Below are 144,179 nucleotides of genomic sequence, written 5' to 3' on the forward strand. Positions count from 1 at the left end.
GTAATATATGAATTATAGTCTTTTGTTGATTTTTACAGGCTATGCATGTAATTTCATTTACAGGAACACCTGTTAGCTATGTCTAACAGAAATGTCCTGTATTTAAATAAAAGATATAGGTGGGCGGCTTATATTAAGCCATTGCAACTCATGATCACAAACTGAGAAATCATTTTATTGAAACTAATGAGAATGATATATTTCTCAGTACTGTGATTAACTGTTTGTTTAAAAGCATCAGGGTAAACAGCATGAAAAATGGCCTGAGCTTGAAACAAAAGACCGTCCTCCATGCAATGGCTGGGATTACACTGCATGGGCTACATCATGGGTCTCAGAGGAAGTTCTGTAGGTATGACGAGTGCAATCACATTTTCCTGTTTGTTCATTCTTATCAGAATTTTTTCCTTTCCCTAGCTCCTGTAAAAGCACCTATGCAAACATCCAAAGGATACCTAAACAGCTGCAAAAATACAAAGATATTTGTCAACGTGTAAATTTTTGTCCATCAACAGTTAGAAATATGCTGCATAACCTGAAGTCATTCATTACTGAGAACCCTTACAGAAGGTAGCTGTAATTAACTAAGCAGGAAAAATCATTACATGCAACATATTTTAAGTCAAAGTGGAAAAAACCATTGTTTGTCCATTGTAACTCATTTTTTGCCTCTTCTTATGGAAAAAACTTAATAACTAACAAATCAGCTTCCAAAACTGAGGATACTTTCAGCATTGCTTAAAAAATAATATAACTCTAGATTATATCTATAAATGGAATCACTCAATAGTTACAGGCTCAGGAGAGAATCCATGTGTGCTTTATGTGAAGGCATAAATTATAAATATAGAAAAGTATAAACTGACAGGTTTCTCTAGCATTTAAATATAGGCAATAATATGGAACTGAAATTGAAGGACCACAGTCGTTAAGTAAGACTGACAGAGCTTTCATGTAGCACTTGTTCCGATGCTACTGAAGGTAAAGAGGTGTTTTGCCATGGCCTTTCAGGGACATAAACTTCAGCTCTCAGAACAGCGGAAAAATGCTGGTGCTGCTTAATTAACTATTATATACTAAAAAAGACAGCTAATCTATCAGAGAGGATACTGATAAGGACAAAGACACATACGAAAAATCATGTATAGAAAATCACAAGCAGTGATTTCAAAGCAAATAAAATGAATGTTTTTACATGTTCTTTTTTTTTTTTTCAGTTTGTTATTATGATTTGACTCTTGCAAGATTTCCTTTGGAAAAATACACCATTTGCATTGCTGGTCTGTTTTCTGGGCCCTGTGTCCACTTATGCCTGTGCAGTTGCTGCTCTGTTTCTGGAAGAACAGGCAGTGTGGCAGCTACAGCTGCCACGCAGTATTATATGAAAAGCACGCTCCCACTTGCCTCCTGTGTGCTAAGTCACCTCTGTGACTGAAACTTACCTCTTTATCTTTTTTTCATCTAAAACACGCTTAAAAGTTTATAGCTGGCAATTATCTAATAACAGCCTTCCTCAGGAATGCCTGACATATGACCTCCAGTTTGGGTTCCACTTGCTGACCAGCTACATCCAGTCCCTGGACTAGTTCTTGAATTTTCAGGTTTGTCTGTAAAATTAGAACACAACATTGACAATTCCAAGTTAGTCCTGACCCAGAGCTGTGTGAGACCACACTGCAACAGTACAATGCTCTGAGAACAAGCCAGTACAGATGCACCTGGATTTGAATGTGCTATGCCTGAAATAACAAGCCTGATCTCTGAAACATACTGCTTTGTTGACATATTTTGCCAGGTATGAGCTGATAGTTATTGAGATGTAACAATTACAACTAGAAAAATCTAAATGTAAGAACCAGTAGAACGTTCGTTATCTGCACCTATTTTTAAAACATCTACTGCGGGAGGCTTATGTGAAGTGCTAAGACATCAGCCTAGAACTAGCAGGTAAAACAGATCCCAAAGTCAAACCACAATGGCTTTTCCGAAAAGCAAAATCCTGCAATGTCATAAAAAGCTGTAGCAAGGTGCATCAGTGAATATGCATTTTCTCAGACACATGCAGAAATGACAGAAAAGTATTTGCCCGCAGGAAACCACAGTAAGTAGAACAATTTGAGCACCCCGGGGCAGTACACCATTGGTTTTGCTCTACACAATTTCATTTTTTTGCACTCTCTCATGCTATGTGTACTTTTAAGGGTTTCAGCCTTTATGGGCACATTTTCATGGCGCTTGGTTAGGATTCGTGGAAGAAAACCACTGTGTGCTTCATCACGCTAGAAGGTCTGAAAGAAAAAATGCGGGCACTGACTTACCAGGCAAAGGACAGCAGCAAACAAAGCTTCTGACTCTCTATTAGTACAGGCCAAGGTGTGTCCAGGAGCTCCAAACGGAAGGCTACTGAACGCTGCTCTCTTGCTTTAAATGGTTGCTTCAGAACAATTGAACAATTCACTTGCTGATATACTGTACGACCTAAGATGGATATTCATTCAGATGATACAGTATGTTTCCATTGGCACATCACAAAACGCCGTGTTAAATTTCATGAAGACAGCAAATGGTCTGAAACGAGAAATGTATCAAACTGAAAAATACAGTATGAAATATACAGTATTTTGAATGAGATTAGTAATGATTAGAATGAAATGTATACTGACATCAGTGTAATTCACTCAAAAAAAAGAATTTTTTTTAAAAGTCAACAGTAAAATAATTACTCTTGGATTAAACTAGCAAGCTCTGCACAACATTTAAACGGTATGGCATAGAAACTGTACGCTTTCAAATTCTCAAGAAAACCACAATGCAACAGGTTGTGAGCAAAACTGTCAGGATGTACAAATAATAAAGGTAGGAAAAGTATTTCCATGAATGTTCCAAATGTTTCCATCAATCAAAGTATGGCCAGACTCAGATCAGCACGGAACAAGATTTTCCAAGCAGGAAAGATTTTGATCCGCTGTGTTGTAACTAACGTAAGGCTCCAGACTCAAGAGACATGTTGTGCTGAGGCTGAGTATGGAACTGTAACATCAATTTGCTTCTGAAAGGAAGAAGATTTGCAGCATGCACTAAGGGCTCAAGAAAAGGGACTGAAATACCGTATGGCTATTTACACCCATAAACTCATGACATCTGCAAAATTAGAGGGGGGGGGGGGGGGGGAAGAGTTCTTTTCCAGATCTAGCCTGAAGTAAGTGAGACAAGTGAAAACCTCCGCCTCTATGCAATGGTGCTGTTCTAAAATTGAAAAGAGAAAGTGAACAATCACAGGCAACTACACAAAAGCTGTATAAGCCCTTTTGGAATGCAGACAAAAGAAACCAAGAGAACAGTATCACATACTAATAAAAACGATTACCTCAAGGTAGTTGTTCACATACATTTTTGCATCTGCTTAAGAGAGAAAATGTAGTGATTCAATAGTAATTTCTTTATGAATTTTAAAGTTGTATACATACTGACCCTTAAGACAGGATAGATTTTCTATCAGTATGGGGATTATAATTTTTTATTTGGGCTTAATTCACCTCCAGCTTAAACATTTATTTGAACGTGTATCAAACTACACGAGAACAAAAAGAGGAGGGACAAAAGGTTATGGAAGTTTGGAGTTTGATCATTTCTAATGTGACAAAAATGTCCTTGAAAATCAATAATAATCAGGAAGTCATTAAACAAAAATAACATTTGAAAACTGTTGATCTTTTAAAACGAAGAGAAAGATTTTAGAAATATCTTATCATTAATGATCTATTCAGAGATTCAATACAAACAAAATATTCAATGCAAACAAAAGTTTCTGATTTGTACCACGAACATGGGAGGATTGACAGCACAGACCCAAAATTAAATATGCAGACAGTGATGACGACTGTTCAATGATTGCCTTACAATAATCAGTCTGGGAACACAGCTTTACTCAATAAAAATAAAAGAAAAAATAAACATGATGGGAGTAAAGAATTTAAGTTACAGGACATAAAAGTATCGGTATTCAAGTTCTTGCCCAGGCTCTGCCCATCTTTCCACCTCCCCAGCAATGCATGCGGCCTCCCATGGGGTTATTACATCTATGCAGGTAGGAAGAATTAGCACTCACTGTGTAACTCTTTATTATTTGGCTGTGGGAGAACAAGGGGAGGAACTGGAATAGCTGGAGCATTTTGGGTTCTTCACTGCAGGAAGGCTGCTGTCTTATCACTCCATCCTGTGACAGAAAGATGGAAAATTCCGCTGCTGCTATTTATTTCTGAGACAGGATAACAACTTTGGAAAAGCGGAAACTAACTCCGCTCAGGTAGAGGAGAGAAGCAAGTTTTGTGCTGAAATAAGGAGTGAAAGTGAACTTTATAAGGTATTTGTATATCTATGATCCAAGGAACACCACCTCTATAAATAACTGAAATACTGGGTCATTCACTTTACGTGGCTGTTCATCCTAATAAGCATTAACATTTAACAGCTTTCAAATGCTGTAAAAAACCTAATTAATCCTCTGACACATCTGTGAAGTAGCTTCTTACTTTACTGATGGAGAAAGTGTGGCCCTGTTCAAGTGACTTACTCAAGGCCGGGCAAATCAGTGTCAAACCCAGCCTGAAAGCTGGAGTTCTTAATCATTTATTTAGCTGCCTGGACCATCCTCACCGCTGTCACCACTCTTAGGATATATTTTATCATGTTAGTAATGTGTTCAAAGGCCTCAATGACACTGTAATTCATTCTCTACTACACTGGAAGACAGAACTTCGGATGCCAAAGTCTTTGCAGTATGAAGTAGACCTACGAAGGACACCTGCCACTGTTAATAAAATATGGGAATTATGGCTGCATCCACTCCACACTAGCGAACTGAGCACGTGTGGGCTCTTAACCCAAACTGGTTCACAACTCCAGATGGGAGCTCTCCTGGTTTCCACAGCGGGGTGGCTGCACACAGGCAACCAGCCAGGAAGGATGCCTGCCAGCCCTACCTCCGCCGGCGAGCAGCACCAAGGTGGCGGCACGCTCGGAGGCACAGCAGGAAAGGTCGCTGCGCTCCGGGCTCTGCCAACAATCGTGTTCAAGCGCCTAGGAACACTCCGCCTTGCTTACAAGCACAGGTTGTGTTAGTCCTACACAGGCAGGACCCTGTGCAAAGAATTTTATTTACCATAAATCAACAAATGAACAGGTAGTTTTAATAGACTTTTATGCGCCAGACTCGGTTTTGGTCTTTAAATTAAGATTGAAAAATCATAACCTACCCATGCTCTGACATTTCAATATTAGACCAAGGGTAAGCGATACTAGGCCCAATAGCCAGCAAAGAAGAAAATTGTGTATATTTCCCAGATTCATCATCCTGCAAACTGACTCTAGGGAACAGGCAGATGGACTTTTCTGAGAGTCCTGCCCGACACCATCCACACAGCAGGGACGAAGGAGCATCTCAGCATCTTTTATACCAGGGATTTCAGAAAAAGACAGATCTGCAGAAGGACAGAAAGTATCCAAGAAAAATATCCTTACACTTGTTCCTTCATCCAAGCATATTCAGGTAAATAAGCCCCATGAAGGCTAATGATGATGAGGGACTAGAACATCTCTCTTATGAGGAAAGGCTGAAGGATTGTGTCTTTTTAGTCTGGAGAAGAGCAGACTGAGGGGGAATCTGATCAATGCTTATAAATACTTAAAGGGTGGGTGTTGGAAGGATGAGGCCAGTCTTTTTTCAGTGGTGCCCAGGGACAGGACATGAGGTAACGGCCACAAACTTGAACATACGAAGTTCCATCCAAACATGAGGAGGAACGTCTTCACTTTGAGGGTGGCAGAGCACTGGAACAGGCTGCCCAGAGACGTGGTGGAGCCTCCATCTCTGGACACATTCAAAACCCTCCTGGACAAGTTCCTGTGCAACCTGCTCTAGGTGGACCTGCTTTGGCAGAGGGTTGAACTAAATGATCTCCAGAGGTCCCTTCCAACCCCATAGCATTCTACGATTCTTGTATAACCGGAGCCAACTTAAGAAAGAGGAGATGCAGAGCAACGTGTGTTACCTGCAGAGCCAAGTGACCTGGGACAGAGAACTTTGCCTGCAAAATGAACAGAAATGGTGTGTCAGGGGCATCGATGCAACACCTCAGCTTGGCTGATCTTACCAGAAGTCCTCTTTCTGTGGGACCCTTGCCAAACTTAAAACGGCCCTCCCCAAAATAAATCTCCTGAAGCCCCCTCACCCCTCAGCACATTCTTGGCACAGCTGCCCTCCCAGTCCCCACGCACCCATACATGTGCTGCTGCCCTGGGAGGCACCTAGAAAAGCCTGCCTCATAAAGGGAATTTTATAAATATTTACACTGCTTTCCTATATTTAGGCATTATCAGTTCTACAACAGCATCAGGGCTGCGTTAAAATAATTTCTATTTAGAAATCTGTGAGGGAAAGCAAACAGCAGTAAACAGAAATCCACAGAGACAGCGGGCTACGTTATTTGAAACGACGTCTACAACACTGAATACAACACCAGTAACGCTAAATCAAAGTTGTAAGAGATTTGCCGTCGAAACCGCGTTTTCTTAAACAGAAAAATGGCAGGGTATGAACGCACTACAACGCCGTAAACCCAGGGCTAGAGCCAGCTTCTCCTTTCGCTGACACCGGGCACCAACCCAGCATAGCTCCGCTGATCTTAGTGGTGTAACTGGAAGCAAACTTCGCCTTTAGAAGGCAAGATACGAAACTTCATTTCAGCAGATAAAAAAGAAAAACCACCAAGAGGTTGGCTGGGGAGCTGCGAAAGTGGGAGCACTAGTTTGTTTTAGTGGCCTCAGGAAAAATTCACTTAATACTTTTGGGTAACGCAAAGCTTTGAAAACCTGAATGTTTGGATGCCTTCTGAGAACTCCCGAGAGACGTACAAGTGTCAACGTGCTGCTATTTGTCAGCTCTTTTAATGAACGGAGGGGTAAAAAAAAATTTAAAAAAAAAATAAAATTAAAAGGTATCTACATGTTGTATCACCTGGTAACGTTTGTCACACGGTGTCTCCTTGATCGCAGAGGTACCTGCGTGTGAGGTGAACCCGGTGTGCCAAAACCCACTTAAATTAGCAGAATTATTAATGGCAAAGGTAAGATTGGGGGAGTGACGGTTTGCGAGCTTGAGTAACAAAGGAAAAGAAAAAAAAAAGTACAATTTCAAGAAAGCGCAAATACCTTATTAGTAGCCATGGAGCAAGATAAACAGTATCTTGCAGACCCCGGGATGCATTTTTTTTTTTATTATTGTAAATGGTAGAGCAGCGGGTCTTTGCAGTAACGTGCAAATGGAAGGGTCCTTTTTAAGTCGGTTTCTGAGGAAACCGACCCCCCGTGAGCCGCTCGGCCGCCCCGCGTGAGGGCAGCCGGGCCCCAAGCCGGCAAACGGCGGTCGGAGGCGCCTTCCCTCCCCGCGGCCCTGGGCCGGGAGGACCGCGGCCTTCCCCCCGTCACCTCCCCACGGCCAAGCCCCACCTGCGGCCGGGGCTCCGCCACCGGCCGATCCCCCGCCCCGGGGTCCCTGAGGGGGCCAACCCCTCCTGCCCACCCGCGCACGCGTGTCCCTGTGAGGAGAAGGGGGGGGGGGGGGAACGACGGCGGTGGCGCGCAGGCGCGGAGCGGCGCGGCCCTTCTGGCTCCCGCGCCTCGCCGGGCCGGCCGGCGGGAGGGAGGAGGGAAGGGAGGCGGGGTGAGGCCGCCGCAGCCGCCGCTCCGCTGGGCGGCCGCCGCCGGGGCCCTGCGGAGCTGCCCTGCGCGCCCAGCCCCCGCCCAGCCCGGGTATTGTTCACAGCCCGTCTCCGCTAGGGAAGTTTTGCCCTCGTCCCGGCTCCGCTCCCCGCCGGGGCGGGGCGGGGGGGACGGGGGGGGACGGACCGGGGCCCCTTTGTCGCCACCTCCCCGGCGTGCGGCGGCGGCCGGCGGAGGGGGGCCGGGGGGGTGGGGGGGGGCGAGGCTCAACATGATGGCGGCCGAGGCCGGGGGTGAGGAGGGCGGCTCGGTTACCTCAGCCGGGGCGGCGGGAGCCGGCGGCGGCGTGGAGCCGGGGCAGTACCCCACCGTGTGCCGGGGCAAGGGGCCGGGGCCGCAGGGCCCCTTCTCGGATGGCTCCGGCGGCTCCGGAGGCGGCAGCCCGGGCGCCGGCCCCTCGGGTGGCCCGGCTTTGTGCTCGGTGCTGGGGCTTCTGGAGCTGGGCGCGGGGCCTGCCCCTCCGGCGGCGGGACCGGAGGTGGCCCGGGCGACCGATCCCGGCACCGGCGCCTTCCCCCCGCTGCCGCCGCCGCCGCCCTTATCCGGAGGGCTGGGGACCGTAGATGAAGGCGACTCGCTGGACGGGCCGGAGTACGAAGAGGAGGAGGTGGCCATCCCGCTCAACGCGCCCCCCACCAACCAGTGAGTAGCCGCCGCCCCGCCGGGGCCCGCCACGCCCGGCCGCTCCCCCCGTTCTTTCCCGAGAGGGGGCCGCGGCGCCGGGCCCCCACCTTCGCCCGGTGGAACGTGTGTGTGTGTGTGTGTGGGACTCCCGCGCAAGTCCCGCTGAAGTTTTACGGCCCCCCTCCCCCAACCCCTTTCCCCTCCCTTTTCTCCTCGTTCCCCGGTTCCGCTCCAGCAGGAAGGCTGCTCCGCCGGGAGAGCGCCCGGCCGCGGCAGCCCCGCTGCGGGCACGGCCGGTGGCGGCTCGGCCCGGGGGGGAAGCCCTCCTCCGGCTGCTTCCCTTCTTCCTTCCTTTCCTCGCTCCTTCCCTCTTCCCGGGCCATCAGCAGGGAGCTGAAACTTCCCTTATTACTCCGGTCCTAAATGGGGTCAGTTCCGAGGGGAAAAGGGTGCTCTGGTCGAGCAGAGTTAGGGTTGTTGGTTTTTTCTTCTTTTTTTCTTCCCCCCCGCCCCCCCCCCCCCCCCCGCAAGTTTTCACAGCCATACTGCAGGCTGCCAGGAAGGGTGAGCTATTCCTGTTGTGGTTTAACTACCTGTTGGGGAGACTTTTCCAATCTCCGGTAGCACCGTAGTCTTTCTCAGCACAGCCATAAACTTTTTTTTTGTTTTTTAAAAAAACCTAACAAAAGTGCTATCCATGTCATAAAATACTTTCTATACCGTATCATCATTTAGTATTGCATTGCTTTCTGCTAAAAAAAAAAAAAAGTATTATTTAGCTTTTCATATACAAATATAGCTAAGTAATGTACACGTTTGGTCTTTTTTTAACTTCAGGCAGTCTTGAAAATGAATTAAAATTAGTTCTATATTTTAAAGTTTTAGCAGAGAGGCTATTTTTATAAACAGAATCATAGAATAATAGAATGGTTTGGATTGGAAGGGACCTTTAAAGGCCACCTAGTTCACCCCCCTCCTGCCATGAGTAGGGACGTCTTCAACTACTGCAGGTTGCCCAGAGCCCTGTCCAACCTGACCTGGAATGTTTCCAGGGATGGGGCATCTCCCACCTCTCTGGGCAACTTGGGCCACTCTTTTACCACCCTAATCTCATTGTAAAAGAAAAATGTCTTCCTTATATGTAGTCTGAATCTTCCCTCTTTTAGTTTAAAACCATTATTCCTTGTACTAAATGATGTCTAACTGCTTTGCAGCTCAACTAATTTAAAATATAGTTGTTTTTAATTAGGTTATGTTTGGAGAAAAAAAGAAACTGCAGTTAGGTTTTATTATACTTATCCATCCATTAGGTTAATCAGGATTCCTGCAGTGCTGGTAATAGAAAGAATTTTGCACCAGAGGCAGACCATTTCTGAGTTTATACTGTGTGAAATATAAGGTCAGATAATGATACATACAGTTTGTGTAATTAGTAAGTAGTCTAAACAAAACCTTTGGATTTAACTGTAGAAAATCTGCAGGTTTACATAAAGCACTTACAAAGCTTGTATTAAAACAGAAAATCGCCCTCAAGCAGGTACCTTCCTCTCCCCCAAATCAAATTGCTTCAAAGGCTTAAATTGCTTTCATTGGTATCTAGAAATACATTTTTCCTGAAGTTACAGCGAATCTAGTTGACAATTTGGGCTTTCGAGGTGCAGGGTGGCAAACATGTTCAAGGTATAGGTCAGAAAGTTTATCTGAAACCCCACTACATTGGGGTTCTTTTTTACGTTCTGTTATACCTCCACTGTCAGAGAGTTAACTTCTGCAGTGTTTCAGGTACTTCCAAGATTTCTGGAGCCATTGTAGTTACAAGGAGGACATAAAATGTAGCGTTACAGGATTTCTTTCAAATTAATCTCTCTAACTTTGACAGGCTTCAGTAATCCTTTATTCTTTTAATTTCTAGATTTTTGTGGAAGTTTGTAAACATTAAGGCCTTGTTTTCTGAAGACAGTTTTTGGATAGTGTTAAACTTCTAGATTCCCCCAGCGACCTAGAAATAGGATTAGGCAGGTTTGTGAAAAGGATAAGGAGGGAAATAGAAGCACATAAAAGCAAAGTTACTTCTTCAGTGTCGTCTGCCAAGCTGGTGAGATACAGACTTATGCTGTTCTGGTTTTCTGTCTGAAAGATCAGACTGCTGCTTCTCTTGGACCTAGCCGAGTTCCTCAGAGAACTGAGGAAAAAGCCAAAAAACCAAGCTTTTTTGAAATATTTTTAGAAGGTGGGGTAATTGTTTATGAATAATCACCTGTTTGATTCTAAATAGTTGTTACCACATCTACAATTCTGAGTGGATTTTGCAGTCAGAGTGTTGTCTTGCAAGTCATGTGCAAGTATGATGGTTAACTTTTATGAAAGAGGATGTTAGATTTCGGACAAGGAGTGCATGCTAGGGGAAGACTGCAGACGCCCTGATTTTGTTTTGGTTGACAAAGCTACTTACCTTATTCAGAGAGAGGGGACATTGGATTTTTTGCAGGACCAGGGCATAGCTCGGTAGTTAAATGCTCTTCTCTTGAAGATTCTTTAATACGGAAACATCCAAGAAATAAAATACATTTAAAAGTTTGATTCAGAAGTTCATACCTCCATATATTTAACCTTTTTCTTTGTAATTTTGTCCTTGTGTGACTTTTCTATTAAAAAATATAAGTTGGCTGATTAAAATAATTAGAAGCCTTTTTTCCCTTTCATTCATCTCTATCTATTCTGTACAGCATCAGTTCTTACCATTCTCAGTTAAGCCATTTAAATTGGCCATATGTCGACAGTAAATTGTATCCTTTCAGTCCTGCTGTTTTATTTTGGAAGCGCCCTTTCTTTGTAGTCAGACCATCTGCTTCCACGGAGTTGAACTCTTGAGTTATTACCAAAAACAAAGATCAATATTATCTTTCATCTTATATAAGGAAAGCTCCAATATAAGTCTTTAAGAGCAGTAATCGATCCTCTAATTTAAACTTGGATTAAATTTCTCCAGTTGAATGTGATTACAAAAACGCTGTTCCATTTGTTTAAATATGACTGCCAGCTCCACCCTTTCCCGCTTCCTCCTAATTCATTCAGTTTTTATAGGAGGCATCCAGGGTTGGCTTGATGGATAATTCCACGATTCCGTCAAATGGTTTTGTTGCTTTGTCTTCATTGCTTACAGTGTATTATGTGTACATCAGAAAATTGAGAGGGCTCTTCACTCCTTGCCTTGCTTTATATGAATCACTGTTCTCCTGTATAAGAATGAATGAATTAAAAATCACTTTCTTTCGTAACAGTGACAACTCGCTAGGCTTTGTTGCCTTCCCATGGACATGCGTCACATTTCAGGATTTACTGAATGATTGCTTACTGATTCCAAACAAAAATATCTGGTAAAAGTTGCTGCTGGTGTTTCTAAGTTCATACTCCAATTGCAGGTTAGACTTTTAAGTATAAAATAAAATGGAGCTTTCTGCATAAACTTAGATACAAAAAGTGAGAAAGTTGTATCTCCTAACTTGTTTTGCAAATTAAAAATAAAAAATAAAAAAAAATAAATCTGAGTTCCCAGTTTTTTAAGTGTTAGGCCATAAAGTGTTACAGACCAAACTTTTTTTTTTTTTAAACATGAATTAGTTTTTAAATACCATATAGTTGACATTCTGGCTTTCACAGTAACTAAGCTGAAGAGATGGGAAGTGAAGCAGATGCAAATTCTGCACTTCCCATCAGGATGCTGTAAATATAGTTTGTTCAGGGTAGTCAGGATGTGTTGGTCTCTGCTAGCAAGCACCCAAAACACTTGATTTCCTCTCCTCTTTTCCACATACCCAAGGAAAAAGGGAGCATGTCTTCTCTTAGTGTGTTTTCTTTAATTTTCTGGCAGTGGGAGGAGATTGTTAGCACCTAACAGCTTCTCTTTATTCACAAACTCAAAATTCCCCAAGTAGGGTTGTTTTTTATCTTTGATCTGGAGCGAAACCTGACTGAAGGCTTGTCTATTCAGTGAGTGTGTATGTGTGGTTTTTCATTTTTCTGGAGCACTGCAGCATCGTGTTTATATTGTAGCTTAATGCTGGGTGGGAGGCACAGGACGCTAGGGATTAGAGTGGTCAACTTGGTGTTTGTTTTGATCATTTTTTTTTCCGTGCTTTCTACCCCATTTGCAAAGCTCACTGACGGAGGCTGAAACAGCGTAAGAAAATGCCTTCAGATTTAATGAATGAATGCTATTTAATTTGGTTGTGAACCAGCAGTAAGTGGAATAGCTCGGTTATTTATGTGTTTGATTAAAAATCTTAGTTGACAACATTATTGTAGGTCCTAGTGTTGCATTACGGTGACAGAAGCGGTTCCAGTATATTCAGCAAAACTGATGTTTTCATATGGTTTTTGAGCGGTGGTTATTGGTTTGAAATGGAAATCGGGTTGAAATCGAAAGCTATCGACCATACAAAATGAAAGAGGCTGTCAGAATACTGTCTGGTTAAGACAAATCTTAGCCAATGTAGACGTATTCTTACAGTCACTCTTGGTGCCTGGTGGGGCAACTTAATAGCGAGAAGAAGAGCTGAAGATAGAGAAATGGATACGGAAATATTTAATATGCATGGATTGCATGAAAGTAGAACATTTTTCTGCCTGTATGTAGTGTGAAGTTCTAGTTTCTTCACATCAGTGTTGAAGGTCGCAAGCCCAGAGTTCTGCAGCGTTTGTTTATTTCAGTAACTCATGAAAAGGAATTTTTTTTTGAATAATAGGAGAAGGCTTTTTTCTATACTGATGAATGAATCTGAAAACTGAGGGGAAATAATATTAGAATGTTCGGTTAGGTACTGTATAAACACAAAATGAAATGTGATATAACGATTCTAGTGTACGAGGCATCTTTTATGTTAACAGTTAATATGGTTAGCAGGTAAACTTCCCTTTTTTAGGTAATGAATTCCTTTATTAATTCCTGCTCTCTACCAAAGGGAAACACCTTATTTTTCTAAAGTTGATGGGTATTGTACTGGTTTGGCCACTCCCAAAATAGACCTGAATATAAATCTGGCTTTAGTTCTGGCTGAGTGTGTGGTGTTAGAAGTGCTGTCTTAAATGCATGGTTAAAAGCAGCAGAGCAAAATCATACCTAACCATATATAGGAAATGAAGCAGTAAGTAAGCTGAGTATGTTAGGTATGTATATAAATTAAAATTTCAGATGAAGAAAAACAGAAGTAGAACAGCACTTGATGCCAGAAAAAGTTTGAGGAGGATTTTTCAGTCTTTAGGCCAGTATTTCTAGTTAACATCGGACGATGTCATGTTGTTTAAACAATGAATAGAGTCTCTTGACCTGCACTTTGTCTAGTTTTTTATTTTGTGTGTATGTTGACTCTTAGAGTTTTAATGTGGGACTTTTGCACTTAATCTACTGGCCTGCCCTGTTGAGAAGCATAACCCTGTGCCACGTTTCTTCACCTTTTCTTGTCTTAATGTTTTGTGAGTGGGGAGGGACACTAATTTTACCGATGGGAGCATGAGTCTCTTCAGTGTAGGACCCGATCTGTTGATTCAGCCATGGGACTCCCATAGCAGTTTTCCAGTGTCTCAGATAACTTTCTTTTTCCTTTAAGGAAACGAAAAAAATCAAAAATTGTGGTATTTGTCTCTCTGGTAGGCAGAGCAGGAGGGAGGAGGAGGTGTCTTGTTTGAACAGTGTGCTGCATAGAAGTATTTTAGTGAAACGATTCTGTGCTCCTCTGTGTCCAGCCAGGGTTCGGTCAGTACCAGTAAAATGTTACTGGTGCTTGACAAGTTTTACAAACTTGTCCTGTTTTATATAATTTTATATACTACATAAAGACTGCAGGCAGTCTTTAGTATTTTTATGTATAATATCTGCTCTATCACTCTGGAGCAAACGAAGGTTTCTGTTCTTGCATGAGCCTATCTTTGAATTACGGTTTATGTTGAAGGTGGTGAGTAGTAGTCAGCATGGATTTATAAGGGGGGGAAATCATGGTTAACCAACCTAACAGCCTTCTACAGTGAGGTCATTGGTTTAGGGAGAAGGGGGGAGAGTTTATCTCAACTTTAGTAAGGCTTTTGAGAGCATCTCTCATAGACAAGCTGGCAGCGTACGGGTTAGATCAGTGGACAGTGGGGTGGATTGAAAACACACCGAATGGCCAGCCCCAGAAGGTCATGATCACCAGCGCAAAGCCCAGGTGGAGGCAAGTCACGAGGTGTTCCCAGGGGACAATGCTGTTTAACATTTTGATGAATGACCTGGATGCTGGGACAGAGTGCACCCTTAGCAAGTTCACAGACAATGAAAAACTGAGAGGAGTGGTTGAAACAGGTGGGTGTGCTGCCATCCAGAGTGACCTGCACAGGCCGGAGAATTGGGCTGCAAGGGGTCTCATGAAGTTCAACAAAGGAAATGCAAAGCTCTGGCATGGGATGGGGTGTGGGAATAACCCCAAGCACATGGTGGGGGCTGACCAGGTGGAAAGCAGGACATAAAGTTCCCCGTGGACAAAGCCGCATGGACAAAGCAGTCCACCCTCGTGTCAGAGAAGGTTAGCAGTATCTTGGGCTGTGTTGGGAGGACCGTTACCAACAGCTCAAGGAAGGTGATCCTTCAGTGCTGGTGAGACACGTCTGGGGTGCTGTGTCCAGTGCTGGGCTCGCCACTACAGGAGAGACATGGACTTACTGAAGTGGGCCCAGAGAAGGGTCACCAAGCTGATGAAGGGAACGGATCGTCTGTCAGACGAGGAGAGGCTGGGAGAGCTGGGACCACTCAGCCTGGAGAAGAGGATGCTCGGGTGGGTCTTATCCATGTGTGTAAATCCTTGATGGCAGGGAATGAAGATGAGGGAGCCAGGCTGTCCTCAGCGGTGCCCAGTGACAGGGAAAGAGGCAATGGAAACAAATTTAAAAACTTGAAATTCCATTAGAATACAAAAAAAAAAAAAGCCTTTTTTTTTTTTTTTTTATGGTGGGAGTGGTCAAACAGTAGCAGATGTTGCCTGAAGCGGTTGTGGAATGTCCATCGTTGGAGATGTTTAATACCCAACTAAACATTGCCTTGAGCAGCCAGCTGTAGCTGACCCTGCTTAAGCGGGGCTGGGAAAGACTGAACTAGATGATCCCCAGAGGTCACTTCCAACATAAGTGATTCTGTATCTGTGTAAACGTGCTGTTTATAGTTGGGGATCAGTGTTGGACACTGATCGGGGACAGGAATAACGGCAGAGGCAGTAGCTAATAGGGAAAACTTTAAAGGAAAGTACAGGAAATCCTTAGGTTGGTAACCATATTATTTTCTGTGTAGGCAGATCTCATAATTTCTGCTATAAATTCTTGAGCTTTTGCCTTTTAAGAAAAAGAAGTCTTTCTAAGGTAGCTAACAGTGCTGCGTAAATAATTAATAAATTTGCTTGGAATATTAATGTGGTACAAACCAACGTTGCCAAATTAACTTGAAAGCTCCAGTGATATTTCAGGAATGGAGTATCGAGGTCTCCAGGGCACGCAGTGTACCCAGTCAGTGTTCTGGTAAGTTAGCAAGATCTGGTAAAATTCTTGTGATGACTAGGCCCTAAAAAAGTCATTTTCATCTTCAAATTTTGGTATTTTTTGCTGCTTCTCAGGGCATCTTCGTATCAAATTAGTTCTTTTTGTTAGGATTTCCCTTTTTTTTGTTAAACTGAAATAGTGATAGCCGTTCATCCTCAAGTGCTAATTTGTTTTTTTGTAAGTATACAGTTCCATTAGGGTTGGAATATATAGAATCATAGAACCATAAAACAGTCCCACTCGGGAAGGACCGTGAGAGATCATCTGGCCCAACTTTCTGTGGGAAAGAGAGTGTAGCTGAGATTATCTAGCACCCTGTTTAATCCCATCTTGAAGACCTACAGTGAGGTTTTCCTTCCTCCCAGAGGAGGTTGTTCCATTAATGAGTGTTCTCACTGTAAAAACGTTTTAACGACTGGAATACTGTGAGGAGGTGTATCACAGTATATGGATCTTTTAACTACTGGAATACTGACACTTCTCCAGGGAGAAGAGGCCTAACTCAGTCTTTCCTCATAGGGCAGGTTCTCCAGTCCTTTGATCATCCCGTGGCCCTTCTTTGGACCTTCTCCAGCCTGTCCACATCTTTCTTGAATTGTGGGGAGCAGAACTGGACAAAATACTCCAGATGCAGCCTGACAGCTGGGGTAGAGTGGGATGATCATGTCTGTTATCTCTGCTAGCAATGCTCCTGCGGATGCAGCACAGGATCTGTACTGCCCTTGTTGCTATAGTAGCACACTGCCGACTTGGGTTCATCTTGTTGTCTACCAGGACCTCCAGGTCGCTCTTAGCAGGACTGCTCCCCAGCCACACAGCTGGGCTCCTTTGTTATTGTGACTCAGGTATAGGACCTTGCACTTGTCTTTGTTGAACTTCATACTGTTCTTACTAACCTACCCTTTCAGCCTGCCCAGGTCTCTCTGGATGTCTTCCTCACCACCCAGTTTGGTGTCATCAACGAACTTGGTGTTTTCAGTCTCATTGTACATCTCATTTATGAAGATGTTGAACAGTGTGGGGCCCAATGTCGATTTCCACTTGTGACAGTCTGCCAACCAGAGTACAAACCACTGGTCACCACGCTCCGAGTGGCCCGTGAGCCAGTTTCCTACCCATCTTGCAGACCACCTGTCCAGTCTGTATCTTGCCAGTTTGTCCAGTTAGCATTAGTGTTGAGATGTTAGCTGTATGTAATTTGTGTTTTAAGAAGCTGAGTATGTAACTGTATGGGAATATTTAAAACATAACAGTTTTCTGTTGAGGATTACTGTTGTTGGCTCAGGAGGGGCTGAGAAATCATGAAAAAATACTATTTTCTTATTAGTAGCTACTTGTAGATACTTGGACAAGAATTTCTTCTGTGAACTTCCCCTTGCAGAGTACACTGCTTTCTTTTCCAGAGTAGTTTCCCGAAACCACCTAGGTTTAGCCAACCTTTGATAATCAGCTCAGGAATCATATATGGTAATTGTGTGTAGATTTGTTTAAGAATTTTTTCTAAAATTGTATTTTTATTATTTTAAGTCCACCTCTTGCTTTCCATAAAATTACGTGTATGTATGTAAATATTCACCTGTATGTAGGACACACACAAAAGGATATTCTGTCCGTGGCTTACTCATTGGGTTTCATATTGTTATTTCACAGATAAATTGCATCATCTTTTTTCTAAAATTTAAGAGTAACCATAAATCAATCAATTCCTTTTTTATATTGCCATCTGTTAGTAGAGTAACACTGGAGATGTTAAAAGGTTCAAGCTTGGATACTTGCTTAATCCAGAAGATTAAGGAATTGCTTGCATTATCTCTTTCAAACCACACATATTTCCCAGACTTTTTCTTGCATGGATTTTTGTGCTTTCTAAGCATCTGTGGAGAAATTTTTCTATTTGTTCTTTCCACTCCTTGGCAATAAAAGGGGTGCTGGAGAAATGTCTTTATTCCTCCAAAAGCAAAATGTTAACAAGCCTCTGTAGTAATCATGTCGTTCTATGTTCAAGTCTAGAAAAAGTTGGTTTATTTTCTTAGTTGTACACACAATTCTTTAACATCACGCTGTTGGATTTGTTGTGTATGGATTATCCTCTCTAGGTTATATTCTCCCACTGTTTCTCCTAGTGCGTGTGGGAAGTATTTGACCTGTTTTAATTCAGGCATTCTACCTATCTTTGATTTCTAGTGTCTAACTGTCAGGGTTTTCTGCTTACAGAAGCAGCTATCTGTCCGTGGGTGCGATGCATCTCTCTGGAGGGGCACTCCAGCTTGCAAGGGGAGGTGAGGATGGAGCACAAAGCAAAACCCTGTGCTTCGTTAGAGAGGGTAAGGTGCAAGGAGGAAGGTGGAAGGAACCTCTGATACATTTAATAATATTAAAGGCAGGCAAGATGAAAAACCTCTTAGAAATTCCTTAATTATTGCCAAAGAGTATCTGCTGATTTGTGTAGCTGTATTAACATAGTTTCTGTGGTAGTTACTCTTGGTTCAAACAGAAAAATAAGTATTTTTGACCTGAGGGTACAAGTAGGAAGCATGTAAAATCGGGAGGTTTCATACTAAAAACTTTAATGAGTTCCAGAATTCACTTCCTAAGCTGATCCTTCAGTAAGAAAGTGCAAGCTGTTTCAAGAGCCGTTTTTCAGCCAGTTTAGCTATATTTTACCTGCCTATTGGTAGCTTTTGCAAAAATGATATAGGGTATCAGTCTTCTTTTCAGTAAATATATATCAGGTAGATTTGGAAGAAATATTTTGCCTATATGATGTCACATCTGTGTCTCTAATAAAGTTTATAGCATTGATTGTTAGAGCAATTGAAACTTTTAGAACCCTCCTTAGTGAACTTACTTAAATTCTTATTCTTTTTTGACTGTGTGCTTGTCTTGCTCTTTCATCTTGGCACAATCTTTTTGTTACGACGTACTGAGGTTTTCGGTCGATCTGTTTTGTTCTAACCCAGAGTTGATGTAGGCTCTGCTGAAAGTCTTTTAAGGGCTTATTTTGGAGGTGCGTGCAGGTCCCACGGGTAACGCTGGCACAGCTGGTGTCCCCAGGAGGACCTGTGGTGTGAATTTCCATGTTACTTGTCTGGTTCCAAGTGTCCAAGCGCAGCATGATGGTTCAGTTTTCCACGTGCTGTTTCTGCAGGGCTTTGGAACGGTCAAATGAGAAAAGCAAAATTATTCTTCTTTAGGCTTACATGGGTGTGCTTACATGCATTGTACCGCCTCTTAGAAAAACGCGTAGGGATGCAAACAGGATAAAGATCCCACCTCTCCTTTTCCTAGAAGGGTGTGTAGCTCAATTTCATGCGTACTGGACAAAGAACACTTGTCGTCAAGTTAGTTTCAACTCTTGTTTCATTATCTTAAAGGTGCATGCAGTGTAGTAGATGACAGATATTTGCAGAGTTTTTTCTGGCAGGAAGTTCTTTGTGCTGTGGAGAACTACAAAGACTTGGTCAAAAATTGCTAACTGCTGAATAGTAACAAACAAGACAAGAGGGAGATGTGAATTTATTCATAAAGTCTGAGTGAAACTTACCTCAATTTAAACTCTACAAATAATGTGCCTAAAGGAAGTAATACAGCCTGACAAATCTAACAGAGAGATGGGGCATAAAGTGTTAGAAGGCAGAGTCTGGTTAAAAACAGTACAACTAAGAATGCTTTTTAGGCTGAGAGAAACTGGAAGACAAATGAAACTTGAACAGTGAATAGGACGTCAAGTCTTCGGGTGGAAAGCGTGAGTGGGGGTGGTTGGTGTTAAGAAGAAACAAATAAGAATGCAGGATATATATATATATTTTTTTTTTTTTTTCTGTTTATTGCTCCTTTGTCTTCATGAAACTGTACTTGAGACTTCTGTGTGCCATTTGAAACTGAGGATTTTCCCAGTTCAGGGTAATCGTCTTCGCTCTCTTTTGCTTCTGGTGGGAACAGAGCTCTCCTTGTCCCAGGAGGTGATAACAGGAATCTGTAACGTGTGGAAGGTACTCAGGCAGTGACTGACCATGTCTCCTGACCATGACCATGACTCCTGCAAGTTCTCCATTCTTCTTACGGGTTTTGTTGAAGCAGCAAGGTATGACTAAAAGGAGCTTTGAGTGGATATGGCGTTTGAGGACTGCTTTTCCTGTGCACCCTAGCTCGCTTTCTAGATGGAAATAGAGAAGTCTGCAGCTGTTACCAACATCTTCATTTGCACTAAGTTGGTGAAAAACACTTTTACTCCCCTTTGGCACTTTCTCCTGCATTCCCTCCTCCCTAACCTGCTGTGTTCCTAAGTAAGAATTGCAGCGTACTGTAACAGCAGAATCCTTCTGTCGAACAACAAAGCTTCATAATATTTGCTTTTCCCACGTGCAGAAAGGAAATATGTAAATAAAAGGATTTGGTTGAACAATGTGACATGCTTCCACACACAATAGCAGCTGCCTCCTTCCAGATGGTAAATCCACCATCTGCTGCCCCTTTGTGAACGGCCTGTGCCTCGCATGGACCTTGTGGTGTGTCCATGGTGGGGGCCAAAAGTCCTGCTGAGGGATGCGGTGTAGCCGCGTTCCTGACCACAGTAGGAAGCACTGGCTGGGCCTAATGAGGCTGGTGTGGCTGAGTGTCTGGGACCCAGCATCTTCCATGGAGCAGGGGAAAATTCAGGAACTCTTGTTTGCGAGCCAGAGGTAACAGCTCTATCTGCTGCGCAGCTCGTTTCATCAGGTTCATGACTTGGTTTATGGCTGTCAGCCGGGACTATCCTCCTGCGCAGCTGTGTGCCGCTTGTGTGAATATATAAGCTGTTTGTGATACTGTTGTGTCTGCACTCTGTCTGTTTGCTGTAATTAAGATTGCGATACGTAGGGTTGGAGTTCTGAACATCCTGCTTTTGATTTAAGCTGGCAGATGGGAGTGTTTTCTTGCACAGCTTCTGAGTGGTTTGTGGAACGTGGAAGCCTATTATTGGTATTTTCTTAGAAGCAAAATAAAGGTCGCAATTTAGGTGACAAGTATACAAGTTTGTTACAGCAGTTAAACGGGTTGTCATGGAAACAACCACCTATTGGGTTCTATAGTTGGTAAGACATTCGATAGTCGAATCCATAACATTCTGTTGCAAGTCTGCTTGTGTTTTCTCTTTTAATGCATCTCATAATAGCTATTGTATTGTCAGGGCACTAGCAGTGATTCAGAATGTCATTTAATTATGTTTGCTCAAAACACTGTGAAAATAGTGGATTTTCAGAATTAAAAAAAATTGCAAAGTTACAGAAACACGGAAGCGTTCCTAGGTAGGACTAAACAAGTAGGCAGAGGTGACCGACTAGAAATGATAGGGATCTTGTCTTTGGCAATGATGGAGGATACATGTTTATGTGGTTGTGAGTTAAGGTTTTGAGTGTACACATTTGATAAAACACAGCCAGAGGGGCAACTTTATATTTATGAACAGCTAGGCAGGTTTTTTATTTGATACCCTCCTATCCAAACCTCACGAGACTCGTAGTGAGCTGTAGGTAGGACTCCCTTTTACGGCTGTTGAGAAGCTGTATTGGAGGTAAATCAAGAGGTCTGGTTAAGTTTTGCTTCTAACTGTGAGCACATTAAACTTGAAGCTGTTAAAAACACTGAAGTTGTTGATCTTGACCTATAGAACTGAAAATGGTGCAGAGCCTCCAAAAAGGGAAAGGTAGTTTTTTGTGATATATTTTTGCAGAAACACTCAAGATCTGTTGAGACATCTGATTGAGGGTTAAAGCCAGAGGATCTGGGACTTATTTTATTTGAGAATTTATGATAGCCTGGTCCTATCCTTCAGACTGTTCTGCACTGTTGATTCTTTGATAAAATTACGATGAGTAGGGCAAATTCTGTAGTTTAGTCATTTTTGTTGTACCTTCCTTGGGTAGCATTGAGTGTTGGATGGATATTCCTTTATAACTGATAACACAGCATAGTGAATTTGCACTAGTGTGAATTTGTGTTCGGTACATTAGCTAATCTTCAGAGAAAAATTAATCTATGGATGTATTTGAAAGCAAAAAAAAATCCCTAACCTTTTAACAGAAGCATTGAAAAAAAAGATAATGCCACTCCTTAATTGAGCACTTGATAGCCTTAAATCGGATTGAGTACTGCAATTTTGTAAAATAGTCTACGATTTGCTATCAAACTACTTGAAAATAATGATGTGAAGTTGCTGAGTGCATCTTCATATAATATTGAAAACAGGTGATAGCTGGATGAAATATGAGGGATGCCTTTCTGATAATGAAGTCTTACAACATGCTTATGCTGTGTATTGCTTGAGTAAAGTGGTTCTGTCTAGAGATGAAACTTTGCTCTCTGGAAAAATGCAATTATTTCTCCACAAACATTTTGCATACTCTAATGGTATCTTAAAAGCTGGTACTTAAGTGTGTATCCTGTTTTTTGAAGATGTGTGCTATCTACAGAGGCTTCCTGAGGTTATCACTTAAGCTGCTTTCTCATTGCTCAATATTGGCTGCTTCACTGCTGTTTCTATCTTCATATCAGTTGGTAGTTAAATTCAGTGTTAATACTTATTTCTGGAGCTAGTGGTATAGAGTAATTCGTGCATTACACTAATGCATAGCGAGCTGTAAAATACAGTGTATTTTCTAGCAGCTGTTAATATTTAAAATACATGCTCAGTGACACTGAATTTAATCGGACTCAGAAGTTAACTACATATTTTTATTTTGTAAAACCTTTTCTGAAATGGGGGAGTAAACAACTTTGAACCCTACTTCTACTTTACCAGGTAATAAATGTCTTCTGTTAGGCTTGATATAAAACTGGGAGAGAATATATATAGCCTGTTCAGTGTTAGAGGAAATGATCTCCAGTATGTTGGATATATATATATATCAATATATATACATACATATATATATATGTCACTGGCAAGGAGGGTGTCCTCTTTGTTGAAAGCTTCTGGTCTTAAAATTGGAGCATCCATATTTTTGCTGTCATTGTAGGAAATCCTGGTCTCTTGCAGAGAAGTTGAATGTTTTGTTTGCAAGTAATCCCGCCTTTTTGTTTTCCTAGTATATTTTTTTTATTAGTAATTTGCAGACTTACTAGCATTCCTACCTTCCCCATTCCAAAAGTGTGCCTTTAAGTTTCGCAGTCTCTAAGTAGAGTTAAGATTATTTTTCTCGAGTGAAAAATAGGAACAAATAAAAGCTTAGTGAACCTATTGTTAGTTTAAAATAGGCTTCATGGAATATTGGTTTCAAAGAATTTCTTGATCAGGGAAGTTTCTTGGGTCACTGGGGAGTTTCTTACTTGGTGAAAGTCTGCAAAGCCCAGTGATCGTGATGCGCTGGGAGCGAACAACCTTGGTTTCAGCCACGCTGCGCATGCCAAGAAGCAGAATTTTTCATCCTAGATACCTCAAAACAGCTGGTTTTGGTTTTGTTTCATCTCCTAAAGGACCCTGCTGGCAGGGGTGGTGTGATCCACTTTTTTGCAGACCGCCTTTTAAGGGACAGGTTTCCGTCTGTGATGTGCTGGAATGGGATGAGGGAGGCTCTCGCTCACCGAACTCGGCCTCGAGTGCTGCAGGTTGTATGGACACAGCAGGGCTTTTTCTGGTCTAACTCGTTTTGATTGGGATGAGGAAGAGAAGCGGAGGAGAGCTATATGAGCCAGCACGCAGCTTTGCCAGGGTAAACAGTATCTCTGCTGGTGCTGCTTCTGCCAGTATACGTGACGTTTATCAGTCTAGAATATCTGATTTTCCTTCTGATAAAAGCTCTCAAAACTTTTACTTCTATTTTTTCGAAAAGAAAAAATGCTTCTGGTCAGATATTATCAACAGCACAGATATTCTTTGTTTTCTTTTTTTTTTTTTTTTTTTTTTTTTCCACCCCTGAAACTTTAATCTGTGCAGTTTTTGGTATTCTTGCATATATTAGTTCAAAAGGTCATTTGCATATCTCTTCCAAAATGCATTTTTGTGACTCTCGAAGGAGATACATAAACTGTGAGAACTAAAAGGCACATGGTCTGAAGTGGTAAATGATTTAAAGTGTCTAAAACAGTGGCTTTGTGGAAGCTGGTGTTTTCTTGAGTGTAGAAGTTAAAGGTTGAATTAAGCATATTTAGTTGATGGATGCAGAGCTAATAAATTATTACAGTATGTAGCTCCGGAACACATTGTGGCTTTGTGAAGGTGATAAGAACAATGCTTGGCTTTCTATTTGAATGGCACTCTCTATTGCTACTTTTTTTTTTTTTATAAACCTAATATACTTGATTATTTGGAGTAGAAAAAGAGTTCTGACAAAAGCTGTGTAAATAAACTGAGGTAAGGTAAATGAATGCTTGGTGGTAACAGTCTAACCTTTACTTTAAACTGAAGTGCTCCTTTGTCATATTTTGCAGCCTGTGGTTTGCCACGCATCTGCACTTAACTTCTAATTGATAGGGTATGTGTTCTGATTAGGAAAGACCGTTTTGGGGCTGGTGGTCTGGTGACTGCTGTCACCCCAACTCAGTGCAGGCTTTGCTGCAGCAGTATCTGTGTCAGCCGAGAAACAGGTTCTTATAATTCACTTCTCAATTTGTGCTTTTGGAAAATCCCGCCTGGATAGGCTTAAAATACAACAGTCTTCCAAGTCAGGTCAGTCACCTCTGGTTCTGTTTATTTTAAATAAGCAAATTAGGGAAGAGAGAAGAGCTGGTGATATGTATAGAGCCTCCACCCCTTGGGATGGTTTGTTGGGAGATGTAGGTTATCCAGAAGACTCTGCTGTCTTTAAAAATACTGTTTATTGGAAGTAAGTAAACTGGGAGGTTGAACAAATAAAGATGTGATAACTTTGGAACATAGGTTTGGAGTTAGTTATATCAGTTTTGACCTAGTTTCATGGCTCTATTCTGTAAGAATAAACAGAAAGCTAAAGTTCTAAGGACACCTGTTGTTATTCTTTTTTCAGGTGGTATCATGGGAAGCTTGACAGAACAATTGCAGAAGAACGTCTTCGACAAGCGGGAAAACCTGGAAGTTACCTTATTCGAGAGAGTGATCGGAGACCAGGTTCATTTGTGCTTTCATTCCTTAGTAAAACAAATGTCAATCACTTTAGGTGAGAATTAAATGTTTTATTTCAAAATACTGTAATCTGGTTATTTCTGGTTTTAGAGAACAATAGAGTACAAACAGAAAACAATCATTGTATTGTAATGGAATATTTTTTGTCTCTTTATTCTTGCATGGAACAGCTTTTTACTTGTGTTTAGTTGTTTTAAAATATGCTGCCTAAAATTTGCTTTATAGGCTAAAGAACAAAATTGTGAGGAAACCAACATAATCTGGTTAGAGGAGTCTGTCTAAGGCAGTTGGGAATAGACTTAAAGCAACATACAGGTTTCGGTAGTCAGTCAAGGAGATTGTTTTGGGTCTGTTCTGTAGTAGCCGTTGTAGATCACAGGACATACTTAAAGTGCTCGCACATGTGGTTGCTTCCTTAATTTTGAGGGAACTGCCCCCCAAAACAAACAAAAAAAAAAACCCAAGAAGAAACAAAGAGATTATATTCGACATTACAAGAGGGAATGGCTTCAAGCTCCAGCAGGGTAGGTTTAGACTGAACATTAGGAAAGAATTTTTCACAGAAAGAGTGGTCGGGCATTGGAATAGGCTGCCCAGGGAGGTGGTTGAGTCACCATCCCTGGATGTGTTTAAGAGCCGTTTAGATGTGGTGTTGGGGGATATGATATAGGGAAGAACTTTGTAGTGTAGGGTAGATGGTTGGACTCGATGATCCCAAGGGTCTCTTCCAACCTGGATGATTCTATGATTCTATATATAATCCAAAGTTTTGCTAGAAACAGCTTTTAGCATGTATTAGAATCAATTGTTCTAAATACAGGTGACTCTTTATCCAAAGTTGTAACTAGGGTTATTTTACCATGGCCAAACTGTGTACATTAGTAAGTTCATTTATTCTTTAGCGTAAATGAGATGTATTCTGAGAAGAACTTGAAGGTTAGTCAGCAAGTGCTGCAGTATAATGTTCATCTTCATGAAACAGGAAAGCGAATGTTTCTCCGTCAGTAAAAGAAATCTTTATCAGTTGTCTTGGTAGCAACAAACAAATTCAAAGCAAACTTTTCAACTTCTGAAAGTGGGAATTATCCTGAATGCAAACATGTGAGCCACTATATGCATGGTTTGTGAATGTGGGGAGGTTTTGGTTACATCTGCTGTGTGATGAAGTATGCTCCAGAGGTCCTGGTCTGCATTGACATGAAGGCATAATTCTCTTAAGTGCAGACAATATAGCACATAAATAGTATCTCATGTTTGCATCCTGCCATCTGAGCTATCAATTTCAGCTTCTCAGCTACACTGGTAGTCCTTTGGGAACTGGTTACTGTGAAACAGAAAAGCTAACTGTGCCAATACTTGCTTTCTAGTGCTGTTTTAGTCCTGGATTATTTTTAAGAACTTCTCCTTTTGAAGCCACTATCAGGCAGTTGACTATTGGTTCATGCCCACCATAAAAGTGTTTCTGGCATCCCAGGTGGAAAACAGCCTAATGATTTTGGATTCCCTAAGGAAGGGGTCCTTACGGTATTTTCAAACCTTAAAGAATCCTTCATCCTGAGGTCCATAAAACACACAGAGATAAATATCCAAAGGGAATTAATTTGTTAGTTAATACTGTTCTTCAGAGATTGGACGGGCTTTCAGTTTCATTCTTTGACTGCCACATGTATATTTTCATTTGTTATGAGATAGGCAAGTGTTAAACTCAAGAACAGTGTCAGCATCAAGAATGGCAGCCTTAAAGTAATTTTAGGCAAATACAGGGATGGATGTCTTCTGACCCATAGGGTAGAACTTCTGTTTCCCCCAAAGCTTGATCTTTGCCAGTTGCAGCCTACCAGGAATGGGTGAAACTTTCTTTGCTGAAAAATGTCGCTTGTATTTAGTTTCCTGAAAGTGTTATTTTTCATGTTAAACCTTTCTTAGATTTCTGAGCAACTGAACATTTTAGATGAAAGTTTCTTAAACTTTTTTAATTCTTTTGGTGCCTCGTGAAAGTTGCATATAGACGTATATGCTCATGCAGCACATGATGACTTTATAGCATGTGAATCTGTCAAAACAATCTTTTTTCACTGAAGTGTTAACTTTTTTTGGTGAGTCAAAATATTTTGTTGGAAGTGATACAAAATATTTTGTTGGAAAACATCTATCTTTTAATCTTGTCCTTCGGAATTTTCTGTGATTACGGAAGTCTTTCTGTATTTGCTAGCTCAGTGTTCAGAAGAAAGGTTTCATTTAAGCTTGGTGAAATAATTACCTGAAGCACTAAATTTCTTTTAGAACCTAGTTTCTATTGAATAATTTACCAAGGAATCTTACAGAAAATACGCCAAAAAGATTTAGCCTATGTCCTTCAAGCTATATTGTTTTCTGACTCCCGTTGCAGTGCTATATGCTAAAAAACTTCAGACTTCATCTCTGAATATTCCTTTTTCTGAACATAGTTACATCACTGTTTGGAAGAAATAATTTAGTTCAAAGAACTGACTGAGATTTTTGAGCAGGAATGTATCGGAATACTGACCTGCTAAAGAAGAAAAGTAAAAATGGAAGAAACCAATAAATAGTGTACTCGTTTGGGATGAAGGATAAGTTTCTTGGCAATCAAATGTTTGGGAGTTTTTCCCTCCCTACTTGTCTTTGTTTTGTTCACAAGCTTTGTGAAGAGGTCAAACTTGAAGTAGAACACAAGAAGATTCAAGTATGTTTATTCTTGGTACTGTAGTTTATTTTGAAATACCCTTATGATAATTTATCTCTCATCTGGAAACTGGAGAGGCAATTAGCATGAGTTTTTAGATGTTAATTTTTTTTTTAACGGCAAAATTGGCTTAGCTTGGTAACAGTTTGTTTCTCAATTTAATATTTTTTTATAACAATGAAAGCAAGCTGCTGCTCAGGACTCCTGTCTGACCTCTGTGTTGCTGGAAAAAAATCAGTTCTGCTTGCTGCAATCGATTTTCTTAATGTCATTTTTTTGGATTGTTTGCTCAAAAATACTGAAGTTGTTTCAGATCAAGTACCAGTTCACTTTTTCAAATGGCTTCTGAGCATAACAGGAATGTTTTAAATACTGTTAACTCTTTTACCTAAATAAATAATTTCTGACTGCTGTTAGAATTTATGCTGACTAGTGATGTAATGGTAATTCCCCTTTTTCATACGACGATGAATCTCTGTACTTTCAGAAAAACATAACCCTTAAAGAATAAAATGAACAGTTTTGAAAGAATCCTTTGTTGTGTTAAACTACTGAAATGGTTTTGTAAGCTTTTTCCCCGTTAGTCAGCAAATTTTAAAATTAAGTATAAGGAGATTCTTTGATCATTCCAAAGTTATTTCTCAGTTTTTATTATGGATGCTAAACTAACTGTAAGAAAGTGACTAATTTTTGAAGGTACTTGTTTTCTGCATTGTATAATGAAGTGCAGTTAATTGCATATATATATATGAATATATATAAAATATTAAAATATTTTAATACAATGTTAAATTTATATAAGCCTGTCATAAAGGGTTTATGCCCTGCATGATACAGGTAGTAATGCTATTGTGTCTACTGGTGCATTATTTCAGTTTTCCAGGACACTATCATTACATTTTTCTGTTTAACTTCATTTAGTTCCAACAAATGTACTGGCTTTTTTTGTGAATCAGCACTTCCTTTAGTCTTAAAATACTGGTGTATTGTGTGATATACAAACACAATTTTTGATGAAATATTCATTAACTATGATTTACTTAGTGTTTATAGAGAGCTTGTATTACTGCGTTTTGCTGAATGTTAGACACTGCTTTAAAAATTAAACATTAGCCCAATTTCCTTTTTCTTAAAAAGTAAAAAAATTGTTAGCAAAAAAATTTCTTATGTCAAACTTTTTTTTTTATTAACAGGATTATTGCCATGTGTGGAGACTATTACATTGGTGGACGTCGTTTTGCTTCACTCTCAGACCTAATTGGTTACTACAGTCACGTGTCCTGTTTGCTGAAAGGGGAAAAGCTCTTATTTCCAGTAGCACCTCCAGAGGCAAGTAGTAAAATTTTTAAATGTCATTTACTTAAATGTTAGTAACATTAATCTATACTTTTCTTTGGAAAAAGAATTGTAGAAAATTTTCTGTGGTTCTACATAGGCTCAGCATATGTTCAAGTATAAGGAATATAAAAATGCATTCTTACTGATACAAAGTAATGATTTAAAAAAAAAAAAAAAGCTGCTGTTTAATGAAAACATGTAAGGAGAAAACTGCAACGCCTCATATCTAGCTATCTCCAAATGTAGTAATAGCATTGTAAGTAAACGGAGATAAAGAAGACAACGTGGAGTTGTTGTCTACTAAAGAGCACTGTTGTACTGTAACCTACTGATGTTGTCTTTAACAATGGTTTCAGAATATGCACCCTGGACGTAACCAAGGTTTCTGAAAATGGGGCTTCTTTCACATGCCCATCTTTAAAACAATATAAGTAACTACAATGAAACAAAACACTGTGTAATGGTGCCCCGCTCCCAAAACAAAACCAACAACAAACCACCAAAACCAGCCAACTGGAAAAACAAACAAACAAACAAAAAAAAAAAACCAGAAACACCAACAAACCCCCAAACCTAAATAAAGATATTTCTGATTGTTAAACTTCTGGAAATTTCCACTCTAAGTGGAAGAAAGTTTAAAAGTATACTTCTATGAGAATTATCCTGCTGCTAGTTAATTTTGAAGATGATAAACATACATTATCTGTCATGCTAGAAGACAAAACAAAACGAGAGCTCTCATAGCTAGCTGTATGAATTACGCTTTTCTACCTCTCAGTGGTTTTGAGCTTTGAAAATTTAAAACTGGCAAGTGACTGTTACCAGCCCTTCACCTCAGAATACCATAATGCTGGGGAGAAAGATTCTGCACTAGAAAGAGTGAAAAGTATGATGTTTGCTCTCTTCTCTTAAATTATAGCCTGTGGAGGACAGAAGGAGAGTTCGAGCAATTCTACCTTACACCAAAGTGCCAGAAACTGATGAAATAAGGTATGTTTTAATAATAGTAGCAGTTGTGAAATTCTCAAGAGTATTTATAAATACTAATGATTTAAGTATGTACTCATATGCAGATATTATCCAGTTGCATCTTAAAGGTTAAAAGATGTGCCTCTGTTTTTTTTCTTTTTTGAAATAGCAATAGGACTTTTTATTCTCAGTATATTCATTTGTAGTATTTGTAAGGGAAGTTACACTAGGTTTGTAGAAGTAAAATTAGTAGTGTTATAGTTTTGAAGTATATTTTATAAAGCCCTACGTTCTTCCTCTAAGTGGGTAAATTCACATATAAAATAATTCTGTGCAGAAACAATGTATATGGGTGTGTGAAAAAAATGAGCTGGGCTTTTTTCCTGAACTGCCACATAACTAATAGCAGATAAATAGTTCAAACCAAACAAATTCTGACCACTAGAAAGAGAATATGAGCATTGACTAATCATAAATGGAAGAATAGAGTATTTAATGCCTTCTTTGAAGTAAGAAAAAAAGGAACAATGTTGAAAAAGCTTTGCCGTTAATGTTCTAGTGTTCATTTGCTTACCTGTGCTTAGAAACTTGGTGACTAATTTTTCTAAGTTCTCTTCACTATCCATAAAATGGAGCAAGAACGATTCTCTGTTCCCTTCTCATGCCTCCCTCCTTTTGGAAAGTCTGTATTGAGTCTGTATTGAACAAATGATACTTAAAATTATGGGAGATAACACATTTTAAAGATCTTAAAGTTACTGAATTGCAGGTTTATCTCTCATCTTCTCATACTTTTCTGTTAACTGCTACTTGCTTCCCTTCAAATGTTGGTACCTCAATAATATCTTAGGGATTTTCTGTGCTTCCCACCTTTTTCGCATTTTCATGAGATGCAGTGTGGAAAGGAAACAAACCCAACAGTCCCATGTCCGATAGAAGAGCATGTGCTGGTCACTTGGAATTGATACTGCTTTCTTGAGATGTCAGAATTATATATTTTTTTTTTTTTTTAGATGGAAAAGTAGGAGGATCTGAAAGAGATCTGTAGTGATTTCTAATCTCTCTAGCGAGACAGTCTTGGTTTCGTAAGTTATTTAACACACCAGTTGAGTTGGGAATTGGCTTGGTTTGGGGAGTATTAGCCTAAGATATCGAGAAAGGAGTATGAGAGGTTTATATCCTCATTGGGATGGAAATTTTTCCCAAGCCTCACAGTCCAGTCCTATCTGATCTCTTTAAAGAATGCTGTGAGGCTATTTGTCTTCGAGATTGTTTTTTCTCAGCAGATGAGAAGAAGGTAGTAAGACAGGGAAGGGACCCTCTAATTGCCTTTTGCAAGTAGGCTTCCTACTATGTGTAAGAATAAAAAGAGATTGAGTCCATTAAGTGGCTTACTGTACCTACCAACTTCAGAGGAAAAAGCATTTTATTACTTTGCTATCATAACAATAATTGTAGAAAATTATACCTTTTCTCTCTCACTTAGGATACAGCTAAAATACAAAGTTTAGTGCTTGGGTTTTGAGATCCATATGGCTAGAATAGTTCTGTTCATGGCATAGCTGGATCCAAAGTTCTCAGTTTGTTCTAGGTCGAACTAATATGCTCTTGAAGACTTTATGGATTTCAGAAAATCTTGACTTAAAATTTTAATATCATAGTTAAATATTTAGAAAGCTTGAAGGATTACAAGTTTAATTTCAACCTGTGTTCCATGCAGTCAGTACCTTAATGTATAGCTCTTTGTAATAGAGCTGACATGGAGGGTGCTCGTGCTTTTGCTCTCTGCCATTCTTAGGATTCAGATTCGTTAGCAGCTGAATTTATTCTGTGATTACAATAGTGGTTTGTTGGGTTTTGTTCTTTAATTCTTACTGTTTGCTTTGTGCTCGAGTTAATGCCTTTTCTGTTAACCTCCTTCAGGTGAGAGAAATGCCACAGAAATTTGCTATGTAATTTTGGACTGAAACAGTAGTTAATGAGTTTCAATGCTGTATTGCTATTTCCTGTACCCTGATGAAAATCTCAAACTTGATTGAGAAATTTCACTGTGCTACAGTGAAAGGTTTTCATGTGACCTGAGTTTGGGATAACGCTTAAGGAGTAATTTATGCTAACCTTCCAGAAATGGAAGAAGAAGAAGAATGGAAGGGAAAGAAACTCCCTTAGGCGTGTTAATGCTTCTTATTTATCCTTTCCTTGTAACTAATTGCATGGCTACTCTGGTAATTGTTCTGTACTATCTTTGTAGCACTTGTCCTCATATGTGAGAACATAAGGAATAGATACTCCACAGGCTTTTATTATACAAGGTTAATTTTCGATGAAAGGAGTCTTATTTTCTTATAGACTGTTAAGGGTATCTCTGGTTATTTTATTTGTGTTTAATATTTGATCTCTCTTGATAAAAGAATAAAATTGCTAATTTTTATTATTGCCGTGGTGTTATTTTTATTTTATACATCCTTAGCAGTTTGAAGTTGACAGAACTGAAGTATGTATTAGATATTGAACATAAAAGAAAATTATAAATACTCATATGTAGTAGCCACTTAACTGTGAAGAAAAATATGCATGATGTGCTTGGTATCAATTAATCCATTTTTCACAAGCAGGTTTTCTCAACTATTTTGCAGAAATTATACTCAAGAATTTGTTGCGTTCATTAAACTTTATATTATGATTGTATCTCTGGTTTAAATCTTACTGTAACTCTCTCAGTTTCCTTAAAGGAGACATGTTTATTGTCCATAATGAATTGGAAGATGGCTGGATGTGGGTGACAAACCTACGGACAGATGAGCAAGGTCTTATTGTAGAAGACCTGGTAGAAGAAGTGGTAAGTAATTTTTATATTCAAATTTATTAAATTAATGAGGGGTTTTTTTGGTAAATTAATATTGAAATAAACTAAAGCTAGTGACATTTAATTGCCTGTTTTCTAGTTATATACTTTTCTAGTAATTGGAACTACTCATTTTAAAATAATATAAAAAACTTTTAAGCCTAATTCAGTATCAAAACCTGCTTATTCATGTGTTGTCCAAAGAGAAATGCTAGTGAATGATACTGTCCATTTACCAGGCAGCTTCCTAAACTCGGCTGTCCTGGTAAAGAACCTACTACTCATTTAATTGCATTTCTTTTTTATATTTGCCCCAAAACGTTCACAAACTGTACAGAATGTAATTTTGCACTGTGGTAGGTTTTTCTGTTTTTTTTTTTTTTTTTTTTTTTTTTTTTTAAGAATAAACTGTAGGTTAAAAATGTTTTGATGAGTTTATTATACCTAGAAGGGCTTGTGTGGGCTCAGGAAGCTAACTAGGTGACCTGCAGATGATTCACTCATTGCAGGGGAACAGATGGTTTAATATATTTCAGAAGGGGGGAAAAAAAAGTTTGTGGTTTTTTTTTTTTTTAACAAGCTCATCATTGCTTTGGAGTCAAATATTTTTGGTAATATTTTCCTGCACAGTAGATGTGTTTTGCTAATAACTATTACCTGCAAATGCTTCTCACAGATCTGTGTCAGGATGTGAATGGCTAAATTGAAGTGGCAGTACTAGACTTCGGAACTGTAGACTGATATATCAGTGGTTGAGTTAACCTTAGGAAAGCTGAGATTTAAAAAAGTTACCACCTCTAAAGAGGGACTTGAAACATGACAAAAGCAATCCTCTGAAATAACATATTTTGGCTGAATTTCTGCTTAGTGAATGAAGAGGAAAAGTTATTTTCATAGAATTGCGATGAGCCCCTTAGTTCTAAAATGTTTTAGACTTTTTATTGTTTCTACAGAAGGTCTTAACTTGTGAAGATTATTTTTTTTAAACTGAGCTGTACTGTTGTCATGCACTTAATGTGTTAATTTTCTCATTAGGGAAGAGAAGAAGATCCACATGAAGGCAAAATGTAAGGATTTTTGTTTTGTTATTAAAAGCAATCATAACTGTTTGTAAACTTCAGCTATGAGATTTCCCAGCTTTTGGGAAGGTCACCCAAAGATACTTATTTTTTCATCTCAAGACTTTTTTCTGTACTAGCTGCTGAAGATGTGTGGATAATTAACACGAAAGAGTCCTGTAATAGGTATGCCTATTGCTATTGGGCTTTGCAGTGTTAAAATCTTAGATTGAGTCCCTGTATGATTGCTTTCAGCCAAAATATGCACAATAGAGTATTTCTTGAACGTAGCGTTTGCCTTAGAGGTAACCTTTTTTTTAGATCTGCACAGCTCTGAGTGCTGGAGAGAGAGCAAAGTACCACTAGAAAAATTACAGTTACAGCTTGTCTCTGTTAGCTTCATGTAATAACAATTAAAGAGAAAGCCGGAGAGCTGTAACCGGAACAGGCTGCCCAGGGAGGTGGTTGAGTCACTATCCTTGGATGAGTTTAAGAGTCGCTTAGATGTGGTGTTGGGGGATATGGTGTAGGGAAGAACTTTGTAGAGTAGGGTAGATGGTTGAACTTGATGATCCCAAGGGTCATTTCCAGCTTAGATGATTCTATGATTCTGTAAGATTTCTTCTGTTTGCTTAAATACTTAAATTTTTTTAAAGATTGAATACAATTTGGAATCAACAATGTATTGATTTATCAGTCTGTTGGTAGATTATTTTCAGTAGTAAAGATGTGTGGCAAAAGAAAGTTCCAAAAAGTTTCTAGCAGCTCGATTATTTCATCTGTCCTCCATTTGCTTCCCGTATTAGCACCGTGTTTTCTCTGTTGCCCAGTTTGCAAGAGGCTGATGGCTGAAAGAGGCATTCTTTCTTACCTTCATAGGAGAAAGAGAAAATAACTGGTGTATTTGCTGCTTCCTTACTCTTTGCTAGTGTTCTGCTAGTCAGTTTGGCAGTAGAGAGGCATTCAAATGTCAGATTTTTTATTTGTTTGCTAAGTAGTTTGTAGCAGATGCTTGGAGCTGTGATACTGTCTGTCTACAGTTATTTGTGCCACTCAGAGGAATCTTGGGGAGGGAGTCGTTCCTTCAAACATTCCCATAACCAGAAATTATCCTCTAAAGGTAGTACAGAAAGTAAGTTAGAACTGAGGCTCTTTTCTGACACACAAAAAGGCCGTATTTTTAGCTTTTCTTTAAAGGACAAGATAAGCTATTAAGTTGTAGCATGTCAAGCTGTTGTGTGTAGTTACAAGCATCAGGCTGAGACTGGACAGAGGCTACTGGACTCTTTTAGGACGCTGCTCTGACATTGAACTCTGGGAAGGTACAAGGTGTGAGACCAAAGCAGTTTGTATTCAGTAGTCTAACAAAGCTGGGTTCTATTTCCACAGCTTCTGGCAAAATTCAGTTTTTCCGTACAGTATTTAACCTCCCTGTTTGAACTTTGGGTTCCTTGATTCAAGTAAATTGCTTTATCAGACTGACTTCAAATAATGCCTATCAAATTATCTACTGTTTAGACAATTAATTTTCATCTCTAAACACAGTTGAATTTGAATGTCAAGTCCAAATGTTGGACATTTTTCTTGAAATTATTTATATACCTGTTAATGCCAGTTTTTTCATGCTGTTGGTAGATCAGAATCATTAAGTAGCATAATCATTGATTATCTCATCTATATGTATTAGGTCTTTTTAAATAAAGATCAATTCATAGGTACCAGAGCCTTGGATGTCACCACAGCCAAAAAAGAGAGCTGGTAGTCTTGCTTTCTAATTTTTCTCTTCATCTTTGTTAAGATGGTTCCATGGGAAGATCTCCAAACAAGAGGCTTACAATTTGCTGATGACAGGTACTTGTATTTCTGATTGAAGTACAGTGGTAGTGAAATGGTACAAAATGATCCTACTCATATTAAATGTGGCAAAACTTCTTTTTATGTGTGAACGCATGAGTGTCTTAGTCAACCCTGTGGTTGTTACCTCAGTAGAATACTGCATTGGAAAAAGTATTATGTATATGTGTATTGAGTGTGTTCTGAAGCATACTTAATTTTTGATGGAAATGATTTTTTAAATTAATGTGTGATAAATTATTTCATTTATTGATGCCTTCATCAAAATGCTGTGGAGAATATGCTTTTATATACCTAAAGGAAAATGTTATGAACTTCCTTAGCCTTTTTATAGAGCAAATATTTCTTTAAATGAAAGCATCAAGATTTCTGGCCCATATTTTAAATAGCATATTCTAACAGTTTCTGTCCTAATACTTGATTTTTGAAAACATGTTGTCAACTGTTTTTTTGTACGCTCTTGTACAGAGAAGATGTGGCTAGGTTGTCAGTTACAGCTAAACCATTTTGCATTCATTTTGGCAGTCTAGCACTAACTCCTCTAGTTTGAGATTACTGTTGGAACTTACCTTATAGACTTTGTATTTCTTCAAGTGTGCAATTCTTGCTAATTTATGAGGAAAAAGATTTGACAAGGGGTCAAATACAACACTAAGAAAATTAACACTATTACGGTATCTTTTCAGTTGGTCAGGTGTGCAGTTTTCTTGTGAGGCCTTCAGATAATACACCTGGTGATTATTCTCTCTACTTTCGGACCAGTGAAAATATTCAGCGTTTTAAAATATGCCCAACATCAAACAATCAGTTTATGATGGGAGGCAGATACTATAATAGGTAAGTTGTAATGGTAGAATGAATTGGGCATATTTTATATTTGTGAAAAGAATGTGTAACTTGCTCCTGATAATTATTTACTGCTATGATTATAAGGCTGTAGTTTTCTTAATAGTATACTAACCATTTTATCTAACTTCTTTAGTAGTTACTTGTAACTGAACAAGTTCATAAAGCTTACAGAAGCCTAAGCGTAGCTTGTTTCTTTCAAAGTATTGTCCTTCTGCAAACCAGTTTCTTCAGACGCTTATTTCTCTTCCACCAACTTGTGGATTGTATGGCTCCTATGTGGATCTGTAATTAAGACAATGCCGTGTTGTCCTGGAAGCTGCTGTTTGTATTCTTGTCTGTTTGAAAAGGGAAAATAATAGATGTTAATTTTTGTCTGAGACATTCAGTAGGATTTTCAAAGAACAGAAATGAATATTTACAGGAACGGTGAAAGAATACCTGCATTGTTGGAAAAAGACATTAAATTCCATTGTGTGATACTTGGGTCAGAAGTACAGATCACTTCCTTTAGAGTGAGCAAAGTTGGGATACATTTGTTTTCCCATTGGTAGAAAAAAATAGTAATTTGTACAAAAAGAAAAAGAAATAACAAGAGATATGTTTCCCCTTTTGTGGGAGAAGCTGTCAATACAGCTCCATCCTTGATAATCCATCCCGTCTTTAGAGTTGTCGTAGATGCAAGACTTCTCAGTAGTGAAAACTCACCTCCCTCTCCTTAATGGAGGCTGTTGCCTGCCTCACAAAATCAGCAGTTTTCCAGACTTGCTCACCTAGAACCAGGGCATTCTCCACCCCAGTAGAGAATTTCTCTCACTTCCAGTTTGGCTTCTGAGTGGGTAGAGACCTAGCAGCTGCTGTGTCTGAGGAAATGTCGAGGTCTCCTAACTAAGAAGTTCAGTGGACTTTTTTCATATGCCTTCAAATGGGCGATGGTGTGCGAGGTGAAACAATGGGAACCTTATGTACCTATGCATGTCCCACACCCAGGCTGCTTGACGCTAATTCAGTGTAGACATACCTTCTCCATTAATTAGTCTGGCCTCCAGACATCCTCACTGAAAGCCAAGCTGGCTGCAGTGTCAGCTTTCATGAAAGTAAATGTTCTTTTGCCCGTTCTGTAGTTACATGGATTATTAGGAGGATGATTGACAAGGAACCCCCAGTCTAGGTGTCACACAAGCTGGGAAATTAGTGGAACTCTCGTTAATCTCAAATGGTCTTGCAGCATTAAATAGTGTACTCTTTCTGAAAGTTACTGCATTCAGTTATTCCCTTAGATCACTTTAGAACACAGTGATGGATTCACCTGAGGTGTACATATAAACTAGATTTATCTGAAATAAGATTCTTTCCATGGTATTGAATAGAAAACAAGATTGTGAAGTTAAGCAGCACTAAGTTACGACAAAATGCTTTAAATTTTTTTTTTTTTTAGTACTTTGGTAGCTAGTTTGAAGAGAACTTCCTCAGTGTGAAAGAAAATCTGCATAGTTTTAAAAGGCTTCACTTTTGCACGTTTTGGAGAATTGCTACTATACTCCTAGGCTCACATTCAGTCCAACTTAGTATGTGCTGGAAATTGGTAAACTTCCTGAAGGTTCAGGTACACAATGCAAGATAATAATGCCTCAAAATGAAGATGGTAAATTCCCAAATTCTGTAATGTGAGATCTACTGCAGAGGACAATAAATAAAAAACAGGAAAGAGGGAATAAACTTGTAAGCTTTTTAATTCTTGTATTAGGTCATTTAATGGGGACACTGTAAGAAAGAAACCTTTAAGTATGTGAAGACTAGTATGCTTTTGTTGTGTGGAATAATCAGAAGTGGCTGAAAAACAATAAACAGGGCACTGAATCTAGAACAGAAATACACAAAGCATGAATTTATGCAAGATAATGGAACTATTCAGAAGCATTTCTTGGTGCAGAGAGAACTGTCACTGTGGATTATCTAGAAATGTAGTGTTTATCTTCAAGGTGAAAATTTTAGATTTCAGAAATTCTGCTTCTTGTTAAAATGCATCTTTTCAACAATTTCCATTAACTATAAGCTTTTTTTTATTAAACTGTTTCATTAAATGCTCTTGAGGGTATCGCCTTTAAAATCTGATACTAATATTAGGCTCGATCTTTATAAAACGGTCCTTGATAGAAGAGTATTTTTAATATTCTCTTACAGTTTTTTTGATTGTAATCGGGGTAAAAAGATAAAATTAAAGCAGTCTGCTCTTTGTCTGCAGAGTATTGATTACAGTTGCAGTCTCAATAAATTATAGACCCAGATTTTCCATACAAAAGAAAGAGCATAAAGAATAGTAAGGAAACACAAAATGAAAGAAGTTTGCTTTATTTCTCAGATACTTTGAATATCCAGACATGGGACTGGAACCACGATAACCAGTATAAGGAACAGTATGTCTGCATGTATTCCAGAAGAAGTTACTCTGGGTGATCATAGGGAAAGGGGCCCTAGGTACATCTCAGGAATCTTGTAGTCTGTGCGGTGTAGGAAGACTAATTTTTTTCCACCGACCTGTTCCTTTTCCTTTTTGCTCCCACCACTCTATATGTAAATTGCTTAAAATTTCTCTTGATGAGTATGACCGACAGGGTGTGTTTGCAGTCTGTTATACAGAGGTCGTCTTCTATTATTTCATTCTCTTGTATCAGCTCTGCAGAGCAGCCAACCTGTAGTCTCTTACCTGTCCACATGAAGGTCCCAAAATATATATAGCACCTATATTGCATACCTGTTGCTGGAATTACGTTGACTGTGTAAAAAAGGAGTGTTTTCCCATGGGCTGCAGGAAACCATTTAACTTTTGTGTGTCTTTGTGTTTATTTCATGGATAGCAGATTGCTCCATTAGTCATCTTTCTACATTTTCGTGGAAAAAACTAGCAAAGCCATTTTTCTTGGTGGTTGTGCTGAATCTGACGGTGGTGAAGTTAATTTTCTTTGTAGAGGCCAGGATAGTGCCGTGATTTGGATTTCTGAATAAAACGGTGTTGATAACACACCAGTGTTTTGGCTCTTGCTGAGCAGTGCTTGCTCAGTGTTGAGGCTTTTGCTGTTTTCCAGAGACCCAAATTGACCAAAGAGGTACAGTCAGCAATAAAAACTGGAGGGGATGTTTCGTCTTCTGAGGTGGGTGTTGCTCAGACTGTCTGAGCATCAGTCTGCTTGTAAGAGGTGGTGAGCGACTGCTTTGCCACTGCTGGCATCCTGCCTCCCCCCCTCCCTCCCCCCCTTCCCTTCTCTTATTAAACTGTCTTTATCTTGACCCATGAGTTCTGTCACATTTGCTTTTCCTGGGGTTTTTTTTTTTTTCCGCCCTGTCCGGAGGGCAGGGAATGAGCAAGCACTGCAGGCTGTTTAGCTGCTGACTGGGGTCAGCCTTCCACAGGCCTTTTAACATGTCAACCCTCTTCATCCTCCTTTTCTTCAGCGTTTAGCGCCGAGTGTGGTACTGTCCGGCGGGGAATATCCCTTTGGCTGGCTCAGGCCAGCAGTCCTGTGTCCCCTCTCAGCTCCTTGCCCACCCCTGTCCTACTTGCGGGCTGGGCACGGAGGAGCAGAACGGGTTAAATGGAAAGCCTCAACACTGCAGGGAGGGCTCAGAAATAGTCAAAACACTGGTGTGCTATCAGCCCAGCCTTTGGTCAGCCACACGTCTGAAACGCAGCACTACACGAGCTGCTAGGGAGAAATTGAACTCCATCCCAGGCAGAACGTGTGCAGCGCTGATTTTAGCAACTGTCTCATGAGATATCAGTCTGAGGATGTGCAGTTAGTGGTGTACGGCTTTTACTACCAGGGTGATGGAGACTAGAACACGTTACCCAGAGAGGTGCAAAGTCTCCATCCTTGGAGATGCGCAGGATGTGACTGAACAAGGTCCAGAGAGCAGCCTGCCGTCGCTGACCCTGCTTTGGGCTGAGGGCCTGGGATGGGTGGTCTCCAGAAGTGCTTTCTGTGCTCACCCGTTCCATAAATAACTTCCAGGTGTGTTTCTCAGTGTTTTTATGTAAGAAGGCATTTATTCATTTTAGAACGTGTGGTAGGAAAAGCATACCAGGCCATTTCTCCTGTCCTTTTCTCTATCTACCTTTTTCCAAAATTCAACTTAAATAACACGTAGCATTCAAAAAAACCTGTAAAATTAGGTGGTGTTCTTTGTTTCTAGTGATTCTAAGTCAAAAGAGTAGATAAGAAACACTGGCCCAATGGTTTACAGAGTGAACAAGCTTTTGAGTTACCTTAAATTTGAAAACTTAATTATCTTCCAGTCGTCTGTTTCTACTGGGAGATTAATCTGTATTGTGACAGGCTGAACAATATGGCTTTAACATTAATTCTTTGTCTTTATAGTTTAACGGTATATAGAATGCTGTTGCTTAGTTTTCTGGATTCTTTGTGATTTTTAAACGTCAGTTGTTGCGATAATTCTCAGTTCACTCCAAATATTACAAAGAAATTACACTGCTCATGATGGTGAGATACTTCTAAAATCGTCCAAGTAGCTGAGACCTGGGGAACCTAATAAGCCCAGTGCTGAGCATTTTAAAATTGCTAAAGTAACTGCAATGTAGTATTGAGATCCATCTTTATATATCAAACCAAGTTTAACTTTTTTGGTATTTGTTTGCTTTTTTTCCACATCTATGCTTATTTGTACCTTCCTTGATGTGTTTTGTGTAGGTAGGATTGTTGTTGCTGTCAGACACTGAAGGAGGCTGTGATTCATTTTCCTGTCCCCTAGATAAGTTTTTGTGGTCGGTCTGATTTCATGCTTGACTTTTTACATGTTAGATAACTCCGATCACTCGCAGATTCGCATTCTGTGGTGTACTTGTCTGGAGATACCCGCTATCTTTGCGTTCGCAGTGTTTGGTTTGTGCAGGCATTTGAGCTGTCGTAGTGGTAAGGCAGTATAAAAGTGGCCACCTGAATCAAGTCCGCTTGCGGCAGGAGAGGGCTGCAGGGCCAAGCCCTTAGTCGCTCCATCAAGGCGTAAAGTCCTAGTCTGTGTGGTTCTCCAGCTACAGAAGGAGTTTTCAAACACAACTCGGTGTATTCTTCAGCCTACTTTATGAAATTGGAAGAAGTTAGGCACCTGCTCCTTATCTTGAGGAACTCCTGGCATTTTTAACCAAGGAAGGAGAGGAGGCATTGACAGACAAGGTATTCTTGATTTGATGAGTGAGAAAAATTATGTTATGCTCTTTTACTTATTACAGGGTGTTGCCAGTAGCTATTCAACATGCAAAATATAATGACTGAGTCGTTATTTTCTGTAGTGTGGCAAAGTTCAAATTTCTATGCAGAAAATGGCATATCCAGACTGCACCTCAGTAAAAATTGAAATAAATTGTTTGATTTTAGTAACACTGAATGAGAAATTCATGTCATTCTGCAAACCTGAAAACCAAACATATTTGTGGGAAGATTCATTATTATATCAGGCATGCACTAGTTCATAGCTTTAGAATGAGAGAGGGAAAAGTAAGCAAAGAAGTCTTGCTGTAGCTTTATTTTAATATTTTTGAGATTATAGTAACAGATATTATTCCTGTGTTGGACACAACTGCATCCCATTGTAAAAGGTCAAATACTTCATTGCTGTGTGCCTTGCTGATTATCTTTGCACACACAGCTAAGTATGCATGAAGTGAGAAGAGACATTCAGTATATTTTTATTTTCTACTTACCTATTTAGTTCTTTTTTTTTAGGTTGATATTTTGCATATGAATAATTGATGTTCACGTTGCTATTCTTTATTACAGTGTAAATTTCATTAACTGCAAAAATAAGAGCAGCTCAAACGCCTTGCATTTCAGCTTGTATCTCTCTCTACTTCGCTCCTAACCCTTCCAAACGCAATTGCAATCTGAATCTGGTGATTTGAATGAATGCTTCCCTGTAGAGGAATGCTACTGATTGAGTATTTAACGGGATAGCTCACTGATTTCCAAGTATAATCTGTATAAGCTCTGCCACAAACCTTTTCTGTTTTCTCTTCCCGTCCTCCTGGAAAAGCATTGCTCCGCACTTGAGCTATCTCCCATTCCCCTTCCCTAGTTACTCTAGGACTTTGAAAATTATCGCCAATGAAATAGCAATTTTCAGCCTGGTTGGAGAGCTGGTAATGCACATGTGCTACTTGAATGTGGAAAAAGCAGTGTCCTCGATTGGCATTTTAAGCAACTAATTAAAATATTTTGCAGAGTTTAGAATTAATACATTCTGAATACAGGTTTGTGAACTTTCTTGACTTCAGTATATTAGTAAATTCTCATTACTACAAATAAGATTATGATGATTAACAGTTGATTTTATTAAAACTTTGTGAGAAAGTTTTCTCTGGTTGTATGGAAAAGCAAAATCTCTAACCTGTTTAACATTAGAATCCTCTTTTTCTTATTGGAACAGTATTGCTGACATCATCGAGCACTATAGAAAAGAACAGATTGTTGAAGGATATTACCTTAAAGATCCCGTTCCAATGCAGGTAAGATTTCATCTCTGAGCATTTGTTGTTGAAGACACAGACCTAATCATCATCAAATCAATTTATGAACTGAATTACAGCAGAGATACCAATGGTAGTTAAACAGCATCATCTCCAATTTTAATTTTTTCAGCTTGTGTGTGTTTCTTTTTCTTTATCCTCAAATGCATTCACTTCCCAAAGGTTGGCTTGTAGTCAACAGACGATATGGTAAGCTCTGCCTGTGCTCTGAGGTGTTCATCCTCTGCTGTGTGCCCCTGGCTCTGGTCCCTGGCTCAACCATGCTGTGCTGTAGTCCCATGTTAGGGGCAGCCAGGCTGCTGCCCTCCTGTCTTCTCTGTCTCGGGTTTTTCTTCTGCCAGAGGAAACCTGTTTGCACAGAAAAGCTGCAGGGATGATTGCAGGGATGTTCTGGAGCACTGTCGCCCCATAGCAGAAGTTCTTCCTAAGATACCACCAGTAACAAGTGCACCACATGATCTAGCTTTTCATAAGCTTATAGCTAGTTGTAAAGTATACATGTGTATTTTGTTCACTCTCTGTTCCCTAACTTTTCTGTTTCAATGGTTAGAAATTTGCCTTTAATATCCTCCCTAAATAGAGTTACCATCAACTCGCACTCCTTTGTGAGATGTTGTATTAATATAAGAATGTCTCTTTTATTCTGCCTTAGCTCACTAAGCTGAGCATACCAAAGCTGATTCTGTCCCTTTGTCATGTTCTTGTTATTGCCCTGCTGCCACCAATTTTGGCACGAGCTTGCCTTTCTTGAACGTAGTGGACCAGAACAGTGTAGAGTACCATGTCACGGGTAATTCCCTTCCTCTCTGGAAAACACTTAACAGAAACATCCTAGAATAGGTGTCATTTTCTGTAGTGGGTTGACCCTGGCGAGCAGCTAAGGACCTCCACCGTCGCTTGCTCACTTCACCCTCCTGCGGAATGAGGGTAAAATAAAAAAAAAACAACCCAAAACCTTCTGGTTTGAGATAAATGCAGTTTAATAAGCAAAGGAATGGGTGTGGGGGTGATGCAAAGGCAATCATTCACCCCCTCCCACAAGCAGACTTTCTAGTGGTAAGTATCCGCAGATGTAACTTGTATGTTGTACTGGTAGACTTACACCTCGTTGTTCCCATCATTCCTATACTGCTAATTGTGCTGTGTCATCAGTGCTTTCCAGTCGTTTGCTGCTGTTGACTCGCGCTCAGTAACGTGGTTGGGAAGCAAATAGGAAAAAAGCAAATAGGAATCCTGAGACTGCTCTTGGAAGGCTTCACTAGCAACTTCCCTCATCATTCCTCTTGAATCATGGCAGTAATTGCCTTCATTTTAGCTTTTTGCATATGCGCTTATAGTTCCTGTATTAATAATCTCTTCTGCATTGGGTAATTTTCTGCGTGAGACTAATTCAGAGTCTTTTAACCTATTCAGAGATATTTGTGACTTTCTTTGTTTAAAACTTTAGCAGTCAGTGGTGCAATTTATGTTCAGCTTTGTGTTATCTCCCACATACTACCATGCTCTGTGTTTTTGAGGGGGGAAAACTTCAAAAGGCTCGGATAATTTTAGGGTCAGTCTGATTGACTACCTGTGTCTAATATGAAATGTACTTAATATTTGTCACTAGATCTCTCGTTTTGTGCAGTGTTTCTTGTGTGGTTATGGAGATTATCTTGAGCTTGTAAACATCGGGATGTTGCTTCCACTGTAGGTCCTGTAATTCCTGTTGGTAAAACACCAAAGTGTTTTTCATCTTGCTTTTGTCATGTTGTTCAAAATCATGATTCTTGTAGATATATGGACAGGAAGAAAAGTAGAATGTTTAATATGAGCAAGTTCTTATGATGCTTTTCCTCTCAATGCTGTTCTCGCCGCTTGACAGTCTTGCTTTTCACGTTTTCTTACGGCTAAAGAACTTTTGCTGATCAGCTTGCCTCGGTAAGGTCAAACTTGGCTTGGCTCTTGGCCATTCTCATTTGTTACTTGTTTCCAGATCCTCCAGTTTTCTGTGTGAATTTATCCTTTTTCTGCTTCCTTCTCTTGTCTTGAGTTCTACTCAATTAGGACATGTGAGTTCTAATGAGATTAATGGGGACTGTGCAACTTGGAGTCGGTTTTATTTGTGATTTGCACCATTCTTGTTGCTTCAGAGTTTACCCATGATTACTCAGTCCCAAAAGCTTTGGTAAGAAGACATGTTAGAAGCTAGATAAATCTTTAAAGACTTGCATAAGTTTAGCAGAATTCACGGTGAAAGATGCTGCATTTTATTTAATACGCAAAAGACACAGTGTTACTTCGTAGAAGTTGGTCTGTGCTGAAAACTTTTCTTCTATTGTAATTCTGGAAATAGTCTTATTACATTCTAGCAGGGGTATTGTATGAAAAATTATATTGCTTTATTAAAATGCATGAGAGAACAATAGTAGTGAGCTGGTAGCATTCAGTAAGGTGGTCCTGGTTGCAGCTTCATAGTATGAAATTTCTTAATGGCAACTTCTGAGCTTAAAATATGTTTTTCTTACATGTTTACCAGCACCAAGAACAAGTGCTTAACGATACAGTGGATGGAAAAGAAATCTACAATACAATTCGCCGGAAAACAAAGGATGCTTTTTATAAAAATATTGTCAAAAAAGGTTATCTTCTGAAAAAAAGTGAGTTATGTTTACTGCTATGAATTTTTTGCAACTCTGCCTGCATCTGCGAAGAGGGTCTAGGTTTAGCCTGTTGCGTAAAATTGAGTATATGTGCTGCTATTGTAACTTCAGTGTGATTACATGTATGTTGTTCTTCTGTTTGCAGTTTGACAAAAATATTATCACCCTCTTTTGTTTTCTTTGTTTACAAAGTTTATGCTTTCTTTTAAACAGTATGCTAACTTTTTGCTTGACTCTTCTACAGGTAAAGGAAAGAGATGGAAAAACTTGTACTTTATCTTAGAGGGAAACGATGCCCAGCTTATTTATTTTGAAAGTGAAAAACGAGCCACAAAACCCAAAGGACTAATAGACCTTAGCGTGTGTTCCGTCTATGGAGTACATGACAGCTTGTTTGGCAGGTAGGACGCTGGCTTTTAATTCTCCTGTGTGCAGCAGCAGAGTTGACAGCTAGTTTGAGGCACGTGCAAGACATAAGCAATATGTCACTAGCCAACAAGCCATTGTGGCTCTTGGTTCCTACCAAGGGTCTGTAGTTGGTGTGGATTGCAAGGACAGATGTAGCTGATGAATAGGGTCGTCTTTAGCTGTGGCAGCTTGACTCCTAGCCACTGTACGTAAAAAAAACTTCTGCTTAGAAATTTTAGAATTTAGCATTCAAGTTTTACGGTGAAATAAGATGTGATGATGATTCCAGCTTCTTTGCATTGTCATTTTTGAATATTGAGTGCATTAATTGTTCCATGTTTCATTTTACAGAGATTAGAGAATATGAACTGAGGGTTTTAATCCTTTTGAACTAAGAATTGACAAGATCAGGAATTTTGTCAATTCCAAAAAACCTACATTCTTTTGATAGGTATTTGAAAGCTAGCTTGGTTAGACAGAGTCTGTAAGTACTTTTCCATTTAAGAACAAGTAGTTCTGTTACATTAGACCAATTTAGCAGTAAACTCATTCATGTAAGTCAATATCCTCAGAAATTGTTTTTGCACATTTAGTATATATCCACAGATAATTTTCATATCAAATCTTATTTACTGTAATATTTTTTATATTCTGAATATGCCAACTGCAAGGGATGTGATTATCAGCAAAGAACTGAAGTCTTTCAGATGTCGTTGGTACTTAACAAAGAGCTTACATAGTTTTTTCATGGATGGTTAAAAAAAATATCCACTGTCCTGTATTATAATATCATATTGAAGAAATAGGTACACTTACTCCGTTAGAAGTAGAGGTAGAAATGCGGAGACTGGTGCTTTTGTTTGGTGTGTTGCTTTTTAAAATCTTTTTAATAATTTAGAAAAACTCATCGAACTAATGGAATGAGGAGCATAGGTACAGATAGAGAGTATCAGAAGAGCAATAAAAAAAAAATTACTGAAATGTTCCTTGTGTAAGTTGGCAATTATGCAGAAGGCTTGGGTGTGTATTGTAAACAAGGAACACTTTGGTCAACAGTGACTGTCTCTTAATCAGCTTTAAAGCAGCACTGCGCTGTGGGTTAAAGTGCAGTTTGGACAGCAAGTGGTCCTATATGTGGGTGAGAGGAGATGCCCGGTTGCACCAGCTCAGGGAACTCCAGCTGAGACTGAGTCCCTCCTGTGTTTTAAGCAGCTGATAACAGCTGCCTTTGCCCTTTTCTCAGAAGTACAGCGAAGTCTGTAGCTTTGCACATGCAGTTCTTTGGTGGCAGTGATTTAATTAGACCCAGACCTGGCTGCTTCCTTCTCTCCCCCATCCCTTCTGTGGCCATGGCCAGACAGTGCTGTGTCAGCCTTTCTCCAGGCAGCAAAACGGACAGGGCAACCGGAGACTGAAAACTCCTTTCCAAATGAAGCAGGATCCTTCGTGTAACGCTGGTTTTGGGAGAGCTCAATTTCCTTCAGCAGAGTATGGAGGGTCATGAGTGAAGCCTACACTTCGTACAGCTTGTAATTTAACAAACCATTTTTTGATAGGCTTTTTGGCAAGTGAGTGGAGGTACACAAAATGGCAAAGATGCTATAATTGCATTTAAGGTTGTAGAGGTTTGTGTCACACACATTCAATGATTAGTACATGATCCAGTACACATTTTACTGGTTGTGAGAGCTGTGGGGCACATTCACGTAGGGGATTCCTTATGTTAATATCCTTTCCTGAACTCCTGAAAGAAATTAATCATCCTTAATGTGTGATTAATTGGTTGGGAGCTAATGCTGAACCTTTCCTGCTTTTAAAGTTTGTGGGAATTATTCTCGTTGACAAGTCTTTTACACGACCAGATGGCTATTTTTTGCCTTGACTGTAAATCAGCATACATGCCTATTCAGTACAGGCCATTCTAAAAGTTTCTTAGTATTCTGAAACAACCTAGCTATACTAAAGTGAGGTTTTATTAAAATGACATAACACATTGAAAACAAAGTGCAGTTTTGAAGGACCCGAGAAGTTTTCTAGCTGGAGGTCTTCCTCTTTCCCTGTGTGGTGATGTTTCGTGTATACAAACAAATACTGATGCAATGCTCAATGCTCCTTACAAACAACAGAAATGTATTAATTTAGTGTAATCTTTGGTTTTGGCACAGATCAACAAGTGAAGGTGTCTGTTAATATTATGAAGATTAATAAAACTTACCTTTTTTTTTCTGTTTCCTTTATTTTTAAGGCCAAACTGTTTTCAGATAGTAGTTCAGCACTTTAGTGAAGAGCATTACATCTTTTACTTTGCAGGAGAAACTCCAGAACAAGCACAGGTGAGAGCTTTTGTTGTAAATATATATATTTTTTTTTAAGTAATCTTTTTTTTTTTTTTGTCTTGTGGTGCTTAATGATGTTGCCTTTCTTAAACAGGAAGCGAGTGTATGACAAATAGTGGCTATGTCTATATTAGCAGGTGTTTTAATGGAGTAGTAGCAGATCTGTGAGGTTGGTGCTGAGAACCCAGCACCTACGTTACCTGCGCTTTGGACAAGCTCCTGTTGGGTCCCATGGACTGAACTTCAGTTGTTTTCCATCATACGTTTGTGGAGAATGTAGTTTTTTTGACATAGTTTAATGCAGAAGAGTAATGTATTCTGCAAGAGTTTTGCACATTACAAACCAGAGCGTGGTGAGTGGCAGTCTTTCTTCAAAGGCGTATTTCTGATACGAACTAAAATGCTAACGCACCTGTGTGTGCCCAGTGGCCAAAGTATACCGAACTGCTTCCTTTTGCAGTTATTTTTCCTGTCCATAAATTGGTGGTTGTTCATAGCCTTGGGCTCTGATCATGCACAAAAAGTGATGTTTTCTGGTTTTAGTTGGTACCCTTTAGTTACTAGTTCTCTAGCATTTATGTTTGTTGATTAAGAATTGGTAGGATAGGAGCACTCTGAAATTCACTCACCAGCAGGAGAGCATATCTAAGATGAGAGAATGTCCTTATTTATTAACTTTATAGCTCTGAAAATCCACAGCTCTGAAAAATACATGTTGGATCAGAAATTAAGCTTTGCATTTGATTTTATTTGAATGGAATTAAAGCTGTTCAGAGCGCTCGTAATAGACCACTATTCACTAGAGCGTGAAGGCTGAATAAATTTAGTATTCTTCTTGTGCTGTATATGAAGGGAAGCAAAAATTTTCCTCTTAAATTAATACAAGTTTATGAAAGTCACTGGGATGACATCAGATGATTTGTTGCACAACTCCTAATGTCTTTGAGAAGCAGCATGCTGTATAGTAGTTGAGAATATATACATTAATCTCCATGCTCATTACTGTACATCTGTTTTTGTCACATCTGCAATAACTTCTGTGTTCTAAAAATTAAAAGAAGTAAGAATGTGTAGAAGGCAGAATATCCTTTCTTGTTCCCTGAACATTTGGCATAATCTGCTTTTGGTTTTGATCTGCTTAACAGGCTGTTCACTGCGTTTATACAGAATTCGGGGGGGTGCTTATAATTTGGCTTTGGCCCAGGAAAGTTTACTCTGTAGCGTTTCATAGAAAAATAGTTTTATTTGTATATTAAGGCTCTCTCACAACGTGGCAAATAAATACCAAAGCAGCACCATCCTATGGGCTGCATGATGTGTTTATGGTGTGTACAAAAGAAAAGGGAATGTAAAATGCAGCTTTACACCGTGCACACTGTTCATTCCCACCACTGGGAGCCATGGATTTAACGGGAAAGGTTTTCCTGCTGCGAGTGCGTGCCGAGGCGTACTGTGCACCCAGGAAATACTTACTCTTAAGAGCGTTTGGGAGGCATTTGTTTCTTCGATTGCTGCTCCTTCAGAGAGTAAGGAAGCGAGCAGCTGGAACGTGGTGATGCACGGCTGAAAGCTGTTCCTTCTGTGGAAGGTTGTGAAAGCTGAAGCCTGACTCGCAAAGTGGTCTAGCTGCGAATAGCTGCAGCAAATGCTCCTGTTTCTTCAAAATGCAGAAGATAACTATGAATTGTAAGATTGAGACAGTGTTGTGGGTTTTTTTAAATTAGATTGCTAAATTGTATTTTGAGAATAGATGGCGGATATTTATACACGCTTCTTAAGAAGGCTGTTGATCAAAACCCAAGTTTTGTATTTTGCCGGAGCTATACAAAATTTGGCAGTTGAGAGACAAAACTAGAGACTGAGGCTATAACATCTCTTCCACCTTCCACAGGCCCCTTGCAAAGCTCCTCTGGGAGAAACTTTCTCACGCTGCAGTGACTTTTTCAGAGGTGGCCTGGAGAGCTGGCAGTGCCTATTAGCAGCTTATTTGTTGAAAAAAAAAAAATTAGGCACAAAGGTTTTACAGTCAGTTTGGTGTTAGACAACCTGTTTATTTCCTTGATCAAAACAGAATCCGACCATTCATCCACTCTGCTTTGTGCATTTTGTGAGCAAAGCAGGGGGTGTTGGCTATATGCTCCTGTCTTCCTCTGCTAAGGCTGTTTCAGTTCTTGTTTGAAGCGTACACGGTATTATGACTGCCATGCAGAAGTACTGGAGAGAATAATGAGAACAGTTTGGCTTGTTAAGTGTAATTTTCCTCAGAAGCAAACAAGTTTTGCTTCATTTTATATACCATTTGTAATTTCATGTAATATTACTAGACTGGAAAATTGGTAAAGGTCACGCTGTATATCCATTAGTGATGCTTGATAGTTCTAAAAAAGAAAATGGTTCAGATTTGCAAATCCTTTAATAGGTTTTGCTCAGTACAGATAAGGATTTTGCTTTAATATTCAAGCATACTTTGGAATTACAGAAAACTTAGGTTTTGCCAAGCTAAAGGGAAAACTTAAGATACTCTTTTTAGATATGTCTGTTCCACTGCAAGAAGCTGTATCTGACTTTGTTTTATTACGCTGTTCTCCATCCTTCTCTCTTAGGACTGGATGAAAGCTCTGCAGATGTTTTGCAGTTTAAGAAAAACCAGTCCAGGAACATCTAATAAACGTCTACGTCAGGTGAAGCTGATATTATGGGGTTGGTGGTGCATGTGGAGGAGAGTTTTTTGTCTCCTAGTTGCAAAACAATACTGATAAATCTCAGAATTTTACTTTCAACAGTAGTAAATCCTGCATGTACTTGCTTTCCTTTTTGGAGCTGTGCAGTACCCTTGTGAAATGAATCAGAATGACCTACACTTCAGTATAATATCTATATACATAAAACCCAGAATGGCTTTTAGGCAATCAGCATGTGCTTTGCTAGGTATTAATTTCTGACTATATTTGAGTAAAAGTGTAAAGAAGTCAGCGTTTGTATTAACTTCTAAAATTTACCACATTTTTAAATTTTTAAAAATTTCCCATGAATTAACGGGCATGTAGTTAAACAAAATACTTGTTTAACTGATGTGATTTATTTTCAGTAACAAATACATGCAGAATCGTGCTTGTGGCTTAATTTCTCTTGACCTCTTGCAAGTGCTGTGTTTGCCAGAATTTCCTCAGAGGCAGAGGACAGATAGTCATAAATGGCTAAGTCTGTGGAGAATAACAGGAAAACACTTCAAGAATCCCTGATAGTTTTCAATGTTAGGATTATTGAATGTAGTTGTTTTAACAGACAGTGGAGAAAGGAATAAAATAGGATGTTTTTCAGGATGCACGACTGTTCTGTAGTTAACATTAAAGATGCTTGGATACTTCTGAATAAATGAACTACATTGGGTGAATTCACAGCTAAAGTGGTAGGTGACATTAAGGGCTTCAAGCTGGAGAAGCAAAGCAAAAAAAGTGACAATATGAAATAATTCTTTATTTTCAAAAGCAAAGAAAATACTCGTCTACATAAAGAAATAGAATGTAGTAAGTTGCACAAGGGAATTTTACATAATCTGTGGAAAGCACCAAATAAGCCATTTGGAAAGCACTGAATAGTGCCAGTCTTGGATTTCACTAAAATTTTCTGCACATAGAGAAGTTAGTATTTGTCTAATGTCTCAAAGATAATTTTAAAAGCAGAAAACAAGATGCCTTAAAAGCATGGAGCTGGACATTTGTTTTCAGTAATTTTGTTACCCTTATTTTGTCACTGATGCCTCTTAAAATGTTCCATTACTTCTGTTTCTTGCACTTCTTACTAGAAACTTTAGTTTGTATTCAGTGTTCATATAGTAACATGAAGCCTCTGCCCAGAGGATAAAAAATAATTAATGGGTTTTGTGTTTCTGTTCTAGCATCAAAAAGTAAATGTTGTGTATTTTTTTTTTTTAGGTCAGCAGTCTTATTTTGCATGTAGAAGAAGCTCATACGCTCCCAGTAAAGCATTTTACTAATCCGTATTGTAACATCTACCTGAACAGTGTCCAGGTAGCAAAAACACACATCAGGGAAGGGCAGAACCCTGTGTGGTCAGAAGAATTTGTCTTTGAGTAAGTCTTAATCTTCTTGAATTACTGAATTTGGCTTGTAAGTTGCATTGCATTTAAGGTTCTTAACACTGTACTGTTTTGCATACGCGTTTTAAAAATACTGTATGTGTATTTACACAGCAGCAGCCTTTCAGCCAATTTCTGCATAGGCAGAATTTTCTGTAGGCACCTAAATGTCTTTGTTAATGCAAGTGTCTTTGGCTGATAATGAGAACTCAGGATTGAAATGAGTTTAGAATAAGTTTAAGTGCCGGCCAAGTATAGTATTAATTGAGGCTTTCTGTCTTTTCTCCTAGTGATCTTTCATCTGATATTAATAGATTTGAGATAAGTCTTAGTAACAAAACAAAGAAAAGTAAAGATCCAGATATATGTAAGTATTTTTCTGTAAAAAGATGCATATATATTGCAGCAATGGATACTTTGTGTTGTTTTCATTACTCTTGTCAAACATTGTCTCAAGAGAATTAAGTATATTTTCATGCTCGCCGTACTCCTGTGTTTGTATGTTTTGGATGTCTGGTACTGGCTTTCCATTAATGTTTTTACAATGAGAACCTGCATGTTTATAAAATGCACAGTAATCCAGTCCCGGGTATCTGATGGCTTTCCTAGCTCTGCTCTACAGTAGCTGTTGTGTTACACAATGACTGTGCTTACCAAAAAGCAAGAGGCAGGAGAAGCTGTCACTACTAGTTTGCTCCATAAAATGCTAAGTTTCACGGAGTTTTAAGTCTGTGTGCATGGAATTCCTTTTCAAATTTTTTGTTACTTCAAGTGAGAAAGAGAAAGGGAGTAAAGGTGTAGTACTTTCATCACTGGAAAAAACAAAACACAAACAAAAAAACCCAAACAAAACCCAAACAACTCTTGGAGGTTGCTGAACAGAATCTGCAGTGTTTTCTTTCCATTTTACCTCATCTGTCTACTTTCTTTGTACCACCCTCAGGATTAAACCTGAAGGTTCTTCAGTACCACTTTGAAAGGGAAAGGATCCGTATTTTCTTCTGTCTTTTACAGAAATTCTCAAGAACCTGTTTTCATAGAATCATAGAATGGTTGGAGTTGGAAGGGACCTTAAAGGTCACAGAGTTCCAACCCCCCTGCCCTGGACAGAGACACCTTCCACCAGACCAGGTTGCTCAAAGCCCCATCCAACCTGGCCTTGAACCCCTCCAGGGATGGGGCATCCACAGCTTCTCTGGGCAACCTGGGCCAGGGTCTCACCACCCTCACAGGAAAGAATTTCTTCCTAGTATCTAATCTAAATCTCCCCCCTTTCAATTTAAAACCATTACCCCTTGTCCTGTCTTAATTTCTTTGTTACCCAGACAGCTGCTGCTTCAACTGAGGTTTTGTTTCTGTTCCAGAAAATTAGCAGCAAGCTGGTAAGATCTGTCAGCTTTCTAGAAAATCGTGTTTGAAGAACGTGGATTTTGAGCTCTTGGAAAAAAATATTGAAATCATTATTATTTTTAATTTAGTTCTCTTCCCACACAATTTGTGTTTTAGGGGGGGGTGTTTTGGTGTGTTTTTTTTTTTCTTATTCAAGGTATCTTGTTCCCCACCACATTTGTTCTGGAGCAGCTTCATCCCCCTGCCTCCTCTCTGCTGCCTGCAGGGCAGGACGCCCTCCCCACCCTCTTCAAATATTTTCCAAGATTTTTTTCTTCTCCATTGTGTTCAGAGATGTCTGTTCCAAAGTCTGTCAGAGTATTTATAATCTATTGCAGTTGTTTTCAGTTTCATATATTGTGTTACTGGCTTGTTAATATTTGTACTAAATTCTTCTTTTTTTTTTTTTTTTTGAGATCTGTAGAGAAACATTGACCAAAGTAGAAAAATTGCTACTCACTTTGAATGCTCTTGCAGAACCTAACTCAATTTCAAGCCTTTTCCTTCTTCCTCTGACTAGAAAAATTTCTGCATAGCAGGAGGAAAAAAAGATATATTCCCTCCGAGAGACGAAAGGGCTGTAGTTGCAGTTGTGACCATGTTCTTGCACTGTTCTTTTTTTTTTGAGCTGGAAAACTCATTGTCTGTCCACGCCAAAGCTCTGGTTGGTAAAAGGATCTTTAAAAGAATAATTCTTGAATGGGATACTTCAGTAACTCTTTAGAAATGTTTTTGTAGTTTCCTCCTCTCTGTCCAGATTCAGGAGGTTGTGTTGGCTTTGGATGCATCCTGCTGATGGGAGGTGATAGAAGGCTTCCTTACCTTGGTCAGGAGCAGAACTGGCTGAGTTTCTTAATTAGGTACACTCTTACAGCATAACCCAACAGCCCTTTCATTTTGGGGTAAGGATTAGACTAAGTCAACTTGAATGAACATATCTCTGCTTACATCCTTAGCCCTACTAAATACGTTAAGTGCAGGGAGAAAAAAATAATGAGCAAAACCAGCGCATATCTAACATACCTACGTGCTGCATTGCCCGCATAATCCTTGAACTCTTCAAAAGCAAGAGAAATTGGTTCCTTTCCTGAGCATTCTCTTCTGCAGCCCCAGCTGTTAAATGCGGACTGCTATGAAGTGGGAGTCACATGAAGCTGGTACTCGCCATCTTCCCAGTTAATTGGTTAAGTCAGCTTTTCTGATTGATTTTCCTGCCATGTAATGCAGATTGAAGGCCCAGAATTCTGTTATTGGTCTCAATGCTTTATTTCTTTCATTGTAACACACAAGTTAAACACCAGAATGATACTGGCGTGAAGGCTGTTTTTTCATTATTTTAAAATGCTTCCTGAGCTTTCAAATCTTAGACTTGAACTTTGCCTATTATGACTATTCCATAATTATTTTAGTACTTTTGTTTTTTAAAAGTTTTTCAAATAGTCAGAAATTATACTGAACAGTTTAGTATCAATTCTATTTAAATTTTCTTTGTTTCCCTAACTGTAAATTCCATAAGGATTTGTTCAAACAAATATTATATGGCTTGGAAAAAAAAATAAAGCCCTAGAACATATTAGTAGACTTATCTGCTGTTGCTGCAAACTGAGATGCTCAGGTATGATTAGTGAGTTGAATTAGAAAATCTCTCAGGACAGTATCACGTAGTGTTGAACCAGAGTGGAAATTCTGGTTCGGTTTTGCACTATGATAGTTGGCTAATTTCAAATTAGTTCATGTTGAAAAACAAACATTTTTACAGTGGAAGGGGTCACCTCATGCAGGCAAGTCTGTAGAGCAAAGTATTAGCCAATGTTCTTTTTATTAGTATTTAGTATTAGTATTAGTATTTAGTATTAGTATTTATTAGTATTAGCCAAGATTTTTTTTTTAGGATTTTTTTGATGGTTCCATTTTGTTCTGGCAAGGTTACACAAAAACTTCATAATAAATTCAAGTTAATTTTCAGTCTGAGGACTGGAACAAGCCTAAGTTTGAACCACTTTTCACTTCGATTCCCAGGTTATAAGTAATAACAGTCAAAATACAATCTTATTACTAAATATTATGCCTGAAGTTTTATTACCAAATAAACCATTAAGAAACCTCAGTCTTCGATTTTTTTTTTTGTGTGCTGCTGTTTATCATGTCAAGTATTGTGGTTCTCTTGACAATGATCTTGATCCAGAAAGAATTCTTACCTGTGTCTGTAGAGACAAGATCAACTATTGTTTGCTCTGATGATTTTCTGTACATTTGTTTCTCTTCTAAAATGTGCAATTTTGCAAAGTGTAAATATCCTGAATTTTTCAACTGTAATAGTATTCTCTTACTGAACGTAGCCTACTAATTCAAAGCTGCTAAATGGGAAAAAGTCTTGTTCCTTTAAAATTATTGAATATACATTATAATAGCAACTGTTCTACAGTTCCTGTACAGATATCTCTGTTCTGGCCTTTCTTTTTTTTTAAAATCAAAGCGAGATTATAGTATTTATATTATAGCTATGAAGGGCTGATGTAACCACAGGGAAAAATCAAATCATCAGTTTATTCTAGATCCTATATTTTGTTCACCGTTCCCCTCGCTGAGATACACAGGCCGTACACGTGCAAGCAAAATAATAAGAAAAGCATATTGCTTTGTTGTTGGTACAGGAACTTTGGTGCTGGGTGGAAATATTCTAGGAAAGTCAACTGATAATCTGGTCTAAAGACATAGTCCCATCCACACTGGTGATAAGTAGCAGCTGATTGGGAACATGTTTTTTTAACATAATTTGCATAAACTGTTACAGCCTTAACCTGGGAGTTATTATAAAAGAAATACGTATTGCAATGTTTGGGAAAGCTGTAGCAACCGTATAATAATAAATAGTAAGGAGCAACGAGGTGGTCCATGAGCAAATATGCTGGTGGTGTCAGCCCAAGGCTGGAAAAGAGGAGACTGAATTCTGAACACTTTTATCTATTTTTAATTTCTGACTACTACCTGGATTTGCAAGGCAGCACTTGCCTACTCACTACTTGGGTGTTACAAAGAAAACTGTCAATATCCATGTAGAGTTTTTTAATGTTTATGTATACATTCTTTACAGAATGCTTTATATTTCTTCAATTTACAGGAGTCTGTTAAACCATTGCAGAGAGAATCTGTCAATATATTGATGGCAAAAATCTTGATTACTCTTACTAATACTTTTTAGCTGAAGCAGGGTGACATATGCTGAAAATAAACTGGTTTTTTTATTCCATAGTAGCACTGTTTTGCTGGAGATAACTTACTTGAACAATGTTTTTTTTTTCCCTTAAGTGTTCATGCGTTGCCAATTAAGCCGATTGCAAAAAGGACACGCAACAGATGAGTGGTTTCAACTCAGTTCCCATGTACCGTTAAAGGGTATTGAGCCAGGATCTTTGCGTGTCCGAGCACGATATTCGATGGAGAAGATCATGCCGGAAGAGGAGTACAATGAGTTCAAAGAGGTATGAAGTCGTTTAATTTTCCTTGGTTTATCTGTCAGAACTAATTTTGTTGGTTTTTTTGAGACAGATCTCGATAACGTTGGTTGACATCATTAAATAATATTTATAGTGACGTCTGTATATCAGTACAGATGTATATCAGTTTTTCCAGAGCTGTTACACGTTGGGAGAAGCTTCTGAATATTTTAAAATTTTGTTTTTCTTTCAGCTTATACTCCAGAAAGAACTTCACGTAGTCTATGCCTTATCACACGTTTGTGGACAGGACAGAACACTGTTGGCTGGCATATTATTGAAGATTTTTCTTCATGAAAAGCTTGAGTCCTTGTTGTTACGAACACTAAATGACAGGGAGATAAGCATGGAAGGTACTGCACCAAATTACACTAATGTTTACAGGAACTCTGGGCAGGTGGGGAGGGAAGGGTTCCGGCACCTTCCTCTCTTCTCCTCCTTTGGTCACCACATATATCAAAGTGTTAACAGCACATTTATCCTCTGCTTTTTGTTGTCTCCTTTTCTCAACTTTTCCCTTTGCTGTCTGTTTTTTTCAGATGAAGCTACTACCTTGTTTCGTGCCACCACTTTAGCAAGTACGCTTATGGAGCAGTATATGAAAGCCACAGCAACAAGTTTTGTTCACCACGCACTGAAAGACTCAATATTAAAGATAATGGAGAGCAAGCAGTCCTGTGAGGTGATACCTTGAACTATGTTTTTCAACGTTTTGATTTGTTGACACAATTACCTCCTGGTTGTTATGTTTTATGTTTGCATTAAATATTGGCTGCAGAGACATCTATTAATTTGTCAAAACTAAAATTAGTTTACATAAGAAATACAGGAATTGAATTCATAAAGAGATTCTTTTTTTTCCCCTAGATTTTGGCTTTGAACAATATTATTAGTAGAACTTTTTAAGTTTTTTAATTATCTTTTTTAAATTATCTATTCATTCTTTAGCAATTGTGGGCTGTTCTGTAGCAGTTACTGACTGTCGTAACCAAAGTAACTTCTAGTAAACTCAAGACATCACAGAAGTCAATGTCTGAAGTTTAGTTTTAATTTAAAACTTCCTGATATTTTTATTAAATACTTCCTGAATAAAAACTTCCTAATAAAAACTTCCTGAAGTTTTCATTAAAACTTCAATAAACATTAAATTATTTTTATTGATCCTGAAACTGTTTTCAAAATGATCCTTCTGACTTCTGTGTTTCACTTCAACTTGATTGTGGAAAGGATGGGAGTTCTCAGAAATGCCTAGTGTATTAGAACTTAAATCTATTGATTCTTCACGTTTCCTGACTAGATCTGTCAGTTCTGTAAGAGACTTGTACAGCAGCAAGCTTCCTTTGAAGTAGTAGTATTCGGTGTGTAATGTTATGAAACTATATACGTAGTTCTAGTTAGGAGAAGAAACATAATCCTTTTCTCTTTTTGGTTTTAGTTAAATCCCTCAAAGTTAGAAAAAAATGAAGATGTAAACACTAATTTGGCACATCTACTCAGTATACTTTCAGAATTGGTGGAGAAGATATTCATGGCTGCAGAGATACTGCCTCCGTAAGTTTGCGCTTCTCTGTTCAGATTTGTGTTGGAAAGTACCTTTTTGTGTGAATTTCGCTGCACCTTAAAATGTTTAACTTCTGCTACTCAGTCATAAGACCAATGTCTTTAGGGTTGCTGTATGCACACAGGAATATAGACAGGGTTAAAAAATAACACTTTCAGAAATTAATAGTGCTTTTCACAAAAGCCTCTGGCTAGCACACGTGCTTTTCGTTGAAAGAGAAGCTACTAGACTCAAGAGTTCAGGGAAAGAATAATAAAAATAATCTCATATTTCCACAGAAAGGTAGAAGGCAGTAGTAGTTAGCAGACAATTACAAATCAATGTAAGTTGATTACAAGTTCTTTGTATTTTTCCTCCTCAGAGAAAGAGAAGGAATTATTAACAGCTTATTAAAAATACAAGCAGGTAGTAGTATAATGATACCGTGCGATGATTGCTTCTGTCTGCTAGGGAAATGCAGAGATTATATATATATTTTTTTCTTTTTTTAATTGCTAAAATAACTTGTGGTCATCATTTAGAATTTGAACCATCTAATACAAAGAGGATAGTACTGCCAGTTTTCTTTTGCTGTGTCATTAGCTTTTAAAGTAGGCGAAAGCCTCAATTTTGAGATGGCAAAGTAGCACAAAAGTCTCTTTTGTGTTACTGGTGGCAAGGTTAGCATTAAACGTTGTGCTTCTTTTAAGTAGATGATGCAGCTCTCAACGTTACCTAAAATACCCCACAATTTTCCCATTTTTTAATGGGAGAGGACTGTTGTTGTGGCTGCTTAACTTTTAAACACCCAACCCTCATTTATGGAAAAAAATAGTTGTTTAATAAAATGAGAAAAAAAAAAAGCAAACTAAAAAAATCGTCTTTTTTAAAAGGAAACACTACTTAAGAAACAGGAAACATACAATTATAAAGCATTTAATGCACGTCTGAATAACCACTGAATTGCATATAGAATTGTGTATTAATGAAGGTTTTCCCTTGCCATTCATAAATTCACTTTTTAATATAAATTTAGAAATTGGCTTTATAAATGTATTAACTTATAAATTAAGTCTTAGTTAAAGTTAATTTAAAGTTTATGTACATTAATTGAAAGTTAATTTAAAACTTATAAACATAGAATTAATAATAGTTCTGCAACAAGTAAGAGGTTGGTGTAGATACTTTCTGTCCAGCTTTTTCTGATTCTGGAAGTTTAATGGAATGAATAATTAGCTATTACTTTTGCAGGACGTTGAGGTATATTTATGGGTGCCTACAGAAATCTGTCCAAAACAAGTGGCCTGCTAATACCACCATGAGAACCAGAGTTGTTAGGTAAGTTTCTTATCACTTTATTCTGAAAATAATCTTTTCAAGTCTTACTAAAGACATACTTTAGTGTGCTTATCTGTGTTTCTTTCAGCAACAAGACTGTATAGTACTTACAGAGGCTACAGCAGTATTTAAGATACTTACAGTGCGGAGGCGTGATATCCCAATTAAGAATTATGAGCTTGCTACGTTCTTAATCATGTTCTTAGACCTTTGCCAGAAGATGATGATGTAGTATAGAGATCAGTGTAGCTTTACTTAATAGTTTTAACTTTGAATTTACTTGCATTTTGCCAGGTTTTACAAACTAATTTAAAATAGCAATTCCTTTTTTTTTTTTTGTGCTGGAAGAGAAAAACGTCTCTGAAAGCAATAGTTAACTTTGTGACACCTGTAGAGAGCAGTGACCTCTGAAGATGATGTCCCCATCACATGCCATCTGGGAGGGCTGTGCCTTACCCAGGGACTCTTATGTAGATTGTGCTAATTGCTGGAGAAATCTTACATGGTTTAAGATCTGTGCCCTTTAAAATGCAGACCCAACACAGTAAGGAATCTAACACCACCTTGTAAAGACCATTGGGCTGTTGTTAGGTTTCCCTGAGGTACTAGTTTTCTGTGTCCAGAGAAGGTTCCTGGTCACTGGCATTGGGCTGCTGGTTCTGATCACTGAATCAACACTGTGTTGGTTTCCAAAAACAATTAATTCTATGCTGTCCCACTTTCGTTTCCTTCCTCTGCTCCTGCCCAATCTTACTGAAGCATTCCAGAGCTCTTCTAAAAATGTTGCAGGAGTTTACTGAACCTGAACCTCTTCTGAACGCGCATCAGCCACAGAAACTCCAACGTACATTCATAAACCAGTGCAGCACACAGATTCTTCCTCTTATATGTCCATTGCCAGTAGAGGTCAAACAAACAATATTTGAAAAAGATGTGGTCTTGACACTGTATTTCTAAGTGGTACTGAGGTTTTGAAGGGTATCAGAGCCACATCTTTCCTTTTTTGCACTATGTGGCAGTCGAGGTCAATCTCCCATGGAAGGTCCTTCAGAGGATTTGTCTTTGGCTTTTGTTAATCATTTTGACAACAGAAGCTTTGGTTTATGTCTTCTAGGGTGCCATGCAGGGGCTTTGCCTTGAAATTGAGGTTGCTATTACTGTGAGAGCCCCTCTTACCTTGAGGGGCCAACCTTCTGGAAGGCTGTAGAGCTCAGTGGTGACTACCGTCTCTCTGTTCCTCCTCAGCTCCACAGAGAAGCGTGTGGCTTTCCTTAGTGGACACAGATCACGTTTAGTGTTTTCCGGAAGTCTCCACTGGATGCTATAAATATTGGATCCTGTTCTCTTGTGATGTTAGTTTTCACAAGTGGACACTTCTGGTTTCTCTGTAGATTACAGTTGCACAGCCTTCAGTGATGAATGCTGTCTTTACTGCACTCTTTTTGGCCCAAGAATGATCAAGTATCTAGAGGCAGATGGACAGCTTTCAGATGTCTGGGTAGCCTCCCTGCAGTATCGTTCACAAAGTGCTTCCATTTCGCTCTGGTCCTAACACCCCCATCTAGATATTGACTCAAGCTTAATTCAGGCAGGTGGACCAGGGTAAGAAGCACCAGATCTTCCATATCAACAAGGTCCCTCCTAGATTGACACCTCATTGGCCTTCAACTTTGGGCACTTCATAAGAGGAATTGGTGTGTATGTCATGACTTCAGAATTAATTACTTCCTCATAGTTTTAAAATCACACCACTGAAAATATTTTAGCTTCACGTATGGCCACGAACTGTTGTCTTACCAGCCCACAATTCATAATTCTTGGAGAAGTAAGAAATGTCCATAACAGTATATATTAGGTGTCTTGGACATAGGGAAGGTGCATTAACATCACTACTATTTGTGTCATTTTCAAGTAATATGGATGTTCCCATCACGGTGTACTTCTCAACAGGGCAGAGAGTGTAAGGTCCCCGTCCTTCTTTTAGAATTGGTCAGGCTTTGTTATTGCTGAGTGAGAACTGGTCCACAGGTAGCGTTCAAGCAAACGAAGTTAAAGATTTGGATTGTTCTGGTTGGTCCATGTGTCACTTCATTGTATAGCAATTAGCTGGAATTGAGGTTAATGTGAGGTGGATGTGTTTTATTTTTGCTATTAACAGAAAGTTGGATTTTTCTCAGGCTACTGAAGGCTGTTCTGGGTCGCCGTAAAATGAGTTCCTAGTTCTGCAGTCAAAACACAGCGTTTTTTTCCCAGATTTCTAGATGGCAACAGTTAACTTCGTGGAGGAAAGTAGCAGATCCGTTATTATTTTTCTACTGTAGCATTCTGTCATCAGGATGTGGATCGGCTTAAGCTGACCTAAGGCTGCCTTTGGAAGCCCAGAAACCAGGGGCGGCTCCTTTTTGAAGCCGGCGTGGCCTGAGATTGGCTTCAGTATGACTTTACAATTAAGTTCTTCCCACGTGGTTTCAGCAGCTCACCTTCATTGGGAAATCAATACGCTTATTCTTTCTGCTTTTATCATCACTGAAGTCATAGCACAAATACTGCCAATTTGTTAATGTATTCACAGAGCGTTGGCTGGTTGGTTGGTGTCTGTCTTAAAAAGATTCCATGCCAACTTGAATCCTTAAAGACTACACAATTCTAAATTTTGCATTCTCTGATTATATTGAACAAAATACAACTTTCTTCCCATTTCAGTGGCTTTGTTTTTCTTCGACTGATTTGTCCTGCTATCCTGAACCCAAGGATGTTTAATATCATCTCAGGTGAGTATGTGCTTCAGATTGAATTCGTACTTTATACAGCCCATGGGCTGGCCTCAGGAAATGTTCTCATACCGTCCAGTCTTACCCTGTTTTTTTGGTGCTCTCTTGGTACCATTTATAGTAGTTAAATAAAACAGCGACAGGGATCGTTCCCGTTTGCGACCCCAGGGCTGTGGAACTGCTGGCCAGTATCTGATAGCATCCCCCAAACAGCTCATAGGGGCGATGGGGATGGTGGCCCCATCAGGGACCACATCTGGCATGCTGCTGGTGTGGGACCTTCCTGTTGTGAAGCGTTAGTGGCGAGGGCATGGATTATCCCGTGGCAGTTGCCTTACACGCCTAGATATGTTTGTGTGCATTTTTAACTTAACTCCTATGTGGCACACCGCCACAGAGGAGAAAAGGCATAAACTACTGAAAACTCTATTACTAAGTTGCTTAATACTAAAAGTTTGCATATGTTATGCTTCATCTTTGTTTTCTGTTGGGTTGTTTTGTTTTTTTTTCTTGGCAAAGATCACCCCATGCTAGAGGGCATTTAGTCACAGTAGCCACTGCTCTTTCCTCCTTCCCTCCCTAGCACTTTCTTGATTTTTACCAGTAAAATGCCAAACTGGAAACAGGTGGAAATCAGAAACCCGATTCAGATTTCTGAATCCTGATTTCTGAGATTCAGAAAAGCTTTTTCCCCCCCTTTGTTCACAGACAGTTTTTAAGACATGTAGCATGTTTTCTATCATCTCTCTTTAAGCTATACTAAGTGAGAAGGGCTGTGTCGAACAGAAAGTTCCTCTCTCTCACCCAGTAATCATTTCCATCCGTGCTTTGGAGAGAGAAAGCATTTGAGGAACATGGACTGGTACACAGTGACCCATTCTTTAGGATTATATTATATTCAGGCGATTTCAAAGTTAGATACCTCCTTGCACACCTTGCAGCGTGTCTGCAGGTGTAAAAATGTTACCTCTAAATTTGAGTATAAATCCCTTTTAAGCTTGTCTGTCACTTTTAAAGTCTTGTTTTATATGCAACTATTACACAAAATCAGATGTTAGTATTCATGTATTTTTGTGGACGTTACTAAAGCAATGTAAGTTTTATTTCACCAAGTGACAACTTCCACATGCAGTTTTGTTATAATATTAAAAATACTTTATTCCGTGAAAAAAGATGAATTGGAGAAGAGCTTTCCTTTCATGTTGACTGCTGTTAGCTGTAAATGGAATGGTCAGTAACTCTCTGCTTTGTTTTCCTGCCAGATTCTCCTTCCCCCACTGCTGCAAGAACACTGACGCTGGTCGCCAAGTCTGTGCAGAATTTAGCAAATCTGGTTGAATTTGGAGCCAAGGTGAATATAATTTTGCACATACAGAACAGCCCTACGTACAGAACTACGTTTCCAGTACATTTCAATGTTTCTCTGTAATACAGGCAAAAATCTGTTGTGGGTTTTTCATGCAAAGCCTGATGTTTGTCCTCTTTAACCTGTTTGTCCTCATCAGCAAGGAGGCCTCATTACTGCAATTTCTTCATTCAGAGCTAAGCAGGGTGTTCATCTGAACTAGAGCAGTAGCACAAAGTCTGGCCACGTTGGGAGGAGGAGCCATAATCATTTGAGAGGAAGCGATCTAGAAACTCATGCTAATGACTTGATACATCCCATGAAAGTTTTGAATCCAGTAGTAGGAACACCAGCAGTGGTCTGTTAAAATAATTAATGGACAAACGACTGCCCCAGTAGGTATTACAGAGTGTGATGCAACCAGATATTAATGAGAACACAGATAAAACTCAGCAGGCATTTGTTCCAGAGCCAACAGGGGAAGAAGCATGGGGAGCGTCCTTTTTTACCGTTTTCAACAGAAAAGGTGGCAGCATGTCCTGTGTTAGAGGGAGAAGTGGGAGCAGAAGGGCAGGCAGCCATCCCTCTGCAACGAGTATCCACGGTGGTAAAATGGGCACGCTTTCTTCTGGAATATCCATATCAAAAAGACAGCTGAGAATTGCTAGAGGGATGGGAAAGAACCTGAAGGATAAACATTCTGCCTTAAATAAATGCAACTTTTTTTTGCATTTCCATTGATTATTTGATGGCAAAGGGGAGGCATCTTTCAGTAATATTGGCATGCTTCTGTACACAACCTTGAAAGTATTCCACATTCCACACACATGTTTTAACTATATAGTAATTAACTTTCAGATTGAGACTAATCAGGCCTGAATTCCCATCTTGGTAGAGATTAACCAATTCTGAAACAAATGAAGAACAGCCAACCTCTGATTCTTCCCCCTCACTCACTTTAACCCTGCATTTCCTTACTCCTTAGGCTGGTGTTGTCTGTGGTGGAGCGCTTCAAAGCACCCCTTCTATTTGTACTCACTTTCATATCGCTAGACATATTTAATATTTTATATCAAGTCTACATGTTGCACTAAAAAGCCCCAGCTTTCGATAAAGTTTCTATTACGACATGAAGGGAATGCCAACAATGGTCTGTCTTGGTTCCCAGGCCAAAACACGGTTGAAAATTAAATCTGCTGATCTTAAGTGTAATGAGAGTGACTTCAGGCTGGCATTAGGAAGTTATTTCTCTGACACGCATAACGTGGCATTATAAGGGTTAATGGAAGAACAAGAAAGAGGGCACTTAGCCCTGATCATACCTTTGAAAGTAGAGCAATTTGTTCATGGCAGCTATGTAGCCAGAGACGTTTGTCTAAATGCAAATTCATGCCAGTTTGCATGTGTAAGAAAACTTCCCGAATATAAGAAAATGCCAAATTCTTCAGTCTTTTGACTGGCTGCATACCGGACAGTAGAAATTAATTTGAAAAAATAAAACCAGTCCAGATGACATCCTTGTTTGGCAGTGTCACTTGTCAGACTGCACTGTGTTTGCTGCAGGTGTGACAATTATCTTGGCATTGGTTTGTTCTAATGAATACTTTTTTAAATTACTAGGAGCCATATATGGAAGGGGTAAATCCATTCATCAAGAGCAACAAACATCGCATGATCATGTTCTTGGATGAACTTGGGGTAAGTGGTTAAAAAGGCTTTTACTGGAAGCTACCCAGTAATATTGTAAATGAAAATTCTTTACACTTATTCATGCTTATTTGCACTTAACAAAAATGCATCAACTCCCACACAATTTTGAATTCTTGCAACTGAATAAATTTTTCTTACGCGTGTTTAGAAACTGCAGATTGCTGTCCTGTCACACTGAATTAAAACCGTCAAGTGTCATCTTAAACTCGCTCAAATAAATTTTACAGCTGAGGATTAGGAATTTTGGCCAAAAATACAAATCTTTAAAAACATGTTTAAAAATAAGAATTCTTACGTATAACTTGTTGGGTGGTTTTAACCAGAGATTGAAATTATTTTATGCTTTAAAAAATACTAGGCTGAATTTCAGTTATGTTACCAAATGTGTCACTGCATGCGCTCTAGGTATTGTAGTTTGAAAGTGAACTGCAGTTACTCTATTCTTTTAAACTGCTAGGGTTGTGTGTGTGATGGCTATAACAGTTACGCCCTCATGTTATATACGTGTATTTTTAAAACAAAAATTAATTTTAAAACCAAGATGGAAAAAAAAAGGTCAAGCTTCTTGAATTGATGCTTTAGAAGTGACTTAGAAGACATGTCAGAATATTTTAACAGGGTATAAAAACGGGTGTGGTATTGGGGCAGGTTGCCGCATGTCACCTTTTTCTGGTTAAATTGCAACTTCTGCATATTATGGTATGTGAGTTTTCTTTAAGTGAGAGATTTTGAATGAGGTCCACGAAAACTTAGTTTGAGAGTAACTGTTGGATTAATATACTGTTTTAATGACAAGCATTGTTTTATGACCGGTTTAATGAGTTACTTGATAGTCACAGATTTTGCTGAATTTTCATTGCTGCTGTTCTCTCATTTAGAAGGAAAAAAATTTACCAAATGGATGGATTTCCCCTTGTTTAGGGAAAGGTTATGAGTCTCTGTATGCAGCAGCTTTCTGGTCAGCTCAGCGGTAGTGTATCAATACCAGATTGTTTGGGAACAACCCTTCCAGCAGGAGCAGAAATTGCAGTTTACTCATAAAACACATGCTTGTGGCGAGGAAGAAACACATAATTTGTAATAGAAAGATGGACTGGAGACTTAGCTGGGAAGACTTCAAGTTTGCAGTACTTGCTTGTGGTATAAAACAACCATGTTGGCCGAGCTGTAATTTACCTTCCCGTGTGCCGGGGTACTCGGCGCCCTAAATCTGCTCTCCTCCTTCTCGTTGAAGAACGTTCCCGAGCTTCCCGACACTACAGAGCACTCTAGGACTGACCTGTCCCGTGACCTGGCGGCCCTGCACGAGATATGCGTAGCACACTCAGACGAACTCCGGACGCTCAGCAACGAGCGAGGTGTAATGCAGGTGAGCGACAAACACGGCTACCGACAGGTACTCCTCAATATCGGGGCGCTTTTGCAGTATTTCTGGCATTTCTGGTGCATTTCACCAGGAGGCTGTTAGCTGTAAAGGTAAGTATTTAGTCCATAGTTTTGTTTCCTTGTGCAACAAAACCAAAGCGGTTTTGCAGAGTTTCTAGAGGAAGTCTAAACCCACAAAACTGCTGTCTCCTGACAGCATCTCTAGGTCGTTAACTTTCAGGATCTTGAGTTTTTTTGAGTTTTTTTTCAGTTGAGAACTAAATTTACTTCCGCTAGCTTTCCACTGATACCTCACTTCTGCTTCCTAATTTGCCAGTCCATTTGTAGACCAACAGGGCAAACTTTTCGAGCAGCCCCCAACAATCTGTAGCAGCACACTTTCGTAGCCTCCCTGTTAAACCACAAAGCGGCAAAAAGATCCATGGGTGGAGAGCCAGAGTTCATAACCCTGTTTTAGACTTCCCTTTTGAAGGTAATGTCTTACTGATTAGGGAATCGGCTGTTTCCTTTTTTTTTAGTTGTTTCTTTGTTTGTTTGTTTTGCTTTAATATATTTTAAGCTACCTACTAGTAGGTCTGATAGGCTGATGCTGGAAAAGCTTCTGAAGCAAGACTGTTCTGTTTAACATATGGTTTTACCGACTCTCTTTCTACAGCATGTTCTTAAGAAGCTGTTGGCTATTACGGAACTGCTCCAACAAAAACAAAATCAGTATTCAGTGTCTAACAACACCAGGTAGCAGCCCTCTACCTGAATTCTGCATGGATCCAGCATGCCCAACGTAACGGCGACTCACACCAGTATCACTTTCTTCTTGCTCTTGCCAAAAATAGCACACCCTGTCACATTCCCAGTGATGTGTGAACTATGCAAAAAGAAAACAAAGATTCTGTTGGTGAATGATTGTACCAGCAGCTTTTTTTTTTTTTTTTTTTTTTAAGCTATCTGTGCAGGACATTTGCACTTTTTTTTTCCACTTGGAAACAGTTTTCACAACCTCTGAGCCTTGGTGTACAGTTCACCTTCCGCAAAGAAAATGCTGTGACTGTGTCTTGGACTTTGAAAATTACTTTCAGCACCTCTAGTTGCCAAAGTTCCCCTGTCCTGTTGGAAAAGAATTACCGACTGACATGAAAAGAAACGTGTTCTTCTGACAGCCACGTATAACTGGATAACATTTCTTACTGTAATTTCTGACTGGTTACAATAATTACGACTTCTGACTGTTTCAACCACTTTAACTTGTATTTACAGTTTCCAGAATTTGATGTTATGGTAGGAACAATCTTTACTGTACACTTTTTATACCATGCTGTGTCTCTTGCTGGAATCATGTTGAAAGAGAATATGCAGAATGGGTCTTGTCAACTTTATTTTTTTGATGTGCCACTGATTCAGTCTGAATAGTTCTTCCATCGAGAACTGTGTATCCAGATAAATCACAATGCTTTTGTAAAATGTTTACAACAGTAAATAATTTGAATTCAGTAAATTTATTGATCATTGTATCAGACATGCATGCATTCATTAAACCATTTTATAAAATATGTATTGGTTGGTCTTTTGTGTACTGTAAGTCTAGCAGAAATACTATTTTTATAAGTGAAAAAATAAGTTTTTAAAATAAATCAAGCTGCAGATCAACTCTTTATGGCAACTGGCTAACTTTGGCTGCTGTGGAAATTTTTTATGGTGTCTGCACACATGATGTACTTCAAAATGTTCATGCGGTGTCACTTTTTAGCACGAATCCTCAGCGTAGTGTAAACTTGTCCATATACCTTTATTTATACATATATTATGGGGTGAGAAAGGAGATGTTAAAACTGCTTAAAAAATTAAAATATGCAGTTGATTCAGAGGGTATTTCAGCATCACCATTTGTAACTTTTCTAGGCTGTGGTCTAATAAGGAATAAAAGGATGCTGAGATTCACTGACAAGGTTAGTGAGATAATCCCATAAATAACTGTCATGTGAACATGGTTGTTACCCCCTTAGATACCCTACACACTATCTCCTGTCTGTTAGAACCGCTTCATAGAATCATAGAATGGTTTAGGGTGGAAGGGAACCTTAAAGATCTTCTAGTTCCAACCCCCCTGCCCTGGGCAGGGACACCTCCTACTAGACCAGGTTACTCACTTCCCTGTCCATCCTGGCCTTGAACACCTCCAGGGATGGGGCATCCACAGCTTCTCTGGGCAACCTGGGCCAGGCTCTCACCACCCTCACAGCAAAGAATTTCTTTCTAGTATCTAATCTAAATTTCCCTTGTTTCAGTTTAAAACCATTACCCCTTGTCTTATCTCTCCACTCCCTGATCAAGAGTCCCTCCCCATCTCTCCTGTAGGCCCCCATCAGGTGTTGGAAGGCCACTGTAAGGTCTCCCTGGAGCCTTCTCCATCCAGGCTGAACAACCCCAACTCTCTCAGCCTGTCCTCCCAGGAGAGGTGCTTCAGCCCTCAGATCAGTTTCATGGCCCTCCATTGGATCTGTTTCAACAGGTCCACGTCCTTCCTGTGTTGAGGACTCCAGAGCCACACACAGTATTCCAGGTGGGGTCTCACGAGAGCAGAGTAGAGGGGTAGAATCACCTCCTTTGACCTGCTGGCCACACTTCTTTTGATGCAGCCCAGGATGTGGGTGGCTTTCTGGGCTGCCAACTCATGTTGAACTTCTCATCCACCAACACCCCCAAGTCCTTCTCCTCAGGGCTGCTCTCCAGCTTTTCCCATTCCCTGTCGCACTAAGTTGTGCAGGCTTTTATCTCTGGGTTTCTACTGCAATACTAGCCCATGCCTTTACGTCTGCAGCCAGCTCTTGCTGCGCTGCCCTGGGCTCTCCAACTGGGGCAGCTTTCTCAAAGAGGGGGGCGCCTGGGGCTGTAGCCCCTGTAGCCCGAGCTCCCAGGTGGTGTGGGTGCTAGGCTTAGAGACAGAGGTGATGCTGTTAATGCAGCCTAGTGAAGTCAAACTTGTTTGCAAGGGCTTGGTATTACTGAGTTCTTTTTTTAGATCGTCCCATAAAACCACATCTCAGAGGAAAAGGTAATTAACAGTCTTTTTCTGCCCTAGTTAGTTCTCTCTACTGTTAGGTCACACAAGTCACAACCCCAGTTTGTAACTACTGCTGAAGGCTCTGCCTACAGCTTCCAACCAGTTCAGAATCGAAGTACACAACTTAAAACCCTGTTAAATCACACTTCCTTCACTTCTTAATTTTGAATGTGTTGTGCAAATGGTGTCAGGCCTTCTGAAGTGAAATTGCCATAGCTGCTTCTTTTCCCTGACTAGTCAGCCGACAACGCTGCTGTAGAAGGATTTGTCAAAAACAAGAGTGGATAAAGTGGTGTATTTTGTAGATTTAGTATAACATAGTAAAAATAAACTTTAGAGAACATATTTGGCTGGCTATTTACCTATTACACACAAAACGCAGTGATAAACATGAAACTAGGAAACTCCCGAAGCTGCATTTACGTGTGTGTATGTCCCAACTTGTTATGATGTTGCTTATGTCCCAAAACAGTATATGAACAAGAAATAGACTTTGCTCTAGATTTGGAAGACATCTAACTATTTAGTAAGACTTTAAAAACATTCTTCTCAGTTGTCCCCAGGTAAGTTAGTCACAGCTGCAGAGTAAGTCACAAAGGTGTGATTGTTGCTTTCCATATTGTAAAACGCATTGCTGCAGCCTCTTGATACACTTCAGAAGAGCTTCCCAAATGTACCAAGTGTTATGGGCAGGCCTGCATTGTTTTAGCTGCTTCAACGACAAGCTTGGGAAGAGGAGAGCACATCCCGCTGTAACACACATATGAGTCTCCTGCGTTCGTTTATACGCTTTGCTAAATGCCCCATTTGACGCAAGCGTGGGATTACAGAACAGCAGTAGCAAAACTGAACCTGGACCAAAACGCTTCCCTGAGTGACATTTCTTAGGGAAAATATTTATGATTAATGTTTGACCTTCAATGGAAAGTTTAACGAGCTTTTTTAAAAGTCACGAGTTTTATTGCAAAGATACTAAAAACTGACAGAATAAATACCTCGTGATACAGAGTAAGGACCCTGCAGCAGACAGTGCCTGCAGCGGTGGGATTCCATCTTCCTTCAGGGTTACACTGAGTCCATAAGATCATCATCTGTCCACTCTTCCTAAGGGAAAGGGAAAAAAACAACACGTGTTAAGTTTTCTTTTAGACTAGTCTTAAAGTCATGGAGACCCAGTCATTTTAGCAGCCCCTTTTTGATGTTTATCTCCTCTTTTTCATTGTGAACAACTATGACATAAGAGATTTCCACAAGAGCTCATATCCCAACCTTTTACTAATATCTTGTGCTTTTTTATGGCTGTGCCCAACCAGCACCCTGGGTGTTTCACCTGTCATTTCAAATTGATGAGCTCTCCACACCAGTTACAGCCTTGCTATTGATACTAACTTCAGCTGCAAACGATTAAATCAAGAAACGAAATCTTAGAAGTAGATTAGAACCAACTGTGCACTTCTACATTACAGCCTAATTACTTACATCTACAAATACTGTTAATATCAGCTTGTTACAGGATTAGCGAAGTCTCAAGGCCTGAGCGGCATGCACATACTATTGGCTTTCCAAAAATGAAGCACACTTTTATGTCCTGGCCAGGTCAGATCTGCTCTCGCATGTGGTAATTACCCGGAAATAAAACTATAGAAGTACAATCTCTTGGCAGTTCATGTATGTCAGTATTCAAAAACCCTAAGGTTCAAGAGCTGTTAAAACTCTGCAAGGGATCATCATGAAATGCTGCAGGTTCTGTGAATTTCCCCAATCAGTTTATGCCTTTGGAAAAAGAACTGTGAACGTAAATTAACAAGAAACCCCAAAATCAAAGTTCTCTCAAACCATAGCAGCATAACTAAAGTAAGACCCCCTTCAAATTCAACTGGTGCAGGGAAGAAGTGAGTCTCCAGTGAAAAGTTATGAAAGTGCTAGTTTTACAGAGTTGCCAGTTTCAATATGCTTTCTAAGACTGGCATTTGGAGTAAACACTAGTCAAAGTGTTTACAGCATTAAATAGTTACCATAAAATATGCCTGAGGCTCCTCATTTTGTTAGAACATACTTTCCATGCTGATTTTATTATAATCTTGTTCAAATCATTTTTTAGATTCTAGTCTGACGTCGTAGCATCAACCTACTATGATAATTTATAAGATTCCTTGAATTATAAAAAACCCACACATCCTGCATTTTATGTTAAGATTTTGAGAGACAACCCTCTTCAGCTGTTAGCAAGCTTTTCTTAATGACGTATTTAAAGTGTCTTAGACTATCATGTTGTAGAATGTCTTATAAAGAAAATTCCAGTTAAAAAATGTGTTTCACAAAGCTATTCTCCAACAGAACGTTTCCTCTACAACTTCCAGTCAATGTTATGATTCAGAGAATGAATGGTTAAAGGTTGTTAGTGTGGATTTAGTACAGCCTGGCAAAGAACAGAGCTCGGAGCCCAGGAGCCCAGCATTCCAAGATAAAGAAATGGCCTTGTGTATAAGATAGCAGGAACAGCCTGCATGCTAAGTAGGAACCCAATTGTCTGGGTAAAGTGTCCACCTGGTCGGGACCAGTTTCGCGGTTTGGGGTCCAGCCAGCCCAGCATTCTAAGCCAAAGGTAAAGGTACACGGTGAAGAAGACTATGAGCCTTCCTCCAGAAGACCCCAGCCCATGACCACCAGGCGACAGTACGCATGCGGCAAGGGGAGGAGACTTATGATAATGAGTTCCTAGAAATAATTAGAATAGTAACACCTTTTCTTAGAACCAATTATAATAACCCAGCCCACATTAATGAATATGTATGCTTTTCATCATAAATAGACGCTTGTTTCACAAACCGGTGTGCAAGTTTGGAGGAGCGATCCCCCTTGCACCCGGCGCCGCAATAAACATACCTGCTTTATAACTCTCTGCGAGTTGTAAGGTTTGTTTCCGCGCGTCAGTTACAAATGAAAGCTCTGGAAGGTATTCAGATTAGATCTGAATGATTACCTTACTTCTGTTTATTTTTTGTTGAGTCACCCTCCTCAGCCTACCTTCACCTCATTTATACTTGGTCTTACAACCTCAGAAACTGGCTACACATCTGTTAATTTATGCAAGCCTTGCTACCAAATTGCCTGATGTAGAAATTAGGTTCAGCATCTGACTTGTGCAAGAAACCAAAGAAAGTAAATGAAAACAGAAAACTTCCACAAATAAGTCTGCTTGAGTATATTTCAGCATGTACCCATTGATCTCGTCCACAGTCTGAGGAGCACGTTTCTATCTGTAGAGCTAGGATTTCTCCTCGAGCATTCCGTTCCTGCCCTTCGAAAACCTTCTTTCATCACAATATCCGAATCTCAGTTTCACAGCTATTTCCCTGCACCGGCATCACAGAGTTTCACACACTGGAATTAAGTACCAAGACTTACGCTGTTCTATGTTTTGTCAAAAGAGTTTCAAAGCACAGGAAACAGTTGGGAGGACAGTCTGTGTGTTCCTCCCCCTCACCACAAAAGACCAGAGTATTTAAGAACATCCCCAAACTCAGGCTCGTACAAACTGTGGCTCATTTTAAAAAAATAGAGTTGAAAAAGATTCAGTCTGAGGAACACGTAAGAGTATTAACAGATGCAGAAGTTTGTCTCAGCAGCTATGTCACTTCTGTCTTGGCAGTTAAGAGTAGAAAAGCAACTACTTGTATAATACACTTACTGACCTCATCCATTTTAGATTTCTTTCCAACATATTCATCATCTTCATAACCTTTCCTCTTCTTCCTAACTCCCATCCAGGAAAAAAGTGAAATGGTTAGGTATTTTTATAAGGCAGAGTCTCCTTATTTGGCCAGGAGATTAGATTACAGACATATTTGTCACATAAACTACGGAAGCCTCAGCTAGCTGCTTGTTGGAAGTTCGCAGGGGGTGAAAAGGGCAGAAAAGAAAAATCAGGAAGTCCTTTTGCCATCCACATATTTTAAGAAAACATTAACTCTTTACATGATTCTTGTGTTAATCACGTGATTTTAAAGCCCTTGATTCTCATTACATATGACATCAAGTGGCCTTAGAAGCCACCCAGGATTCCAGTTCTGTGTTACAAAATAATCAGCGTTACAGCTTGCTGTGCAGATCAATACCAAAGAATAAATTTACGTATTACTGAAAGCACTAACTTTGAGTCTTGGTTTTCAGCTTCCAGCAGACACTCACAGAGTAAGCACGTGAACAAACATCTTTGGGTGCACATTTAGATGTCTGCATTTCCGATCACTCACACAGATCAGAGAAAGTTAGTAATTCTACGCAGAAGAAGAAGGCAGAAGTTTAACACCTGAAAGAATAAGTATCTACTTACAGGTTCGTATTAAGCGAAAGTTCTGAGGTGTGACACTTCTCTAATTTCTGTTTTAGAGCAGCAACCTCTTCAGGCCTTGGCAGTTCATATTTCTTTATGAGGTTCTTCATGCCTACAGTGGCAACAACACAGCTCTAAGTAAATTATATAATCTCTGCTCTACCTAGTGAATTACACAAGCTTACCAATCAGCAGTGCAGCTACTGTTACTGCTTATCCCTCATACTTAGGCTTGAGCCAACAGTTTACCCCCCCTTCCACAGTACACATTTTTAAGCAGCTTGTACTAGGGGAAAAAAAACCAAAACTACACCAAAAAAAAAAAAATATCAGAATGGTACACAGAGAAAAAACAGAATGTAAGAAGTTCTAAAGTCCACACCTCTGTAAGGTTTTGAAAGCATCGTATCCAGTTTTTAAATAAACTCCAAGGACACTACAAGGCAACACACAACATATTGCAAAGAGTTGAGAGAAAGCCTACTGTGTAAAATCCTCGTGTTTTCAAAGCAAGCATTAGACATTCAAACTCCCAAACTGCTTGCTTGCAAAACTTCCCATCCCACTCAAGCTTTAGAGGATCGAAGATCAGAGGTGTAAGACTGAACTACCATCTTACACCCAACGATTAATTCTAAATGACATCAAGGTACAGCAGAAGATGAGCACAAAGAACTACCCTGAAACAAGTCATTAGTATCATTGACTCTGGATTTCCTCAAGGTAAATTATAATAACATAGAGTTCACATTATTCTGCCAACAAGCTGCAAAATACACAGGGATTTTTTGCATACATTTTACCTCAGTCTTAAAAAAAGAAAAGATTGGTTTCAATCTTGTTAAGAATGCAAACTGAATTTACAGCTACCCTGCAAGAAACAAGACTTTTTCCTCTACCACCAGTTCTCTGCAAAACTAGTAACTTGCAGATGCTTCAAAATTTCCCTCCAGCCATCATTTGTTTACAGAAAAGCTGCCTGTGGGCTAAAGCTGCCTTCCAGAATTATGCAAGTGAAGAGTAAGTGATCCCAGCATTTGCTTTGCATCTCAGCAATGGAAACCTGAAGACTGGATTTGTTAGCAGGAAGAGAAAAGGAAGAGCATCTATAAATTTAAATTGAATTTATAAAACTTATTTGTAGACCCTGAGTGGCTTCTATGGTACATTCACTACTTAAGTCAGTTTAGTCAAAGGACTGGATTTCCAATGCTATCATTCCCCCATTTTAAATGCGTGCATTAGCTTAAAGTATTAAATAACTGATTACTTACTGGAAATTTTGTATCCCAGCCTTTTCATTTAATTAAAAAAAGGTAATAATCAGCGTACTACATTCCCCATTATCTTAGCTAACCCATGATAGCATTCTTGATATTTTTATATATATCTCTGTCTGTGTGTGTATATATATATATAAAAATATATATGTGTTTTCTCACACTAGCAGACCTGAACAACTTTTGAAACATCTGTATAGCTGCAAAGCAGAAGTGAAGTATAAATCCTGGTGCATCACTTAACATGAATCACTTTGCTTAGAAAAGGTACCCTCTGGTGGCAGAAGTGGTTATGTGCAGGCTTTTGCCTGAAGCTGTAATTTTTAAGTCACAGTGCAAGAGGCATTTCATCCTGACTTACAACAGCCATTACCTAGTTCCCAAAGCAGATTTCTCACTTTTCAGTCAGTTACAAGCACTTAATTGACTGTAACACTATTGTTCTGAGAAGTATCAGGCCCTTTGCCTTTTGATTTCATCTGTTTATATCACAGGTAAGTCCCGATGTTCTCTCCCCCTGTACTCATTCACATGTTCGGTAGTTCATACTACTGCCCATGTCTTATGCCAGCTCTGCGGTGAAGAAAATCACTTGAAGCACACCTTTCTGCTTAAAGCTTTTGTTGTTTGGAAAAAGCCGTTTTTTCTTCCTTCAGAAATACTGTTTATCATATTTTCCCAACGTTTACTTACATTTCATGCCATCTAGTAGCTTGGCTAAGGATGGCCTGTTGTCTTTCAGCATAAGACTTTCTGATAAATAACTGCAGAGAGACACGGAAGAGTAAGTTCTTAAAATGAAGTGTCACAATTATTTGTGGCAGCTACCGTGAGTTAGTAAAAACGTGTATTATTCATTATTTACATCTGCTAGAGCTTTATGATTAGACTTACTAAGAACACTTTGGTTACGTAAGGGCTATAAAGTGATAAAAATCCAAATCTGTCACTTGCAACATCCTTCTTCCGTACAAACGTGACAGAAGTATTCCCTGGTCATCTAAAAAAAAGAAGTTCCAACATTGCAGAATTAAACATTTGTAACTGAGCCTCGCTGAGTTAAGCCAACTTAAGAATCTATGAAGTACCATACTAACATGACACTATTGCACAGTATCACTGCTGGAAAAGCAACTACTACAGAAGAGCAGCCTTCAGACAGACCAACAGACAGCAAAGCCTGCAAGATGGGACTGCTGCTTTTGGCAGTTGAAAGCAAATCCCAAATGCTGTCAAGTCTCTCAGTCCCTTCCTCTTCCCTCAGAGATTCAAACTTCCTTTTAGTAAGAACATTAACACATACAACACACCACCTGGGTAAAACCCCAACACACATGAGCAACAATTCTCATCACGATCCACAATCACCAAGTAGTTTTATTCTTTCCTGGGAAGCACACTTATGGATAAATTACAAAAATCCATCAGTCTGTTCAGTCTGTGTCAACTTCAAGCTCATTTCACAGACATACACAGCTCTATCAGCTGCAGCTCCCAGACTGAGGCACCAACCACCATGAAGATGGTAATTACTATAAGCTCAGAGCTGCTCTGTTAGCACCACTGCTCCTGTAGAGCTCAATTTTAAGAGTATTATTTAACCTTGTGCTGATAACAGACCTGAAGATTAATCTGGAGCCACCTATTTGCCAGGGCACAGCAGCACTTGTTTTTTCCTGAAGCTCTTTTTCAAGACTGACTGATATACTGACATCATGAGAGCTACAGGTTTTCACACCTTCCACCTACTCAGAGGTCCATAAGACCTGAGCTGCAGCATTAGCTTCTCTCGTGTCCAGCAACAAAAACTCACATAAAACAGTAAATTACAAGGTTATAGCAACTGTGTGGTGCAAACAGGCAACAAGGACTTGAGCTCTTTGTAAGTACGCAAAGATAAGTTCACGTACCTTGATTCACAAGCTATCTACAAATTATTCTAGCTCTTTTTGTAAGCGTGTTTTTCTGAATTTTGGCACAAGTAGTATAGAATATAAATTCAGGAACGAGATCAAAAAGTTTCAAGTTATAATAAGCACCTGAATGCTTTAACACTACTCTGAGAAGACAGTGCACCCTATAGAGAATACTCCCACACTGTCACACTAAATTGTGTAGGCTTTATCTCTGGGTCTCTACTGCAATACTAGCATGTCTTTAGTTGTTTGTTTGTTAAGTGATTCTTTAGGTGTTTCATACTCTGTTTCTACTGTATTTCCACTTTCTTCACTCTAATCTTCAAGAGGAGCCTGAAAATTCTACGCTGTTCTAAATAGGAAAAAGTCATCAGTTTGACATTTTTTTTTCCGTCTTCCAAGGGAATATAAAAACCAGACACCAACTAACTTCATTTATCACCTACCTTTTGAACATGGAAAAATGTTTAAAAAAGTACTACTTCAGTTTTGAGACATAAAGAACATACCAGGGAGTAAACAATGAGTAAATACTCACTTCTACTAGTTAAGTATGTCTAAACAAAACAATTTTATACCAGAAGCAAATAAACTGTTTAAATCATACCTATAATAGAAAAGAAAAGACAAGACTACCTTTCCATATTAATTCCTGCTCTTGAACCACTAGATAATATGGCAGTGAGAGCAATCTGTGAAGGAGTAAAGAGCAGATATGCATCTGTCAGAGCCACTCGGTTGAGAAAGTCATCAGCCGTTTTCCTCAAAACTTCAGGATTCTCCAGCATTGGATAGCGAGTCTAAAAAGTAAGTATTTAGGAAAGTAAGTAGCTGTTCCTCGTGTTCTGCTTCGTAATGTCAGAACACACAATTCATCAATATTTCGTAAAGCTAAAAAGTAGCAGGTCAACTTGTTATTCCAAAAATAATCTAAAGCGCCTAAAGACCACAAGTAAACCAACTCCCTTTCAGATAATTCTCTAGGTCAGCTAGATCTTTTAAGATCACAGGCACAAAAGGAAATGAAGTTTTCTAACACAACCCACGACAGATTTGTATTACATTAGTATATGGAGTATGTACTCCAAACAATACAATACAATACTACCAATTGTACAATACAACAATACAATACAATACTACCTTCAAATCGATTAGAAATCCCTCAAATGGTCTGTATGGATTGTGGACGATAAGATGGAAGTTCAGTTGCTGAATAAGCAGTAGTTCGTATTCCAGTATTTGTTCAAGGGCCTTCTCCTGTCCGAGAGGGCTTTCTCGAAGGTTACCAACAAACTGTACACTGGAGACGTTAAATTCATCTACTTTACAGGCTAAAAACGCACATGTGAGCCTTGAGGAGGGGAAAAAAAGCAAACAAATGACATAAAGAGCATCCACCTTATTATCAACAGTTTTGTTCAAAAAATTTGTATCTTCAAAACACCGTATTCTGAACTTTTCCAAAAGGAAACTGAAAGTGACAATACTTTTTCTTTACTCGTATTTAAGATCTCAGATGTTCTTTCTCATTTTTTCAAGTCTTTACAGATATGAAGATTATACCTTCAATGTTCCGCTTGATAGAATTACTCAAGAAGCATTGATAACTCACATTATTATCCGAGGATGATACTCCATCACCGAGTTATTGAGATAAAAGCGTTTGAAATACATGCAAGCTGTTCCCTGAATTAAAAAAAAAAAGGAGAGAAAAATAAGTATAGAAGCAAAACTGGATTAAGAAAAAATAATTAAAAAAATAATACCACAAAATGGAACAGGAAAGTTTGAATATATACTGTAGACATACAGGATACTCTAAGGCACTAAGATGCACACAATGCCACGACATTAAATATTTCGAAGTCTAACATATTTATGCCTGCAAAAGCCCTGTGGCTGTTTGGTTATCTTTTCCTCCATTTTTAGACATATATTTAGGAAGATAATGCTCAAGAAGTGGCCAAAAATATCTTCCAGAGAAAAATCTGATATTTAAATTAAATTTAAAAACCAAAGACTGAAAAAAATATCCTGAAAGTTGTGAGTAATCCCAGCCAAGACATCTGACTTTTTACATCAGTCATTTCCCCAACACGTTCAATATTTATGCTTCTCTGTGTGCCTAGAAGTACTGCGGTCTGCCAATGCCAAATTCTCAAGCTGATCTGAACACCATCAGCATGAAAGCAGATGTTTTCCAAGAACATTACTTGGTGACTCTGACCCAGCACAGACACTCTACAGAGGCCACTTCTGAAACGGAAGATCTGACTCCACAGAGCATAAAACTGCAGCCTACTGACATGTTTCAAACACATCTTCAGACAAGGCACTCTTCATCTTTGTTATTCACCACGTCTGAACCACATCATATGTTTTAGACCTTAATGGCTGGGTGACAAATAAAACACAATTTTATTTCCTTCTTCAGCTGCTTCAGAGAGTCACACTCTCTTCTGAAACACACTCTTCAAAATAAGTTAGTTCAAAGATTATTTTTTTTTTGTTTCCTTTTTAGGTTAGATTACTGCCAGTACAGGTGGTTGAACAAGCTTGCTTTGTGGCGAGACAAGCACCAATGCCTGAGAAAGAAGGGGACCAGACAGACCAACTTTTGGACTACCTCCTTTAGCTCCAGTGACCATCATTTTGTTGTACCATCAGGCCACAGATCTTTAGGTTTGTTTCTACCTTTTGCTTAAGGGAGAGTAAAGAAAGCGGTTAAAAGCCATCCATGCAAATGTTAACAGCCACAAGGAAAGTATCAAGTTGAGAAGTAATTCTGTTTTTGATATGGCTGCACTGCCCAGAGAACAGAAAAAGATAAAAAACAGACTGCACCACTGGAAGACAAAAAAAAATAAAACTGAAAGACATCCATGCTCTCAAGAACACAACAAGAAAGCAGCAAGTAAGGTAACAAGAGGCATTGAGAGGGCAAAGCCTGCTGCTCCGGTAGTCAGCAGACCATAAGTGCATCATAGAATCGTTCTGGTTGGAAAAGACCCTTAAGATCATTAAGTACAACCATCAATCTAACACTGCCAAGCTACTATTAAACCATGGCCCTCAGCACCACGTCTATCTGTCCTTTAAATACCTCCGGGCATGGCGATTCCACCACCTCCCTGGGCAGCCTGTTCCAGTGTTTGACAACCCCTTTAGTACATGAGTTTTTCCTAATATCCAGTCTAAACCTGCCCTGGTGCAACTCCAGGCCGTTGTCTATCGCTTGATACTTGTCAAAGCCAGAGCGAGCAGGCACCGCTGCTTACCACCACGGATCTCGGCATGGCAGGCTTGAAGACGGCGCAGAAGTCCAGTAACCGCTTTTCGTAGTACTTGCATATCGCCAGCTCCTCGTGCGGCTCCAGAAATACAGGGTCATTCTGCTGGACCTTGAGGGAAAAACAAAGTTGAGCCTGACGGAGGAGCTGGGATCCCCTTTCCCCCCCAGCTCCTTCCCTCAGAGGCGCAGGCAGCGCCGGCCGGGAGGAGGCCGCAACGCTCCCTGTCCCCCTCCCCGTCGCCCCCTTCCTCACAGCCCTTACCCCTCTGGCCCCTCACCTTCCCACTCGCCACCGCTTTGCTGCGGAATTTGCGGTTGGCCTCGGCCCGGCAACGGGACAGGTCCTCCTCGCTGCGGAAAGTCCAGTGGCGCCTTTGCGTGCTGCTGTGGTACATAATGGCGGCAGCGGCGGCTAGCCGGCCGCCCTCCGCGCCTTACGGCAGCGCGCTTTACGGCAGGCGCGGGGGATGCCGGGAGTTGTAGTTTCGCGGGAAGGGGCTGCCCGAGGGGGCAGAGTGGCCGCGGTGCCGGCCGGTAGCCGGGGGCTGCGGGAGCTGGGAGGGCTGGACGTAGCTCTGGTGGCGGGGGTGAAAGCAACGAGCCCGGCAGGAGGAGGCGGGAGAGGTCCTGGCCGCCACTGGGGGTAGGGAACGGCTGGAATAGGCCGGAGTGAGATACTTCTCCTCAGAGCTGGGACGCTGCTCTTCGCGGCAAAAACACCGCCATTAATCTGTCGTTGGGCCTTTTCGTGGAATAAAAAAACACCCTGTACGAGTAAAGGAGCTGGAATCCGCCACAGAGGGAGCACATGTGATTCAGAGAATGAATGGTTAAAACATAGTTAGTGTAGGTTTAGTACAGCTTGGCAAAAAAACGCAGCTCGGAGCCCAGGAGCCCAGCATTCCAAGACAAGGAACCGGCCTTATGTATAAGATAGCAGGAACAGCCTGCATGCTAAGGAGGAACCCAATTGTCTGGGTGAAGTGTCCATCTGGTCGGGACCAGTTTTGCGGTTTGAGGTCCAGCCAGCCCAGTGTTCTAAGCCAAAGGGAAAAAAAGTACACGGTGAGGAAGACTATGAGCCTTCCTCCAGAAGACACCGGCCCACGACCACCGGGCGACAGTACGCATGCGGCAAGGGGGGGAGACTTATGATAATGAGTTCCTAGAAATAATTAGAATAGTAATGCCTTTTCTTAGAATCAATTATAATAACCCAGCCCACATCAGTGAATATGTACGCTTTTTATCATAAATAGGTGCTTGTTTTACGACCCGGTGTGCAAGTTTAGAGGAGCGATCCCCCTTGCACCCAGCGCTGCAATAAACATGCCTGCTTTGTAACTCTCTGCGAGTTGTAGAGTCTGTTTCCGCGCCTCACATGGTGGAATACGGTGTAGGAAACCCTAGGAATGAGGAGTGCTTCTTTCCTTCTGAAAACGGTGTGGCAAGAGGACCTGTAGTCCATCAGTACAGCTCTGTGTGGGGTGGGGAGCCAGAAGCTGTAGGAATACAGTGCCAGCAAAGGCGAAACGTCTGCTCCTCGTACAGGGAGAGCCCTTCACCATCTGGGAGCACCACGGCCTGTCCATGGATGGTGCAGAGGTTTGAGCTTACAGGGGTGCTACTCGCAAGGTCATATTACGATGACACATGGCTATAAAATGCAGCTTCACAGTTTTTCAAGCTTCTTAAATAATACTGCGGAGCATGCGGACGTTAGAAAAGAAGCTCACTGTTCAGTTTCTGTCCATGTCGCTATGAAACTGTGTAATTTATCAATATCAAATAGTAATACTGTTAGGAAAAAAGGAAAGCAGGGAATCCGTTATGTTATACCAAATGAAATCAATCTTGGGGAGTTTTCAAAGAAATATGTGAGAAGAAGTAGTCCTCTAGCAGTTCTGGTCTGTAGCCCTATCTCACATCAGGGTTGATTTCGTTACTGTTAATCATATCCCATCAGTTGATGTATGGTTTCCATGAATATCTCTATGAAGGTGATTTAACAACTTGTCATGGTGGCTTGTCCCATCACTTCACCAATCGTATGGTTCTCTCCAGTATTTTGCATATTTTCCCTGTTGTTGCTTTCATTTTTTATAATTACTCAGCTGCTTTTATAGAGGCAAGCTAGTGGTGTTGACATTTAGATACAGGCAGTTGAGTTTCTATTCAGTCTCCCTTTCTAGACAGCACATACCCAGTTGTCAGGACTTTCTATATACTGGTCTTGCCTTGCAAACTTTTTGCCGTTCTTATTTCTCACTTCTTTTTTTTTTTTCACTGTTGTTTAAAAGAGAAAGTTGTAAGATGAGTTACCAAATGACCGTGCTTCTGGCCACACATTCGGCTCCTGCTACAGTGTGGGTTGACCCCAGCTTGTTAGGGTCCAAAGACCAGACAGGCACTGGCTACCCTTTCTTGCCTGATGGAGAGGAAACAGAAGGAAGGCGAGAAGGCTCCTGGGTTTGGATAATGACAGACTGGTAACGAAGGCAAAAGCTGCATATGTGAGCAGAGAAAAAAAAATTGATTTATTCTCTCTTCCCATTGGCAGCCTACTCGCTGGGGAGGGTGTGTTGGGGGTCTTGTAGAAGACGTTGTACTTGAGGAGTTGGTGATATGGGCAAGCCACTGAGTGTTGTACAAAAGGTTTGAGGAGCCCTTACGTTGGCTGGAGTAGCCGCTGCACCAGAGGGCTGCAGGAGCGCCCTGGGCACTGGCGGGTGTTGTGACAGAGATTTCAAACCAGCCCATTGGGAGAAGGTGTGTGACTTTCTTTGTTACAAAAAATAAAAGGCACCATGGTGCGGGGGGCAGGAGGAGCCTCTCCACAGACACGGTCTGCACAGCGTGCTGCTGGAGAATCCATTGGGGTTCTGGCCGATGCTGCGTGAACCCAGGGCTCCCAGCAGCTGAAGGCATGTTAAGATTTTGAGGTGCTGGAATGGATACAGAGAAGGGCAACAGAGCTGGTGAGGGGTCTGGAGCACAAGTCTTGTGAGACATTCAAAATACTCACCTAAATGATTACAAAAAGATTCACAAGCAAAGCAAGAAGACCTAGTGGTCCTTATAATCAAACTCCACAAATACCTTTACATTTTTCAGTCGTGATTGGGAAAGGGGTATTTTTATTAGTTTTTTCTTTCAATACTCAGCACTGGTGAGGTCCCACCTCGAGCACTGTGTCCAGTTTTGGGCTCCTTACCACAAAAAAGACATTGAGGTGCTGGAGCGTGTCCAGAGAAGGGCAACAGAGCTGGTGAAGGGTCTGGAGAATAAGTCTTATGAGGAGCAGATGAGGGTGTTCAGCCTGGAGAAGAGGAGGCTGAGGGGGGACCTTATCCCTCCCTACAGCTACCTGAGAGGAGGGTGTAGAGAGGTGGGGGTTGGTCTCTTCTCCCAAGTCGCAGGAGATGGGACAAGAGGAAATAGCTTCAAGTTGCATCAGGGGAGGTTTAGGATGGATATTAGGAAAAATGTTTACACTGAAAGGGTTATTAAGCATTGGAATGGGCTGCCCAGGGAGGTGGTTGAGGCACCAGCCCTGGAGATATTTAAAAGACGGGTTGACATAGAGCTTAGTGACATGGTTTGGTGATGGTTTTTTATCAGAGTTAGGTTGATGGTTGGACTAGATGATCTGAAAGGTCCCTTCCAACCTAGACAATTCTATGATTCTATGATTGAATCACTGCCATTGCCACTAATTATGCAAAAATGCCCAAAACCATTGACCATGTGGTTCTTTGCCTGCTTCACCTACTTCACCAGGAAGAAATCTTAAAGTGTGACAACTCTTTCAGAAAATCAAGAATTACCAGTGGTGTATTTTCTGTATTAGAACTGAGAATACACACAGTGAATTATCCTGTCTTTTTTCTTCATCTTTTTGTACACATGTTCCTGTTTGCAGCATGGTAAGAACAAATATCTTTTTCAAGAAGCTGGTCAGCATTTTTCATTATCTTTTAGTCCTCTCAGCTTCGCAGACAAGGGAGGCTGTATTCAGCCAAGCTTGCTGTCAACGTGCTGTAAGCCACTATACAGCACAGAGCTTTGAGCTTTCTTTGCTTAAAGTTGGAAAAGATTTACCATAAAATTCAGCAGCAAGCGCAGCTGCTGATTTATCTTTGGTGCATCTAGATAACAAGAAAAGACGGTGTGTTATCCATGCTGCTTTAGTAACAAATCCAAAACACACCACCATACAGGCTGCTGTGAAGAAAGTTAACTCCACCCCAGCCTGACCCAGTACATACAGATAGGATGATTTAGAGCTGAGATTAGAAGACGAGAGGTAATGGTAATGGTTTAAAATTGAAAGAGGGGAGATTTAGATTAGATATTAGGAAGAAATTCTTTGCTGTGAGGGTGGTGAGACCCTGGCCCAGGTTGCCCAGAGAAGCTGTGGATGTCCCATCCTTGGAGGGGTTCAAGGCCAGGTTGGACGGGGCTTTGAGCAACCTGGTCTGGTGGGAGGTGTCCCTGTCCAGGGCAGGGGGTTGGAACTCGATGATCTCTAAGGTTCCTTCCAACCCAAACCATTCTATGAAGTGAAGCTCAGGAGCCCATGAGTCCATAGTGTGCCCAAGTGACTACCCAGCATGAGGAGATTTTGGGGAGCTGCGGCACCAGCAGCGATCTGGGCAGTATCTCCAGATTCTGCACAGAATCAGAAATCTTTCTCTCTCTGCTCCCTCAAAAGTAGAAGTGAGAGCTTTAGCAGCAATAAGGCTGTGCCCATGTTTGCACTTAGGGGAAGTAATCTATTGCGGGAAGGCTTAATTGGAGAAATGAGCTTTGCAGATCACTTTGATTGCAGCGAAGTGAGTCATTATTCTAACTGCTTCTGCTTTAGCGGATCGCACATCCGTGTACATCCCTAGGTTGTAGGGGTTGTAGGGTAGGTTGTAGGTTCCAACACCCCCTATGTAGGGGGTTGGAACTCAATGATCTTTAGGGTCCCTTCCAACTCCAACCATTCTATGATTCTATAAGTTAAAAATAGCTGAAAATTTCCTCAAGGAATAATAAGAACCCTGCAAAAATCACGTGATGGACTTTTACAGAATAGCAACACTCTGTTTCTCTTTCAGTTTATCCACGTAAACCTGCAGATTCGTACTACTTTCTTTGATTTCTTCAGTAGTCTCTTGCTCCCTCAAAGTAATAATTACATATAAGATCCAATTAAGTTACAGAAGCAACATTTCATAGCCTCCGCGCTTTAGCAAGTGAATTTTAGGTATTACTGCTCTTGTATTTGAAGTTTCTGAGATAAGTATGTTAATCACATGTGGATGTGTGCAGGGTTGGTAGTTAAAATGGTTTCTTGTAGTCTGAAATGTCACAGGTCCTTTTCCTAAACTACACAGGAAATAACTGTATTGTCTATGTAGACTGAATCTATCATTTCTTTGCCTTAAATTACAGCAATTGAACTTCTCTAGTTGGAAATCAGAACAAATCTGATTTTCAAGAACTGTAGATACCAAAACCACCAAAATAAGTGCAGTTTTTTGTTGTGCATCTAATCATAACAGTTCCAAAGCAAATTAGAGAATAATAGGGATTTGAATTTATTATTTGAATAATCAATGAATTTACCAAGGGAGCATATGTCATTTAACATCGTTACTGTTAGTGCTAAAACATACAAGAATAGGAGTGGCCATTTTGGAAAACAAAAAGAGCAGCAGAGAGGATAAAACAGATTTATTTTTTTTTTAAAATGTCCTCTGATTTTATACCTTTCACTTTTCAGAATCTGTACTTCAAAGGGGTATGGGTCCCAACAACTATTGACTGTATTGATTTTAGTCCTACATTGACTTTAGCTTGTATCCTGCATTATTAGTGATTCTAAAATTGAGAAAGTGGAGAAAGGCAGATTTAGATAACAAATTTGCAAATGTAATCATCAAATACTCAGCCAATACTTTATCAACTCTATTACCAAGCCATGTGCAGGACCAGGAATTTACTGTTTCTAGTGCTGTGTTTTGTCTATAGCACTTTTCAGAACCTTTTTGCCTAGAAGACAATTTTAACAGATTATCCCGTAATTGAAGAAGTTAATAAAAAGTAGAAATGATGCAGTGTATTTTTTGTGCAAGTACCAAAATATACAAAGAATGGTATAGAATACACTAATAAAGTAAAGAATATGTATAAAATAATTCGTTAGTAAAATCAGAAAGATAACTACAAGAACTGAAAGGTTTTGGGGAAACTGAAGTCTTTTAAAACACAGCAGCTTAGTTATGAAATGCAGAACAGTGTTGGGCAAAGTATCCATAGGCAGCCATGAAATTAGAGATACAGTCTGGATTTTCATAAGTAGCTGTACGACTTATTAATCAGTTGGTCTATTCATTCAAATGTAAATGTTTGCAGTCTATCTTTTATTCTGGTTTTAAACATCACATATACAGGGATATTTGTTCAGAATTAAGCAAGGAGTGAGATAACAGAGCAAACCTTGTGAGATAATAGAAGTTATCCGTCTGCCTAGACATTTGAAAATGTGCTTAGCAGTTTCTTAGAAAAATTACCTGAAAGCTTAAATAATGTCCACCACCTAAATATTATAAAAGGAGTATAATTTGCCTGCTTGTATCAACTCGTGCCACAGAGGTGTTCCTCCTGAAGTAGTGCCCAGGCGGAGCTGGAGTGCTCTTTATGGACAAAGTTTCTTCCATATCCCATATTTGTTGGAAGTTAGGGGTTTCGTTGGGGACAATTCAGGTGAGCAGTGTGTGACGGGAGGTGAAAGGTCTGAAGTTTGGCTTGCCCAGGGCCCACACTGTGGTTTGATGATAAGGTGGGCTCATCATTGTGGGTACAACTTGCTGAGCAAATGTGTGTGCTTACTATATGTGATATTTATGGTAGACCTCTCAACGGCGCTTTCCTCTTTGATGGACAGGTTTCCCCAAGGCTTCCAGAACTCAGTTGTACAGCAAGGAGAAGCACTGACTGCTGTGGGAGGAAGTTTAGGAAGGCAACAAATGGTAACCCACAAGTCAAAATGAGACAGGTTGGCATCCCTGGGACAGCATCTCTTCCTCTCTTTTTCTCTGGATTCTTCCAGGTTTGCAGTTTTCTGCATCCTTGGACTCTTCTTTTGCTTCTGGTTCCTGAGAGCTCTTCCCCTTCAGAGCAGCCATGGTTTGGGCTCAGTCACATTTTCACACATGAGGTCTTCTTGTGACTCCCTACTCCACCCATTCCCCAGGGAGGTTCATGCTCACCAGCCAAGTCTGCCAGGAATTTTTGTCTGTGATGTCCTTTTTGCCTGAAGGGAGATGATTTGGAATGGGCTCATGACACGGGACTCTCATATAAAAGTAGCTGATAGCTTTCCAGGATCCCAAAAATGTTCTGCCCCTGATGCATACCATGAATAAGCGAGTAGCCCACTATTAAAATTCAGAATAAAGCTTCCATTGCCTTCAGTGTGAGCCAGCTGGGTTCTTACTCTCTTTATTTTTTTTCTTTATTTTTTTTTTCTTTTTTCTTTTATGTTTTTTCTTTTACATTTTCTCACATAGAGCATAAGGATCTTACAAACTACCACTATGTATTTTTCCAGTGTCCACTGCAGTTGGGTTCACGTGTAGCTCTGCTCTTCTTGGTACTGGTTTTACCATAGATATGGCCTGGCAAGGAGGTGACACAGGTGTATTTCTTCTTGGGGAAAAAGGGAAGGGTTTTTTTTGTACAAAAGAAGTGTCATCAAGGAGTCCAGACTTGCTCAACCCAGTCCAAGGTGTCCTTCAGACTTGTGCCTCTCCTAGCCCGAGAATACCTAAGTGCTGCAATGTTTTTATGATGGCTGTGGCTGCTGTAAATGTTCTTTTCTTCCTATTTGTTCGTTTTTTTCCTGTGTTGGGTGATACAGAGAAGCAAGATCTCTTGGAACAGCTGAAGGTGACTGAACAGGACCGAGAAGCACTGCACACACTACCTAAGAAGAGAAAAGTACCTAAAACCCAGGGGCTTGCACTGTAGAGTTTACTGCTGAAAACAAACATTCATAAAACCTTTCAACTTTGTTGTCAGTAGTGTTATTTTAAAAAAACATGGGAGGAGGGACCTAGAAGTAAGATCAGGCAGAATGTCCGTCCATTGGACAGAATTAATTTAGCCTGGGTCAGTGGGTGTGTATCATACTAAAACCACCCCCAAAACTGTAGGGAATATGACCCATTCTTTATATGAGAGCTTAATTGGTAGAGCAAGTTGTTCTTCATCTCAGTTATGGTTCAGAACCGGTCCTCATTTTCATTTACAAAAAAAAAAAAAAAAAAAAAAGTAAAAAAAAAAAAAGTCATGTTGCTGAATCAAAGACTGGAAATGGCAGGAATTTTGTGTAGAGATGTTTACAGTGTCATGGCAGTCTCAATGCCACTAGTGTAAACCGCGGCGGTACTTGTGCAAAGCGGTAAAAGGAAAATTATGGTGACGGAGAACTTGCACAGCTGAAGATCTTTTTATTTTCACAATAACGTGTTTTATTCTCACAATAATTTCTCCGACAGAAAACAAACCGTATCATTCACAAGATTCCATCATTTTTCAATCTGTTGATAGGTGTATAATTTTTGGTAAATTAAATGTAAACCCCTATTGAATTTATTCTTCTTCTGTATTACTTTTAAAGTAATAAATACTTCTGAGAGGTGAAGAGGTGTCATTAAATCCAACAAGAAAAGATTTGGAGATCAGTTTATGCTTGGAGAAGCCCCTCTGAACCTATTATTCCTTGAGTGCTTTTGGATGTTATTTTCGAGATTCATCTTTCTGAAATCCTTTTCAGCTTATTATGTACTGTGTTTTAATTAAACCAGCTGTAAGTTGTTAACTCTACTGGAAATTACAAGCACAGAGCAAATACAGGTCTCCAAGTAACCCCTCTTGAAGTTATTTTTCTTTTAAGAAAAAAAAGCCGTTGTTGTTCTGGAGTGTGTCCAGGGATATATTTCTGTTTATTTTTCTTCTCATCACACAGTGAATTCAATAATTGAAGCAGAGAAATGGCAACCAACTTATTTTCCTTCTCTCACATCTTCCTGATTTAAATCTATAAATTCAAGATGGTGACAAAAATGTGACCAAGGCTGCAATGTGTGGACCCTTCTGTCAGCTATACAAACCAGCCAAGCTGGAGTAGTTTAGTTACTTAGGTATTTTCTAAGTGACCATAGTGTAGAAAGGTTAGATAGATAAAGAGAAGCAAACAGAGAGGCAGGAACCCTAACCAGTCCATCCTAATTTTTCTTTTTAAGTCCTGACCAGCCGTTGCACATATGTAAAACAGTGTTGGAAAGCAGAACAGGACCAGTGCTTGTTATCAGGGGAGACTATAAAATTATGCCACAACAATACTTAGTCCCTGAGTGCCAGCAACATCTTCTCTGTCATTTATTGCTCACAACATCCCATTAATTTATTAGCTGAGTGCTGTACAGTTCATGTGCACTGCATTCTGAAAGCACACGGTGACAAAATGTCTAAATGTAGCCTGTCAGGCGTCTTCCTGTGCTGCTGGAGAGGTTAGAGAAATAAGACTTCTGTAATGTAGATCCTGTGGCATATCGTTATAGGGACTACCTAAAATTTCTAATTGGCCTCTACTATCAGCAGCAATTCTGATTCTTACAGTGCTACACTATATTCATCTTCCTCCTCTTATAACAAAACTGTAAGGGTTTTTTGGCATTTTTTTGAAATAAAGAATCAATAGGCATATTTAATTACAAAGCATACTTTACACACTATGCAACGCCTGTTATCTGATCATTTCAGATTGCCTCTCCAAAAATTATGTATGGTTCCATCGCAGCCCTGACTGTACCTTGGGAGCTTTACGGTTGCCATTCATAAAGCTCATTCATAAGTTTCTCTCCCTTAAACTTGGTAGGTTTTTTGGACCCAGTATTACATATAGAAGGTTGTCATGGAATATATTGTCCTAGAAATCCTCAACGTAGTTTCCAGCCTACAGGTATTCATGGCCACACTAAGCACGTCGGGTTTTGTGGCAGCACACTTCATTAGCTTAAGCATATCTTCTCCCTCACCCTTAGCCCACGGTTTGCCAGGCTCAACATTTTTAGTAACCCATTAAGACAGACTTGCTATTTCTCGGGTGATACAAATATACGTTCTCTTCACCCCGTCCAGTTCAAATTTCCTTTGACCGAACTACATGTCCTGGTAGACACCCTATAATTGCTCTGGGTAACAGCATTAACTTCCCTGTCTGTGCTGACAAAGTTTTTCTGATACAGACTTAGATTTTCTTTTTTTGTTTGTTTGGGAGTTTTTTGTTGTTGCTGCTGTTTTAGGTTTTTTGGGGTTTTTTTTAGTCATGGCTTCATTATATCACAGTCATCCTGTGATCAACAAAGGCCTCAAGTGTTGTTTTTGGACTTTGCTTTTGCCTCTCATTTTCAAAACTCCAAGCACAAATTCTGGTTAACCGCTAAACACATGACTTTGTATTTCAAGCTACTAAATGTAATCATTTCTCCCCAAGGTCACCTGGTTATTCCCAGATAATACTCTGACCCTTTTCAACTTCAATGATGCAACGTCATCCAGCTTAGGTGCTTGGTTGAGAAGCTTCATTTTCTCATCCTAATCGTGTTCTCCAAGAGGTGTTAAAGAACACATAAGGTGGAATCCCATCCTGGACCATCTTTTTAAAAATTCTGTTCGATTCTCTCCATTGTCTGTGAAGGGATGTTAAATCATTGTGATCCTTATGCAGAATGCCTTGAATATTCCTCTTTACACTCAAAACCTCTGTCCTTAGCAAGTGTGCTTGACATGCTCTGATTTTTTTGTGACAGAGTGACTAATGGAGGTATTAGAAAAGATTAGTCCTAAGGAAGTCCACTAATAAATTACTTTCTGGCACCCTTCTGTTACTAATCTATTGTTCATTAACTATCTTGGTATTAATCCTCATCCTTTCCATTTTAAGCTCCCATTTGATACCATATCAGGTGCTTTACTGAGAAAGAGATGCTTCACTGGGATCCTTACTGAAATGAGAACTACTCGAGCTCCTTTGTCTGGGTAATGGATTATTAAGGAAAGAGGTTAGTTCATCATAATATATATAAGGTGATCTTATGTTGCATTTTTTTCTATATCCCACTTAATTTCATAAAGATATAATAAATGCACACGTGTTTTCATAAATACTTGTGCTATCCTTTCTGTCCTCTTGCCGGGACTTTATGTTTTACATACCAGTTCTTTTGGGAAAGGGATCGATGCATATTTTAGCATGTAAGGATATTTTAGTTTTATGTCTACCCTACCGTACACATAGCAGCTATATTCCTGTCTTTTCCTCATGCTCAGTCTTACTGAAATTCAAGACTTGTTTAGATTTGGGGCCAATTATTCTTTATTGCCCAGAAAAGTGGCACTCACCCGGTGCAGGTCTGTCCAGCGCCTCATCCCAGTAAATGTGGGAACCACAGGATGGTCAAGGAAATAAATCACATTTTCTCATTTAATGCATACACCAATTTCAAGAAAAATTGTAGCAAACCCTTCTACTGTTGAATGTATTTCTCTTTGCCTGTTGTTTACCAATGAATATTTGAAGGGCAGATTGTTATAACCTGTGTGCAGTTTTCACAAATAAAAGACTATTTCACAAATAAAAGGGTGTTTTCTCCTTGAAAGCCTATGAGACAGTTTTACTGTTCATAAGTGAATATCCATCCATAATATGAAACTCTCTGCAATCCTGGAACTTCCACGGGTATTTTTTTCCTTTTCATTTTATTGAATGTCCTACAGCTACTCCCTGTTGTACAGTCTACAACTCAGCGGGCAGAAAATAATGAAAAGCAACGGCTAGTAGTTTTTACCTTTGAGTAGAGAGAAAGGTGGTGGTACTGTATGTAGATAGGTGGCTCTCATCACACATGTCTCAGGAACCTCCTTCTGCAAGTTGTGATCTCTGGAAAACTTCATTTAAGGTACAGCAATGTTGGCAATACAAGGGAAGTTTAGAAAAGAAGAATAAAATAGAATGCTTTAAAATATTTTTGTCTGATATTAAGGTTTCTTACCTAAATCTTTATCCCACTTACCTTTCTTCCAAGGTGCTGCTTCTGGAGAGTAGATGTCTCTGTCTGTAAGGACATGTAAGCACAATCTGTTGAGAGCACACAGAAGCCAAATGGGGTTTCATCATGTCACACTGTCTTCTGGAAAGTGGTTTTCATAAGGACTTAAAAGGTGACCAGTTCCTGTTGCTGTGAGGTCTCTTCTCCATGCGGATACGTCTGCTGCTGGTGCATGCAGGTTGGTGAAGCCAAGGTGTAGGATTGTATCCTGTAGCCATGAGTGTGACTTCGTAGCCAAGGCTGTTTAATACTTCCCCTTATGCCTCTGAGTTCACCTCCACAGCTGGTTTAGCACAGGGGAAGGGGGAAGAGAAGATCTGAAAGAAGTGGTAGGAAGGGAAACTATTTTCCAGCGGAAATTTACTTATGATTACTTCAGCATTGGGTATTTTTTTTTTTTTTGCTGTTTGCTGTGATTTCTGTCAATTGGACACAACAATAGTGGTTGAGATGATAAATTTCAGAGAAGATGGGAAGTAGATGAAGTATAATGGCAAAAATTTACAGGATGCTATTCACAGAGAGCTTTTCTTTCTTCAAAACAGGGTATTTATAAAGAAATGGAAATCAGTAAGGGTTCTGTTGAGATCATACCTACCTTTTAAGATGAGATCTTGAAAGAGGGAAAGATACTACTATTACCATTTTACTCTGGATTTTTTTTTAATATAGGTCTTCTGTACGAGGGGTGCTGGGCTTGTTTTTCTTCATTTTGCATAAATATATGGATTCTGGCAAGAAGGATTGTTTGATTTCATTATCTTTCTCCATATTCAGCACCTATTTGACATTCTCTTTTCCAAGCCCTTTTTTGATTCTACCTGTTTGCCCTGGGAACATGGATTTCCCCTTCAAATATTTAGCATATGATAGCATATAGTACCTATTAAGAAGATTATATTTCTTATACATTTTTTAAAATGCTTAAAAACTAATAAAATTGCTTTACTAATATATTAATCTGTCAGATTTGCCTAGTCTTCTGTTGTGTACTGCTATATATACTGTATTCTGCCTAATTTACACTTTTAGTGAGGGGCCTGCAGAAATAATCTATAACCTGGAGAAAGAGAAGTTCTTCTTGTCAACACTGTTACCTGAAAGGATCACCTGAAGCTTTTGGGAGACTTAGATGTAAACTAAAATTGTGTATCTTTCTCCCAGGTATGAGGAGATCCTCATGTCTCCCCTTCCTCTGGATTAATTCTGGATTTCTCGTGTCCATACAGGTTGCTTTATGTCACTCTTACTACATATGATCTTAAAATGATCATAATTCATTCTTGTTGTTTTGCATGAACATTGACTTGCGGTGTTGAAGTGTGTCTTTACTGGAGAAAGGAGAAAACTTAAGGCAGTCTTCTTAGAATCATAGAATTGTCTAGGTTGGAAGGGACCTTTCAGATCATCTAGTCCAACCATCAACCTAACTCTGATAAAAAAACCATCACCAAACCATGTCACTAAGCACTGTGTCAACCCGGCTTTTAAATACCTCCAGGGCTGGTGCCTCAACCACCTCCCTGGGCAGCCCGTTCCAAGGCTTAATAACCCTTTCAGTGTAAAAATTTTTCCTGATGTCCAACCTGAACTTCCCCTGGTGCAACTTGAGGCCATTTCCTCTTGTCCCATCGCCTGTGACTTGGGAGAAGAGACCGACCCCCCCGGCTACACCCTCCTTTCAGGTAGTTGTAGAGAGCGAGAAGGTCTCCCTCAGCCTCCTTTTCTCTAGGAATAACGCAGGATCTGCCACTGCTTCCGCATCACCACTCACTCTTATATCATGGCAGCATCACGCTTTGCCGCTGTAAGTGAAAATCAGATGCTCTATATTTAGGCAGCTGGAGGAATGAAGTTATCTGGCAGCTGTCTTAATCGCAAAAGCAGAACGAAAACAGAAAAAAATTAGAGAGCTGGGACTAAAGTCATAAAACTGTTTTGTTTTTCTCCTGCTTTTAATCAAGTTATATCATCTTGCAAAACATAGTGATTTGTTTCTTTTTTAATGGGAATATACCTGTGATTTGGTGTATGGGTTATTGGTAAATTGGCATATGAGTGAGTTTGTCCTTCCCTGGCATTTAATAAACTGTGCACTCCTTTTGTTGGCTCGGTAAAGCAGTTCAGACTGATTGATTTAGACTTAGTGGTGGACGTGGCAGTCTTAGGTTTACAGTTGGACTTGATAATCTTAGAGGTCTTTTCCGACCTAAACGATTCCATAATTCTATGGCCTTAGGAGTATTCTCTCCATCTTCTGCCCTTGCTGCAAATCTTTCAGTGCATCCGCAGAACAGAGATTTTCTCAAAGAGGGAATGGGCTTTCCAACATGGACTTGCTGCAGAAAGCTGAGCTGTTAGAGACCTGAGGAGATTCCAGCAGCTGTGTGTTACTGAAAATCAGCAGAAACGGGTTAGGAGGCAGTTATGTTACAGCAAGTAAGTTTTCCCATTCTTCTCGCCTACTGCTACAACTAGAGCTAGTGATCTCCATAGCCTCAGTTATATGTGCTAAAACTAGTAAGAAATCATGATACCACTTGTTTGCTATCAAATATACAGCAACAAATATCATCTAGCAACCAGTGCCAAAATAACACATTACATTTCAGATTTCTGTGCCCACAGAATCCAGGATCATGCTCCCATTTCATCTGTTTAGTTTATCTCCCTGGAAATTACCTTAGAAATCATTGAGTAGCTCCTGTGTCTATCATGGATTTACTCTGATATTTTAAGAGGTAAATTTTATGTCTTTTTATTGTTGATGCGGCATCAGTGTTACAGCACCCAAGGACACTTGACCACTTTCCTAAAACATGATTGGAAATAGCCAGTGCTTTTTATAAAAATATCAGCAGGTTTCAAACAGGACATTTCTGTACAAAGACATGAAAATAATTTCTTCACAGTGGCTCAGTGCAGGCAGAGGCTGTTATCGCATTCATGTTAAAATAGCAAAAGAAGCTTTATGTATGTATTGTTTGCTCAGAGCATCAAGCCTCTGAAGACTTTTATCCTTTCACTGCACAATTTCTCATTCCATAAAATCCTGGCAGTCTGATTGAAAATATAGACTTCTCCCTGTAAAAAACTTAAAAGGGTGTTCCTTTAGTTTATTTGAGAAACTGTTGTCTTGTGATCTTGAAGTTCCCAGTCCTAATCTCCTTAAAGAAAAACCAAGTATTTTTAGACTATTTTACAGTGAACACAAAACAGTTGCAACGCTGCCTTTGATCTATAAGTGGCAGTATTTATTTATTGGAGCTGGCAGAATTCGTAGCAGGAATGTCTGATGTTGGTGAAGTCCTGTGTGTCACATTGCTTCATTTTCAACTATGCCGTATGTAAATCAGCTGCATCTTCGTGCCAGCGAGAAGCACAATTTACAGAATAATTGCTGGCATTTTGCAATGATTCCATTTTTATGTTACAGCTTAGTTAATATACATTTGAGAGAGAGGTTTTCATAAATGAAAATACCACAAATATTCTGTAACCACACTGATTTTTGATATTTTTGTCTGTATCCATGTTTAGAAGTGCCTTTCCATGGGTTTATTATTCATTCAGTCAATGACTGTGTAGCAAGTGGAATATGTTGTTGTAATGCCATTGCACATATGGTTTGACCTACCTCTGTCCTCCAGTTTTGGCTAAGCTGCAGTTTCTGTATCTAACTCTCCCAAGTCTTATGGAAGGGCTTGGAATATGAGCCCCAACCCTTTCTTCATCTGCTGTCTCACCCAGTGTTTACTGCGCCCAGCTTGAGCTGAAGTTATAATGCATGGTTTGTGCTTGATTTGGGTTTTGCCTGTATACAGAAGATCTCAGAGGTGGCTTGAGCTGGCTGGGTCTTCGAGAGGCTTAGGTGACAGCTGCCAAGTGCTCTCCCATTATCTAAGACTTGTATTTTTTCAGCACGTTGCTTTGCCACCCTTGCTGGAGTGTTAGACACTCCACAGTCGTTCTGCATTGAAGGCATATCTTTGAGTGGTTCAAAAAACAAATCTCCAGAAAAATTCTAAAAAGTTTTTGAAAACAGGCGTGTGAAATGTTGTATATATTGCCTGCCTGGATACTTTTAGATTACATCATTCCCTAGTGAGTATGGATGTCGTTTTATTGAAGAATCGTTGCGCTCCACACAGAGCCCAAAAGGGTCTACCTTGTACCAATAACCATCCTGTTGGATGTCTGCCTCTGAAGAGTATTCTCTGCAGCTGTATTCACCATAAACTGAAAGAGGATCATTGCACAGAACGTGTTAAGGTATTTCTATATTGAATGTCATTAATTTAAATGTCTCTGCTTTGTAGCCAACTATTGCAGCCTTCCAGAGCTACGTGTTGGATACCAATGAGACCTTTCTGAAAGAATAGAACTTCTCCTTCTAATTTGGCAGGTCGTGCTACTTTTTGGCTGTGACATTCAGAGCTAGGAAGGGTGTTATGTTTGAAGTCTGAGAGCTGGCCTTCCTGAACCGTGATGAGTATGCTAAATTTGCTGCCTGAGAGATTATTTTCAGGAACATACAAGAAACACAGCCATTAACCACATTGCCTGAGTAAGAAAAAGAAGCATGCTAAAAGACTCTAGGATATCAGCCTGGGTTTTAAGCCTCTTAAGGCTTAAATTGCTAATTTTTTGTCAAAAAAATCCATGTGCACACTAGTCAAAACAAAACCTTTACCGTATTTTTTCTCCTTAGTTCAGCCTCAGCAGGGGGTTAAATATCTATGTTGCTTCCTAAAATGGCATAATGAAGTTTGATCTCCTTACTTAATAGCGTCTCGCTTGATCCTTTCACAGTCACAATATTATCAGAAAGGTGTATGTGTTAATCTTTCTGATAATACATATTTATCTGATATAGCTGGATTTTGTGTGTGTGTGTGTGTGTGCGCGTGCAGGAAATGTGAGGTAAGGTCTGTAGCCAACCATTCCATTACGTGTTTTCAGAAATGTTGAGTACTGTATTGCTGAAACATAGCAAGATGTCTGTATCAAACTGGGGTCTGGGATCGCCAGACTTGTTTGGTACAACACATTCCTCGAAGACACACAGTCTTTTTGGGGAGGTCTGAACGCAGAAGGTTCTTCTCCAGAAGAGTCTTTTCATTGTATCCTGCTTATCATTGGCTTAACAGCATAAACTAATTACAGCACTCTATTCTCAGACTTCATGGCATTGAATGTGTCTCGCTGCAGCCTTCAGAGATGAGAACTGACACAGTAATACAGGTCCTTGGCTCCTTGCCCCAAGGGGCGTTCGACATTCGCGGCGACGTTGCTCAGATACCGCGACCTTGCCCTTGCCCACGTGTTTCATTATGGGCGTTCTCAAATGATCTCTGTAGTACACATGTAGGAAGATGGTGATGGAGAGGTACTTGATCTGTACGTGTAGGAAAAATACGGCATGGACCACTGTTCTGGAGGGAGGTGTTTGGTATCAGAAGTCAGTTATTCACTGAGTGTTGTTTGTCCATGCAGGATTATGGGTCCAGCTGCCTCCCACAGTATTTTCTACGCCCTAAAATCAGCTCAACAAGGGATTTTCTGAGATATTTTCACATTATAATCCTGGTGTTACTTGCTCAAAAATCAACACAGTCGTAGAGTAGAAAAATGTCTTTCAAAATCCTTCTTTCTGATCAGCCGCCTTCATCCTGTTTCCTCTGTTTCTGCCTCTGGTTTGTGTGGAATACCTCAGGAGTCACTCAAAATACCCATATTTTTTAGAGGAACATGGATTATTTGAGGTTCAAGTTGTAAATCTGCAATATTCCAAAAGGTGTTGGTTTTGTTGTAATACATTACGAGAAAATTGCAATACAGAACAGGAAAACAATTTCCTGCTCACACTAAATGTGTAATTATGCAGCTGTTTTCACTCAATAAATTATGCTCTGAGCTTAGGTCAAGCAGCAGTTTTATTTAAAAAATGCAAAGTAGAATGATTTCGTGGAATGTAACATTCATGTAATATAGTATGTTATATTCATTAATACTGTATAATGTGTAGTATATAGCATAGATGTATAATGTCTATTTTTTAAATAATGTAACACAACATTTAAACACATTATAAGGAAGTTACTAAATTTTCTATGCAAATATAGGAATCCGTGAACAATGTATTTGTGCTATGTGTGCTTCTCAACTGTAGAGGGCTGCAGAGCCGATCATGAGGTAGAAAGCTCCTTTACAGCATCGCTCCTCCTCCTCCTCTGCCTCCTCCTCCTCTTGTCGCTCATAATGCCTGAATGAAATTAGCATTTTAACCCTTGCCCGTGCTTCTGTAATGAATGTGATCTTCTCTAAATCTATTCCTTTCAGAAGATGGTCTATGTGCCTTGATAATAGCTAGTAGAAATGGGTGGAAAGAGGAGCCTTGACCTAGAAATCTTCTGGGTTTGTTGGCAAGAGTAAGTGTAAGATTTTTTTTCTATCTTAGTAAGTTTTCAGGTGACTATTCCAGCAAAAATCTCTACCATAGTTTTAAGTGTGTAACTTCTCTAAAGACAACACTACCAAATCTCCCCAGTGCTTTTCTGAATGACTGAAAGGCTCACATACTTTATTTTGCTTTCATATACTTGCTCCCATATAAATGTTGAAAAATACGTCTGTCCTAGAAGCTAGAAAGTATGTTTGTTTCCTGTACAGGAGATGGCACATGATGATTGCATTCATTTTTAACTAGGAGGTGTAGAAGGGGCATATGTATATATCCCCTGCTAAGGTACAGTTTAAGCAAAGTATTTTTAACATCACTGTTTTACCTCTTTTTCTGCTTCAGTATATATTTCCACCTTCTGTAATTTACATAAACATACATAGTCTATGAATAATGCATAAGACTCATTTTAAATGCAGGGCTCCCAGCTCCCACCGTGCAGTAGTGTATACAACAATTTGATTGGCTCTGCTCTGTTTTTATTACTGGCAATTTCTGGGAACACAAAAGAGGTTGAAAAGGCTGACAGGAATGGACAATATTTATTTTGTGAGAAATATTTGTAGCCTTTTCAAGGCAATTGTATTGCAAAGTTTTGCTTGCCATTGTTGTTCCTTGATTTTTATTTTTTTTTTTCCCCCTGGGAAGAATGCATTAAAAGGTTTGTGATTGCTCTTTTGTAGATTCAGTCAGATCTGTGGGGTTTTTTATAGGATACTGCTGGATTTTTTCCCATTTGCATAAATGTGAGCACAAGCTATAAATAATGAAAGAACCATCAGATTTCTTAAGGTCTCTCAATTCAACTAACAAGGCAATGCTAAGAAGCACCTGAAGAAGAACTTTAAATATCTTAACATACAGAAATTAAAATTTTTAGTTTATGCTATTCTAGTTTTTAGTTTGGTCTTTTTAGTTTATAGCATTCTGGGTTTTTTTCAGGAGAATGAAATGGCTTCTAAAGTGTACGTTCATTTTTTTTTTTTTTTTATCTGGGTCAGCTGATGCTGTTACAGCATATAGGTTATCCTTACTTTTAATTGCCACATGTATATTTAATAGAGGACAAAGAAACAGTGTTAATTAACCAAGGTGCACAAAGGTTTTACTTTTAGTAATATCTTAGTCATGTCATTATGTTTATGCAGAAAAAAAATCGATCCTTTATCTTCCTCTCCCCCCAAAAAACTATTGTTTATTAAAAAAGGTTGGGGATCCTGATGCTTCTGATTATTTGATTTGACCAGTAATTTTCCAAGTTCTTCAAGCACGTTCATGAAAGTAAATAGTATTTTTCCTGAAATAAAATGAAGGTCAGTGTGTCAGCCTGACTGTGAACCTGTAAGCATCCTTCTGTTTCATCCAGATACACAAACAAAGGTTTGTTTTAAAAGTTTCTGTATCTGTAAATGACTTGAAAAAAACTTTTTGGATTTCTTTCAATATTGTGGGGAAGTATCCAAGGTTACTATAGCAAACAGTTTCACAAGGTGTTTAACTGTAGATGATTAGGCCACGTACAAGTTCTCACAGTTAGCTTTGATTAATATTTTTAACAGCTGAGGATACTGTCATTTCACCATCTGCTGCTTACATTAACTGTTCTGTAAATGAATTGTTTTTAGCTGCTGGTAACACATCACATCTAAGCAACCAAAACACAATGCTGAAATGTCTTTTTTTTTCTCTTTTTATCCGTGACAGCTGAGCTTTGTCAAGCAGTTACTATTCAAGTCCATGACTGCTTGTTTCTGATAGGCTACCTGAGCAAAACTTTTTCTTACTCCTGAGCTGACCAAGGCAAATAAATGAAGGGACAAGTAAATAGACAACTTCTCAGGAGAAAATAACCCATATAAAGGCAAGGCAAATTGCGGAGCCTGCTCTTCCACATGTCCTCAGGGGCGCAGAGGTGCATGGGGAGGAAGGTGACGGTGGCTGTTTCCCCCCGCCTGGCACGATGCCCGGTTGTTTTTCTCTGCAAAATCCTAGTTCAGGGTTTTGGTTTTGATTCTGTGATACCATCATTTCTGTCATAAGCAAATACACAGATGTCCATAAAAAACTATTTACCCAGCTGCTAAAATGTAAAGCACCTTTCGTGTTGCTTATCACCACAGAAAAGAAGCTTTTTCCAGAGACACTCAAATGTCTGGACGGAAATCTTGAGCCAGTGAAGCTGCCAGATTGTGTGGTTTTTTACAAACAAAAAATTCAGAAAATCTTGTCTTATGTTCACAAACTCAGGCCCTCTTTTTAGTCAACCTTGCACTAAATCATCTTCTGATGAGATTTTTTCATAATTAAACTTGGTGGAAAGATAGAAAGATAAGTTGCGGGATTTGGAGAGTTTGGGGGTTTCTTTTTTATTTGGTTTGGTTTTATTATTTTTTTTTATTTTTCCTGGTTGAGGAGCTAAGAAAGGCAATTGCCATGCATTAAATAATTCTAAGTAAAAAGAGAGAAAGAAGAAAACCTGTTTTGGTTCGCTTAGCTCTGATCTTCCCACAACTACTGTAAATCTAATACAGTGGAATCCTAATCAAGATGCCCTGGCAGATGGCCCTTTGTCTCCATTAAGAAGAGTACTTGATTAACGGAAGATGTTGCTTGAATAATAATTTATTTGGGAAGATACAGTGCCCATCAGATGACTGAGAGGCTCTCAAGCCAGCTCCTCGATGGGTGCAAGTCAGAAGGACTCTCCTGGAGCCAGCAGAAGTGTCTGAGCCTGCGGCCATGCTTCCCAAAGTTAGAAACCAGCATATCTGAGCACAAACACAACTCCAATCCCAAATGGTATTTGGGCACACGGATGCTATTTATGCAGTGAACTGCTAGTGTTTGGCCAAATCACTTGCCAAATCAAGGTTATCAAGGGTGACCAAATCCGGGTGGCTGTGAGATACCTGCCATGGTAGTCGTCCATGTGGAGCTCAGCTGAAACACACCACTGAGATGCAGGAATGAATGCTGGAATTACTGTGCACCAAAGAAGACTAGGCAGTAGATGAAAATGCTCATCAAGAAATCAGAAAAAGGAGTTGGTGAAGCACAGAGACACCAAAAACTCACAGATATCATTATTTCCTTAGGTCATGCCCCTGAGGTAAAGAGCAGTTGTCTTTATTTTGCAGTCATGGCTGAGAATAAGAATTTAAAATTATTCCTTTGTCATAAAAAATATGAGGCAGTAGCAGTAAACAATATTAGCAAGACAGTTTTCCTTTTAAAACACCCTTTCTTGGCTAGTATTCAGCAACTGTAGTGTGCAAAACACTTTTTAGTCCTAAGGCCTTGAGAAGCGCTCAGCATCCTACAAAAGAGTTCGCTCCCGTCAGAAGTGGGTCATAAGATCATCCTCATCACATCTACCTTTTGTATACCTGATGCTGGTCTGTGGTGCCTCACCTCCACCCTGTCAAGACACAATCAATCATGAAACAAAAAAATGAGAACATCTCATTTTGATGTTAAGTACCTGAAACTAGTTTTCCTCCTTTTGTATAATTACAAGGATTCTGATTCTTGCGGTCCTTTCCTTCCTGAGCAGACTATTCAGTGGGTGTCATTTCAGCAGCTGTGCAATTATTTCCATTGTTGGCGTATTGCGCTGGTGTCAAAGTGCTCTCTCACCATTAACATTGGTGCTGGGGCCAGGGGCCGGTGGGTTTGGAGCAGACCTGAATGCTGAACAGCTCTGTGGTGTGTCATGTTGGGATGACAGTGGACCAGGGTGGAAGCAGTTTCCCTGCATGAGAACAAGATGCATCCAAGCTTCCAGAGACTGGGCAAAACCTCCTGCTCAGAAGGGTCTTTTCATGAGGACACTGGTCCCAATCCCACTCAGTAAAACTCTGTTACCACTAACACAGAAGGAAAGCTAAATCACAGTAGTTGAATGCTAGTCCTGAACCTGGTTTTACCATGAATGTACCAGAGATATGAGATGTTCCGTGAAGTCCTCAGTAAATTTTGCCAGTGCTGGCATGCAGCCATTTCCATCCTGGTAATTCACCAATGAAGGACACCTTAAATCTTAGAATCATAGAATGGTTTATGTTGGAAGGAACCTTTAAAGGCCATCTAGTCCAACCCTCCTGCCACAAGCAGGGACATCTTGAACTAGATCAAGTTGCTCAGAGCAACCTGACCTGGAATGTTCTGGTGTTCTTCATTTCTGAGTTTTCCTCCTGTTTTTTTGCAGATAGTTTGACTTCCTCTAATTACTAAAATTTCATGGTCAGGACAACTGGTGGCATCTGTTTTATAGTGCATGCACACATTCATGCCCCTTAAATCAAGCCATATGGATGAAATTCAGTAAAGCCAATATTCCAGAAATTCTGATCTGATGTCATGCTTCAGGCACCCTTCAACATTATAATTTTTAATTGGGAGCTGGGCTGCTCAAATGCTACATTACAATTTTTGAGGTGCTTTTTGAAGTTCAATTTGAAAGCGTTGATGTCAGTTTTGAGCAGGGTTTTTAAACAGTGGTGTTATTTTATGCCTTGCCTGTTTCACGAAGGAAAATGGATAAAATCAAGGTGCCACCTGTCCAACTATAAGCAGCCACATGAAAAACACTCCGCTTCAGAGCAATCGAAGAAGACAGGTCCGTTGGTCAGTCCTGTTCACACGAGGAGGACTCCATCACTTGCTGTGAGCACGAGAAAGGTTCCCTGACCCAGCCGGCGAGCGCTCGCTTCTTTCTTCTGCTGTGAAAAAATTGCTTTGCCACTTAGGTCAGCATCATGATGTAAATCTTAATGAAAGATTGTGAGATGTCTGAGCAAATCAAGCCGTTTGGCCACCCTGATGCTCCTTAATATATCTCCCTGCCTTTTTCTCCTTGTGCTTTTTATTTTTGAGGTAAGTAGCAGGGGAAAAGCATATTGTAGCCATAGAGCAGTAGCTACTAGAATCACTTTCTTTTCCTCTCTTGCAGCTTGTGCAGAACTGGCATCTTGATTATTATTGACTTTATCAGACTCCTTTCCTTCCTGGAAGCGAAGCAAAACTTTAGCAGTTTCAAAATTATTCCTATCATTTGAAATTTTAGTCTTCTGGGGCTGAGTCCTTAAGTCCTGATGCAATCCTTAGTCAACTCTCACTGCAGGCATTTGCCTGATTAAGAGATTTTCTTGATCTGCAGGGATGTTATTGCAGTAATTGTCAACACTGAGTCTGGTATCTGTTCTCCTGTCCTATAAGAAAAGGTGCATTTCTTTCCTATTGGGGAAAAAAACCCAAACCCACCCACCCTTATATATTACAGTATACTGTAATAGCCATCAAACTTTTGTAGCTGTTTTTTAAAATGCTGTGAGACAGATTTTTAGCTGATATGAATCCACTTAGTAAAGCTGAATTTAAAGGAACTATATGTTTTTTTTACCTTTGCTGATTATATGCCCTTAGATTTATTGAAGAGCTACAAAAATTTTCTGCTGATTCACTGTTACATGCATCTGTGAAGATGTGACATCCTAGAACTTCCCTGTTTTTAGGGAAGTTGTTCTTTGCTCTCCTTGTCTTGCTAACCAGAACATATATGGATGAGGAGTTATGTCTGCATCCAAGAGAGGCTATCCTTACAGCTTTATCCGTTCAACATCCAATTAAAATTCCTAAATTGGTTCAGTTAACCACCAGATGCCTCAGCTTTCTGAGGTTCCAACTTTTTCTCTTCCTCTTCTTTCACAGAAGATTTTCATTTTATAAGATCTCGCATAGTTGTCAAGGAGACCTTTGTGGAAAAAGCTGGCATTCCTGGGGATATTTCCTTGCATGTGTCTCTGAGAATATACTATGCTTTGTAAATCCTTTCAGAACCCCAGTGTAAGAGCCATTATTTCTTGGTTGGTTCGTCATTTCCATGTGCATGCCGAGTGATGGAGGGTGTATTTTCAAACAAATATCAATGCTTTCCTGACATTTGCTACTGCTGCTTCAGAAACAAGTTGTGGGTGGATTCTCAAATCCCAAAAAACTTTTTTTTGGCAGAGAGATGCACATGTTATCTTGAGAAAATTATTAGGAAAGCAGCTAAAAACCATTGTAATCCCAGAAGAACATCAGTTACCCTGAGAAAACACTGTCAAGGTTGGAGGTGAAGGTATGATCCTCAACAGTGTCAAACTTAACAGCAATTCTAGAGCCCCTCTGTCCACAAAAGTACAATTTGGACTTGCATTCTTTCTCTCTTTCAGCTCTTTTTTTTTTTTTTGGGTTAACATTTAGATCTGAAACATAAATCCATTTGTGTTATTCAAGAGACAGAGATCCAACAGAAGTCTGGGCTCCCTTCCAGCATCCACAACAGGCAAATATAAGTTGATTTATTTGGAGAACTATTTATTTTGTTTAGGATGTGCAAGTCTTGAATGACAGCTGTACATCAGATTTCCATCTATCAACGTAGTAGCTGTATGGTCAAATAAATATGGGGGTTTCATTGTCCTTGTAGACATGCCAGAGGGGTGACTGTGCCTGGAGACTGCCTGCACACTGTTGCTCTTTTCAAAGTGCTTCTTTAGGTCTGGTTTCCCATGCTGCTGGAGTGGGCTTGGGACAACCTTTGGGCTACATTGCAGGAGAAAGCATTTATGTACTTTACCTCGTGGTGTGGATGGGGTGGGTTGGTCCCAGCCACTTCCATGGATTCCATCTGTCTTTGTTGACAATGTGAGGAGGTGACAATCACTTCCCTTGATGGAGCCTGACCTCCTTGGCATTAATTTGAAAATCACGCAGTGCAATGCAGCAAAACAAAACTGAAAATGTCGCCAGTGTTATGCTAATTTAAGTTAAAAAAAACGGAAACAAGCATGGTAATGAAGGCACAACATAGTGATATCCCGGAGAATATCGATCCACTATTCCCAAGATCTTGTGTTGCAGCTACATTGGCTGAAGCCCACCTTGACCTGTTTTCGTGACTGCTGTGATCTGAACCAGACAGATACTGTTAGCTCTCTATCTGCTAGCTGTGTTTTTGCTGCATAAACATGTTCTTGACCTGAATATGATTTCCCATAAAGAGACAATGACAAGGGAGTTCCTTTTGGTTTTAAAGATCTACTCATCTACAGAAGACCATTTCCATATATGTGTGCATATTTCCCCAGCTTGCCCAGGAGCTATGGCTGAGAAACTTTGAGTAACCCGCACCATTCCCATGCTCGCTGTTGTTTTGACACATCTGATGCAATTATTCACATTCTGTCTCTGCATAGCTTGTAGCACACTGACACAAAGCTGTATGTGAATGTGTGTCCTTTATGTCCTCCTGTTAAGGCTGTCCCTACTGTGACCAGCACTGCTTCTATTCATATGATAAACAGAAAGCTGCAGCCACTTCACATTATTATTTAGCCTATTAGTTTTCAGATGGTGCCCTTGTTGGCTAGGACTGCTGTGGGGGAAAGAAGCCTCATTACACAAAATCAATTGCAGGTTTTACATTTTTAAAAAAAAAAAAAAAAAAGACAGCGGCTAATCTGCAGAAAAGATAAAGAGAGTTTGAACTGAAGTTTTACAGTTGCTCTGGGCCACTGGAAATCTCAGCAGATAAATCTGATAGTTCAAAGTCTCCAGCCAGGGATTAGCAAAGAGCGTGAAGTGGGATTAAGACATGGGAGGGTTGTCACCTGCTGTGATCCTGCAGGTCACCTCCAACGTAATGCCAGAACTACAAACAAACTACGTCCGATCCTGTTAAAAAGTGCAAAGCAGAGGTTCTCATCATGAGAGCACCACAGTGATCTGGCCTTCTCGGGCAGATGGGCAGCACAACTTGGGAGGAAACTCTTCAAAACATCAGGATTGTCTGCTTAATGACTCACTAATTTTTTTTGCTGTTTGCACATTCTTAAGGAACTGCTGATGTGTTCAGGCTCCCTCTTTTCCTTCAGCAGAAGTGAAATCCGTTGATTATGGAGGACTTTAATGACATCATCCAAGCAGAAAGCTGAAAGATTATGTGTTAAATTAAGTCTCTGTGTTGGCCAATACTGTGCTTTCCGATATTTGTATCCTATTGCCCTACTTTTTGTGCAAGAATGGGAAGAGGAATGTACTTTCTTTACATTTTATCTTTTTATGGCAGATGTCCTAGACATCCAAGATGCTCTTGGTGTTCACCATGCCAGACCAGGAGCAACAGCTGAAACCTCTCCTTGTACAGCCAAATACTTTAAACTTTCTTTTATTCACAGCCCTTACTTCCCCTTATATCTCAATATCCTCCCTGTAAATTTAGCCCCATTTTTTGAAGGTAAAGATATTTCCCTGCCTGTTCTTACTATTAATGCCTTTCCGCCACTGCCCCACCCCCAGCATCCTTTCCTCCAGTACATTTCCTTGTAAATGAAGTGGAAGAGGTCTTGGGCTGAAAAAGCACGTTTCTCCTGACACCCCATTTTCAGACAGACTACCAGGACTCAGAGCTGGCAGCTCCTTGCCTTTCGCTTAAAAAATGAGTCAGCAAATGCAGCCATGAAGAGATTTTGCATCATATGTAAAATGCCATCAGAAAAGAACAGTACTTTCCAGGCACATTTCCAGGTGCGGAGTTGGTGTGTGTGTGTTGGGCCATTGGCTGGACCATTGGCTCCACCTGCTTTGCCAATACCTGTACCAGGTTGACTGTCAGCTCTCCCATTCTAAAAGACATTTCCATCTTGTTACTGACTCTTGTTTTTTACAAAAAAGCAATTTCTTTCCTCAGTTGGTATGAAATGGGCAAGATTTCAAGAAGGTCACCACTAAATTCTTCAGAAGCTAGAATAAAGTTGATTTATCTGAACTACTCTTCACTCAAAAGCATTTTTGGGGCAGAACAATGCAGGTAAACCTATCCTAATAGAAAGTAAAGCTTATTAGCTAAGCAAGCAAAAGCTGATTAATTTATGCCATCAAAATAACGTGTTTCCATCTTCCACCAGTTTCCTGATTAAAACATTAAAATCTGTCATTTCTGGCCATTAGGATTATGGAGATGGTAGAGTTTTTGCTGGTCACCTGGAAATCTGTAGAACCACCAGCTTTTTTGGTGGAGCACTAAAACTGGACTCGCTTGGTAGAGGTTCAGTCAAGCCAAGTGTGCAGCAGGTTTCTGCAGAGTCATGATGGGTCCTGGCTGCTACCAAGAGAGGATGGAAGAAGCACGGTACTTCATGGCCTTCACTCTTATGTTATGGGGAATTTGTCACTATTGATGTAACGATGGACATCAAGTCAATGAGTAGGAACTAAGAAACAAGAAAGAAGAGATATCTGAGAAACTTTCAGCCCAGTAGTTTTCTTCCGAGCACCTTGTGTAATCGCTACCAGCTGGGCAAAGTGCACAGTGGAGGAAAACTCTATTTTTTGCTCCATCATCATTTTACACCACACTGGAAGTGATAAGGCAAGGTGTTAAGTAGGGGAGAATCAAGGATTGTTTAATTGCAATAAACAATATGCCATCTCAAACTTTTCATAACGGGCATTAAAGGACTATTAGAGGTTTTCTAGGCTTCAGAGTTTCTGATTAACATTATGGGTATAAAACCGCCAGCCCAGGAGCTAGGCTACTTTTCACTGTGCATAATAAAATCTTATTTCAGTCGTTGTTATTGTACTTTTTCTAGCCTGCGGTATTTATCTACTTCAGATCTTGCTGCTGTTATCCTATCATTGTGTGCTCCCATCCTGTGAATAGTCTAGAGAAGTTACTGTTGGCAAATATTCCAAAAGGTATAATGGTTTACTATTAGGAGACTTGCAGTTCAATAAGTTACTTGTTGGAACAGAGAAAAGGATAAGCCTTTCAAAGCAATCCTTTGAAAAAATTAACATATTTATTGTGTTTATTTTGTGCATCAAGATCAACTTTGGAATTTTTTCTTTCGTTTAGCTAAGGCCATACATTGCCTTTGAAAGTTGGGCTAGGATCACTGTGCCACACAACAAACATCAATTCAAGAGTGTAAAATCATATGGCAGGTCTGCAAAAGCTTAATTTTTTCTCCAAATTTGGGTTGTAAAAAAACTGCATGGCAAAATGGAAGAAAACTGTAAGTGCTTGAATGAAGATGGTGGAGAACTCAGACAAATTTGCAAAGGTGAAGTTTTGCAGAACCCTGCTGAGGTTTTAGCTAATAAGCTTTATTTTCACAGTTGGGACAGGGTGACTATGTGCACCCAGTTGGTTCCTGTGACTCATTAGACAGATGGTAATGTATGACATCACCAAAACTCATGATTTATCCTGTATTTTGAGTGTCAATTTTGCCCATAAATGCAGTTATACACATACCATCAGCCCAACTCTTGGGAAAATTATACACACTACCTGGCTGTTAGTGTTCACTGAATAATTCTTAAACTTTTTGGCCAGCTTTGACAGCCAGCCAGAGGGCTCAAAGATGTTAATTTCTTCTGAACGCTATAAAGAATTGGCAGCTACTCACAGAAAGAGACCTGTATTCAGCCATGATGAAAGTGGAGATGTGAAGAACTTGGCCATCCTCTTCCAGCTGGCAGTAGCCAGCTAACTGAGGGCAGGGTGGGAAAGGCAAGCTCCAATTAGTGCTCCCCGGCAGTTGTAATTCAGATCCTTGTCCTTTCTAAGAGGCAACAGCCAGCTGGTCGATCAGCATGCTCGCTCTGGCTGATCCATCAGCACATACATAGTCGTGACACACGCTGTCAAGCACGGCAAACAGAGGATAGGAGAGGAAGATGGATAAGCAGCAGGAAAAAATTAGGGTGCACAGGGCACACATCCTTAGGAAAGCGGCCCTTCTCAGTTCATTTTCTATACAGTGAGCAACGTTTTTCCTCCACCGTCACCACATGTCCAGGTTGGAGAGGCTGGCCAGCAGCATGAGAAGGAATGTTTGAAGGAGGAGATGCTCTTTGGCAGGCAGCCCTGATGTGCTTGTCACTGCTTCTCCTTTCAGCAGCTAGTTATCTATAACATGATCAGCTATATATAACAAGCAAAAATCATGCACACAAAGGGTGGGGTTTTTTTATGGTAGGATTTGGGGTTGTCAGGCTGAAAGAAATGTAATAAAAACCAATGATCACACTGGAAGACCCCCATGAATTTGTTAGAATATGACTAAATCTGCACTTTGAAATTCATTATTGGCTTTAATCAGAGTTACCCAGGCTTATAAGTCTAATTACTTTGGTGACCTTTAAAAAAAAGGTCAGGCTTGCTTGCCAGGTAGATTCTCTGCAACTGAAACCTGTGTAATTATCATAAAAAATATGAAGACTGTAGATCTTCCTCAAAATCAGTGGAAGATTGTTCTTTCATTCTTTGTCTTCAACAGGAGCAGCTGAGGCCAGTAAATCCTATGACTACATTAATATGCTTTGCTTTGCTAGGCATAATTTGCAAAATATTCAGTAAAGTCTTATTTTTAGAATTATTCTTTTTGCAAGATGGTTGGCCAATATCTTTAGATGTCTCATTTCCCTTCTGTAAGAACAGAAAACATGAATCTAAACTCAGACTTCTGATCCATCTGGGTTCATGTTTCAGCAACGTGCTTAAAACTGCTGCTTTAATGATGTTTCAAGAGTTCCTTTGGATAGAAACAAACAAACAAACAAACAAACAAACAAACAAAATAAAATAAAAAAAAACCCACACAAAAAAAAGAGGAACTGATACCACTAGTATTTTCTTTAAAAATAGAACAAGGAAAGAGGTGCTCCACTGCCCATTTCACTTGAATTATTCCCTGCTCCTCAGAGAAATGCAGTTACAAGGGGTCATATCTACTGACTCAGTACGGGGCAGATGTCTTAACAGTATGATGCTGAGCAAACATCCTTTAAAACATTTTTTATCAGAATACCTGGCTGCTGTCAGATGTGCTCACTGGGGCATGTATCTTGTGAAAGGCCATGTAAAAGGAAGGTTAGAAGGTAGTTCTCCTTTTTCTTTGGATGTATGGGGAGTAATTAGAGTTTGAGTACAGGGGCTGCCTTTTTTAAGACCTTACAATTTACCTAGGTGGAACCTGTAAGACATGGTGTACCAGATGGGATGGTGGAGCGGGGGCATTTGGAGACTCATGTGATCAAGGGAGGGAGAAATCGTGCAGTGAGAAATTCCTGTTGGTTGATCTCAGTTCGTCTGCAAAACCAAAGGCTGAAGGGGACTGCCGAAAGTCTATCCCTTCTCCAAGGGTAGGAACAACTCTTGTTGACAATTGCTGATTGTGATACAAGCTCATCCTAACTGTTCGTAAAAGTCTCTGGAGATGGAGACTCCATAGCATCCCCAAGCAATTTGTTTCAGGGTTTCTTCACCCTTATTGTTCAAGAGTTTTTCTAATGGCGAATCATCCTTGTTCAGACATGGATATGCTGTTTCCAGTCTTTCTTTAGCAACCTTTGCATATTTGAAGGCTCTTACCATCTGCTTCTGTAGTGGGTTGATGCTGGCTGGACATCCAGTGCCCACCAAAGCCGCTCTGTCTCTCGCCTCCTCAGCTGGGCAGGGCAGATAAAATAAAATGAAAGGCTCATGCGTCGAGATAAGGACAGGGAGAGATCACTCACCCTTTACTGTCAAGGGCAAAACAGACTCGACTTGGGGAAATTAGTTTAATTTATTGCCAATCCAATCAGAGTGGGGTAACGAGAAATAAATACTAAACCTTAAAACACTTCCCCCCACCCCTCCCTTCTTCCCGGGCTCAACTTCATGCCCCATTTCTCTCCCTCCTCCCCCCAAGCAGTGCAGGGGCACGGGGAATGGGGTCTGTGGTCAGTTCATCACACCTTGTCTCTGCCGCTCCTTCCTCCTCAGGGGAAGGACTCCTCACACTCTGCCCCTGCTCCAGCATGGGGTCCCTCCCAAGGGAGGCAGTCCTCCATGAACTTCTCCAACCTGCGTCCTTTCCACGGGCTGCAGTTCCTCACCAACTTCTCCAGTGTGAGTCCCTTCCACAGGGTGCAGTCCTTCAGGAACAGACTGCTCCAGTCCAGGAACAGTCCTGACAGCAAACCTGTTCTGTTGTGGGCTCCTCTCCCGATGGGGCCACAGGTCCTCCCAGGAGCCTGCTTCAGCGTGGGCTTTCCATGGGGTCAGAGCCTCCTTTGGGCATCTACCTGCTCCGGCACGGGGTCCTCCATGGGCTGCAGGTGGATATCTGCTCCACGGTGGACCTCCATGGACTGCAGGGGGACAGCCTGCATCACCATGATCTTCTTCACAGACTGAAGAGTGATCTCTGCTTTAGCACCCGGAGCACCTCCCACCCTCCTTCTTCATTGACCTTGGTGTCTGCAGGGCTGTTGCTCTCAGGTATGCTCACTCCTCTCTCCAGTTGCAATTGCTGCTGCACATTTCCCCCCCCTCCCCCCCTTCTTAACTGTGTTATCCCAGAGGCTCTACCACTGTCACTGATGGGCTTTACCTTGGCCAGCAGCGGGTTCAGCAGAAATGCCAAAGTTGAGGCACTTTCAAACACTGTGCAGATCCCAGGTCCTTCACCTGGTCTGTTCTCCCTTGGTGCATCATTTGCCTGGGTACTTCCTCCCAAGAACAACACCTTACACTCAAATATGTTGAGGAATATCCTATGCTTTCCTGCCATATGTCCAATTTGTTAAGGTTATTTTTAATTCTAATCCTGTCTCCAATCAACTGGCAGTCCCTCTCAGCTATTGTCTAAAGATTCATTAGGCATACCTTGTATCCTGTCAACGAAGTCCTTAATGAAAATTAAAAATCTAATGCCACCAGACCCCGAGCGGCAACTTGCAGGATCTCACTGTTTTCATCTTCCCAGTTTGATAGAAATACACGGAGAGCTATTTGCTGGGTACAATTCTTCAGCCATCTGTAACCACCTTAAGTATAACTGTGTTGCCCATTCCTCCTTGCTTACAAGAAATTTAATGTGAATAGTTATGCTGCCAGTTGGGCAGTAAGAGGGAAAGAATTTCATAGACAAATTGCTAAAGTGCAAGGTGGAAAAAAACCCAAATCTCTCATCTTGTATAAAAATCTTTTCTTTGCACTGCTTTCTGAGAAACAGATTTGTTCATTAAAAAAGCGTTAAGATACACATCGAATACAGTTGAATCTCTCGCACTGCAGCTTAGTTATCTCATAATTGGAGTGGGCGAAGAGCACACACCCAATTAGTGATGGTAGTTCAACCAATGCCTGGTAACTCATTGCTCTCCCACAACTCATTTTTGGTCCTTTGTGGACCTCTCTTCAGTAATGAATTTTCCACGTAGCTCTAAGTGCATCACAGGCAGTGGAGCTGGGTTTTTCTCGCATTTGAGGTGGATTTACATTCATGTTATTCCATTTATCATGTAGGAATTACTCCTGGTGAGCTCCATCCCTTCTTCTAAAGCATTCATTCAGCCATGGACATGGATGTGGGCATGGATTTGGACATATACCACAGAAATAGCAAAACCATTCATGGCCAAAATCATGAAAGAGTACTGTCACCTGCTGTCAGTATATTTTTTTCTACTTATTCAGCAAACACAAGAAAGACTGCTTTGGAGTTCTGACAATTTTTTCTTTCTTTAAAAATATTACAGGATTTTTTTTCTTTTCTTTAAGTCTTTCAAACATAAGAGGGCACAGTTTGCTGTGTTTTTCATGCAAGCTCTGTTGCAAGCTATTCTCATAAGGAGATCATGGATCTGATACTATGCATTAAAACTGATTGTCGAAGTTGAAAAATTAAACTAGCTCAAACAACTAAAATAGTTAAGTTCACTCCTAATTTAGTGAACGATTAAGGGACAGTCAATATGAAAAAGCTGAAAAACTTGTACATACCCTGTACTTAAATAAATGGTTCAGATGCATTTCTACTACACCTCTGTGGAGTTACTGAAGGGTTGTGATTAGATTTTTGCAAATATTTCTAACTTTTTAAAAAACATTTTATAGTAAAATTTAAATATAGAATTAACACCCACAAGTACTATGAAGATGTTTTGGATGATTTCCATTAAATGCTATTAATATTTTTCTATTCTTCTCAACAGCTATGTGTTAGAAGGGCAAGGGAGAGAGTTGGGGTTTTTTTTAGAGTTCTGAAACACGTTTTTATTCAAATACCTCCTATTATTTTGAGCAACTCATTCATCCTTATTCCAGAAGAGTTTCAAAGCATGAAATACAAATTTGTATTTACTTTATTCTTAGGGGAAAAGGAAAGAGATCTTAGGAAATAAATCATCTGCAAATATATCCTGATGAAACTAAAGGTTGTTTGTACTCATGTCTGAATCTTACTCCCTTATGGGTGATTTCTCATGGATTCAGAGCAGTTATTTTTGTCAAATTTAATTTCATAATAGAAATTGTTTTGATGCCCTCCCATAATATTGTAGCTCACAAATACCCAAATGCAGCTGTGTGGATTTGGAACTGTACAATTCAATAGGTTTGGATCAAGCACTAGAGCCTTTAAGATTAGGTCAAGAGTAACATGATAATGTGTAAAATTCTTGGAGAGAGAATTTTTTTGATATTGTGGTACCATTTTCTTAGAGAATATTTACGTCGTATTCATTTCCAGTGTTGTTCTGTCTAGTATAAACAGGGGACTTACTATTGGAAGACACATATATCCAAGTCCAGTCCGGGTTAAAATATAAGCAAGCTGTAATTCAGAGGAAAATTTTAATCACTATTGAAATAATTCTAAAGGTAATAAAGAAAATAAGCTACATCTCTAAATTTAGCTTGTGGACCATCCAAATTGGGAAGTTTGCATTTAATTTCCATTGTGTTAGAGTGGACTCCTGCTTTAGAAACAAGGAGTTGGAAGAACAGCTGGAAAGAGACAAACCAGAGCAAGAATATCGACAATTCAGCATTCTTGGTTTTGGAGTGGATAACATATCCCTTAGGTCAGTAACACTGTTGCTGTCAGGAAAAAAAAAAAAAAAAGTGATAGGGACTTTGTATTGGAATTGATATAAAAATTTTGTTTCATTATGTCTTGGATGAAGATTTAGCTTTAAAAGCCATCTCTCTTGGATAATTTATGTTGTTCTCCATCCAGAAGTGTTTGCATATCCATGGTTAAAATGCCTTTATACTCGGAGTATGAAATAGGTATGCATATACATACATAAATACAAACTATACTCCATTTTCTGGATTTAAAAAGGCACAGCTGGGAGCCCCTCCAGGATCAGAGTCCTTGATTCTGGGATCCAAGGATGCTTCTGCCCAGGGTAAGCTTCTTTATGCACTGTAAACATCCCTATCATTTTGAATCACCTTTGAAAGATCCTGGGGATTCTCCACAACCTTTAGTCCTCACAGTTTCCAAGACCTTTTACAGGCTGTAGCTTTAACAAACACAGACATTAGGCCTATAACGAGCATAACTATGAAACAAAAGCAAAAAAAGGTGCGACAATGAAAAGCCTGCTGAGACTATTTGCCATCAACAATATTCTTTGAAAAATTATTCAGTGCTTTTTACATTTCAAATTCAACCATGTGCCCTAATAAGCCAGGGAAATCGCAGCTCAAGATGCTTCTTCTCCAATCAATACTTCAAATTAGCCCCTTTCAAGGTTTGCCTCTTCTTGAAAATTAGGTCAGGATAGAACATGTACTTGGGAAATGGTGTCAGTTAACTGCAAATCTAACTTTAGTAAGGTTTTCCCTGTGGGTTTTTCTCAAGACCTGCCACAATATTAAGTGACAGCCTATGTCCATGTGAATGACAAAATTATTTTAGCATCTTCTTAGCAAATGTAACTCCTAGAGTTCATGTCCTAACTTGATCTAATTTTCTAATAAAGGAGGGGACTTTGGCTTCAGTGAAGCATATGAAGTGATATGAAGGGTCCCATCAGATTCTTTTTCATTCTAGCAGAAAATTTTAGTTTTTATTTCAGCAATATATTTTATTAATATGAGGCAGTATTCAAGTGGGGCAGTGTCATGACTCTAATCTGTGAAAAAAAAAACAGCAATAAAAAAAATCCATGGATACTGTAAATCTTGGAGGATCCCTGATTTACCTACTACGTTATTTAAAAACTTGGAGAAGTCATTATTTCAAATTATTTGAGAGAAACAAAAGTATGCACTATAAACTGGGCCTGCATACAATGTTTTCAGATAGTTTTTAGATAACTTAGATGATTCCAGGAGCTAACTGCTCCTGGAAGGAAGTACACTTATTCACTGCACACAAATTAATTGCACTGTGATAGTAGAATTCAGTGGTCAGATTCTGAAAATAAAAAAAGTTCAATTAAATGTAAGGCAAAAATATTCATCACTGATTAATGAATGAAGCAGCTTCTTTAGGGATGAGATGGGTTCCCCATCATTGGAAATAATGAAAACATGACTGTTTATCTTCCTGAAATGCTTACTATCATTCTACTATAAATTATGGGTCAATGTATAAATTAATGGTTGAGTATGTGTGCCCTGTGGTACAGAGGTCAGATTTGGTGACCGCAATAGATCTGTCAAGGTTTCAAATGTATGCATCTATTAATGTCGATTTTTAGACCTAATATAAAGTCAGTCTACTTAGACATTTTTCTGTTTGAAACAATGGACTTTTGAAGGAAATTGATAGTACAAAATAGGTGACACTTTAGCAACACCAGGTCGTATGTGAAAGCAATAGTGTTTTACAGGACTTTCTGCTGAGTTAGTTTTACGACAAAGAAAAAAGAAAAAAAGCTTTTCTCCTTGTTCCATATCTAAAATAACCACACTCTAAGTACTTTTAATTCCTTGATCTTAAAAAGAATAACTGAATAGAATAGAAAATTGTTTCAACTCCATTTTTTTCTTTTTCTGATACACTCACATTCAGGAGTGTGTATGTGTGTGTGCATTTTAAATGAATTTCGTTTACTCTGAATTATATTAGATTATATAGATTAGCAAACCTTTATTACAAAGTCAAATTTTTTCCTGTTTCTAGCAATTGGAATATCATTGTTTTTGCGATTGGGCAGTAAGTTTAATAGGAGAGAGGCATAAAAAACCATGAATCAATAATCAGACTCTTACAGACTTCATGCGTTCAGAGTTGTGACAGCTGATGAACATGACACTGATAAATTTTGCAGTGTAGGGAAGAACTTTTGCAATATATTAATTCACAGATAACTGGCAAGGAATTAGGGTGTTCTGGCATGGTAGAAGGGGTTGTGTGAGTTCTGTGTGGTGCATTTTGTGTGTTTTGTCTGTGTGGTTTGTGTGTGAGTGTCAATGTTTCTGCCTATGTGAACGCTTCTTAGATTAAATTAGCAATCTACACATGCAGTTATCTCATGTAGACTTTGGGGTTTTTTTCAACTTTGTAAAATGTTTTCCGTATTCAGTACAGCTCAGTCTTGTAACTTCTACAATTTGCTAGTATGGTATATCTTTTGCACAAATACTTTTTTCTCCCCTGTATGCGATAGTCAAAGAATCCTGTTTTATTATAAAAAAAAAAGAAAATTGCCTTTCAAATATGTACTGCTTGTCCACCTTCCTTCTCCCTATCTTCCCTATCTATCACCTGCCTGAAATGTAGCTTTCCAGAGCATCATGCAGCAGTTCCTGCTGGGAGTGATGGGCAACTATCTGCTGCCCAAACATCCCTCCCTGCCACTTCTAATTCCTGAATCGGTGTGATGTGCTGCTACCAAACCAGGTCTTACTGCCCCGTCAGAACTAGTTTGTTTGGCCAAGGAAAGCATTTCTCAAGTCCACAGAAGTTAAGTCCAAAATGTGCCATATTTGTGTTTTCACTCCTTGAGCCAAAAGAAAACTCATACCAGTAATGTATGCCCATCAAAGTGATTGTAAATTTTCTCTTAGATTTTAAATAAAGTTTCAAAGTGTAATTAAGGTAAATCACCTGGTCAGCAGATGAAATCTTATCTATAAGCTATCTACATTATACTATGTATCTATACAAGATACTATGTATCTATACGCTAACTACTTTTTTCTTTGTATGTACATAGAAAATTGAGTTTACATTGAAGAATACATTATTTCTTCAAGATAATTTGAAAGGCCAGTGACAGATGGGACTTCAAAGTAGGATGAAGACCCCCAGTTCAATACCTGCTTGGTAGCTCTGCCCTTTGGAAATTTTTAAGATTGCTTCAACAAAAGGCTTTCAAGAACATGGTTGACTTAAAATGACTATTACAACCCTCAATTCCCTCTTGCCTTGCATGAGGTTCTGTCTGGAATTGGGAAGGTGAAACCTATCAAATTAAATGGCACATTTTCTCCTTAGCTGCTGCAGGAGGCCCATAAACAGCTGACCAGAAAGCAGGATACCGTTTCAATCGGGGACCTGGCATTCTTATAGCCCAAATAAATGTCCTGAGCCAAGTCTGTCTCTTTCTATTGCTAAGTTCAGTACTTCATAACACTTCTGAATGAAAATACTTCAAAACAGGAATGTCAATGGAAGTTGGTTTATTTTTCTTTTTTCTTCAAGAAAAGTTTTAATCTTTTTTTTTTTTTTTTTTCCTCTTTCCTTTTATTTCATCCAATGAATATTCTCTCAGCCACAAAAGGCCATATTTTCAGGAAAAGCTTGGCACCAACAGGTGGGCCTCAATTGTCAAAAGAGCTTGTCCCAGTTGAGGGACCAAAACTAATAACTACATTTTCAAACAAGATCAGCACATTTAAAAGTCTCTTCAAGCTCTGGGCCGTGTATGTGACAATGAGAGCTGAGCTGTTGGGTACTGAGCTCTTCTAAGAATCTGACGCTCCTTTGGGGATTAAATGGGAACTGAGTCTTTTGAAAGTTTGGACTCCATTGGGCTGTGCTGAGCTCTTTTTAAAACAGAGATCTGTGCGTACATCTTTGAGAGGATATCTGCACTAGACTGTGAATCACATGAAATTTTGTATGGAAAGCTTTCTTGTTATGGAATGTTATTAATAAAAGCTGCACACTGAGGTGTAGTGAGAGAAGAATGATTTAGGATGGCAGAAAGCCCCAACCTTCTTTTCCTTTCCTTTGAGAATCTACACTGACATGACATTTCTCTTTCTTTTATTAGTGGAAGATAGGTGAGCGGTATTCCCCCTGTTTCAGATCAGTGATTGACACGATATCTGTGGGTTGAAAAATACCTGCCTGCTGCAGATCACTTTTACCCAACTGAGGAGAAGTTTTGAAGAATGGGAAGTTTTACTAACTTTGATCTAGCTGAAGTGTTTTGTAAATGCCGCTTGAAAAAGAATAGTGCAAATTTTGCTATTGAAAAATTCTGGTTCCTAAGAAATCTTTGTCAGTATTGTGCTGCAAATGTGTTCCAACCTGGGCTGGCAAGTTGTAACCTGACAAAGCAATGTGAGCCAGCTTCTTAAAGCCTAACAATGTTAACCATGCCAGAATGAATGCAACATCACATTTCATGTGGGTTTATTTTTTGTTCATTGCACATCTTTGGCATTACCAGTGTGGATTTTTTGACTGCACTGGAGAATTCAATAGTCTCCATTTCAGGCAAAATTTGTTTTGTGCTGACTTGTCAGCCTTATTTTAATGGGGCAACTGGTGAGGTGCAAAACAGCTTAGGGGGAAATGTCAGCTACAGAGATTTGCACGACAGATGGTCACTTATGGGGGGATTTGCATAGTCAGGTATTTCTATTTAATTTTTTTAAAGATTGCAATGCATAGAATTGTGAAATATGCCTAGAGTAACTGATACTTTTCCCTCTCATCAACGTGAATAGATGCTTGTTGGCCACTCTAACAGATGAATGAATGGGTGTGAAATGTTTAATTACATCTATGACATTTATTTCCTTTAGCCACATTTTGCTAACTTCTACAGATCCTGCACAGCTGCATCTTGGAGTGAATTCATCATGTTGTCATCAACGAGCTTTATTCTAATTATACATAATCGTATCTATTAAGTCCAAGTGATTATGACAGTTCCTACAGAAAAGACTTTTTTAGTTTCATTTAAAGGAAGGTGTAAAAAAAAATCTCTCATTTCCCATTGACATTTTTAGGCATGGCGGGTGCTCAACACATTCAGAGGTGCATGCTCCAGGCAACATTTTCAGAATTACTAATAGTAAAATGGCTAAGCAAAACCATTGCTGAAGGAACCTCATATTGGGGCACTGGAAAAAGCAGACTTTAAAGAGCTGGGAGGTTTGCAGCTGAAGAGCCCTGAGTGCCTAACCGTGTCTGAAGGTCTGGGTGTCCATCCACCTGGAGAGCAGTCCTGCAGCTGGCCTTGCACTACAGGGACCATCTGAGGTCACACCCTGGCTAGGGGTGAAGTTTCACACAGATTGGGTGAAACATCATCTGGCTTCGCAGCAGATTCAAAGAGTGGCAGGTTTAATGAGGGAGAGGATGCAAAAAGCCCTCCGTTAGCACCCTCCGTCAGCACCCGCTCTTCAGGCAAGAAATGCAGCTGCATCATCTGATTTTAGCCAGGAGGTATTGCTGAAGTACAGGACAGCTTGGGAACCTGTGGTGCTGCAACCTCCTGTTCATGTTTAATTCTTTGCAGAAAATATTGAGCAGAAGGAAATCTGAAAACAACACTGGATAAATGCAGTTCTGTGTATTATTGCACGAATATCCCATCCTAAAACCATGTGCTGAAAAACAGTACTTTTCGTAATAATCCATGTGTTCAACAAGAATTTATTTTAAAATGTTCCTGGCTTTCCAGTGTAATGGTGTATCTGAATGTTGCAGCCCCAGTATAAACTATATATTCTTTCTAATAGAGAGTAATGCTCTTCCATTCATTGTACCTCGGTGAAGGGCAGAGTATTTTTCTGTTATTCCTTGATCACAAGGCAAAATGAACAATTTACTGAACTTTGGAAGGACTCTGAGAAAGCAGAGTTGTCCCTCTGCATTCATTTTGTATTAAGAAGCAGGACAGATGTAGCTCCACCCCGTTCTAGCCCACATGGTCACATCAGACATGGAGTCCCTTTCCCTCAGGGGAAGGAGCCGAGGGAAGTCCTCAGTGTGGATGTCTCTTTTGGGTCAGGAGATCCAATACCTTGAAGCTTCTGGGTATCTGCCAGAGGTTCACTTTTCACCTCGTGATGTGCAGTAGCATATTAGTGGGGAGACATTCATTATAAGTCCACCAACAATGGAAGAAGCATCTACACAAAAGCCTATTTCTGGTTCCACCTCTGCTTTGCAAGGTTCTGGTTGTATTAATTTTTACAAAGTCCCATTATTTGAACACCCTTTTCCTTTCTTGCCTGCCTGGTTTATCCAGGGAACATGACAAAAATTGTTAAGTTCCAAGTATTTTTGAGATCAAGTGTTTTTATTGGGTTCCAGAACATCATTAAGCCACCGACTCCTCCTTATGATTAATTACACTTACAAATTACACATACAGTGGTGCTCAGCTTAATCCATGAACCAATTAGGCTTCATCCAGACCCAGGTCCATCAACTTGGGTCTGTGATTTTCAACCTGCAGGTATACTGCAAAATATACTTGCTCGGGTGACAATGTCTTTTGAAAATGACTTGGGGTGGGGTTTTGGAGACTGTGCTGTAATACTACAAACACTGACTGCGGTCTCTTTTGTGGCTTGTTTCTGTACTTTTGGAGAACTTCACATTTTTAAAAGCATGCTGCATGGACATCCTACTGACGGCTTACAAATCTCTGTGTGAAATTTTATCCCCTTCAAACTCACATCAGTGCCATAAAAAAGGAGGCTTGACATAAAAAAACACTGCCCTCTACCCTCTCACCAGTTTGTGTTCACACACCTCAGTATCTGCCATGTTTTATTTTCCAATTTATAAAACAACTTCTTCCTCAGATTTTTTTTTTTTACCTTTTTTTTTTTTTTCCTTTAGCTGTCACTACAGGAAAATTTATCATATGTGGAAGCCTTGAGTATAACAGATGACTTTTGGATATAAAATGACTGTGGCCGGGGTTATGGCAAGAGCTGGTTAAAACTCAGTTATGCCAAGTTACTCAGAATGTTAATTGAATTTTAATTTCTACAATTTCTATTATATACCATGAAAGAAATGAACTGCACATAAATAAAATATGTAAGAATAATATAAGCTCTGTGCTGGATTCTTTGGTATACATTTTTCTTTTTAGCACTATAATATATTTTCAGATATTTCTGCTTAGTTATACATGCATAGTTAAGAAAGACTAGTCAGTGTAAAATAAAACTCTTGATAGTACCACTTCCCTAAGATTTGCTATGTGATGTTAGTGCTATGGTGACCACAGTGTAAAAGGTGTCAAATGGGAATATATTAAAAAAAAAAAAAAGGAGGACCTCTTCTGCATTTGGCTTTGCCATTATTTCTGTACAGAAACGATATTCAGCTTTCAGTAGTTTTGGTGGTATGCGGTACTTTGTCAGTCATCAATATTCTCATTAGAAACCTGACGATGGGACAGAGAATATGCCTGTTGCAATTGCAACCTGTTTCATGCTGGGACCGTTGCCAGTGTGCTGGTGGTTGTTCTTGCAGTTCAAAGTGCTCTTGGGAAACTGTAGACGTGATCTTACACTCTTCGCAGGGAGATGTAGGGCTGAAGCTATAGGTGCCCTCTGCAATATCAACAGTGAAGATGTTAATGCAGCTCATCCGTGGGGTTGTCACTATAAAGGGAGGTCAGGGACATATCGCACACCTCCCAGATATGCTAGCTGTTGAGGTGGCAAGTTTGCAACTCCGCTGCCTCTGACTGACAGGCAGATTAGGTGAATCTGTTGGAATGAGTCCAGAGGAGAGCCACGAAAATGATCAGAGGGCTGGAGCACCTCTTCTATGAAGACAGGCTGAGAAGGTTGGGGCTGTTCAGCCTGGAGAAGAGACTGCTACAGGGAGACCTCATAGCAACCTTCCAGTACCTCCAGGGGACCTACAGGAAAGATGGGTAGGGACTTTTCATCAGGGAATGGGGAGACAGGACAAGGGGTAATGGTTTTAAACTGAAAGAGGGTAGATTTATATTAGATATGAGGAAGAAATTCTTTACTGTGATAATGAGACACTGGAACAGGTTGCCTAGGGAAGTTGTGGATGTCCCATCCCTGGAAGTGTTCAAGGCCAGGCTGAATGGGGCTTTGAGAAACATGGTCCAGTGGAAGGTGTCGCTGCCCATGGCAGGGGGGTGTATCTAGATGGTCTTTGAGATCCCTTCCAACCCAAACCATTCTATGATTCTATGATTCTATGATTCTATGTACCAGGTACTACATGTTGACACAATTAATTATCTACAGCAACATATGATGCAGAATAACTGGAGTAAAGCTTTAGATGCCGAGTGTTTTCCACGTGCTGAACATGTGTTGACAGGCCCATGCCACGATGAGAATGGTGGAGAGAGGTATAAACAGAAATGCAACCTGTAAAGGCCTGAAGTTATTTTGTGGCTCATCGCTAAGATCTCAGCTGGATCCGGTCTGGCGTACCCAGTTTTATCCACTATACAACAAGAAAATTATGGACCAGATGCACAGAGTTTCAAGGAAAAAATGAGAATGAGCTGAAGTCTACAAAACCATGACCAACGTAGAAAAAATTAAACAAAGTGGGATTGTCTGTGTAGGAAGGCTGAAGCAGGATATAGAAGTTTTCAGGTTTGTGAAAGCTGCTACAGAAGGGCAGGGAACAAGCCCTCCACGTCTATGGGAGGAAGAACAGGAAACAGTAATATTAAATTGCAGCAATGAATAACAGAAGTTGGGCATTAAGAAAATATTTCTGGTAGTACTAAAGCTCTGGGACAGCTTGCATAAGAAGATTTCAGCATCACAGTAGGTACAAACAAACTGGACAAGCGCCTTCCAGGAATGGCCTGCACAGTTGTGATGCTGAGCAGAGGAATATGCCGCTGGCATCTTTTGGTCATTACTGGCCTGTGCTTGAGCTGGTGGTGATTGCCCACTTGTGCTCTTGCTGACCTGAGATGGCTGAGAAAAGTCAGGGTTGACAGTATTTTGGGATACCATGCTGGCAAGGAGTCCACTGGATGTAGCTTTGTTGGTGCAAGCCTGCATTCTGGGTGGGGATCAGCCTTCTAGGCTGCCCAGAGAGTTTATGGAGTCTTCTTCTCTGAAGGTATTCAAAACCTGCCTGGATGTTTTCCTGTCCAACCTGCTCTGGGTGAATCTGCTTTCACAGGGGGTTGGACTAGATGATCTCTAGAGGTTCCTTCCAACCCCTGCCATTCTGTGATTCTGGCACGAGAACCAAACTACTCCATTGACTCATCCCATCCTCCTTATCTAAGATGCAGTGCAAGGTGCGGTATTGGACTTTGTTAGGGTTGTGCCTGTTTCTCATCTTCCTCAGACTATGCAGTAGATGACAGAGAATCAATCCTGAATTCCCAGCTCTTCCATGCAGTAGCTCTAGCCCTGGTACAATAACAGAAAGAAACAAGGCTATTGGTAGACTAAACCTTATTGGAGATACGGCTTCGTGGTGGGTTTTGTCAGTGTTAGGTTGATGGTTGGACTAGATGATCTGAAAGGTCCCTTCCAATCAAGGCAATTCAATGTTTCCATGATCCTATTTATGAAAGCTTTGCAGTCGTCATCTTATTCATGTCCAGCCTCAGACCTCTTTCACTGCTGTATACCTCTTGCATGTGCAAACTTGCCTTCTATTCTTGTTTTGAGAAAAAAAAATATCAAGATCTCCAATCCATGTAACTTCCTGTTTATTTGTAATAAACAGATAAATAGATAAAAATAATAGAGAAACATTTTAAAAATATATTCTATATGTCTTATTTTTGTTCTTTTATCAGTTTGCATTAGCATAACTTTATCTATGGGAAGACTCTTGATTTACATTTGTGTGTGTAAGAAATGAAAATCAAGCATTTGTATCACTAATTAGTCTACATTTGTGTAGTGGGAGAAAGACTACTTTTGCCCACAGGATAAATTTAGACAGATACTGGATCAGTGTCTCTGTGCATCATTATTAACAGTATAATTGTAACAATAATTTAATATGCATCTCATTTACTCTCTCCCTGCTTTCTGTGCCATTTCATCCCCACAAACAGCCAATGCTTTGTGCTGCTACTTGCTGCTTTTCATGCTGTTATGTTTGTCTTGCACTTGTTCGGTGACACTTTAGCGTCACTCATTTGTCCATTTCTCCTTGCTTTTCATTGAGAGGTGCCAAACGTCACAACAAACATTTGAATATGTCCACCCATGTTCTCTCATATCACTTCAATGCGTATTATCTACTCCATCAGGGACATAACCTGAAATGCAAACACAAAACACAGTGACTGAGACACTTCAAAGCATTATTTTTTAAGGAATTCAATACAAATGACATTCCTCAGATTGCTTGGAAAAAACTTCACCATTTGTTTTCAGCTCCTTTGGAGGTGCAGCAAGTGGCACGGAGAGCCTGGTCTGTGCTGTTCCATAGCAAAATACAGACCTGTGGTCCCAGCTGCCCAATCAGTTGTGCAGGTAATAAGCGGATTAAAACACTTTGTGGGAATATTTTTTTATAGCACTTGTTAGCAAAACGGGCCGAGTGATGCTGGCACATCTGTGAGATTAATGGTGTCATGCTTCAGTGCTGATGCATGATAAAATCCTGTCAGCTCAGCCAGAGGATGGGCAAACCAAAAATTAGATGAACATAACTACAGGATCACTAAACACAGGCAACGTTACTGTGCCCAGCGGTGACTAACATCATGGCCCGCAGGTAATTTGCGCGGGGAGACACTCGAAATTACGCGTTGGGACTACAATCTCCACAACTAATTTAATTATCCCTGGGACCGCTGTCGCCCAGAATAAAATATTAGGGTTGACTCTGAGATGTGAATAATGCTGATTTGTCATGGCCGAGGATGGGACCAGGTCCATGCTGTCGGCTGTGGTGACGGTGCAAGTTGTCCCCTGGTTCTGCTGGCTCCGAACCTCCAAAATGTGGGGTGGGAGACCCCCAGAGACAGCCAGGGACCCCCCCAGGGCTCACCGTGTTGGCTCAGCATCGGCTCTGGCTCAGCAGGATCAACACAGGCACGGCTCCTTTGTGATGAGTATATTGGAGGTTTAAAATGTGTCTTATCCATCACTTTAACGGCTGGCAGTGCCAGAGTAGTGTCAGCTCTTTAGAAGCAGCCCCGTAAAAGTGCTCCATTAGACTATTTGTAGATGAGTTGCCTGAGAGCGGCGCTGTCATGTGTCAAGCATCCGCAAAGTGGACCAAGGTGAATTGCTGTTTTGCCTGCAAAGGCTTTTTCTTCTAGTGGGGGGGGGGGAAGTCTAAAGAGCAGATGGATTCTGAGACAGAAAACCTGCGCTGATATGACAACTTGCTGAGGTTGGTAATAGATATGCACTGGAGGCAGAGCTTCTGCATGGAAAAGATTTTTTTGGGAAAATTGCTAACGTGGATGTACACTGATACAGTTTATTTATAGAAATGGTTAGTTGTGCCTTAAGTAAAAAAAAAAAAAAAAAAAAAAGGAATTGGAATGGAAGAAAGGAACTTGATTACCAAAAGTGTTTTGTGACACAAACAGTTAAGTGCAAGCAGCTGTGGAAGTACATAGGATTATCATAATAACATTAGCAGCACTGGTTTATATTCTACCTTTCATCATTATAGAAGAATACTGTCCTTGGGGCATACATGTGAATAGCCCTATTTATTACCTTTTAAAATGGGTTAAAATAGTTCAAGGCAATTATCCTTGCAATTTTCTTTGCCCCTCTTTTAATACTTCCACTTCAACACCACTTTTATTTGTTCCCTTCCCCCCAGCAAAGTCTGGCTGTTTACTGGACTTTTCAGTTGTAGATAGTAAACTACGTCAGAGGAAGACGAGACAGAAGGATTAATAGTGCCCTCTGATGCAAGAGCTGTCTTGTTGAAAAAGAATAAATAACGGCTTGGTGGTAATTATTTGGCTCTTCAGTGTGTAAAAAGTGGTAAAATAGAAGATGCAGGTGTCAAACACTGCCACTGAGCTGGTTAAACTCAGAGCCAGATTCTCAAATGCATTTAGCTGCAGTCGTGGGTGTCTGGGGATTTTTTCAGAAGCACTGGGACAAGTTAACTGGTAAGCCAGCACCAGGGCCAATAGACATCAAAGCTGTGTGTATAAGTGTTAAGTGGTTGCAGTATCAGGTGTCTAATCTTAAAGAGTAATAAAGAACACATGTGAGCCCATCAGTCCCAAAGGATCCTTTGTCTCTTACTGTGACATCCCTGAACCAAACAGATGTAATATACGTAGCTATGGGGGTGCGTCTGTCTCCCTTTTCCAGCCAAGGTTAACATCTGCAGTAAATGTATGGGAAAAGGACCCCAACCAACAAGTACCACATGAACCTGCCCCAGTCTGTTTTGGTAAGCCAGGAGGATCTCCTTACAGCCATGGTCTCCTCCAGTGTCTCCTGATCTGGAAATCCCAGATGCCTTCAAATGACTCTGTTACATCTCTTTTCTTAAAAGGCTGAACAGGTTATGGAACACATCGTTTTACTTTTCATAACCAAAATGAGAATGACTTACAGCCTGGGGATGCCCAGTTGTTTTAAAAGGCACCCACGTGCAGGGGCTCCCCTTACAGAATTGTAGAATCATGGAATGGTTTGGGAAACAAGGGAACTTTCAAGGTCATCTAGGCCGACCCCCCTGCAACGAGCAGGGACATCTTCAACTAGACCAGGTTGCTCAAAGCCCCATCCAACCTGACCTGGAATATATCCAGGGATAGGGCATCGCCAACTTCTCTGGGCAACCTGGGCCAGTGTCTCACCACTCTCACAGCAAAGAATTTCTTCCTAATACCTAACCTAAATCTCCCCTCTTTCAGTTTAAAACCGTTACCCTTGTCCTATCATGTACTCCCTGATCAAGAGTCCCTCCCCATCTCTCCCCTAGCCGTTTAGGACAGGAAGGGGCTCTAAGGTCTCCCCAGAGCCTTCTCTTCTCCAGGCTGAACAACCCCAACTCTTTCAGTCCTCATAGGAGAGGTGCTCCAGCCCTTCTGGACCCCCACCTCATTGCTGAAAGGGGGAACATAAATCCTGCTGGGAGCTCCTTGCAATTGTGAGGAGTCTGGTATGGGAGAAAATGCGAAATAATTTGTTTGAGTGGTACACAGGGAAGTGGCTTGATGGGCTGAGAGCGAGATCCAGCTTCCCAAGTCTGTAGAGGACTTTGAAAGTGGGAAACAAAACTTGTGTTTGAAAAGGGGAGCCAAAGCAGGAGGCCATAGGGAAAAAATGATGTGGTCAAGGGAGTAGAGCAGAAGATGAGGTTTGCAGCAACGTTTTACAGTCTCCATGAATCTGAGGATGCTGAGCAGTGTGACCCATGTGAAATGAGAGCAGGAAGCTAGTTCTGCTGTGAAGGACTTGAAAGACTTCCAAAAAGTCAAGGCGTTTGGAACAGGTTATTAAGTTTCTGTTCTCACCCTGGCCACAACACAGAAGTAATATGAAAATATAGAGGTGACTTGTTCTCTGATCTGAATCAGAACCCAGGGATAAAAGACTGTTTTCAGGATGTAAGTCCCAGATCACTGGCCAGCTAACAGAAATGAACAAGTAGTAGAAAACTGTTTCAAAAATATTTGTTTTACTTTGAAAAATACCTTGATTTAGTTCAGTTCTGTATTCTTTCATCTTCTCATAACATTAACATTTGTTAATCAAGCTTCACATATGCAGAAAGAACAGAGTTCGAGCTCAGATATTCTGTTGTCCAATTTAAATTTTGCCTTTGGCCATTCTAAATTCACAGATTGCTTACAGCACGTGAGCTGCATTATATTGTTCAGATTTTTATTTGGTTCATGCAATAAAATTGAGCAAATTGCTGAAGCTACAAGAAAGTAAGCAGTGCTGGTGCTGCCTAGTCTTCTAGCACAACATCGTCCTTATGCTTCCTGTTATACAAAAAAGTAAGAAAAGCTTGCAGACCAAAGAGTGGCACAAAACAAATTAGTTCATACGGATTTTGGAAAACACAAATAATGTTAGGAATATGCAAATGCAGAGTGAGGACTTTGTGAAGGACAGCATGTGAAGGTAATGGAGCAAAAGATCCTACTCAAGTAAAAGTAAGGAGCTAGTGCAAGGTCAGAAATTGTGGCAGGTGGTGAAATTATTAAAATACGTGGAAAGATAAAGGGTGAGGAGAGGCAGACTCGCCAGCTGACGTATTTCCCCATCAGGCTAAGAGGTGAATGGGACTTAACATAGAATGGTTTGGGTTGGAAGGGACCTTAAAGTTCATCCTGTTCCAACCTCCCTGCCATGGGCAGGGACACTTCCCACTAGCCCAGGTCACTCAAAGCCCCATCCAGCCTGGTCTTGAACACCACCAGGGATGGGGCATCCACAGCTTCTCTGGGCAACCTGGGCCAGTGTCTCACCACCCTCATTGTAAAAAATTTATTTCTGATATCTAATCTAAATCTACCCTCTTCCAGTTTGAGGCCATTACCCCTCATCCTATCACTATATGCCCTTGCAAAAAGTTCCTCTCCATCTTTCTTGTAGGTGCCCTTCAGATACTGGAAAGTTTCTCTAAGGTTTCCCCACAGCCTTCTCTTTTCCAGGCTGGACACCCCCAACTCTCTCAGCCTGTCCGCACAGCAGTGTCCTTCTGATGTTGGTGGTCCCAGAGCTGGAAGCAGCACCGCAGGGGGGTCTCCCCAGAGCAGAGCAGAGGGGCAGAATCCCCTCCCTCACCCTGCTGGCCACGCTTCTTTTGATGCAGCCCAGGGTGCGGGGGGCTTTCTGGGCTGTGAGCACACATTGCCAGCTCATGTTGAGCTTGTCATCCACCAACACCCCTAATAAAACACACAGCCAACATACTGTTTGCTCATAGGAACATTACCAGTATTGTGCCACTTTTTAAAATATTTTACTTTTTGGTGGGATGAACGATAAAAAATATTCAGTGGTCTTAGGAGGGAAACGCTTCTTCCTAAAGAACCCAAAAGACAAATGTAAAGATCTCTTCCTCCTTATCAGGCAACATCTGAGTGTTGGCTCCTGTGAGGACGTCTACTCCCAGGAGAAGGGTCATCAATTTTAACTGGATCACGCAGCTGTACAGAAATGATTCTTTACCTCCCTCAGATATGCTGAATCATTGACCCAAATCCTACAAAATCAAAGGTAATCTGTTTTTGATGTGCTTCTGTTGCAGTTGCTCCCCTTGAGGCACTCTGTCCCGTGTGTGGTCAGAAAAAGGAGAAAAATTGACTCCACGACCACTTTGTATTAGCAGAAACTCCTGCCAGAGCTTTGGTGTCTCTTGCTGCTTGTGTTCGCCTTTGGCCTTGCCACTTCTCCTTTCCCCCTTTTGAGTTTCTCATGGTTTAATGCAGGCAAGCAAAATGAGGCGCTCTATTTTTGCTCTTTCTCAAATTATTTTAATGAAGCAGCTTTTCTCATCTCATGAGCTCTGCAGCGTCCACTCAAGCAGCCCCTGATGTGAGTTATTTTGTTAATCGCATGGGTAATAGCATGGTGAGCATATCACAGCAAGCACATTTCCACTTTTGCGACACATATTTAAACGCTGGAAATCAGAGGGAAAATGCATAGCTTGGATAACAGAACAAATGGGATTAGTCATATGGGAACAGGGCTGAGGTGTGGGGTTCAGACTTAGCCTGCAACAGCAATACTACTGACCCAAGGCCATCCACCATCTGAGTCCCAAAATCACAGGAGAGGCTGGAAAATATATATAGTCATCTGGGGTTATTTTTTTTTTTTTGCCTTCTTGTTTAGAAGTCTTTGTGCAGAGGCTCTGTGTTTGCACTCACTTCATATCTGCAAGCTTCTCTCCAGAGTCAGGAGGGATGAAAACTTGCTTTTCATTAGGAAAAAAAAAAAAATGGATGTGGAAATTCACATGCAATCTCTTGATACCAGCCACCGGCTCTTCAAGGAAATCTCCAAATAGCAGGAGACTTCTGATAAACTTGTAAGAGTTATAGCAACTGCTCCAAAAGCTGCAAGATTTGGCCAGAATCGAGGACTGCAGTCTGTTTCCTCTCTCACCTTTACAGCTCATTTAATCTTATGAGTTTCCAGAAACTCTGGTAATTAAAAAAATCTGCTCTTGTCTTACCCTCTGTCCCTAGAAAAATGAATGAAAGACCCTCTGAACAGGAGAAGAGAGAAATTCCTCCATCTTCCTCTTTATTGTGGTGCCCTGGCACATTAGGTCTCTGGCATTTAGACTGTTTTATGAGACTTCCTTTTCCCCTGTGAATGATCCTCAGCTGTGCAGAGCTTTCTGACATTTTTTCTCATCGCTGATGCAAAAGAAAAGTTAGACTGCGAACTCCCTGAAAATTGTTTTTATCACCACAAAAAATATCAATAGCGTTTTAAAAATATAAAAAGACAATATTAAACTTTTACTTAATACAAAAAACCCCAAACCTTTTATGGAAATATTTTGTTTCAGATGGTTATTTCTACTTGTACTTTTATCCACATAAGTGCTGTATTGTGATTTATACTATAATGTAAAAGTCAAAAATAAAATGCATGGCCTTATAGGAGTGATACATTGCAGTAATCTTTCAGTGAAGTTTTGACAAATGCAGTATTGTTTGGAACCTCCCCTGGTGCAGCTTGAGGCCATTTCCTCTTGTCCCATCACCTGTGACTTGGGAGAAGAGACCAACCCCCACCTTTCAACACCCTCCTTTCAGGTAGTTGTAGAGAGCAAGAAGGTCTCCTCTCAGCCTCCTCTTCTCCAGGCTGAACACCCCCAGCTCCCCCAGCTGCTCCTCATAAGACTTATTCTCCAGACCCCTCACCAGCTTTGTTGCCCTTCTCTGGACCCGCTCCAGCACCTCAATGTCTTTTTTGTGGTAAGGGGCCCAAAACTGGAGACAGCACTCGAGGTGGAACCTCACCAGTGCTGAGTATTGAAAGAAGAAAACTAGTAAAAATACCCCTTTCCCAATCATCACTGAAAAATGTAAAGGTATTTGTGGAGTTTGATTATAAGGACCACTAGGTCTTCTTGCTTTGCCTGTGAATCTTTTTGTAATCACTTAGGTGAGTATTTTAAATGTCAGCTTTATGCAAAGTCTAGACATGACCACCATCGTGGTCTAGTGTTTGCTGCTGCATTAATAGACCAGTTCCACAATTCAAAAAATATATTTTCACTTAAGTTGGGGGAAATTGGGGTGTTGTTTGTATCTTTTAATTTATGAACTGAAGTAGGATGCTACCTAATTTTCAATTTTTGCACCTCAATGTAATTCTTTTTGATATATGGATATTTGAGTTAGTCTGAAGTACTAGGTTCTGGGCCCCTACAGAGACTTTCTAGCTCTGGAAAGTTAGAATAGCTAGATCTCACTTGTATTAGCAATTTTATCTCTTACTGTAGCCTCAGAATTGCAAAAGTGGTTATGCAGATTTTTAGTGAAACCACAGAGTTTCAAAAATTTAAATATAAATGATCACTGAGGTATTTATACATCTCTTTGGAGACCCATATGTACGTGCACATAGATATAGGTCCTGCACAGACACAGGGAATGGAACCACTTATAGGAGAAAGATGAAATTTGAAAAGACATAGCCTGGGGTCTTTCTTTTCTCTTGAAGACTCTTTTGCATACTTTGTATTGTCTCCTCCATCCTCTTTTCTTTCTTACACTTTCCTATAGAGGATAAGAACCCAATAAAGTTCAAATGCACTTTGCAAACTCCCAGTGTTTGAATAGTTCCCAAATTAGACATTATAATGAATTCACTCCTTCAACTAATAGTGCTGTTATTTTTACCAATTGAACTCTGACACATGGTTATTATGTTTAGCTTCATTTTTGATGGGTGCAAAGCACCCAACGCACCTACAGACAGCGTTGAAATCTGTAGTGTTCACAGACTACAAAAGTCTTGACAGGGCTCTGATCTCTTTGTTCACCTCTCTTTTTTTCCCCATTTTATGGTCATGAAAGTTGCACTTCCCTGTTCTTTTAACTGAAGTGATGAAAGCAACGAATTTATTGAAATTGGTCTAAAACATTGATAGCTGTGATGACTGAGCACCAGAGTTTGAGACCTTCACAGCCATCCAATGGGTCTGTGGTTTCTATTAGCAATGAGAGTTTCGAACACTGGTCAAGGATAGTCTATTTAAACAATGCACAGCCAGCCCAACAGCTCCTGTTGCACACTGCAGAGAGCAAAGAACACCTCTGCCTACAAATGCCACCTTAGGTCTCTCAAGATGTTACTTTCTCCTCAGCTTTTGAGACACAAAAATTGCTTTTATGGTTTTCCTCCATTGTACTGCTGTCAAGACATGTTAATTGGTGAGCATTAGACAGTCAATTTCTCTTCTGTAAGATTTTCTTAAAAGTATAATTACTAGACTTTTAATATGTCGCATATGACCCATATTTATAGAATTGTATTCATATAAAAACAGCGAGATATAATGCATTAACTACACCGTTATTGAAGCAGCAGTTGGGTGTAATTCTTCTGGCCAACGTGCTGACCTCCCAAAGGTGTTCTTGAGGGACCAAAAGCTGTCTGCTTACATCAGCCAGGGCATCCAGGGAGCCCTTTGATACCAGCACCTTTTGTGGACTCCCCAGTAGTCTGTTCACAGTGTATATGGTATCTGGGACTTGGCTGTGATGTTCATCTGCTGTCAAGTCACCAGCTATAAAACCTTTTCTTGTTGTCATTAACCTGTCTGTCGAGAGAGAGAGGCACAACTATTCTCAGGTCACCTCCCTTGGCAAAATGGGAAACATAGCCTCTTTGTAAGAATTGTCTTTAGGAACAACCCAATAAAGGAGCACAAAAAGAAGAATATAGTACAGAGATCTTGTTAGGTTATACAGAGAAAAAATTAGGAAGGCAAATTCAACCTGGACATTAATATAAGGGACAACAAAAAAAGTTTTTATAAATACATCAATAAAAAGAGAATCAGGGAGAATCTTCATCCCTTACTGGATGAGGGGGAAACATTGCGACCAAGGACGAGGAGAAGGCTGAGATACTTAATGCCTTCTTTGCCTCCATCTTCAATAGTCGGACCAGCTACCCGCAGAGTGTACAGCCTCCTGGGCTGGATGATAAGGATGGAGAGCAGAACAATCCCCCCATAATCCAGAAGGAAGTAGTTAATGATTTGCTTATGCACCTGGACACGCATAAGTCCATGGGGCTGGATGTTGTCTATCTGGACTTTGGTAAGGCCTTTGACACCGTCCCCCACAGCGTTCTCCTGGAGAAGCTGGCAAATCATGGCATAGACAAGGGTACCTTTCACTGGGTAAAAAACTGGCTGGATGGCCGTGCCCAGAGAGCTGTAATTAATGGGGTGAAATCCAGTTGGCGGCCAGTCACCAGTGGTGTCCCTCAGGGCTCAGTTTTGGGGCCGGTCTTGTTTAATATCTTTATTGATGATCTAGATAAGGGGATTGAGTGCACCCTCAGTAAGTTTGCAGATGACACCAAACTAGGTGGGAGTGTTGATCTGCTTGAGGGTCGGCAGGCTCTACAGAGGGACCTGGACAAATTAGATCGATGGGCCAAGGCCAATGGGATGAGGTTTAATAAGGCCAAGTGCTGGGTCCTGCATTTCGGTCGGTTGCTCTATTAAGAAGTACATTGGTTTTGGTAGTGTGTACAGATGACAGTGCTCGTGTAACTGGAAATTTCAAGTTTTCCGGTTGGAACTTGTCCATGTTGCATTCCCTGCCTTCCCTCAGCTAGTTTGTAAAAAAAAAAATAAATGTTTGGAAGACTGAAAGGCAAGAAGGAAAAAAGATACCCAAATCTTTTGCCCCAGTGGCAGATAACCCATGCTCAGGTTTATTATTTGTGCTTGATTTTGAGTCCACAAGCTGAAATTTTCAGAGACAAAGGAGTGGTGGACAGATGGTTTTTGACCCCACAAGATTTTAATTTCTGCTAAAAGCCACATAGGCAATTCATGGGTTCAGGCTGAAACACGTTGAAGAGTCTTTAGTAATTATTGATTCTATCATCAAGTAAAATAGGGGAGAGAAACATTCTTTTTTGCTCCAAGGATGAACATCCCTATAAGAGCCATCCTTTGTTCTCAATTTTCCCTTCTCTAAAGGGACAATACAAATCCTCGGAAACTCTTCACCACTTGCCCAGACCCTCTCTGACTAGGTCATTCATCCCTAGCAACCTGGAGATACAGAATACTTGCTATTTGAAGGAGAAAAATTGAAAAAAGGCAATCACTGAAATTCTTTCATTTTTTATTCCTGCTGCTGAATATCATACATATCACATTCACTAAAGAAGTGGTATAAAACATATATCAGATTATTAACACTCACTGCCAGCCTCGTCACCTTTCACATACAGACTCGGGTAATTACTTTCTTTTTTACAGTTCCTATGCAAAATTATGTCTTCCACAGAGGATCTCAGCTCCAACCCAGGTAGCCAGTTTCCAGACCTTGCAGGACACTGTTCACAGCGCGTAATCTGTACCTTCATGTTACAGAACAATGTTTCAGTACTGGAATCAGTTAATCTATTTTTTTGCCTCTTTCCGCGCCCCCCCCCCCCCCCCCGCCCCCGAACAGATTTACCAGTGGCGCCTTGTCTTTTATGTTGCTTGAAAGTGAGATTTTTACACTCATATTAGATTGTGTGTCCATTCAAAGGGCCACCTGCAGGTGCAGCGATCACAAAAAAAAATTCCTCTCAGACCAGATACTTTTCAAGGCAGCTGTTAGCAGACCTCCTGGAGCAGGAGCGTATCAAGAAATTGGAATCCAGAGGTGATTTTTGAAAGTAGGGCCTTCAGACTTTTCTCTTTCTAGTCTGGATTCCGGTTCTAGTCCTGGCTGCAACGCCTTTACTGCAGAACTTGCCTGTGGAAAGAGATGTACATCCATCGCTATCCCACGCTTTGATTTCCCATACCCTAGGTGACAGCAGAGTGTTTTGAAAAGAGAGCAGGCTTTCATGTACGGACATGCAATGTTGGTTTTTTTTGAAATAGCACAGGGTCTTTCTACCTGCTGTGCTTAATTTTAAAATCCCATTAGGTCATAAAAATACAAGTTTGCTCTTTCATTTCTCTTCCATCTTGCACCAGTTTTCATTAAAAAAAAAATCTTTAGCTGCAACACAAATTTCCCCTTATCCTCATCATAGCAGGTTTGACCTGCAAATTTATTTTTGTCTCGTCCAAGCTGATGTCACAAACACTGTAAAAGGTATTTCCACCCTCACACACACCCCCACAGCTCTCCTCACTCTTTAATCTTTACTTGTGTTTGGAGGTAATGCTTTTCCTCTCTCAGAAGTCAGTATTTCCACTAGCAAGAAAAGTTCACTTCTTGGGTTTTTTTCTTTTTTTTTTTTTTTTTTTTTCCCCAGGCATTTCTGTGATGGTTTACAGTATAACAGCTTTCTTTAAAACAGATATGGAATATTTAGTGTAATTTTTGAGTGGCCACCTCTCATTCTTCTCTATTGACTCTTCAAAGGTATGTGACATAAAGTTATGTTTCCTCTTTGTTCTGCTGCAATCTTTCCAGCTCGATCTAATTTCCTGTGATGCCCAAACTATGTTTATGATACATGGGATCTAACTTTCCTGATGCAATGTGTCTGGGCAATTGTATTGGCATGGGCATATACTGGCCTTGTCTCATGAATAGCTATTGATGGAATGACAATGCCAGGAGAGGGAGGATTTGAAATGGGCTTTGTTGGTGGTGGGAAGAACAGGGAACTTGCTAACTAGGAGTAAATACTTGGTTATTGGGACAGCAGCTGAGAGACAAGAGAAGGATAAAGAGAGATGGAGATAGAAAAATATGAAAAGAGGTATGCAAGAAACATACCTTGCTGAAGGAAGGAAGGAAGGAAGAATGGTGAGAGACGAGCTGATGCAGGGCACTGCATCCCATGCAGACGTGCTGCTTTGACAAGGAGCAGCAAACCTGTTGTTATGGAGACATCTTCAACACCATCTTTTTCAAAATGTGAGGTGAAATCCTTGGGAGTGTGCAAAGTCTGAAAAGGTTTGAGTCACGCACCAGTGCGGTTTTGTGGTGCAAGTTACTATTTTTATTGCTTTGGACATCCAGGAGACACATATGATTCAGGTGAGTGTATGAAATGCCTTCTTCTGCATGTCTTTCTGTCATTTAGCTTTGAAAACAGTGTACTGCCTGAGGGCAAACAGATGCATGTGGTCTCTGCAGAAAGGACAAGCGAGTGCATCTCTCCCCTCTTTACTTAAATGACAGTGAAACAGAGGCAGGATAATAATTTCCATATGTGGGCTTCTGGAAAGTGGCTAGATCTCCAGTATTGTCACTAATCCAGAGGTTAGAATGTGAAGTTCCCTTGCTGCTCCCCTTGTGGCATTTACTGCAGAGAAAAAATTAAATAAATGGGGGAGAGAAAAATGGAAAACATTATTACTATGCATTTTCCACTTTACTATTCCATACTTTACAATTGCCTAATTGTTCATCAGCTTCACAATAGAAATGCCTTTTATCTTTTTCCATGCACTTAGAGATGACTTAAGTATCATTTAGTCAATTGGCAGAACAAAGAAGTCAATTTATGGATTAGATTTTCCCTGTTTCTTTATTCTTCGAAATAATTTACTATATTGGTTTAGTATTCCTGAAAGGTGAGGGATTGACAGGACTACAGTGCAGAAATATCACTTCATAGAATCGGGTCATATACATACGTCTTTGCTAAAGCTAGAGTTGAAAAGGTAGGACTTTGTCAACTTCCACTTCCATTTAAATTTAAATTCCCCTTTTTTGAAAAGAAAAATGGAGGAAAAAAAAAAAAAACAGCTAGCTCCATAGCACATTCTGAATCACAATTGTGCAAAGTGTTAGAAATAAATGCATGTAATCACGGAGTCATGGAATCATGGAATTGTCAGAGTTGGAAGGGACCATAGAGATCATCCAGTCCAACTCCCCTGCTGAAGCAGGATTGCCCAGAGCACATTACTCAGGACTGCATCAAGGTGGGTCTTGAAATTCTCCAGAGAAGGGGACTCCATGACCTCCGTGGGCAGCCTGTTCCAGGACTCTGTCACCCTCACCATAAAGAAGTTTTTCCTCATATTTGAATGGAACTTTCTATGTTCCAGCTTGTGCCCGTTGCCCCTCATCCTATTGCTGGGAACCACTGAAAAGAGTCCGGCTCCATCATCCTTCAACCCACCCTTTAGGTACTTGTAAACATAGCTAAGGTCTCCCCTCAGCCTTCTCTTCTCCAGGCTAAAGAGTGCCAGCTTTTTGAGCCTTTCCTCATAAGGGAGATGCTCCAATCCCTTAATCATCTTAGTTGCCCTACGTTGGACTCTCTCCAGTAGTTCCCTGTCTCTCTTGAACTGGGGAGCCCAGAACTGGATGTGGTATTCCAGTTGTGGCCTCACCAGTGCAGAGTAGAGGGGGAGAATGACCTCCCTCCACCTACTGGCCACACTCTTCCCTATGCAGCCCAGAATCCCATTGGTCCTCTTGGCAACAAGGGCACATTGCTGGCTTATGGAAAGTTTGCTATCCACCAGGACTCCCAGATTCTTCTCCTCAGTAGTGCTTTCCAGAAGATCCACCCCTAACCTATATTGGTGCCTGGGGTTCTTCGTCCCCAGGTGCAGGACCATACATTTTCCCTTGTTGAACCTCATTAGGTTCTTCTCTGCCCAGCTCTCCAGCCTGTTCAGGTCATGCTGGATGGTGGCACAGCCCTCTGGAGTGTTGGCCAGCCCTCCCAGTTTCGTATCATCAGCAAACTTGCTGATAAGTAAGTTCATAAGTTCATATGAAGTACATAAGAATATGACTAAAGACTGCTGGAAAAGCCAGCAGCACCTCAGCCTTCTTCACTCACAACCGGAAGAAGAAATGGGAAAACTCGGAAGCTCTTGAGTCCTATTACATCTTCATGAACTTTCGAAAAAGCTTCATGGAATAATTTTAAATTCCCCAGTGCCTGCCTTGAAAATAGAAAAGTCCTTGTGTTGCATGTTTTTTTTCTGTGGGTGATGCAGAGGAGATCAGCGTGTGTTTGTTCTCCCCATTGTTTTTCTTTAAGCACATGTAGTTATATTCACCAGTTGATTAATCTCCTGCTGGATATTTATTACTCAGCTGCTCATGAGACCCCAGTTCCTGGCACAAGCCTCCTCTATACAAGAGTGAATGCAGGACTGCCCTTCTCTTGACCTTCTGGTCTCCATCCCTGCCTTCTGTCCTTGCAACCAATTGCCCTCGTCCCTAGATATCTTTCTTTTTCTTAAGTTGAGGACCCAGCCTCTTGTAAATATGTGAGCACTCTGCATTTTCTGTTTAGCTACTTAGCCATCTGTGGTAATGTCAATGCTGTAAGATACATAGGCTTTCCAAGGATCTCGAAACACAATTATCCTTCACATAAGTCAAGAAAAATTATTAGATATAAATAAGCACATTTCTACTCCTCTAGAACTTTTTGACCTTTTGGAAAGTTCATCTTTCAGGACACAGTTCTTCTCTCAGGCTGTGTGGGACCTCACTTTTTCTCTCCCGATGATGGTTTGCTTTCTTGCCTTTAGAGATCCTCATTTAGGGAGGAATTCATTGCCATCCCTGCAGGTCACTCTGGTGCCTTTCCCTGCTCTTTCCTGTTAGGGCCCTCTGCTTTGTACCTTGTGCCACCCACAAGGAGCTTGGCGTGCCATGGCCGAGGAGTCTCTTTATCCTTGTTCAAGTACCAACATGACATACCCGCTGGCACCTTGCAACCGGTGGCTTTGCTGCACGGTCCTGAATCTCACAGCAGGCAATGGCATCAACTCAGATGTTATAAGCTGGTATGGCAAATTCCCCAGTCCCCTCTAGGACTAGTGGAAATATGGGAATGGGATGGTCTTCACAAGCAAAACTGTCGGTGGAGTCTCCATGGTGATGAAGGCAAGGGTGTATTTCAATTTCCTGCTGTGGGACCATCACTCCACTTTCTGAGAAGCTGTGTTTAATCTCAACTCATTTTACCAGGAAGGGATGCCCATCACCTTCCTACAATCCAGCAATCCCAGTTCTTGTGTGCCCATGGAGGAGCAGCTTCTGTTGGGCTTTGTTTTGGTGGTGGTTGTTTTTTTTCAGCTGAAAAGTTATGTACTAACAGCAGCCAACAGATATCAGTGGAAATCACAGAAAACTTAAAAGCCAGATGTACCTATTGATCCATAATTAATTGCATGAGATGGTTTAATCTGATCCGTCTTGAATAACAATGGCACTATTAATACATGGTTATCTACAAATGGGAAGCTCTCTTGAAAGTGTAATTTCTTGATAGAAATAAATGGAAAAGGCTAAAATATAATATACTGCAGAGGAGTAGGGTTTCTATTTATGTACATCTTGCTTATCAGGGAAATGGCGATGCTGATATACTATATATTTCTGATTATGAAATAGCTCATTGTAAAAAAGTATTATCAGTTTTAGTGATTACCATGTTAAGAACATGAATTGATGTATTTGAACTGATTTGAGAAATAGTATTTTATATAAATTTCCCATGTATTTTAGTTTTTCATTTTCAAAATTACTTCAGGCTGAGAAAAAGCTCAGTGCAACAGTAATATTAGCTATATCACATATAAGCATGCATCTGGAATGAAGCAGCTACACGTTGAAATTAAGATAGCAAGGAGCTAAATTTCACTTTTAGCAGGCTCCCACTGGCACACTCTACTTTCTCTATCCTTTAGCTTGAGAAGACAGCCTCAAATGAAAGACTTTATTAAGTGTAACACAAGCCTATGGGTTTTGTTCCTAATGAATTAAACTATAATTTTTTTTGTAATTATTTTTTCACCTACTAGATATGCTTAAGGACTCTGCTTACACATTTACAGAATAAATAAAGTTGACAAACATTGGTGATACTGTCTCATAGGGTGATGATAATTACAGATTAGTACAGTGTAGAAAAATACCTGATATACCTAAAAATGGTATGATTACATAAAGCTCTTAAAAACTGTGATTCATGTAAGTCTTTTAATATTTTACTACACTCCTTGTTCTCCTTCCCAGCTATGATTTTCAAGATTTATTTGTCACTATTCTCTGTTTTTCTGCTGTACACAGTGTTTGTGGGCTATGGCAACCAATCCCCTTGGGCTTTCTTTTGCTTTAATTTGCATAAACACAGGCATCATATGAATATTCAGTGAGTGGCTTTGCATTAAGTGCGTGCCCTTAATCAGCTTTTCAGTTCAGTTTTATTGGTTGCATGCACAGTCAGTTATTTCATCCAGAAAATCTGAGGGTCCTACAAAGCTAACCAGGTAAGGATTGCAATTCTTTGATGCATTTAATGAAGGCAAATTATAATTGATTATACGGATTCTGGGAATGGCTCAGAGCTTGGTTTGCTTGGGGAGAGGCTGTGTGTGTATTTTTTTTTATTTTTCTTATTATTAACTGTTTTTCTTGTTGTTGTTGTTATTAACCCATGATGGCCAGGTGGGCACATGCCTCTCTAATTTGCATAAACATCAAGTCTTAATGAATAATGCATAAGGGCTATTTTAAACACTGGGCTCCTAGCGCGGCAGGCTGTATAGCGGCGCAGTTTGATTGGCTCCACGGCATTTTCATCACCAGCAAATATTCCTATAACATGAAAGCCACTGAAGGAGCTGAACTGAATGTACAGTATTTGTTTTTTGAAAATGTCGGCTATCTTTTTCAAGGAAAATCACACAGATATCCTCCCACCCCCTCCCTGGCTATTAACGCTTCTCACTTTCCATGAAATATTCGTTACGAGCTTGAGTGCAGTCCCTTTTTTTGTAGCCTTGGCTGGTGCCTGCGATTGCTGGGGAAGGCAGCTGCATTTGTCTTTAACTTGCATAAACATGAGCAACATGTAAATAAGAAGCCATGGCTTTGGTATGCAATGTGCAGCCTCCCATTCACAGGCTGGAAATCTCTCCACTCACTTCCATTTCAACAGGGATGAGATCTGGAAATGGAATAATTGCACACTAAGCAAGTTATTTATAATGCTGGTTTGATTTTTCTGCTATCTAAAATGTCATTTGAGGACAGGAGGGAGGGATATCTTCTCATAAACTAAGGAAAAGTGATTAGGAAAGAGTTAATTGAGAACTCGGCACTTGGGAAACAAGGTATAGAGAGTCAAAGCTGGTTTGTGTATTTAAATTACTGCAGAAAATTAGCATCGTTCTTATTCTTAGCTTAGTACTCGGCTTTTGTTAGTGTCTTGAAATGAGCCATTAGGGGATAAAACAATCACATCTAAAACTTGCTTGCTACAAAAGGTTCTGATCTAGAAGCTGGTAGGCGTGCTGGTCCTCGGGGGAGTCTGTCCCAGGCAAAATATAACGTATGTGAGCGCCAAAGATGGCCAAGCAGAAAAGGAAAATTAATAAAACAGAAGCGTGATACACAATAAGAGTTACAGTAAAAGTCATATTAAGCGGCATGCGTAATCAGAGCATCTATCTGTTAAACTGTATCAAACACAGCAATGCATGCATTCCACAAACGATAACGAGGAGTCCTGAGTTGTCCGTGGCTTCGGACTATTGGTAGAACCTCTAAACCTGAAATGGCTGGATTTTAACAATGCCGCATTACTAAAATTACACATTACATTGGCTCTGGGCAACCTGGAGTAATGCAATACAAACGATGGGGAGCTGAGCTGTTTTCCACCATGTAGTAATCTCTAATGAGAAGATACAGAATAAAAAATGCATTTTCACTGCTGGTACCAGGTATTCCTGTGAATCCAGTGCAAGACAAAACCTGGGGGAATGAAAGAAAAAGCAAAAATGCCTTGTTTGGTTTAGTTGCTAGTTTTCTCATCTGGGGCAATGTTATTTCTTCAACAAATGTTTCTGCTATTTATTAAACGGCAGTAAAGGCAGATTTTC

At 40.1% G+C, this 144,179-nt stretch overlaps 2 protein-coding genes across 3 annotated transcripts; one reads left to right on the forward strand and one right to left on the reverse strand.

Annotated features, from left to right (window-relative positions):
• Positions 1–7,990: 7,990 nt before the first annotated feature.
• Positions 7,991–69,315, forward strand: RASA1 (RAS p21 protein activator 1). The gene is made up of 25 exons (XM_074166936.1): positions 7,991–8,421; positions 24,924–25,073; positions 28,937–29,072; positions 30,001–30,071; positions 32,772–32,889; positions 33,931–33,962; positions 35,752–35,804; positions 36,494–36,644; positions 43,092–43,170; positions 45,710–45,830; positions 46,078–46,234; positions 48,487–48,574; positions 51,181–51,258; positions 52,513–52,670; positions 52,967–53,043; positions 57,375–57,547; positions 57,756–57,915; positions 58,102–58,244; positions 58,998–59,113; positions 60,354–60,440; positions 63,144–63,211; positions 64,474–64,562; positions 66,177–66,254; positions 67,501–67,635; positions 68,308–69,315. Exons 1-25 carry the CDS (start codon positions 7,991–7,993, stop codon positions 68,389–68,391), a joined length of 3,033 nt encoding a protein of 1,010 aa, XP_074023037.1. The 3' UTR covers positions 68,392–69,315.
• On the reverse strand, positions 68,194–81,941 carry CCNH (cyclin H). 2 transcript variants are annotated; one of them, XM_074166938.1, is made up of 10 exons: positions 81,816–81,932; positions 81,524–81,646; positions 79,858–79,931; positions 79,386–79,596; positions 78,879–79,042; positions 77,020–77,090; positions 75,047–75,158; positions 74,406–74,466; positions 71,706–71,814; positions 68,194–68,517 (listed from the first exon to the last, which is right to left on the reverse strand). In XM_074166938.1, exons 1-9 carry the CDS (start codon positions 81,930–81,932, stop codon positions 71,776–71,778), a joined length of 972 nt encoding a protein of 323 aa, XP_074023039.1. In that variant the 3' UTR covers positions 68,194–68,517; positions 71,706–71,775. The 2 variants fall into 2 exon arrangements, with proteins under 2 accessions (XP_074023039.1, XP_074023038.1); XM_074166937.1 differs by lacking the exon at positions 68,194–68,517 and having other exon boundaries at positions 71,655–71,814; positions 81,816–81,941.
• Between the last annotated feature and the right edge of the window lie 62,238 nt (positions 81,942–144,179).

Source organism: Numenius arquata, chromosome Z (genome assembly GCF_964106895.1).
Source record: "Numenius arquata chromosome Z, bNumArq3.hap1.1, whole genome shotgun sequence".
NCBI classification, from domain to species: Eukaryota; Metazoa; Chordata; class Aves; order Charadriiformes; family Scolopacidae; genus Numenius; species Numenius arquata.

Excerpts from the sequence above, each read along its gene's own strand:
- RASA1 (XM_074166936.1), top strand. The coding sequence starts at position 7,991 with ATGATGGCGGCCGAGGCCGGGGGTGAGGAGGGCGGCTCGGTTACCTCA. Across the intron at positions 30,072-32,771 it reads CCAGAAACTGATGAAATAAG|TTTCCTTAAAGGAGACATGT; the intron begins GTATGTTTTAAT and ends TAACTCTCTCAG. Across the intron at positions 57,548-57,755 it reads AGTACAATGAGTTCAAAGAG|CTTATACTCCAGAAAGAACT; the intron begins GTATGAAGTCGT and ends TTTTTCTTTCAG.
- CCNH (XM_074166938.1), bottom strand. The coding sequence starts at position 81,932 with ATGTACCACAGCAGCACGCAAAGGCGCCACTGGACTTTCCGCAGCGAG. Across the intron at positions 79,043-79,385 it reads GATTTCTAATCGATTTGAAG|ACTCGCTATCCAATGCTGGA; the intron begins GTAGTATTGTAT and ends CTTACTTTTTAG. Across the intron at positions 74,467-75,046 it reads CTTTCGCTTAATACGAACCT|GAAGAAGAGGAAAGGTTATG; the intron begins GTAAGTAGATAC and ends GATGGGAGTTAG.